The sequence below is a fragment of the Triturus cristatus genome, chromosome 3_1, assembly GCF_964204655.1.
Source record: "Triturus cristatus chromosome 3_1, aTriCri1.1, whole genome shotgun sequence".
Classification (NCBI taxonomy): domain Eukaryota; kingdom Metazoa; phylum Chordata; class Amphibia; order Caudata; family Salamandridae; genus Triturus; species Triturus cristatus.
Genome location: NC_140583.1, coordinates 759,747,232 through 759,891,410, shown reverse-complemented (window position 1 = coordinate 759,891,410; position 144,179 = coordinate 759,747,232). Strand labels below are relative to the sequence as shown.

At 45.3% G+C, this 144,179-nt stretch overlaps 1 protein-coding gene across 1 annotated transcript; it reads left to right on the top strand.

Moving 5' to 3' along the window:
- Nucleotides 1-61,339: 61,339 nt before the first annotated feature.
- Nucleotides 61,340-142,929, top strand: CTSD (cathepsin D). The gene is made up of 9 exons (XM_085644925.1): nt 61,340-61,572; nt 95,758-95,914; nt 97,824-97,947; nt 98,478-98,596; nt 128,252-128,451; nt 130,915-131,037; nt 131,691-131,835; nt 137,039-137,137; nt 141,614-142,929. Exons 1-9 carry the CDS (start codon nt 61,511-61,513, stop codon nt 141,779-141,781), a joined length of 1,197 nt encoding a protein of 398 aa, XP_085501051.1. The 5' UTR covers nt 61,340-61,510; the 3' UTR covers nt 141,782-142,929.
- The last annotated feature ends 1,250 nt before the right edge of the window (nt 142,930-144,179 follow it).

Here is a 144,179-nt window from a genome sequence, read left to right as displayed (position 1 = left end):
CCATGATCTCTTGACTTGGTAAGAGTATTCTGCATCATTCAGAAACTCTGTCCATCACCACCCCCTTTTTCCCAAATCGATTTTATCCACACTCAGTGTGGGAGGGTATGCTCAGACGTGAGTCCCTTGCTCATTGCACCATCAGGATTCAGGCAAGCCGGGCCGACGAAGGCTGTGATGCCAGAAACCGGTCCCCGGAAGCTTGTTTCCTTCCCAGTATAAGAATTGGCCTGGTAGTTTGGTTTGCCCTGTTCCCATCATGCACTGGGACAGGTACAGACTAATTTGCATGTAGCCAGGTTCTGAGCTGGGATGGTGCAGTGAGCTAAAAAATGGTGATGGATTAAAACCATGATCTCTTGACTTGGTAAGAGTATTCTGCATCATTCAGAAACTCTGTCCATCACCACCCCCTTTTTCCCAAATCGATTTTATCCACACTCAGTGTGGGAGGGTATACTCAGACGTGAGTCCCTTGCTCATTGCACCATCAGGATTCAGGCAAGCCGGGCCGACGAAGGCTGTGATGCCAGAAACCGGTCCCCGGAAGCTTGTTTCCTTCCCAGTATAAGAATTGGCTTGGTAGTTTGGTTTGCCCTGTTCCCATCGTGCACTGGGACAGGTACAGACTAATTTGCATGTAGCCAGGTTCTGAGCTGGGATGGTGCAGTGAGCTAAAAAACGGTGATGGATTAAAACCATGATCTCTTGGCTTGGTAAAAGTATTCTGCATCATTCAGAAACTCTGTCCGTCACCACCCCCTTTTTCCCAAATCGATTTTATCCGCACTCAGTGTGGGAGGGTATGCTCAGACATGAGTCCCTTGCTCATTGCACCATCAGGATTCAGGCAAGCCGGGCCGACGAAGGCTGTGATGCCAGAAACCAGTCCCCGGAAGCTTGTTTCCTTCCCAGTATAAGAATTGGCTTGGTAGTTTGGTTTGCCCTGTTCCCATCATGCACTGGGATAGGTACAGACTAATTTGCATGTAGCCAGGTTCTGAGCTGGGATGGTGCAGTGAGCTAAAAAACGGTGATGGATTAAAACCATGATCTCTTGACTTGGTAAGAGTATTCTGCATCATTCAGAAACTCTGTCCATCACCACCCCCTTTTTCCCAAATCGATTTTATCCACACTCAGTGTGGGAGGGTATGCTCAGACGTGAGTCCCTTGCTCATTGCACCATCAGGATTCAGGCAAGCCGGGCCGACGAAGGCTGTGATGCCAGAAACCGGTCCTCGGAAGCTTGTTTCCTTCCCAGTATAAGAATTGGCTTGGTAGTTTGGTTTGCCCTGTTCCCATCATGCACTGGGACAGGTACAGACCAATTTGCATGTAGCCAGGTTCTGAGCTGGGATGGTGCAGTGAACTAAAAAACGGTGATGGATTAAAACCATGATCTCTTGACTTGGTAAGAGTATTCTGCATCATTCAGAAACTCTGTCCATCACCACCCCCTTTTTCCCAAATCGATTTTATCCACACTCAGTGTGGGAGGGTATGCTCAGACGTGAGTCCCTTGCTCATTGCACCATCAGGATTCAGGCAAGCCGGGCCAACGAAGGCTGTGATGCCAGAAACCGGTCCCCGGAAGCTTGTTTCCTTCCCAGTATAAGAATTGGCTTGGTAGTTTGGTTTGCCCTGTTCCCATCATGCACTGGGACAGGTACAGACTAATTTGCATGTAGCCAGGTTCTGAGCTGGGATGGTGCAGTGAGCTAAAAAACGGTGATGGATTAAAACCATGATCTCTTGACTTGGTAAGAGTATTCTGCATCATTCAGAAACTCTGTCCATCACCACCCCCTTTTTCCCAAATCGGAGTTACAGGGCGATCCAGAGGCCGTAAGGTACATACAGGTACCCGCTGCAGGAGCACAACAAGGGTGCAAAGGCCAGATATCCACAGGGAGGTCCTCGTGTTGGACCCTGGAGGAGCGACGGCGCCCCGTTAGTCCTACGGGCGGTTGTGGATCTGAGCAACCGGGGGTTGCCTGGCAGGCTCCGCACCCTTATGGGGCGTGAGCAAGGGTGTGGGCTGTTGGTCCACCGGTGGGAGGGGTCTTCCCTTCCCCAAAATATGGCAAACACAGTTGGGTAGGGCCACGGTGTAATTTGGTTCATCAGGTGGCAGGTGGCAAGGGGCTGCCTGCCTTGGGATCGCCCGTAAGATAACCCACCATGTTGGCATATTTGTAATGCTAATAAACCTGCAGCAGTTTTCTCCACAAAGAAGTTGTCTTGTCTGGTTATTCGTCTAGGAGATTGCTGTTTGGGGGATGGCGAGTGTTGCCGATATTGGCACTATGCATATGGCAGGGCTCTGTCACGGTGGAAGAAAAACCATGATGTGGAAAACAATGAACTAAAATGCGGCTGGAGCATCGTCAGTGGCTGAGATTCACTTAACTATTCCTTCAGCCACCTTGTTTATTGTAATGTCTCAAGGATGAGCAGCCAGATCGCATAGCTATCCGACTCTGCGTGCTGCTGCCTTCTTCACTGCGCAAAACCATGGACAGTGCCTGGAGCCATGTTCCCTTGTGAGGTGACAATGCTTATTTATCTGTCTCCGGGGGGCTATTCTGAGAAATCTGTAGTCAGAGCCTGTGGTGAAGGGCATGGGCAGGCAGCGTCACGTGGCTGTATGCAGAGTTCCATCACGCGCGCAGGGGCAGTGTTTGGGAAGAGATAAGAGCATGGAGTAGAGAGGGCGAGGGTGTGAATGTACCGAGCATGTGGGCGTAGGAGGAGGACACAGGGAGCGCGTGAAGGGCTCGAGCCACGCATGACGCTATGAGCAGCGAACGAGGAGCTGCAGCAATGGATGACTGGTCAGATCTGAGAGCTGCACTAGAAACGACCTCCGAGTCCCTGAAACCGGATATGAGCTGGAATGCTCCTTCTGTCACAAAACGGTGTGTCAAGGTTTCAGATGAGCGTGAAAAGACAAACGAAGACAGATATCTCTGGGTCTGAAATCTGAGCGTGTGACTAAGCATATTCTACCAGGGCAGACAGTCTAGGAATAGAATCAGTTTAAACATAGAGCACGAGAACTATTTCCACTGAGCACACCATGCAGGACATTCACTGGCTAATGCGATGGAGATGTAAAGATAGTCATTAAAGCGCTGCGATGCCGTTCTAATGGCAGACTGTGCGCTGTGAGGGTGACAGTTAACAAAAAATATATGAAGTATTAGACTTTAAGGCGCACGTTTAAAGAACTTTGTCAGTCCAACCTGGCCATCTGGAGAGACAGACCTACATAGATACCTCAACAATACATAGGACCCCAATGGTTGCCTCTATTACAACTGTAAAGATGTTGTAAAGCAGAACACCTTTAACGGAAAGAACGACACCTTATGCGATTTTGCAACATGTTATGATTCCTTGCTTTTCTATAGCGTCCTTATGCTGGTGTTGTAGCCTCGTAGCACCTTGAGCTTTCAGGAGGGCATGCGAGGGCTCTATCCCACTGTGTCTGGGTTTGCTCGGTCTCACTGCTCCTGCCCCAGAGTCAGGGTCCTCTGGGTTTCCCGGCCTGTTATGCCACATTGCTGCTTGATATCTGCACTGCTTATCGCTGACCTAGGTGTCAGCTGGCAGTGCTGCAGCAGCCTGCTGCTGGGGTGCCTGGCGGTTCCAGGGTGTCATGCAGGCTGGAGACTGATTAAAGAGGTGCAGCTTCTCTGTCCAATTGTTGGTGGTCCTGTCTCCACGCCCAGTGTGTTAATGTCTCCCTGTCCTAGACTATAGGACAGTGTCGCTAGATTTCAATGTTAAGGTCAGTTTCTTCTTGTCTTGGGCTCCTTGCCTCCCTGCCCAGTGTCAACGAACGTGTCTCCCTGTCCAGTGTCAATGAATGCGTCTGACTGTCCCAGTGCCACTGAACGAGCCGCCCTGCCCAGTGGCCATGAGTATGTCTCCCTGTCCCAGTCTCAACGAACCTGTCTCCCAACTCCTGTGTCCATGAGTATATCTGACTGCCCCAGTGCCAATGAAGGTGCCACCCGGCCCTTTGTCCTTCATGCCCCATTGTCAATGATCGTGTCTGTCTCCCTGTCCAGTGTCCATGAGTACGTTTGACTCCCAGTGTCAATACACACGCGTCCCTGCCCAGTGCACATAAGTATGTCTCCCTGTCCATGTGTCTCCGTGACACAGTGGCACTGTGCACCTCTGCCCAACCCAGTGCCCAACAATGTGTAGCCCCGTGCCAGTGAAAGTGTCTCTGCTGCGCCCTTGCAGCTGCTGAGCCCAGGGCGCCTTGCGTCTACCTCGGCCTCTGTGGAGGGTGAGCGTGCTCCTCTCCCTGCTGCCACCTGTCGCGCTTCCCCTGAAATGCAGAAGCCTTGTGCACCCATGCCTCGTTGCCCGGCCCCGCTTCTTAGTTCTTGTGCACTATATACATTGAAGAGATATATCATCGTGGTACATATATGTGTAGTTAAGTGTAGTGAACCTAGTCTTACCTACAATGACTTACCTTCACAATATTTTTGTAATCAATTTTCTGCCTGTGACATTTCTGTAGAACAATACTGAACTCTCCATAGTATACTGAACCCTGGCTCTGAAGTAGGCTGAACTCATCAAATTCAGCAAAAAACTGGCACTCAATCATGAAAAATCTGACTAAGCAGATGCTGGACTCAGAGCAGCAAGCAGAATGTGTCTTAGCAAACCCTAGTCTCAGCACAACGAGTAAGCCAGTCCTTTCAAACTGCTATATAGGCCTCTGACCAATGCCATATTCAGACTTGGCCTTCAGAAAGTGACTGACTGACCACGTTCTAGAAAAAAACTCAAGTGCCCCTGACAAAGACAAAGTTTGGACTCAGTGTACAGATGATGACTTAGCAGAACTTGCACTCTGCCCTAGATAGAACTCAAGAAATAATGAAAACTGTGGCCTATTTGATGGAGCAGATGCATGACTTGCAGGAATGATTCAGCATAGTTCATATTCGGGACACATGATTCGGCTTAGCAGAAATCTGTTTACTAAATTCATACCGAGCTGTAGTCACTATTTTAAAAAAATGAGCAAGAATATAGCACACGGTTCTAAACACAGAATCCAGACTAGTGATGTCAGCAGATCAAAAGAGGTAGAAGAAAGGTGGTTGTATGTGATTTAATAGAAATCCAATTTCATTGAATATCTCTTCAGAGAAACCATTTAACTGAAACTGTTTAATAAGATTTTCAACATGAACGTCATTTATCATTTGCTAGAAACCAATCCAATGCATGTCTTTTATCAAATTGCCCTTCACATGCTTTTTTAAAAGAGTAAATGCCATTAATCTTGAAAATTGGTTCCCTGAGTTGGTTTATCTACAAGGGTTGAAAATATCCCTTTTTCTCTTCGCCCATCTTCCTACATCCTATCTCGGGGTGGCAAGGCACATATTCTTAAAACTGCAGTTCCAGGTGCTTATTCCCACATATTTTTTACTCTTTCTGGTGTTTGTTTCCCCTCCCAATTCCCTTCTACCTTTATCTTCCAGCTCCTTCTTACTCCTTAGTTTGTTTAGTTTATTTTCCCCGTTGTACTCTGTTTTTTTCCATCTTTGTTTGTGTGTGGAGGCGGGGCTTTCCGTACACTCGTTCCTCCCTTTAACCCCATGCTACGCTTAATATTTTACTATTTTAATGCACTTTAATATTAAACCATGTTATCTAACGAGGGTTCGCTATTGAGGCCATTTTTGCCTTATGAATGCAATTTTTTAAACAAATATTACCAGCTTATCTCTCTTGCTCATTCAAGACCTAATTAAATGAAGTGGAAGCACTTTTCAACGTCCCAGGGCTTTTGCTCAGGCAGTACCATCGGCCTACGTCACCCTGACTTCCTCTCCTTCCACATTTCCAAGATGTGATCCTAAGGACTGAAGGGCCTAGACAAGCTGGCACTTTGTTTCAAACACATGTTGCTGATGGTGCCTAGAATCCATTATCTGGTACTATACATGATGATGTTTAAGATCCGCCTCTGACCACAACGCCTCCCTTGAGCCACTTGACTGGATGCTGTGGGGTACATTAGAGAAGTTTAACAACACACCTTCCTCTCTGAGAGGGCTGCAGATGCTGCATGTAGACAGACATTGCATGTTCAGAAGATTTGTAATTTAAAGGTGTGCAGCTACGTTGATACATTTGCATCAATACTAATCGTGTGCCAGAGTTGGCAGCTGGTGCCCCAGTGGTGCCACAATGGCTGCTGTGGACAAGAGACATATAGATATACAGATGAGATTCTGAAGAACTCAGGGGTATATTTATGAGGCCGCTTGTGCCACGTTTGCACCATGCAACGTGGTACATGCCCAATGCAAACCTCTATGGCAAATTTATTAAGCCACGCAAAGCCACTTTGGTTGTGTCTGAGTGGCTTTATAAATCTAGAATAGCGCAATGCAGCACAAATCACTGCATTGTGCTACTCTACCCTTGGCAGGCGTTGCGTGGGTGTTCCCATGCAACTTCCATGGACTTTGACACATTTCCAGATTTACAAGCGCTTGTAAACCTCGGAATGCACCAAAATCCTATGCCATCCCAGGGGAAGTGTAGCAAGGAGAAATATCTCTATTTCTCTTCGTTACTTCCTCTTTCTATGTCTGCTGTATTATGCAGCACACACAGAAAGAGAAATTTGCCTTCTCGGATTGTTTTCATGCAGGAAGGTGCCCCTTCCTGCACCCCCTTCTTGCACAAAAACAATCCTGTCTGCAACGCAGGTATCCTCGCACCATGGTGCAACGGTGCTTGCTTTGGTGCTAGGCTGCCAAAGCGGCACCAGTGCAGAGACAAGGACAGGAATGCGTCATATTCTTTTAAATACAGCACATTAGTGCCCTTTCCCTGTCACACAGTGCCGCAAGATGACTTGCTGCGCTGTATGACTTTTTTTGTAAATATGCCCCTCTGTCCTAAATGCTTGCCTTCCACGGGCCGTAATTGTTTGGAGAGCAACTGGACGTGGTAATGGAGAAGGCCTCGGTTTCCCATCATGATGCTCATCCCTTCCCGGTACAGCCAGGTTTCAGGTTGATTGTGGTGATCTGCTTCGGTCTACTAATAAAAGACTGCATTACTGTGCTTCCCTGTGCCTTTTTCTGTGGCCAATGTCCTTGTACTTCTTGGTCACAGACCATCAACTAGGCCTAGAAGGAGGAAGAGGAGTAGGGATGTGCTGATCCTATCGCTGACCAGCAATCTTCCTCACGGCTAGTCCTGCTGTTCCTGGCCCTGATGGCCCGCACACCTCTGTGTGATGGGCATCAATAGGCTGAGCATAACTAACACCTCGCTGTGATTATGGGAGGATTATTGGGATAAAATGACTCTTATAGGGTAGCCAGAAGGGAAGGGATGATTTAAAATGATATACAAATGTAGTTTTCTTCCAGGCTACAGACATACCGTAACAAGGCATTCCTGTTCACACACAAAGGATAATGATGGGGTAACCAAGAAAGGGGAGTCGGTGTGACAATGAGACAATAAAGGATATGCTCTCTGTTGAAGGAAGCTAAGCCTGCAGGGTTGGGACAGACACTCAACACAAGGGTCTAGAGCAATGACGTGTGTAATGAGGAGGGGGATTTCATTTCTGGACAGACTGCACAAGATTTTCGAATTTGCTTAGGAAGGTAGCAGGTACTCAAACAATAAACTAGCAAGGAGATATCAGAAACCTTGCGACGGAGGTCCAAGAGATCTCCTCCAAGGTGCGTCATACCTCAGGTGGTTTGGACGATGGTGAAGAGGGAGAACAACATTCTCTGTAGTTTAGACAATGCTTCTTTTGCAAACTGCACTGCTAGGTGTGTTGGAATTAATGGCCATCTCACCAAAAGTGCAAAAGAAATAGTCAGAGGTATTGTGGGTTATATTTAAATGACTGTGTGTCTTGCGCAATCAGATGTGGAAGGAAGGCAATGGAAGGGTAATGAAACATACATGGTTCAGAAGAGATACGGGTCCTGATGTACAAAGGCATTTGGCTGTTACAAACCCTGCGATTTGCGAAATCATAGGAAGCATGTCAATAAAATGGCTTTTTGCTATCTACTAATCCTATTTTGTGAATCAGAAAACAATGTCAGACAGCTAACTAGGTTTATCAGCTTGTGTCAAATTGCAATAATAAAGAAGCGGAAAGTGGCGCTTCCTCCTAATTGTGATCTGTTTTGCCCTCTTCTGCTCTGTTTTCCCTTTTTTGCCTTCTGTTTTCCCTTTTTCTGCTAGTTTTTTTTACCTCTGTTTTGCCTGTGCTGCTCGTTTGTTTGCCCTCTGTTTTGCCTTTTTCTGCTAATTTTCTGCCCTCTGTTTTGCCTTTTCTGCTAATTGTTCTTCCCTCTGTTTTGCATTTTCTTCTTGTTTTTCTGCCCTCTGTTTTGCCTTTTCTTCTTGTTTTTCTGCCCTCTGTTTTGCCTTTTCTTCTCAGTTTTCTGCTTCTCTGTTGCCTTTTTTACTCACTTGGTTTTCTGCCCTCTGTTTTGCATTTTTCTGCTCGTTCCTTCCCTCTTCCCACTGTTTCCTCAAGACCTGGCTTTTTGACGAATACCTTGCACCCCAGCACACAGATAACCCCAGGGGTGACAGTACAATGCTCTACAAATGCTGATTGATTGATTGATTGATTGATTCTGTAAAGTATGTATCAATAGTTTGCAACTCCAGTTGTGCTTGCAAATCATTGAATAGTGATCAATGGAGGTGGTAACTGATTGCAAAGGGGAAGCTGTCCCATTTTGACAGATTTCCCTTTGAGAATAATGTTGGGTGACCTCCGAAGGAGGAAGCAGTGATCAAGGGGACAGCCGCCTGCTCTAGCGAATATGTGCCCAAAGGAATAACATCTTTTTTAAATAGCACCCGATCATTTAAGGAATACTTGCTGCTTTAAAAAAATGTTTCCCATTTGGCAATGCAAACACAGGTATGGTTGTCTGCAGTTTCTTGCACGCCCCCATTTCTGTGTTTGTAGCCAATTGCAGGGTGTTGCAAATATAACCCTGACTAATTAATATTCATGGGCAGGCATTGCTACTGGAGATATTTTGCGACATGACCTGTTGATACACAGGTTGCATAACATGCATGGTCACAAATAGTGAAACTTTTGTGACCACTAATTGTTACCTGTCTTTGTAAACCAGGCCTACAGATTGGGTTCATATAGCACAGTCTCCATCCAACTATTTTTAGAGGAATAAGACAACATAGGTGAAAGAAGATCTGTTTGGGAGGGAGCTAGTGCAGATGGAAGGCTCATTAGGCAAGTTGAAGTGATATGGGTTTTGGGATAAAGATGTAGTTAAATAAAAAAAGGGGGTTGATTTTTATTCAGCTTTTCTTATGAAACAGATACTGCAGGCCTGTGCAAAACTTCCAAACGTCTTGTCTGTAATGGGATTGTCGCGACAGTGGATGGATGGAATTTCCTTGGGTGTAAATTTAGGATAGGTTCCTAGTCAGGTGCAACTGTTAATTGGCAGTGGCAGAAAAGGAAATATAAGGACTGATTTACAAATCCATTTTGCAAACACAAACCCTGGATTCACTAAATCACTGGGTTTTAGACCACAAAAATACTTTTATGTAGAAATGCCCTTTTAAGAGTAGAAATATTCTTTCTGAGTCATAAAATATTTTTTGCAATTATTTCTGAGTCACCAATAGAAGGGGCGTGAAAGGGGTGTCTATTTCCGATTTGGAAAGGAATATAGGAGTGGTTTACGGTTGCAATTGGGGTTGCAAACTGACCCACAAGTTGAGATGGTAACTGATCCCAAAAAGGGATCCCCTTACGACCCCTTCCCCTTCAGGAGTTGTGTTGGCCTCTAGGTGAGCTGCCCGCTGATGTATTCCAAACTGTTATACTTTTTTTATAAAAGAGGAGACTGGTTCCTTCTGTTTTGAAATGCAGCCGTAGTGATGGTGGGCAGCTGTCTCTTGCTCCTCCAATCACTATGGCAGGCCGTTCTGTAACCCCCCCCCCTGCGATTTGGTATTTTGTCATCTGACCTATTAGTGCATAAGTTGGTTCAAAAAATACTATTCCATTCACAAAGCATCAGTGCACAATTTGCGACCACTCTTTGCAAATGGAGTAATCGTACATCAGAACCAGAGAGGAGTTGACGACCAGGAGTAGAAGAACACCGCAAGGAGGAAAGTATGAAGAACAGCCTAGGATTATGGCATACAATGGGTACCTTCAAGAATGCACCAGCTTCAAGATGTGAGGGCAAGACAGGTTTGAAGCATGTGAAAGGATTTGTCAGACTCCTGGGAGAAGAGGATTTGCGCTTCTTTACTGCTGGATTTAAGGTCCTTTATTTCAGGACACTCACTGAGTGAGGCCTCCGAGCACAGCAGAAGGAAGATGATTGAGCAAAGCACAAACAAGGAGGAAGGGGCCCTGGAAACATTTGCATCAGCACAACCGGGACAGGAAGGGGATGTGGTTCTGTTACTCGATGAGGGCATGCTGATTGTGTAGTTGTGTGGTTCAGAACAGAGTACAAAGGGAGATGTAATCATAAGTGTAAATGTGTGTTTGAGGCCAGGGACATCGAAGAAAGGGACACACATGATGAGGAAAGCTGAGAGGACTTGATGAAGATTAGGGATCGTTTTGGAAGTATCCCAAAGCCCGGGGGAACGGAATGATGTTCCCAGAACCTAGCGATGGTTGGTAGCCAACCTCGGGCATCCCATTGGAAGAGCAGGAAAAGTATAATGTGCTGCAGGAGAGAAAATGAAGGAGCAGGACAGGATATGAGGTATAAATGAAAGGAGTGGAAATAGTGTAAAGATTGGAGGTTGTCAGAGAGTTGGGAATGGCAGGCTGCTAAGTAGATATCAGCGCAAGTCCAAAACCAACAGACAGATGCTGATACTCAGATACCATAAACATACAGGCACACATGTAATCCCACAAAACACAAGTCGGCATAGATAGAGGGACAGAGGGAAGATTGGACAGGAAGGAAAAAGGAAGGATGTCCACTTAAATACTTACACCCGTGGCGGACGTAATCTTATTTGAGGTAGTGGAAAGTTTGAGTCAATGACAAAGCAGTCTTGCCTACTCCTTGGAGAAATCACCTTTACAAGGTTATGGAATACTTCAGTTTCTAATCCGAATCAATCATCGCCCTCCTTGGAACGATCATGCATCAGTAAAACACAATGTTCTTTGCATGCCCATTCCATCCTTTGCCCCTTTGATGTATTTACAAATAGGTAGCACTGGAATTTAGTACCTTCATTTCCTTAATACTAACATATGACACATGTAGGTCTACAGGATATTTGCATCTGCGTTCTCACGGTAATTCATAAATCATCAACTTGCAGGTGACATCCTTGGATGGGTTCAGAGTTAAGAATTCTGAATTCCCTAGCTTTCCACAAGTATGCCAAGAAACCTATCGTTTTCCCTGTGAAGAAACTCTTATCCCTGCACCGCCACCATTGTTAGGGGCTTACCTTTTCCCTTTGTTCTCACGGTGGAAATTGATTTATTTATACCACTGACAGGAGTAAATATCCAAACATTCTTAGGTTGAGAATAGGTAATAAACGGATTTGTGAATACCTACAAACGTAAATATGCACAAACGCCTGGGGCAATTCCACCCGTCAATCCCCACAATCCATCCACAGGAGCACTGAAACTTCTGTCTGGGCAAATGCTTATACTAGCGCAAAACTAGCTTTTCTGACTTGGAAAACGTATTTCACATTTGTTTAAAAAACATTTTTCATCTGCAAGCCAAATTTACACATTACAAATACCTCTATAAATTGGGCCCTGTGTAGCCAGTAGGCCTGGGCCAAAATTTCGTTCCGTTCGCGGAAATTGCGATAATTTGGCATTTTCGCGTTCCGCGGAAAGCACGAAAATTTCAAAATTTCTGCATTCCGCAGCTTAGCGATAATTTGTTTCTTGCTCGTACTGTAAAATAATTCATTCTCGCGTGCGCGCGATCGCCTTACCTGAATCCCCGCGTTCGCCGACAAGTTTTCCCTATCCGGTCGCGTTCTCCACGAGATGTTGGATTGTTGGTAGCCATTTGCACTGTCTCGCGACAGTTCCCGCCCGCAGTAACGTCATGCGTCGCGTGATCACGTCTTTCTTCTCGCGATCATGCACCGCGAGACAAGTGAAAACAAGATGGCCGCGCCCGCGAGCAACCGCATGGGTAAGTTGGCGAGCCGCGACCACGCAGAAAATACCGCGAACGGGCGGGAAAAAAACTTCCGCATCTTCGCGATATTTCCGCGTGTTTGCGGAGATTTTTAACATTTTCGCGATAATTTGCGAAAGTGAATTTCGCAAATTCCGCCCACCCCTAGTCCTGAACTTTCGTTTTATAAATCATTATTATTAGACACATTGTTAAACTGAAAAAAATATAGGCTACTCCCAAAATCACAAGGTTTCTAGCTTATGCAAAGCAGGTGAGCTAAAAATGTACATAGTTGTATATTCCTGATGTCCAGGTAAATGCTTCTTGACATGTTACAAGAAGAGGAAATGTATGAAAATACTGCACATTCATAGTATTTCACTGTGCTAAGCATACATGCTCATGATATCATATTGTAGTATTTTAGTGTTGCTGCTTTCAAACAAGTTAAATGTTTCTGCGCTTTAAACCACTTCACAAATTAATTTCATTTTAACCATTGTAACATGCTTACCTATAGGCATGTTTATTCAATTTACTAGCAATAGCTTCCATGTAATATATCTCTATTACAAGCAACTCTGCTTTTAAAAAAAAAATTCATTAGCCACCACTCATGAAGCTATCTCAAGAAATGTCTGAATGGAGGTGCTACCTGTACAAACATACATTTTTTAACAGGGGCCAGTGGCCCACCAATGAAAATACAGATAATGAATTAGCATGGAAAAGCCGTTCCTGAGCCATGACATATGCAAGCCTCTATATCTAAAATCATCGCAATGCAAATCTACAGAGGTGCTGACCCAGTCCCTTTGGTATACATTGTGTGTTATAGCTTACCATGACATCATTATGCCTAAAAATGGGTTTTCCAGGTAAGTTTGAAGCAAACATTCAATCTTTGAAAACTTTCAAATGGGCTCAGGCTTTGTTGGGAGAAGTGGAATAGTGCACTCAAGAGATACCAATTCTTAATGGTTAAAGGAGTGGTGCGCCCATTAAATCCTATTTTCTTTAGTACTTACCTTTCTGACCTGCCAGGTTTAGATAATTATACTCTCGAAAAAATGCCAGTACTGATAACTCTTCATCACACTTATTTTTTCTGAGCACTCTCTTTAATAGCAGTGATCAGTGAATAATCATTTTCTCATTTTAAAAAATAATTTGAAAAATTGTCAAATACACAGTCCTATTAAGACAGACATAAATGCACAATTCATACATCAAACAATTATTTTGCTACCCACCCAATATACACAAACACAAACTAAACAACAAATATATTGATTGTTTTCAGCAATAAATTATTTAGAAAATCTCTCATTTGAATTATGTGAATATAAGAACCTCTACAGTGGTGCCTTGCAATTGCTCAACCAGGAAGACACATATGATAAGGATCTTAAAGAAAATTCAACTTCCTACATCAATGGGCAATGCAACCTTACAAAGCCATGATCATATACACAGGGAATCAATTCAATCATTTTATTCTATGTCCCTGCTCTTCAAGTCTTATTTGTTTGCTTGTAGGATTGTGTTGTCATTGACGCGTTTCGAACCCGTACTGTTATTCGCGGGTTCTCTTCGGGACACAGACCTGATATAGCCTCACGTCCATCTGCTAAATGGGCTTCTAGTAAAACCTCTTCACTTGACCAATATCCAAATCTCTGGCCAATTGACATACAACAGTTGTTTACTCTCTCTGTTCAAAGACGCCAATCAATGGCGCTGTGTATTTCGGCAAGGACCGAGCTTGGTTCCCTCGCCCTTCTGTTCGGCCGCTCTGAGTCAAACGAGAGCTCTAATGAGGTTATCAAGACCTGTTGGGTTTAGATAATTAGCATGTTTATGCATTGATGTATGTGGACAATCTGGTGATCCTTGAACATGCGCACATGAACACAAGGACAGCTTAATGCATGCAAATAGACTGGATTGACAATAAATGACAGAAAGACCAAAATAATATTTCTCTTAACACAAACAGAGAAATAAAATGTGTTTATTAGCAGGAAGAAACTTCTCCCTCAATACTTACCATTAATTACAGGACTCTTTCAGTTTGCCTCTGTGTCTTTGGTTCTCAAACTTGAAGATAAGGTGGGTTCTGCCTGCCATTTCACCTAAATATTATTGTTTTCCATCTTAAGATATGGAAGTTAGTTATTCACTGTCAAAATATTAATAAGACAGACCTTCGAATCAAGGACTAACATATACCATTACACACAGCAGTGTATGACTTCTGCACAGAAAATGTTTTCTGAAGCTCTGTCAAATCTAGATTCACTCTTAATAACGTCTGATGTTTCTACTTCAGACAATATGTGTTTAGTGGAGATCTAGGTGTTGTGACTAACTTGAAATGGTATGGTGGTACTTCACATCCATGGGGTTGTCTAGGGAGAGGCTCTGGTACAAATGTACACACTTGAAACTTTACCTAAGCTACTGTCCCAGAGTTCTTAGATATCTCAAGGTCTTTCATTCCAGAAGAGTGAGTCTTATGAATTTATCAAAATCTGGGCAGTAAATTGAGAGTCCCATAAGTGAAATTCCCTTAATGTCAATTAAATGACTAAACATGGGTAATAATGTTTGTTGTCTGAGCTGTTCTGTGAGTATTAGACGCCATGGAAATCCCCTAGAGGAATCCAATGCACTCTCTCTCTCCTTCTTGCTCTCTCTCCATCTCTGTGGGGTTCTTCTCTCTCATTGATATCCTACTAACCCCGCCAAACTATCCCACTATACTATATGGTCTGTTTACAAGTACTATAGGGGCACAAACACATACCTCTCAGAGATCGTACAATATCTAACTCCAAAAATGATTAAATAAAAAAGCTATGCAGGTCCGCAGTACCAGCATGGGCCCATGTCTAGCACCCTCATAACCAAAATTACTTATAGATTATTTGGAAACTATGGCGGCTTTAGGGTGGAGGATACAACCTATTAGTCACACGGTATTGTATCTTAACTATATGGATGATATGGATGATACTTTCATATATATAAAATGCAATTGCCACAATACTTGAGAGCTATTTACAGGAATAAATTAATAATGATCTGAATGTCAAATTTACAAATAAGAATGCACTGAGTACCTGGATATTCAGATTCAAATGACAGTAATCAGCTAGAAACAGCTTTTTAATGGACGGAAACACACCCGTACTTTGATTTTACATGTCAAAAGTGATTTATAAAGAGTATTCCACATTGTGCTGCTAAATCCTATTGTGATAGGGATGTTGACTTCAATATTGAGAACTGACTCAGCCTCTTGCACTGTTCTGCTGCTTAAACGTGTACATCATTAAATTGATCAATGTTCATTAAATGAAATATTGGCTTTCTTGATCCCGTTTCATTTAAGGCAAAGTCCTCAAACTCCTCATCATCATAAGCAGTTCAAAGTTAAGTTGGGGAAGTTCCCTCACCTCCTGTAAGACACTTTCTTGAGGCGATACAAACTCAGAAGAGAATGAGGATCATCAGGAGAGCAATGGCAATGATCGAGACAATCCTCAATAATGTAATCCTTCGGTCCAAAATACACCTTGTAATCTAGACCAGAGGCCTCACCCCTCAACTACATCATCAATAGTAGGTACGTCTTTAACACTTTATATTGATGTCTTGTTCATAAATCTCTACTGAGGTGTTGGGATTCCAGCTAGAGTACTCGACCCCTGTAATGTCCCAGAAACAGCCCTTAGGGGCTAAAATGAAGTTTAGAGCCATTCTGTTCCACAGACTAACAGTTGGTTGTTCGTGCAACTAATTGGGTAGTTAGAAGTTCAAAAGTTTTCACAGTCAAACTGGCACTTCCTCCAGTACTTGGGCAACTTGCAAATCTCCTTAATGGCGATTGCAGCCCTTTCTGTCAATGAGTTAAGAGTTTGACAGATAGTTCTGTCAAACATGATGGCTGCCTGTCAAACTTTCAACTTGTTTTTGTATCAAAGCGGGATTTTGTTTTTGAGAAAACAAAAACTAATGACCCCCCCCCACCACGATAGCTTCCTCCCATAGTGTGGGGGTCATTTAAATGTGTTTATGGTCCCTTACCGCCAGGTTTTTCATGGAGGTAGGGATAGTAAAAACTGGCCAATCGACTGCGCACTCTAAATTGGGGAGGGCGTCAACAGACCAAACCTCTGGCTGCACTTTTTTCATTGGGCCATCAGAGGAGTATGTCAGTGACTGAGTTGAAGTAGACTTCATTACTGACATACTTTAAGACCACCCGACTTTAAATCAGGCATGCAGACCTTTAGTTTGGAGGAGAGGGTACATTTCTTTGGCGCACCCTCTCCGTCAAACTCCAAATAAGCCCCAGAGTAGCAGCAATCTATGCAGTGTCTTAAAAGGGTTTTTTTCCATTTACTACATAGGCAGAAGGAGGTGTTGCTGAGTGTCTGAAAGCTGGCACTATAGCCAGGAAAGCATGAACCAGACCAGTCTTTGGATACCCACATGTAAGCTTGTGTCAGGACTTGCATTGGGCCTTGGGTCAGAAGAAACGTTCTTGCTGCTTTTCACATTCACTACAAAGTGTTAGCGGTTCCTACTAGTCTGTTTTTGAGGGATGGCGGCAATGGTCACGAGGACCGTGATAGAGATTGTTTGCAGTTCACACCCTCCTGCTTATGCAAAGTTAGAGTCCTGTCTGATTCAAAATGGCATCTGCCTTTTAATGGCATGTATTTCCTTAGTGCCCCATTTCCAATAACAGATGGCCATCATTCACTTCCGGGTTGATGTTGCTTCATTTTCAGGTAAGAGGGATTCTGACAGTATTTTTAACTTTAAACTGGCGCTGCCTTCTAGTCAATGCCTGGCAATGTTTGCAGTTTGCAGGTTTTTACACTGTTAACTAGTTCGCTCACCCGGTCCCTTCATATGTGTGCATTTTTGTTGTATTTTTCAGTCCACTTTCTGGTTCTTGTGTAACTGCTTGCCACATAACTCTTTCCAGCTACTTTTGCAGCATTACCTCAGTAAATTATAACTGGTGAATTTCACTTATTTTTTTTAGTTTAGAATGTTATATATACATATATATATATTTATATACAGATATATGTATATGTATATGTATATACATATATACGGAATAAACAAGTTTTATATATATATATATCTATATATACTGAAAAAACAAATGTTAATATGAATTTGTGGCACACGTGCTCATCACTACACAAGTGACATTTGAATGGACTTTATGAGCATGAAGTTGCACTCACGATGAGATTACATTTTAAACTAACCATGTAAAAATGGCAGGCATAAATTGAGAATATGGTGTGGATATGCTAGTCCGTCATCCCTTACCGCATTTGGATCTGTCCAATTAGTATAGGACAGAAGCGTTTTAAATGCGGGCTGAAAAAATAATGATATGCAGTGGCTTTGAAAAAGGCTGTAAAGCTGAAACGGGTCTGCCAAATCAATTAAAAGTGAAGGCTTGGAAACTGTTGAGTGCTCTGTGTCCTCATGGGGATTTTTTTGTAGGATTACACATAGCTATATGTGTATGTTTGTGTATATTATATATATATTTATGTGTATACATACATACACACACACACACATTTTTAACAAGCAGATTCTTTTTCTCATAGCTCTTCATCAGACTCGATGAAAAGTGATTATTTGTTCTGTTGTATGATTTTAATTCATTGACAAACTCTAAATGAAACTGAAACAAACAGAAAATGAGTGAGAGTCCATTGAATTGTAAAAGACTATTTACAAGTGTGAAACTCTGTTGAAGCATATGAGGCCAGCGACTCTGAGAGCTGGCTGATCTCTGAAGATCTACATAGGTCAGAGCTTTCAAAATAATGTGACATTTTAGTGGTACATGAGTCAGTAAAAGGAGGAGAGAAATCTGCCTCGCGGGCTTCAAAAGTGCTGAGCGGCTGCTTTATAAAGAGGATCAGCATGTGAAAATGCCCTCCCTTTTCTCCCCTTCCTATTGCACAATGCTAAAGCGCTTAGGACAGCCTGTCTGAGCCTTGGAGGTGGGAGGGAGGCTCACAGGAGAGCTGAGTCACACTCACGAAGCACGACTGCCAGCTGGGGCAAGGGCCACCGCAGAAAATTCATAGAGCACTAGTTCTCTCTGCAACCCTACATACTTCATCAACCCCTTTTTCCACTCATACTTCACTTGCTTATCTAGCAAAGCTTTAGCATGTCCTCATTCCCTACTCATTGCTTGAGTAGACTGACTCTCGACACCCATTGGGGGGAGGGCAACACATCCAACACTCACACACACCCCCTACACATGAAAGGGTCAGCCCGCCTTGATAAATTCAATACTATACCACTGCCGGCCTCCAGGCTGCACCACTGCACCAGCATCTTCTCCATACAGCAAAAGCCAGTGGGGCCACTCGTGCACAAGTAGCTGCTTCTTCCAGTATCTAGCCCAGTGCTAGGTTACAACTGCACAATGGGTGCACACGATGCACCAATAATGGCTCCTTTCAGGCCCTCAGCCCAAGGTAGTACCAAAACGTGAATACACTCCACTTTCAACCAAAATCTTATCGCAACAGCGTCTGAACCCAGCACTCCCTAAAAAAAAAACCTTCACCCACCAGTCCACCACTTTTCCATTCATCCCTTCATCCTTCCATCCATCAATCCTCCTACAACCCATTCATTCTTTCAGCCTTCTCCCCTACCTTTCATCTTATTTTCCTTCTTTCACCCTTCCTTCTTCCTCCTGTTCATACCCCTTTCTTTCTGCCCACCTTTTGCTCCCATCCTTACTTTTCCTTTCTTACCCATCTCTCTTGCTCTGTCTCCCCCTTTCCCTTTTTTTCAATTCTTATCATTCTCCTCTCTCTTTTTCTTTCACTGTAATGGCTCATAGGGCAGTATGGCAAAGCAAGACCAGGTCAATGATGAGAGAGCAAAGGAGCTGAATTAGAACAGGTCTTAGGCTAGATATTGACCATGCATTTATTCGTTAGCCACCTCACTAATTCAAGCCCCCTTGAACCGTCACAACCAATCAAATACATCCTCCATTCCATATATAGCTCTTGTCAAACCCCAGCCTTTCAGTTTACCAACCGTATATGCACTACTCCCTTTCTGCTAAAGATCAGTTATCCCGCCTCCTTAAATGTCCCTACTTGCCTTTTCCCCCTCACCTCTTTCTAACTGTAGGCATCTACTCAGCAACACCAGAGCTCTTTGAGACTAGTGCATCAACACGGTCTTTTTCCGTGAACCCGAAAACCGTTGTGAGACCTGACAGCCTTAGGCAGGCCACCACAGGATTTCACGATTTCGCCATTTACAAAACAATCCCAAAATCGACACTTTAGTAAAAATGCTGCGATTTTTACAAAATATGTTTAAAAAAAAAAAAACTTGGGTTCACCCTTTCTTTTTTTTTTTTTTTTGAAACCGTTTATTACAAAACTCAAAAAATATACAAAGATGGGCCTACAACCTTCCGGCCGGCCGCTAGCAGACAAAAGGAGCATATGATACACATTGTACAGCGTGTGTTGCGGCTGAGGAAGATGTACAGGAGTTAGCAGCATTGATAGCCACACCATCCGGGCCCCACTGTACGGTTTCATTTTAAACTGAAAGAACAACCAAAAAAAAAAAAAAAAAAAACAAATCCACAAGGCAATCCACAATCAGAAATAGCAGCATGTGCTCCCCTGAGAGGGGGACCCTACCAGTCCATAGGAGTATCCAGAAGGGGAAGAGATCAGGACTAGGGCTGGGTAAACTCAATGCCCGGAACAAGGAAGATAGGTCGGCTAAGGGGATGGGGCAGGCGGCGGATCGGGCAATAACGGCGGAGCACAGATTCCCCCGCGGTAGGCGTTCCAGGGGCCCCATACTTTCACCCATGTCCCAGGCTTACCTCTCGCCACATACACCACCTTTTCCCGAAACATGCACCAATCCATATGTTCCTTCCAGGCCGAGACAGTCGGGGACCTCTGGGATCCCCACAGTTGAGCAATATCACGCTTGGCCACCATATATCCCAGAGTCACCAACCATGTCTGTGGTACCGAGTAGTCGGTAGGTTCCCACACATTCAACAGGCATCTCCTCGCTTTGGGTAGCAGCACCACATGCGTAACCACACGCAGGACCTCATGCACACCACGCCAGAATCGCTCCACCTCCGGGCATTCCCACAATATATGCAGAAAGGTCCCCAAAGCGCCACACCCACGCTTACACAACCCGTCCACAGCATAGCCCATACGCAGGAGCCTTGGCCCCGTCATGTAGACTCTGTGGAGTATCTTGAGCTGGACGAAGCGAAGGCGGGCCGGTATGGCCACCTCTTTCGGGGAGGCCACCGCAGAGGTCCAGTCCTCATCGTCCAGCTCCAGTCCATCGGCAACCCAAGCCTCACGAAGGGCAGTCAGCAATTCAGAGCGGTCATTGATCAGTTTTTTGTAGATCAGTGAGATCGTGCTGTCCGGAACGTGTCCATCCAGCACTCTATCCTCCAGGGGGGAATACTCCGGGATGGATGCAACGTCCGGGAAGACGGAGCCCAGTGCATGACGGATCTGCAAATACCGAAAGTACTCCCTGTCATGCAACTGGAATTCCGTCTGCAGCATCTCGAACGTTTTGAATCCTCCCCTCGTCCAGAGATCCCCCACTTTGCTGATGCCTATCATGTCCCACTTCTCGAAGCCCTTCGAGGTCCACAGGGAGCCCAACTGCTCGGACGCGTATAGTGGTGATGCCCGGGTCAGACGGTCCTTCCACCCCATCGCCACAGTAGCCGCGTGCCACACTCGCACCATGACACGCGTGGGGCCGGTCAGCCGAGCGTCGGGCGCGCTGGAGTAGAGCGCTTGATTATAGTCCCCACTCGGGAGTAGCATCTTATCCATTTCGAATGCCGGGTTTAAGGCGGGCCCGTACAGGCCGTGATTAATCGCAGCCAGCTGGGAGGCCCAATAGTACCGTTTGATATCCGGGAGGGCGAATCCTCCGTCATACCATGGGAGCGTCAGCTTCGCCAGGGCGATACGCGGCCTCCCGTCCCAGAACAGGCGGCGCTGCAAACTCTCCACCTCACGGAAGTAGCGCGCTGGGACGAGGTCCATAGTATTCTGCAAAGTGTACAGGAAACGCGGCAGAGACATCATCTTAAACAATGCCGCCCGGCCGAGCGGCGAAAGCGGCAAGCGCCGCCAGCGCGTGACATCTTCCTTCAGGCGCTGGAGGGGGGGAAGCAAGTTCCGATCATACCGGGCCTCCGGGTCCAGAGTAATGAAGACACCCAGGTACCGAAATCCCTGCGGGGCGATCTGGATCGGACAGCCCAGCGGGAGAATAGGAGCCTCCCCAGAGAGAACATACACGCACGATTTAGCCCAGTTGATGACAAGGCCGGAGTTACGACCAAATTAATGCAAAACATCAACCAGTACTATCAGTGATTTACGTGGGGAAGCTAGGTACAAGAGGATGTCATCAGCGTATAGGGATACGCGGTCCTCATACTCGGGGGTCCAACGGAGACCACGGATGGAAGGCTCCCACCGCAGCCACTCCGCCAGGGGCTCCAAGGCAAGCGCAAAAAGGAGCGGCGATAAGGGGCAGCCCTGCCGCGTGCCCCGGCCCAGCTCGAACGGAGCCGATACTCTACCGTTCACCACCACCTGCGCCAATGGGCCTGAATACAGCAATTTGACCCAACTGATGAACCCTGCGCCAAAGCCAAACTTCGCAAGCATCGCCCAGATGTATGGCCATTCAAGCGTGTCAAACGCCATGGTGGCGTCCAAGGACGCCAAAATGGCCGGCTCCCGTATGTACTGAACACGTGCGAGCACCCCATGCAAACGCCGCAAGTTAAGGGCCGTGTTACGATGGGGAATAAAGCCGGACTGATCCTGGTGAACCAGTTCGCCCACCACGCCGACCAGCCGATTGGCCAGGACCTTGGCGAGAATTTTGGGCTCCGCGTTCAGTAGCGAAATGGGCCGATAGGATGTAACCCGGTCCCGAGGTCTCCCCTCCTTGTGGATAACCACGATTGTAGCCAGACGCTGGTCCAGCGGGAGGGAGCCCACCGAATGAGCCTCCAGGAACATCGATCGGAGATGTGGTGCCAGCGTATCCGGTCGCAACTTGTACAACTCGATGGGGAGACCATTAGGACCCATGGCCTTGCCGGAAGCGACCGAACGTAGGGCGAGGGCGATTTCGTCGGAGGTTGGAGCGGCGTCCAACGACACTCTGTCCTCCTCCGAAAGGGAAGGCAGCGCGATATCCCTGAGCAGGGCACGGGAATCCTCTTCAGAGCGGGAAGACACCGGGGAATACACCCCACGGAAATAATCCGCGAAGCAGGAGACAATTTCTTCCGGCTCAGTAACACACACACCGTCCGTTTTCTCAATCAGCGGGACTACAAGACTCGCTCTTTCCTTTTTGTCCAGCCACGCAATCAATTTACCAGCCTTATCACCCACATCATACAGTCTCCCCTGTTGCTCTCTACTGAGGCCCCTGGCCGCCTCCGTGATGAGGGCCCTATAGGCCGCTTGCTTGAGTTGGAGGACATGTAATACGGCATCCGTCACCCTAGATTACCCTCCAACTCGGCTATCTCAGCTTCCACCCGGGTCACCTCCTCCCGCTCGCGCCTCCGGGTGTGGGAAATAAGGGACAGGGCCTCTCCTCGTAGTACTGTCTTGAATGCCTCCCACAGTGAGACAGCCGAAGGCACGGACCCCACATTCTCGTCAAAATAGCGCTGGAGGGATTTAATCAATTCAGCGCGAATGGTGGGGTCGCGGAGGTACCAGGGATTGATCGGGACCACCCTACCCTCACCCCTCGGAAAAAGATCCAGGTGTAACAGGAGCGGGGAATGGTCCGAGATACCCCAGCCAAATGGCGCACCTCTCCCACCCTCCCAACATAGGCCGCCGGGACCAGGACATAATCTAGTCGTGAGAGACTACCATGGGCCCCCGAATGGAAGGTATACTGTAACTGCGTGGGATGTTTTAAACGCCAGCAATCCACCAATCCCAAAGTGTCCAATAGACCAGATAGCCACGCTTGGGCCCGGGGGAGGTCCCTAGGGGGGTGACGATCCACAGTCCCGGAAACCACCGCATTGAAATCCCCCCCCACCACCAGAATCCCCCCCGGAAGGCCAAGGAGGAGGCGCCCCAGGTCCGCAAAGGTAGTCGACTGCAGCCCCGGCGGGACGTATACTGACACAAAAACGACCACTTTGCCCTCCATCCTTCCCACCAAGACCGCGTAACGTCCCCTGTCGTCATGGAGCACCTCATCAATCTCCAACGGGAGCGAGTTCTTAACCATGATGCCCACACCCCTTGAGCCAGACGTGAAGCCCGAATGGGCCACTAGGCGATAGCCACGCCGATTCATGGCGCAGAAGGAGTTGCCAATGAGGTGTGTCTCCTGCAGAAAAACTACATCGGGCGAGATTCGCTTCAAGAACTGCAGGACCACACCACGTTTAATCCTGTCCCCCAGTCCATTCACGTTCCAGGACAACAGAGTTAGTTCCCTACCCCCCATCATAGACAGAAGCCACCATTTGTCCCCCCGAGAGCACTATAGAGCTAACACAATGATACTTTTGCCTTGTGGTAAAAACAAACAACACCCCCCCCATCCCTGCCCACCCGCCCCAACAAAACTCCCCCCTCCCTGCACCCCTGCATGAGCCCGAACAGCCCCCCCAACGTGCAGTGTGCCTGTCGCCCCATGTATATAGTAAAAACTAGCTAAACCCCCTAGAGGAGGAAGGAGAACCCCCAGTAGACCCCACACAACCTCCATAGGAGGGGAAATTTTACAGACAGACGCTTAATCGAGAGTGGCATCATTTTTGTCCAGAGTGAAGCCCAATATTACCCCCTCAGTCCCGATCCAGTGTGCCGTCTCCCCCCGCCGCCCCCCCCGCCCCCCAGATCACGATCCCCAGACAGAGTGTCCAGCCAGTCTCCGGCCGCTTCGGGACGATCAAAAAAGTGCGTGCGACCCTCTACCTCCACTCGCAGCTTGGCTGGGAAGAGCATAGCGTATTTAAGGTTCAGGTCCCGAAGACGGCGCTTGACGCCTTGGAAGCTCAGTCTCTGCTTCTGGACCGCTGGGGTGAAATCAGGGTAAAAGTTCACCTCCATATTGTCAAGCTTAACCGGCCCATGCAGTCTGGAGGCTTGCAGGATAGCGTCTCTGTCCCGAAAGTTGAAAATCCGGGCAATGAGAGGCCGCGGAGGGGCTCCGACCTTCGGCCTTCCCCCGGGAACCCTGTGGGCCCGCTCCACCGCGAAGAATTTACTCAGCCCCCGTGGCTGGAGATGGGTAGCGATCAGGTCCTCCACAAATAGGTCCGCCGCCGCTTCCTCCCGTCCCTCGGGCACCCCGATGATGCGGACGTTGTTCCTCAGGGCCCGACTCTCGGAGTCCTCCAGGCGCCGATCCATAAGCGCGCTCGCCTGGCTAAGCCGGCGCACCTCTGTTTGTAGTGCCGCCACCTCAGTAGTAAGGCCCGATGCGGTGTGGGCCAAAGAATCAACTCGGTCGTTGGTCTTGGAAAGATCGGCCCTCACCAGGCCAACATCCACGAGGACCGAGTCGATCTTCTGTGCCAGTGTGTCGAACCGCTGGCCCACCGAGGCCTTCATCTCGGCAATGGCGCCCATGACATCCCGCAGAGTCAGATCCGTGGGCAGGTCCGGGGCATCAGGAGGGCCCTCAGGGGATTTGTGCAGTCCGCCGGGAGATCCCTTCTGGAGGGTATAGCGGTCCATACTGTTGGCCTGATGGGTGGTGCCACGCCGGGTCGACTTGGTCTTTGCCTGGTCTCCATCTTGTTTCGTGGCCATGGCCACCAGTCCCCCGGTCGCACCAGCCACGTCGTGAAGGGCAGGCAATCAGGGCCACAAGCTCCGGGGGGGGCCACCCCAGATCGGCGGGGTGGGTCACAGCCGGCGGGCAGGCCGAGTCTCCCAGCGAGACCACACCAACACAAAGAGCCCCGCGACCCAACCCTGCAGAGACAGCAAGGGGGTGCGAAAGCGAAAGTGCGGGGTACGCGACTCGCCAGGCCCGGCCCGCCGCTGTTGTTCACTTTGTCACTGGGTCACCCCTCAGTGCAAATCCGGGGTCTGGCGAGGAGAAGGCCGCAGACTTCAATCGGTGCTCACTCCGGTGTCCGAGGTCCGATTTGACAACGGAAACGGGTGCCACCTCAGCTCAGGCTCACCAACACATTCCCCTCATCCGAGACAGGATAAATTCAGGATAGTCGTAGGAGGTTGCGGAGGTCCTCGGGAGCCTCGCACCTACGCGGCCATCTTGGTTGCGCGCTAGGCTCCTCCTCCGGTTCACCCTTTCTTTATTGGCTCTGTGCTGCCACTAAGCCAGTAAAGAGAGGTTGAGCAACAGGCAGGCAGTAGAGGTGATAAATTCCTCTGTCACCTGCCTTTGAAATGCACCTTGCCCTCTCCTTAGCAATTAGCCTGCAAGCCACCTCACACCTTTGTGTGCCCTCCTGCGGACCCTGCAGACCATTTCATAGACTCTTCTGTTCCCCAGCCTCCACTGCACTTCTCTCCATCGGCTCCCCATTGTCTCCCATTAACCCCAACTTTCCCCATGTCTCCTAAGTTTTTTTTACATTCCCTTTATCTTCTCTGTCACCCCCCTCTCCATCCATCCTGCCCGTCACGCATAGGATGTCTGATGCCAAAAAGAGCAGGTTTCAAACTGAAATTTGCACTCTTTGGCATCAGACACCCTCCGAGTCCAGGCGCTGTGCTTCTGGAGACTCTGCAACGTTACAGACTGTGACACAGCACAGTCTCCAGCAGTGACAGAGCACAATCCTTCAGTATTTTTGTGGCGGGCACATATTTTGCCCACAGCAAAAATGCAGCAAATTTTTAGGTCGCACATTTTGCTTTTTTGGCACCCAAAGCTGCAAAATCCTGGAGGGTCTTGTTAGAGTGGTTTTCTCCCCATCTTTTTGCCTTCCACCTCCACTCTTCTGACCTAGTTAGTGGTATTGGTACTCTGTGCACTTTACCACTGCTAACTAGTGCAAACGTGCTTTTGCTCTCTCCCCTAAACATGGTAATATTGGTTCACCCGAAATGGGCATATTTAATTTACTTGTAAGTCCCTAGTAAGGTGATACACCCTGTAACCCAAGTCCTGTAAATTGAATGCTATTAGTGGGCCTGCAGCACTGATTATACCACACACTTAAGTAGCCATTTGACCATGTCCCAGCCTGCCATTCCAGAAACTGTGTGTGCAGTTTACACTGCCATCTCAGCCTGGCAAAAAAAACCTTTTCGCAGGCTTAAACCTTCTCTTTTTATACATATAGGTCACCCATAAGGTTGGCTTTGGAGAACCCAGGGTTAGGATGCACTGTATTTAAAAGGCAGGCCACGCTATTTTAAGGTTTACATATCCTGGTAGTTAAAAACTCTCAAAGCTGTTTTTCACTGTTGCAAGGCCTATACCTCCCACAGGATAACATTGGAATTACCTTATTACATTTTAATAGAGTAATTTCCAAATGGTCAGGTGTCTCTGGAATCGCAATTTAAAATCCAAACTTACGGTGAAGTCGGACTTTAAATTGGAATTCTGGAAATGCCTCTTTTAGAAAAGTTGGCATTTTCCTTCATTGTGCCTGCTGCCTATCTCTGATCACATGTTTGGGGTGGGTAACAGCTGTGCTTTGTGTATCCCCCCTAGACCACAAAGAACAATGGGAGCTTAGGTGTGACTTGATGGGTCATCCTGTCAGGATGGGAAGGAGGTGGAGCTGGACCCAGCCTCACTTACACCTGAATGGACTGTGTCCTGTCCCCAGACAAAGGGATGTGCCCCTCTGTAGTGAGTCTGGAGACAGGGCAGGAAAGGTAGGGTCTCTGTGCACTTCAAATGTGTGTCTTTGAGGTCTCCCCCACTTCAAAGGCACCACAGGGTATAAGTACTGGACCTCAGACACTACCAATTGAGTACACTTCTGGACCTGTGGATACTTTGCCAGAAAGATGGACTGCTGTGCTGCTGTAGGACTGTCACTTTGCTGTACTGCAGCTTTGCCGGACTCCTGCTTTGCTGAGTTGACCTACTGGCCTGCTGCCCTCCTGTCTGGGGGAGAAGGACTGGACCTGCATCTCTTGACCCCAGAGCCCAGAGTGACTCCAAGGGCTAGTTGGCTGACCTCTTGGTCTGTAGTCTCAGGGGCATTACAGGATCCACCCCCGGCACCTGGACTCTGCCATATGTGAGTCTATCCTGCCAAGTGGTGCTACCCTAGTCCTGGACCCTTGGAAGTGGGCCTAAAGGTGCTTGCCAGCAAAACCGACGCTTCTCCGCTCATGAGCGATAAATCCCGGAGCAGGACCGATGCATCTCCCTAGCCGAGCGGCACATCCCCAAGCAGAACCGACGCATCGCTGCTTGGCCCCATTCCAAAAGACTTGCATTGCTGCTGCCACCTCCTACATTTTGGGAACGATGCATCACGTGCGGAACCAACACTGCGCTACGCTTTTCTTAACGCAAGCTCCTTGCATTCCACGACAGTAGCCTTGATGCCGACGCCCAATTTTGCATTGCAGCTTCAACGCTCATCGGAACAGACACATTGTCTCCGCAGTGCCTTGCATTCTCACCACCAGATTTTGCATCGCAAGCCCAGTCAACAGGATCCTCGATGTCCACACATCAGGACCTCGCACCGCAGCCTTGTAACACCTCGGAACCTCTGCTTTGTGACGCATCTTTGGTGCGGATCCAAGCAACACTCTGCAATCAGGAACTAAGGTACTTTTTCAGTGTGCCTAAGTGGGTCCCTGTAGCCAGCCCCCGCTCCATCGGGGTCTGCCTGAACTTGTGATTTTGACCCGGTCTAGAGCGACCAGATATCCCCAACGGTGCTTTTTGATTCATGGCACTATTTTAATTAAAAACTTTGAAATTCAATCTTTCCAATTCTACTAATTGGATTTTTTATCATTTTGATCTTGTTTTATTTATTAAAATCAGAGTTATTTTTCTAACTTGGTGTGGAATTTTTTTGTGTGGTGTTTTCACTGATTTACTGTTTGAAGTGTTGCACAGGTACTTTACATATTGCCTCTAAGTTAAGCCTGACTGCTCTGTGTCAAGCTACAAGAGGGTGAGCACATTCTAATTTAGGGTTCTCCTGCCTCTTACCCTGACTAGGATTGTGGTTGCTGCTTGACCAGGGCCCAACCAACAGCCGAATTTCTAACAACCCTGCACAGGAGTTTTCTTGTTTGTACCAAATATGTGTCCATTTCATCCGAGGACCACTTGTGCTCTACTCTTCCCTCAACCCCTTCATCCTGTGCCCTACAACCTCTGTCTTTAACACCAGAACTGCACTACCAGTCTCCCCATCTGACCTAAAGAAGTGAAAATCTTCCTATACTATATTATTGTTTTGCAAAACCTCTATGCCACTGCTGCCACAAAAACACTGCATCTCTATTTTCACCTTGCACTTTGCTTTTTCTACCACATTTTACTTATTAGCTCCATGCCAAACATTCCATTGCACAAGCTCTGTCCACACCAAATCTTCTCCTCATCACAGACGATGTACCCTCTCTAGATCCACTTTCATTTCCTTCAACTGTGCCAGCTCCGATAGCTGCACCAATTCATTTACCCCAGATGAATAAGCATATTTGGACAGGCTCTTCCAGCTGTCAAATCTGCCAACTGCAGCAGCAGCTATCCCCATTTTATCCTTCTCTTCCCCCACCATTCAACCTGAAAGCCATCAGATCACAAGCCCAACACCTTCCCAAATTGGAGGGTCTCTGCTTGTTGTGACACTCAGAAGACTAGGGAATGCCCAATTATCCAAATAGTTACCAACACAGACCATGGTCCCACAACACAACCTAGAACAAAAGAAGAACCAAAAGAATATTAAAGCGCCCTTTCACACCCATCTTCTATCATTGTAATGTATCTTGCACAGCAACTAGATGACCACTGTCAATCCTTTTAATTCTATCCATAGAGAAACCCAACCTGCTGGCCTCATTTGCCATCCATATTCTAAAAGAATGAGTTTCAAATTGTTCTGGTTCCCACATATGTCAAAGCCCACCTCATGACAGCTAGTAATTGGGAAGGTGCCTACATCTTGACACTCTTATGACAAAAAATATTCCCCAGGGCCCGCCAACTTCACAAAATGCACACATTGCATCAAGAGGGTACATTTTACCCTCCATCCTATCCCTCACCTCTCCTTGTAATCCGTTTTAGACTGTATCAACCAAAGTTTCAACATGACCCTGTTAAATATCACTTCTTTCCTGCAAATCCTACAAATTACATTTCCCCTTTCCTCACAATAGTTCAGATACCTAAAAGGCACCAACAAACAGCCACAAATTGCATAAACTGAACAACATTATTTCAAAAACCGATAAACAAATGCCCATCGGTCTGCCCAGTATTTTTGCTACCAATTATATTGTGACTAGCCTTCTCAGTCTCTGTACTGAACCTGTTTCTTTTGCTCAGCTGGCCAATTTTGTTTTCCCCAGCTCCCCCGCTGTCGACTCATTCCCTGCAAAATATTTGCCACCGAAAGCTATTCCCGACAATTTCCCTGCTATTGTAACTGCAAACATACCTTTGTCTATCAGCATCATAATGTACCATACAACATCCTCGCATCCCTTCATCTCCTCGGAGTCTGACTAACCTCTCCATATTCCTCCACTATCCAGACATTCTGTACAAGCCAGTCTATAGGCTGTCCTGGTCTATACTGCTAAAGCATTCTGAACAAACTATAAAACTCTCCTGTGGTACCACTGTCTTCTTTCTGTCTGCTCCTGGTGCCAGCCTACAGAATCTCTGCCACTGTGAATGAGACAAAGCACCAGCTACGTTACTGTACACCCGATATGTGTTTGGCCCTAAACTATATATTATTTTGCAGGTAACCTAGCATAAATCTGTGCAGCAACTGTAACAGTCCAAAGTCCTTTCCTTTCTGCGCTTTTCCCAGAGCCACCACTATCTCATTATCCACCCTGGATGTTACTTTGTTGCCTTCACAGCACCAATGTCACCAGTAGTAGAAAAAAAAATCAATGATTACTGTGCTTCTCTCTTCCTCTCACAATTGCAATAGACATTTCTCAGAGCACCACCTTACTCCCCAAAACAGACCAAACTCTTCAGGACCTGCTGCAACCGAGACAATGTGTATTTGCCATTAAATCTCCTCGTCAATTGACCACACAGTTACTCCTTAAACTGCCTCAGAAAATACAACAAAACCGTCAGGTGTGCTCTGACTCCCACTCACACCTGCACTCTATGATGCAGCTGTTTTGCCCCTGCAGTGGTGAATCCCATTTGCCTGCAAAAAGGATGCTATGCCCTCTTCACTAAGCATGCAAAATATAAGTGGCCCAACAGCTTTTGCACTTTACACAGATCAAGTTTGTGTGCCACCCCTGGCTTTTCCAGAAACTTCACCAAAACGCCAACTTTCTCTTGTGGTAGTTTTGCTTGCATAACTGCAGTATCCAACTCAATGCCCAAAAAGGTTAATGTTGTGTCTGGACCTTTTGTTTTTTCGGGGACAAAAGTTACTCCCAGCTCCTCTGCCCCCTCTTAAAAATGTGCTTTGCCGCAGTTACCAACTCCACAATGTCAACAAGCAGAAAGTCATCCAAATAACATGTCACCAATTCATACCCAGAACAACATCCTAAGGACCAATGATGAAAAGTGCTGACCATCTCAAACAACTTGCAAGAAATTGCACAGCCCATTGTTTACACCTTATCAACAAAATCCAAACCATGAACCATGAGCAACCTGTAGGGTGTCTTAATGTCGTACTTCGCCAGCTCAGCCTGTTCTGCGCTGGCTCACACAATGATACCTCAATTGAATCATTTCCCCAACTGACCCTGAGACAAGTACAAATGGTAAATTAGCCTTAATTCTCCCTTTGTCTTCTTTGGAACCACACCAAGTGGTGATATCATTAGGTTGTCCAAAGGCCACTCCTCAATAGGGTCTGCCATCCTGCCTACACTTCTTTAAACAGCAACTCTCGCGCTATCCTTGAGATTTCTTTTACTGACCTCAAGTTAACTAGAAATCTCTGTGAATCCCCATTTTAATAGCAGCGCTGCCTCCCTGTTAGGATAAGAGTGCAGCTATCTCACCAACACCTCCATCTTAATTGTCATAATAGTCCTTTCCTGAAGGCTGTTGCTGGGGCACCCGATTCCTTCCCTGTGCCACTTGACTTCGCCCTGTGATGTTAGCGCATTCATGTTTGTATCTGCATGGATTCTTGGCACAGAAACCTCTGTTAAATCTCCACCATGCATCAGCACTAACCCCTTGTCTCCTTTCCCAATCCTCCCGCCCTCCTGGAGTGAGACGTCTGAGAAAAGGCCTATGAGGCACTGGTGGCCCACTTGCTGTATGCAATGCCAGTGCTGGCCCCGTTGGTGCCATGCATTGTAGCCACAATTCACTGCCCACCTCCTCCCATTGTTTTTCAGGATATGGCCCCAACTGGCTCTGAACTTGTGGCATCTTGCCAGCTCCCATACTTCTTCTTTGGAGCCCTCTTTTGCCTATATGTCTCTGTGAAGCAGGTAGTTTATAAACATCTAGAATTCACCCTCCCAGATTTTCTCTCCATACAGGTCTCCCCTAGTGGCACAAATCAGCAACAATATATGCCCGCTGCCTGCATAATATTATGCCTCTCCGGCAAATCAAGTGTATTCTGTCAAATGTCCATTACTTTTGAACTCTTCTTCTTCACCACCATCTCGGGTTTCCAAAACCACTTTGGTTTCTCCTTCTCCTCAATCTCCACTTCATTATAATAATCCAACTCCACCTGTTCTCCCCCAATTCATCTATTCTCGCTGCAACACTTGTCCTTGGCACTTCACAATCACCCACACTTTTGTCATATATACTCAAGTCAACTGCTTTAGGAACATACTTCTGTGAGGAGAGTGTTTGCTCCCTTGGCATCAGCAGTTTGGCTCCAGATCACTCCCTCTCTTCAGCCTGGCACCCCCAGGTTCACCTAGACCTGACCAGTAGCCGCATGCCAGCACTGACTTTCTTAGCCAGGCTTCCTGCTGCCGTGTCGCCCCTCAAGTTGCACTAACGTGAGAGTGTTACAATCCTATCCTGTAAAGTTTGCCCTGATGTACCATCATCTGCCAGGATCCAAACCCACTCATCTCTTCTGCCTTTGTCATTGTCTGACACACCACCAGCATCTGGCTGACCCTGCCTATCAACCCTCCCCCCTGCTTGTTCAGTACCCCCTGCTCACCTCCCAGCCTGTCATCATGTCTAGCTTTCCTTTCTTAATATCATCAGAGCCCTTGCTTCATATTAAGCTCCCTATGCTTCCTATTGCTTTTTTTGTCTCCCATCTGCCTGTATCCTGAATGGGGTGCAGTCCCTCACTCACACTCATCTCCATCTCACCATTCCAACTATTAACCTGTCACTTACCTGAAGCCAGCTTAACTTCACTAACCCTCACACAGGATCGCTTCCTTATAATAAGACCTCCTTTGACCTTGGCCATAACTGCTTATCCCTGCACCACCCTTGCCCAACTGGATCCTGCTAGCCTGCCGTGTCCTGGACTGTGCCCTCCGCCTTAAGCAGCCTGAAGGGAAATGTCCCAAGGATTGTCCTCCACATGGGCACCCCCATTTGACAGGGAACAACCCTCAGCTCAATCAAGGCATTCTCTTACTGTGTTATTAATTAGCATAGTGTCTGCAGACCAGCCTGCATAAAAGACCCGTAATCAACCAGTCAACATTTTAGTTGGACTATGTTTACGAGCCCATTAGGTGAAAATGGTGCAGAATGAAACAGGCCAAGGCAAGAGCAAAAGGCCACTTATTAGAACAGGATACATTTACTTACACCACAACATGTCATCAAAACCCCACCTCACTAATATAGTTGATAACTAACCCCCTGACCATTAATCCTCCCCCCAAACCTGATCAGTCCCCCAAAAACCATCCAAACATTGCTCACCAACCCCTTTCCTTCCATTTGCCGTCCTTTAAACATAACCCAACCATTGCTCTTTTGTTCTCCCTTAGCCAAGGTCTGCCCTGCAACACTTCCCATCTAGTATGAGATCCTGCATTTCTTTCACCTGTCTTCAAGCGACACTAAATTACATGCTCCAACCTGAACACCAATAAAGCCAGCCCTGAACCAATATGACAGCAATCATGGCAACAAATGTGGTTGGAGGGAGCGCACAAAGATTGCCACCACTAGCCTACCTGCCAGTACCACAGTGTTCAACCACTGTTCCCAACTGTCCCCTGAAATCTCTGTCATTCTGATTCCTCCCCTATGCTAAACTGGCCAATTCTGAGCCTCCAAAGGCCTGGACTGCCCAATCACCTGAAGCACCCTGGGGGTGGACATCTGAGGGATGCCACAACCAGGAGCCACCTTCGGGCAAAAATGGTGTTGAATGAAACAGGCCAAGGTAAGAGCAAAAGGCTGCTTTATTAGGACAAGTATGCAGCTTAAAACATATTTGCATTACAAAGTGAAATTGATAACTAATCCTCAACCCTTAATCCTCACACCCAACCTGAACAATCCCCCAACAACCATCCCGACCATTTTTCACCATTCCATTCGCAGTCCTTCACATGTGACCCAACCATTGATCCCCTGTATTCCCTCTGCCAAGGTCTGTCATGCAAAGCCCCTAACCGCTCCGGCCCAGCGTGAGATCCTGCATTTCTGCCACCATTAAAAAACCCTGCCATTGTGTTTTTTCATGGTCCTTCTCAATCCTTAACCACACAAACAGCAAAAACCTTTTAACAAAGCATAGTGGCTGTCACCCCCAACAGCCTTCAAACATCCTTTTGAGAAGGCTTGTCGCTCCAACAGCCTATGCCTCCTTAACACCATCTGCTCGCTGCTAACTTTGTTGCTAAACGGTCCCTTATTTCCAACAAATACAGCTTGTTTTCCATGTAAGCTAGATGTACCCCATCCTGAAGATAAAACAAGACGTTTTCTTTTTTAATGTCACCATGTTCCATCCATCCTGTGGCCCTAGCTCTACAAAAAAGCTGCATTCCCCTGTTCACTCTACTCCTTGCCATTTCTACTTCAGTGTATTTAACTGCCACCCATCTAACGGAAGAATGGCCCATGGTCCATATCGAATGGATCGTCGTGCTGGAGCCTGCTACATTACTGAAAATTAAAGTAAACGTGTCATAACAGAACATTAAGCTTCTTTCAGCTTACTGATATAACGTAAGCAACAGTCAGATGACCATCTATCCTGCTTCATTACTTCTTTCATGAAATAGCCCAACTTGTTCACCTTCAACACTGCTCCTATTCTAAAAGAATGTGTACCAAAGTCTCTGGGATGCTCCCCCATGTCAGTTAAAGCTTTCCTCATGACCTCCAGCATCTGGGATGCAAATAACTTTTTACATCTGCATGACAAAAACCCACGCAGGTTGAGCACCCCCGCTGCCTCAAACTCTTGTCAAGCCCCAACCAAGCACACTGAACCTCCTATTGTATTGAAGATAACCTTAGCCCCTTTTCCTAATTTATCAGTTTGGGATATTTTCAGGTACAACCACAACTTACCATGCAACCAGACCACCTTCCTTGTCTCTACCTACCAATTCTGAAACTCTGATTCCCTAAAAAAATAACCCAAGCACATACCACCTAAACAATATTGTTTCAGACATAGAAAAACAAACCTTACTAGGGCCCTTAAGTAAAAGCACCAACCTCTTCATTGTCACTGGTTCTCATTGATTACTCACCCGCTTTTTCTTCTAAGCTGACACATGCAACAATCTTTTTCCCATCCCTCCTACTGTGGATCATACCTTCAGAAACATTTTCCTTAAAACGCATGCCAACCAATTTACCTACAAAGGTACCCAAGCACACGCAAAAATGAAGTTTACAAAAATTAATGCGTTGATTAAAACATGTAACACAATGGGTGAATCTCCGTTTCTTTCTTCAATTTAATATTCAAGTTCTCATAGTAAGTTTGCAGTCTTCACAGTGGTTCCCAAGCCAACACGTGTTTCGTCGCCTCTAGTATTATTGTACATGCGACTTGTTCACGGCTGAACACTGTATATTTAACAGTCATTTATGTATGACGATAATTCCAGGTCATACAGTCAATCGACGGGGGGGGCAACACGTGTTTCGTCGCCTCTAGTATTATTGTACATGCGACTTGTTCACGGCTAGGTACAAATTGATATGATAAATTTACATTAGTTCAGCTGTTATCTCAAGACGTTTGCATACATTTGTTGATACTAAAAACAAATGTGCTCCCAGGGTTGGTGTTAGACTTATGATTTCTCTACGTGGGAGGTGCTATCACAAGGCTATGGTATATAGCATGCACCGTGAGTTCAGGTGAGAACTATTCTTCTTACATCAATAAGTGACCAACCAGAAACATGTAGCTCTAGCGTGATGGCAATATATTGTGAGATCTTTCATATGTGATTTATATCCTTTTATTGTGTGCTGACAAACTCAGTGAGTCATGCGGTATGCAGAGTCCAATTCTGAGAAGGGTGGTACGTAGGTGGGTGCCTAGTATAGGGTACAGTGAGAACATCTAAGTAACAGTGTTATTTGTTCAGTGTGGAGAAAATAAACTGACCTGAACACTGTATATTTAACAGTCACTGTAATAAAAAAAGGGGTACAAAGGAAAGAAATTGTACACGTAACTGTTAGTAACCACGAGGTGGAACATAACAAGTAATATGATGTAATTATGCTCATTGCGGGCATTGTGCCGAAAAGAACATACTTTATGTATGACGATAATTCCAGGTCATACAGTCAATCGACGGGGGGGGCCCAATCCTTGTTAGGAAGACGTATATCATCAGTAGCTGTCCTCAGTATTTGCGTGAGGTTCCCATCTAAGGATCAACAAGACAAGTGAAGGGTTCCGTATGAGGAACTTTAGTGTGAACAGCAGTGTGCAGAAGCCCCATAAAGGGGACGGTGGATAGGATACAAATATGTTTGTCCTCAGTATTCGTGGTGTGTTCCTTACCTCCGAGTAGAGGAGAGTGTGTCCGTAGTCTGCAACTGCCCCCAACCGCGTCTGGCTCCAATTCGAGTTGCCGGTACAATTCGCGCGGCATGTTTATAACTCGTGATCGGAGGACACGTGACCATCTGTCATGTGTATTCATTACTAATTCATCGTCAACGTAGGCGCCATCTTTGAGGCTGTTACTTAACGTAATGCCCACCGTATTTTGTGGGGTACACAATGGTTAACACCAGTCCTGTTGCTAGTTTCCAATTTATAAGAGTCACGTGTATATGTGCTTATAGATGCTGGAAAAATACGCACGGCGTTTGGTCAGATGTCTGTGTATTTATCGGGTTAGGGTTAGTGATATAGGCTAAGGGTAAATATTGACAGTAATGTGTAGGCGACATCCAAATCTATGACGCCAAACCAGTAAGTAATTTAGAACGACCGCGACGTATTAGGATCTTGTAATACCACGAAGTGGCGGCCATCTTCGAACGGTTGAATTCCAGTTAGCACGGAGAGCAAATTGGGAAAATCGGCGAGGACAGCTATGTATAGTATCCAAAATTTGCGTCATAGGTAGTCAGCATAAACATGAATAGGGGCTGACAGGCAATATATCTATTGTCATCATGCAGGTTTGGTCTGTTAAATCGAGACCAGAACCTTAATTTTCTGTTCACAATGGGAATACATGGGCCCTGAGAAATGTAGGTATAATGCCCAAGAGGTTGCAGGACTTATATCAAAATACCGGTTAAAGAGGGCAAAACCTGTATATAGAAATTCTGTCTGTTTAGGAAATGAGAATTATTATGTCTATTGGAGATTATGCATACCGCTTGTGAAAGGAGGGTGGTGACTTATGAATTATATTCGTCAATGGTTATGGTGCAAAGGTGAGTGACATCTTAAAACATGATAAAATTACATTTATACATATTGAACCGCATACATACATGACTTGCATAATTGTCATAGATGCTGGACAACTGTGTATACATGACTGGCAATGATGTATCGCTATGTTAACATATGAGGTCCTATCCTTATTTTCATCTTCATTTTCCAAGGAAGTAATGCATTTCATCATCGACATTCATCCCTATATCAGTCGTACGCAATTTCAGAATCCAGGATGCTTCATTCCTGCGAAGTGTGAGTTCTCTGTTCCCCCCTCTGGGGTTCCTCATTGTCTGTTCTATACCGTAGAGTAAAAAGTCCTTATGTGTACCCTGAGACTGGCAGTCAAGGATGTGCGTTGCGATGGGATATCTGCGGTCTCCCTGCTTAACAGCCCTCATGTGTTCGCCTATCCTGACACGTAAGGGACGTATCGTGCTCCCCACATATTTTCTGTTACATCTACACTCGATGATGTATACTACAAAACTTGTGTTACAGTTGATATTTGTGAAAATCTTGTAGCATCTGTCATTAGGACCCATATGTTCCAATTTATTGCTGTATGCCCATTTACAGGCTGAGCAATGGCCGCACTTATGGAAGCCCACCATGTATGTAGACAGCCAGTTTTTGTTGATCGGAGGTGTGGGATAGCTTGGGCTCAGAAGACTTCTGAGACAGGTCCCTTTTCTATAGGTAATCTCAGGTTTGTCGTCTATCACCCCCGTCATTGTCTCATCTTTCTTAAGGATATGCCAATGTCTGTTCAGACTCTTTACTAGAGTGTCAGAGAGGTTGTCAAAATTTGTAATGAACCTGACTTTGTTCTCCTCTTTCCTCCTACTGGTGTTAACCCTTAAGGTCGTTTCTCTTTTGATCCTCATGATCCTAGACTCAGCTTTCTTAATGGTTTTCGTATTATAACCTCTAGACTTAAAGCGTCTGGTCATTTCTGCAGTACATTTTGTGAAGTCCGAATCTACACTGCAATTGCGTCTAGCTCTGACAAATTCCCCATAGGGAATAGCATTAATCTGGTGCTTGGGGTGCGCGCTGGATGCATGCAGTATTGCATTGCACGCTGTCTCTTTACGATACAATCTGCTATTGATCTGATTGTTTTCAATATACAGTTCCGTATCTAGAAATGTCACCTTCACCTTACTATGCTCATGTGTAAACCTGATGTTCCATGTATTATCATTAATGTGTTCCACAAATCTCATCAGTTCTATATCGTCACCTGTCCAAATCATCAGGCAGTCGTCAATATACCTGCCCCAGAAAAGAATGAACTCTGTCCATTCCGATCCATGATGGCCCCAGATCCACTCCTCCTCAAACCAGCCCATAAAAAGATTGGCGTACGAAGGAGAGAATCTGGAGCCCATGGCAACTCCCTGTTTCTGACGGTACCACTTATCTTTAAAGAGAAAAGCATTGTTGTCAAGGATGAGTTCTATCATGGTAATGAGCATCTCTGTATGTTCCCATGTGCTAGCAGATCTAGTGCTGAGGATTTTCCTAATGGCTTTCAATCCACATTCTCTTTTGATGCTCGTGTAAAGTGCTGTAACATCTAGTGTAACAAGTGTCATGTCAGGCCCCCATGTGATGTCCGTCAAGAGACCTAAGATGTGTTTGGTATCTCGTATGAATGACGGCAGGTTATAAACCAATGGTTTCAGGAAGATGTCAACATATTCAGACAGTCTTTCTGTGGGACCTTCTATCCCCGAAATAATGGGTCTGCCAGGGGGGAAGGGTAAATTCTTATGGATTTTTGGGAGTGTATATATGCAGGGGAATCTAGGCTTGTTCACCTGTAAATAGCTATACTCATCATCATCCAGAATACCCATGCCATACCACTGTTTTAGGTGTCTGTTAATGTGGTCTGTAAGCTTCCAAATAGGATTAGTAGTGGTGTGTTCATAACATTCCAAATCTCCCAATTGTGAGAGAATTTGGTTCTCATAGTCTAAATTAGACATAATAACGATGTTGCCCCCTTTGTCCGCCTCCTTTATGATAATGCTATCATCAGTTCTTAATTCTTTGAGTGCTCGTCTCTCTCCATGTGTCAAGTTATCATTCTTTAGGCGTGGTGTATGTTTCTTGAGATCAAATTTGTCTAGATCATTGGTAACAAGTTTGTAAAAAATATCTATACTATTACCACTCTGTAAAGTAGGTGTCCATTTTGACTTCTCTTTTAGACCACTCTCCACTCGTGCATCACTTAACACATTCAGATCTCGCATGACAATATCTGCAGTTGTAATTTCATCCTCACAATCTGTCTATCATATCAATTTGTACCTAGCCGTGAACAAGTCGCATGTACAATAATACTAGAGGCGACGAAACACGTGTTGCCCCCCCCGTCGATTGACTGTATGACCTGGAATTATCGTCATACATAAATGACTGTTAAATATACAGTGTTCAGCCGTGAACAAGTCGCATGTACAATAATACTAGAGGCGACGAAACACGTGTTGGCTTGGGAACCACTGTGAAGACTGCAAACTTACTATGAGAACTTGAATATTAAATTGAAGAAAGAAACGGAGATTCACCCATTGTGTTACATGTTTTAATCAACGCATTAATTTTTGTAAACTTCATTTTTGCGTGTGCTTGGGTACCTTTGTTGTTGACTTTTGTGGCTCTGATCACAATCCTTTTGGGAGGCTAGTGGTTCTCCCCTACCCTTGAGCACCGCCACTGATTCAGGACTTCACTAATATTAGGTGTACTCGCTACTAGCGCCTAGTCTCTATTGAAAATACCACTGCCTAGTCTGAAACAACCAATTTACCTGCAGTTGCTGCGGCTGCAATTCCTCTGTCAAAATTGTTCCAGAGAAAGCGTACCATGTCACTGTGTCAGGCCTTCAAACTCTCCTCATATTACCCGCTCTTACCTCCTGCCTGTATGATGGTCTAGAACTTGCTGCAATTGAGATTTCTACCAGTTTCAAAAATTCTCAGCCTCAGAGTTACAAAATTGCCATTGGTATTTTGATCTTCCTCAAACCTGCTCTGGGCTCCAAACCACGGAATCCCTGCCACTGTGAATAAAACAATGTGTCTGTGATGTTATTGTCCACACCTGGCACGTGTTTGACTCTGAGGTTAAACATTAAACAACCCTTGCTTTCTGGCTATTTACCTGATCTACCACAATTCTGTTTGTTCTGTGCCAACATGAAATGTCACTGTTTTGTTGGTTAAATCTTTGCTAGTTATTACCAAATCTGTAAATGGCACATCATAGAACCTAACCAAAGGGAAGGACTTCCTCTAAATGTTCACCCAACCCACTAGCGAGTCCACCAACATCACTCCCTCACAAGACCTCTGCGACAAACTCAGCACCTTTTTCCACCACTAAATCGAGAGTATCTATGACAACTTCGATGAAGACAACCAACACACTGATCCCTCACCAACTACCCCCGACACCCTGAAGCCAGCGATCGACAACTGGACAGCCCTCACCACCGAAGAAACACTGAAGACAATGAAGTCAATCCACTCCGGGGCCCCCACAGATCCCTGCCCCCACCACATTTTCAACATGCTCTGCCACACCATCAACCGTTCCCTGGCAACCGCCATGTTCCACGACGACTGGAAACACGCCGAGGTCAACCCCCCCTGAAGAAACCCTCGGCGGACCCCACCGACCTCAGAAACTACAGAACCATGTCCCTGCTCCCGTTCCCAGCGAAAGTCATCGAGAAAGACATCAACAGCCAACTCGCCACATTCATCGAAGAGCACAAAATCCTCAACTCCTCCCAATCCGGCTTCAGAAAAAAACACAGTACGGAAACCGCCCTCGTCGCTGCAACAGACGACATCCGCACCCTACTGGACAAAGGAGAAACAGCAGCCCTCATCCTCCTCGACATCTCAGCGGCGTTCGACACAGTCTCTCACTGCACCCTAATACGCAGACTCCACGACGCAGGGATCCAAGACAAGGCCCTCAACTGGATCTGCTCCTTCCTCTCCGGCAGAATGCAGTGGGTCAGACTCCCCCTTTCCTTTCCTCTCCGACTCTACACCTATCACCTGCGGAGTCCCCCAGGGCTCCTCCCTCAGCCCTACATCCTTCAACGTCTACATGGCTCCGCTTGTCCCCATCGTCAGAACCTACTGACTCAACATTGTGTCATATGCAGACGACACCCAACTCATCCTCTCCCTATCCAACGAACCCAATACCGCCAGACTATTTTCGAGAAGGCATGGAAGCCGTCACCAAATGGATGAAAAACAGCTGCCTACAACTAAATACCAACAAAACAGAAGTACTCATCATGGGCCTAAACTCAGACGCATGGACCGATACATCCAGGTCAACTCCGTCTGGTCCTCCTGCTTCCACACCCTCCGCCTCCTATGTAAGACCTTCAAATGGATCCCCCTCGAACACAGAAAGACCGTCACTCACGCCCTGGTCACCAGCAGACTCGACTACAGCAACGCACTCTACGCCGGAATAAACAAAAACAAATCCTCACCCACAAGCTACAGAACATCCAGAACACCGCCGCAAGACTGGTCCTCGACCTGCCTAGACAGTGCCACATCTCCCAGCACCTGCGCACACTCCACTTGCTCCCCATCGAAGCTAGAGACACCTTCAAGATGCTCACCCACACCCACAAGGCCCTCCACGACACCGGACCAGCCTCGGTCTATAGTCTTTCTATAGTCTTTCTTTCATGTTCTCTTTTTTTTGTCATAGTCTATTTTTGTCATAGTCTTTTTTCAGTTGCGGTAATCACCTCAATAAATGCTGACAAAAAATTATTATTTACTCTTCCCCCAGTTTTACAATGCCACTAATTTAATTAAAACATTTTCCAACTCTGAAAATGACCCTCCCAAATTAGTGCTGGTAAAGATCCAAAAGTAGGCGACCATTTTGGTACAACCGCGGTCTAGTCTTTACTCACATATGAGCATGACTGGGCTTTTTCTGCCAGTATTTAAACAACATCGGGCTGAAGACATGGTAATATGTGGTCCACCCGGGTACAAGTAGGTGTCATTGACAGAGAAGTGCTGAGCCAAGTAAGATCTTTTCTTCCCTAATAGAAACCCAGGGCCCCAGATAAATGCTTGTTTTTCCTCCAGGCTACGCAATGGGGAATAACTAACCAGTATTTTGCTTTTACCCATGGCCCTTCCCTTGACTTAAATACTTTATATACATTATTAAAGGGTTACTACAAGCCCCTCCACCCTGGCAATCCATGAGGCACAGCATTGCCAAAACAGAAGTATGTTCTTAAAAATTGTGAACAGTATGTTTATATGTTTGTTTTGTCTTGTAATGTTTTCTCACAAGTGTTTCTTTCTTTTTACCAATGTTTTTAACGATTAACCATGCTTTCTCACAATAGAGTAGTCCGATGTGTTCCAAGGTGTCACATTGGATACAAGCACTAATTATACATTTTACTACTAAGGACACCAACACAAACTATAGAGGAACGCATTGATTTAAGGACTGCACACGGTTTGGACCTGCCCTTGTGAAAGGTGGGCAAGCAATATGTACTAATCTCTTTGTCACTTTATCTCCTTGAACAGATACTACGAGTCTGATTTCAACCGTCTGTATTTTAATTTGGGTGCTCACAAATTAGGTGTGCATCTGTTCTTTATTATATTATTTCTTTAGTTTAGGATTGTTTTTCTCACGGAGTGGTACGCATGTGGCTGGTCCCCATGTGGTCCTGAAGAAGAGGTTTAGGGGACACCTCGAAACATGTCAACCAAATACTAGAGACAGTATACACATAACAGTTACACTTCCTGCCTACTATTAATCCCTTTTTATCCATACCAACTAGGAGCAGGAATAAATTAATCGTCACTAGCTAGGTATTTTTAGCATCACCACTCCCCCATACACTGCACTACACATTTTTTCACAATAAGTGCTCCTACGTAGTTCTGCAAGTTGTAGCACGCCCCAGACAGTAGATGTTTGGGATGCCCCAATGATGAAGCATGTCACCTAGGGGCAACCCTTGGTGAATGAGGGGACTCAAGAAGAGATTTTTCTCTTCTCAGATTCGGAGCGTTGTTTTGAACATTTAGCGGAAACCCTTCCCTTTGGTAAGGTTCTTTGATCTGTCATTTACAGATTTGTTAATAACTATACACAGTCTGGAGGATGAACCTAAAGTCTACCTCCATCTCCCCCATTTTTGTTTATTAGATTAAAGCTTTGCCCCACACTGTAATTGCAGCCAGCAATGGGAAAAACTCAAAGAAGGCAATGCATATACCCTCTCTCATCCATCTGGATAGCCATATTTCTGAGCTCCATCTTCTTTCCCAAAACAGTCCAAAACCATCTGAACCTACAGCATGTGAGAACATTTGAATCATCCACAAAAATCATCCAAAGACCACGTTGTCACTCCATTGATATCTTTCAAGAACATAGGCCAAACTTCCAGATCTGCATGAACTGCTGATGAAATTGTTATCCCGTGGTGTGGTAATTTTGCCCCTGACATAGCAAAATCGAGGCAATGACAAGATGCCATTCCTGCTCTCACAACACAGCCTGCAAAATTTAGATGACCTGGCTAACTCTGTACCTGTCTCAGAAGGACCTTAGCTGCTGAAGTTGCTTCTTCTAAAATTGACATCATATTCTTGATCTTAATATGAGACAATCTAGCCTCCATATTCACCATATCCAGAAAAACCAGACATCTAATTGGGCCTTCTGTTTTCTCCAGTGCCAATGGAACTCTTAACTCTTTTGCCATGCTATGAAACTCTTGTAACACTTTGTTACATTCAGCTGTGCCACAACCCCCGTGGAATAGAAAGTTGTCCAGATAATGAGTTACCAACTCATTACATGACCTGAATGTATAGCACCATTGTCGAAACGTGCTAAATGTCTCCAACAGCCTGCAAGAAAGTAACACTTTATCCACATGAAGTTGATTTTCAAATTGGACACCTAACAAAGACAAATCTAGGGAATGGACTGGAAGTAGACTGTAGGCTGATTTGATATTGTATTTTGCCAATTCTGAGCCTGCCCCATAAATCACCACTACCATAGATACATCTACAGAAGCTAACTATTACTGTATACCCTTGTGCAATGAAATCATTCACAGACAAACCTTCAGGCCAAGAAAATGATGCATCACCCTAAACTCACTTTTGGTTTTCTTTGGCACTACAGCTAAGGGGAACACCATCAAATCTCGTAGTGGCCAAAATGTAAATGGGTCTGCCATCCTCTCTTCAGCTTTCTCTTTAAGCTATTTTTTTCTCACAACCTGTGGTTATTCTTTGGCTGATTTCAAATTCGCTGGGACCCTCCTCTGGGGCCTTGATAATCTAAATGAAAATCTTCTCAAAACCCCCATTCTAAAACTGTGGCATCTTCTCTGTTGGAGTAAAAGCAAGCCAGAAACCCCAAACTTCAACATTAACTGGAGTAAAAGCCCTCTACCTCTGCCTTGGGCACTTTAACCATAATTGTCCTGTTCTCCAAAACATTTGAACACAACATGCTCCCCCTGCATCAAGCATATTCATGTTTACATCTGCAGGGGTTTCTTGGGCAATATCCCCTATTGAAACTCCAGCATGTCCCCAGGTTTGTGTTTGTCCCTTAACCTCGACCCCATGCACCCCGAAGATGGGACGCCCAAAAAAGGACTGATGCTGTACTGCCAAATAACTTTCTGTGTGTAATGCTGGTGGTTGGCGTGTCGGGTACATCTGCTGTAACCATGGTTCATTGTCCACTTCTTCCCATGGTTTGTCAGATTTCAACCCCAGGTATGCTCTGAACTCCTTGACATAATGCTACGATGCAAACCCGCCAAAATCCATATTAGCCTTTCTAATTGTGTCCATATATTTAAATATTAACACCGCTCTTTTCACAATAAACACTCATATAAATCAAAAACGCTGATGTCCATGTGTCAATTGTTATTGGCACCCTAGGTCTTCTGGCTAACTCCCATGCTTCTTCTTGGAATCCCTCTTTCACCTGTACCTCTCAGTGAAGTAATTTGTAGACATCTAAGAATTCCCATTTCCATATTTTTTCCTTTGTAGCAGTGGACAGATGTGCCCCCAACGGATTTGTTACCCCAAAGTAAGGCAACTTTTTCAAACCTTCTAATTTACCTCTACCTTCCACCTCCGTTGACTGTACCTGTTCAGCTTTGTACTCCATCTTATAATCCATTGTACCCACATCCTCACCTTTACCTTTATTTTTCTTATCTTCATTATACACCTTTGCGGTATCATCTGACTCTTTATCTGTACCAACCCCTATATCTACTAAACTTCTGCCACCCCTTTTTCAACCAATACCACATTTTCTTTATGTCTACCCATTTCCTAACGACTCCACCATCCTTGCTCACCTGCTCTTAGTCTTTGTTGTCGAGTCTGAGATCTTCTTTGCTGGCCAACGTCCTCTCTGGGCCTTCTCCAACCTCTTCCTCCTTCTTTGTTGTGTGCTTTGCTGCCTTCTATCTGTAACACAGTACTACTGTGGGACACACATTAGTACCCTCCCATTCCCCTTCTTGCATTCATTCCCAGTTTAGTGACATCTTGACAATGTGGAATTTCCCCTTCCTCCAGCTCTTCCTCGTCATAATCCAATTCAAACACTTCCCTCACTCCCCTTCATGTCTGCTCATCCCTTGGTACTCTCCATCATCCACGACACCACTATCAAAGGTTCTCCAGTCATGCCATGTCCCGCTCGATGTGGATCTTCTCCTCCCTTGTTGTTGGGATGGTATCCCCAAACCTCTCCCTCTCTTCAGGCTAGTGTCCACAGGTTGCTGCAAACCTGTCCAGTAGCTGCTCCCTTGAAATGGACTTGCATTCCAGTATTGTCCCCGGGTTGCCCTGCACGTCGCCCCAGCCTGAAGGGTCTGTGGGCCTGGATACTGGTAAGTACTTCAACTTGCCCTCCTGTTCTGCTCTACCTGGCCCTGGTATCCATGCCCATCTTCCCATTTGCTCCCACCTGTTGGCCTGTTGGGGCGTTTTCTCCCCACGCCCTCTTAATAATAAAATGTTCCCTTTTGTAATCTGTGCCCTGCTCGTGCCCTTGGTCTGCCTGTGCCTCAGTTTTCTGTGGAATGACAAACTGTTCTACCAACATAATGCCTTTTTAGGTCTCGGCTAGCGACGGCTGCGCTTGCGCAGTCTCGCTCGCGAGATTTAACGTTTTTTAGTACGGGGCTTGAACCCGCCCCTCTTCTCCATTGGCTGGCTTCCTAGGGAGGCCAGCCATTGAAGAAGAGGGGCGTCTGTCCGTTTAAGCCCCGCCTTTTTCGGATTCGGGGGCGTGCTTTTACTTTCTTTCTCTCCTCTGGAATGTAAACATTCCAGCCAATGGGAAGAGGAGAGAAAGAAAAACACGCCCCCCAATCCGAATATGCCGCTGTGTTTCTCCGAGACATTTCTGCTTGACCTCGGAGAAAGGCGGTGGTGTTCATGGCTCTGATGGCGTGATTCTGCAAGCGATTCCACTCAATTCGCAGCTGACTCAGCAATATCCCGTTGTATAGCTTCCATGACTGCCTCTGCCATGGTGCTCTCCGGCGTAGCGATGAGCAGGTCCGTATCTTTCCCCTATTTAAAAAGCTTCAAAACTGGTCTCGCTACTTGCGGGACATCTTTTTCCCCCCTGAGCGCGTAGTCAGCTTGTTTTTAAATTTGTTCCTTGGGCTCTTAGAGTAAGTAAAGCGGTGTCCTGGCTCGGCTCGTCCAATTTCCTATAAATTATCAGACTCATATACCTCTACCAGAGCCAGTACCTTCCACTGGTACTTATGCGAAAAACGCCGCGCAGCAAACTCGCGTAATCCCAGTTGCCAGCCAATGGAAAGGGCAAACCATAATTCCTCATTCATTTCGTCCGATAGCTTGAAAGGCATGACACCTACCTATCTTTCTCGATGTTCCATTATCTTTGCAGCTAACAACAAGGTTATGAAAAACAAGGTCCAATCTAAATAAAGCCCTTGTTTGTAACATAACGGCAGACGCTGTTTTCGAAAAGTACAGTTCGAGCAACATATAAAGAATATTTGTAAAATATCGTCCTTGTTCCTGTTTACAATCATTCAAATGAGCATAGTTAAAATATTGAATTTATATATAGAACTAAAGTTATTCAGGCTTTTTTTAAGGGCCTATCTTTTTCGAGATATTCTGGGAAGCTCTCTTTGCATAAACCTTAGCCTTTCCACTATGTCGTACGTATTAAGACTGAATAGAAACAAAAGAAAGACCGGAAGGTGTACTGGTTAAATGTCGCCACCTTCTTGGGTGAAAGAGACGAGCGCGCACTAACATTTCTCACTCGTTTAACACATTAAAAAAAAGTAGTTGGTATTTTTCTTTAGAAACAGATTTGCACCTTTGCAATATGTTTTAAATATGACTGTATAATTGTATGGCTTTAGAAAACGGGATAACCTTATACTTATAAAAATTATCTCCAAAGTGCCCCCTTTGTCATCTTTTTCTATTTGTTTTATTTTTTTAAATATATTTGCAGATTTATTTTTCCTTTGCTTTAAGTTGCATTTGCGGGACATTGCTGCTTTGGAAAGAAGTTGCCACGCAGCGGAACCCGCGCTAAAGTCCAGTCGGGATCACAGGCTGCCATACACAGCAGGAAACTGTCTGTTTGGGCAGGAAGTACGTGCTGGGCCGGCTCCATGCTCGTTCTTTTTGGTATTTAGCGGCGGTGAGGATGGATGTCCAGGTATCTGAATACAGGGCTAGACTGCAGCAGCAGGTGAGCCACCACCCCTCTCCCATGCTGTGGCTACTGATCATGCATGTGAATTGCCTACTACAGTAAGGATTACAGACCCTAAAGCAGGGTCAGCTACATATGGTGTCACATAATCACTGCCAGATACCTTCTATCACTGACACTGTTTATAAACATTCATAAAGTGTATTTTATTTATTTACAATATTTATTTATAGTGCCTCTTCACCAACTGGTATTGAAGCGATTTACATATGCGTCATTTGTTTATACATTATCATGCAGATCAAACAAAATGTAATCCGTGGAGGGATGGGGGTGGTTTAAAGAGGAGGATGAAGGGGTATAGTGTTTAGGAGTTACCAGAGGATAAATTAGTGTGATAATATCTATCGCTGAAAGGAGTTACACTGTAGCTGTGGGTCAATAATTTCATGTTTGAGAAGGAGAAATCTTGTTTTAGGATCATAGACAATACATAGCTTCTGTTTTTTCCCGGAATAAGAGCGCATTTGAGAGTGATTAAGCTATTGACATTGTAAATAACAATACTGTTTCTTTAAATGTTTTAAAAACATAAACAAAAATAATGTCATGAGCAATGCCAATAGCTCTAACTTTAACAATGCCGAGACCATTGCATTGTAAATGCTTGTTTATGCAGTTGCTCACTCTGGTCTGTGGTTACATTCTTAATTGCTACTCTTTTTCCTTCCACTACAATCCTCTGTGTTATTGCGGAGAAAGGCGTTTTATCTCATGCCGCAAATGGTGCTCCTCGACCTGTAGTAGACCCAACCTGCTGCTGGCTTTCCAGCGCCACCTGGTGACTCACTTCAGTGCTCATGCTCATTGTGGTGCACTAGCACTCTGTTGACCGCTGGTGACCTGCTCCACTCACCATGGGCAGAGCTGACTGAATGCAGCCTTGCCTACACAAGCCTTCACCGGAGCTGGTTGGCCGCTTCCCTATTGATGACAGCGAGCAAGCTCGACCCCTACTTGTCTCAACAACAGTACCGTCACTGCCAAGAAAAAGTCACCTTTATCTTCCTGTATGCTTCGCATTGACCCCAAAACTACCGTCACACGTTTTGGCAAATAACTTACCTTTCCTTTCATCTTTGGTTTCAGTGGTGAGAACGCCAAGACTGCTGCGGCCACTCCACTTGCTGCTTCCCTTTTTGGGCGTGTAAGGCCTACCCAGGCCTGAGACAACATTCTAGGTTTTCTTAAGTCCTTCCTCCCTGCATTACACAACATTTATTACTGCTTCCCTCACAGCATCCCCTTGTGTAGTCTTTATTTTTGGATTTTAAACATATAAAGAACAGAACACAGGCTCGTCCGAACAATACAATGCGATGAAATGGGAAAATGTATTGAAAACACCAGACTTAGGATTTGGGAAACAATCTGACCAGCATCCCAGTACTTCAACTGCAAAGAGCCACAAAACAGAGCCACTAAATAGAGGAAGAAAAGGAAGCGGCCGGGGAAGCGGGGGGAGTAACAGTAGCATAACAAAAGCCCCCGCAGCCCCCAAGCTCCAGGGGCTACCTCCGGCACTGGCAGCTCCCAGGCCTGAGAGCTATGGGCTGGGACTGTAGCATGGGGGGGCCCCCGGCATGTACTTCACAATATGGTTTGCCATTACCTAGATGATTTCATGTTTATTGGTGAAAGGCATACTGAGCAATGCAAAAAGGCTTTAAAAATTGTTCAGGTTTTGGCTCAAGGACTTAGTGTACCATTGGCCCCAGAAAAAACTGAGGGTCCAAGCACAAGATTGACTTTCTTGGGCATTGAGATAGATACAGCGGACATGGTAGCCAGGCTGCTGAAAAAGCTCAGAAGATACAGTCATTCTTGTTGTCATTAATCAATGAAAGAAAATTGGAACTCAGAAAGGTGCAGAGATTATTGGGTTACATGAATTTTGCATGTAGAGTGGTCAGGTCAGGCAGAACTTTTTGTAGGCGTTTAGGCATGTCCATGTCTGGTGCCTAACTCCCTCACCACAGAGTAAGGATATCTATGGCTATCTGGTCTGACCTTCACATTTGGCTGAAGTTTCTTGAAGATTTTAATGAAGTCTCTTTGTATTTTGTTGATGAAGACATGATCTGGCAGATACAGATATTTTCTGACACGTCAGGTGATAAAGGTTTTGGTCGGGCTGTTGGTGCTTAGAAAGTTGGCCTGGACAGTGGTTGAAACAAGGGCGCAGCATAGCCTTCTTGGAGTTCTTCCCTTTGATTGTGGCATTGTTTGTCTGGGGGAATGAATTCAGAAATAGATCGGTCCTTTTCAACGTGAACAATATGGCTGTTGTCGAGTTAATTAACAAACAGAAAGCGAAGGATCTGAGAGTTTTTTATCTCTTACGTGCTTTTATGCTAAAATGCTTGCAACTTAACATCATATTTAAAGCTACGCACATTCCTGGAACGAATAACAGTATAGCCGACGCTCTGTTTTGATTTCAGTGGCAGAAATTTCGAAATTTGGCACCAGGGGCGGATATCAGCAAGACTCAGATCCCACAGAGCATTTGGGCCTGGGGGGACTGAGGATAGTCGAACTCATAGAAAATGAATAGCATCATCCACAAGAAGAAGTTACCAATAAGCCTGGACAGAATTCATAAGTTATGGTAACATTGATGCCCAGATTGGGAATGTGTCAAATAAGGAACAGTTGTTATTAGGTTTTGTGCTGCATTTGATAAATGAAGGTTTTTTTCACACACCACTATTGCAGGAAAAATAGCAGGAATTTCATTTTATGGTCAGTTGTGGTGGGATAGGGGTCCTGTGGAGGGTGAAGAAGGCCTTAAAGGGTCTCAGTAGGGAACAGAGTGGCAAAAAATGGCTAATGGAGCAAGTGACGTTCGAATTATTAACATTTGTTTTATGACAGTTGCCTTTGTGTTGTTATGGTGATTCTGAATGTTTCAATTTCAGGTTATGCATGCTGTGGTTTTTTTTTGGTGCATTTAGGGCATCTGAGTTATTGGGTTTAAGGAGTCAGGCAGGCATTTACAGCTATGAAATATTCCTGGATCAACAAAGAATAAGGATCTGGCTGAGAGCATCCAAGACGGATCAATTAGGCAGGGGCAAATGGGTGTCTTCGAACAAAAGTGGAGTTGAGGATTGTTGCCCCGTGGAAGAATGGAAAGCTTTTCAAGGGTCAAGGTTTTTCAAGCCAGGGGACATTTTTTGTCATGCAAACGAGAAAAGGATCACTATTGCAGAGTTATTAGCTGTTTTGAGAAAGGTTCTCAGCAGGTTGGGAAAATATCCTATGCTTTTTGGCACTCATTCATTCCGCATTGGGGCGGCCACGGAGGCTGCAAGACTGGGTTGGTCATGGTCAGATATCCGTAGAATTGGGAGATGGAAATCAAAATGCTGTGAAAGATATGTTAGAAATTAATCATATTTATATTAATTTCTTGTGGCTAATATTTGTTTTTCAGTTTAGTTAGTGTGTAAGGGCCGTTATCTGGGAAAAAAAGAACACTTGGATAGTGGGACATTCCTTCATAAAATGGGCAGCTATATGCGATGAACAGCAAATTTATGGCAGATCTCTTGGACTCCCAAGTATCAGGCATGAGGTGGTATGGACGGGAAAAGGGGGAATGTGTTGGGGGGGGGTTTATTAAATACATTGACGGAAATGTACTCCAATAGGTTTTGCCCTGATTTGCTAGTTATTCATTTAGGTGAAAAAGATTTAGTAAGTTCATCGGGTCTGTCTTTAATAAAACAAATGAAATTGGATTTGGCTGTTATAAAGAATAACTGGGATGGTACATGTTTAATTTCGACTGAATTTATAACTCTTCAACATTGGAGAGGAGTGAGAAGCCATGCAGCAATTAAAAAAGCAAGACACAAACTCAACAGAGCAATGAGAGTTTTTTGTGGCGCTACGGGGATTACAGTACTGTCTCATGCCAATATTAGGGGAACAGAAAGGCATCTATTTCGTGATGATGGTGTTCATTTATATCAAATGGGGCAAGCATATTATTTATTGGAATTGAGAGATTTGATTGCAAACATTTATGGTGCTCCAGCAAAGTGTTATAAAGTTTAAAAATGTCATCACTATGAGGTGGGGTCAGGAAAACTCTTCGGTTTTCCTGGGTGGTGGGTTTTTGGGGTGAGGTGGACAGTCTGGAGCAGGCTTATCCATCCATCGGGGGGAAGGACAGGACACAGGGGAGGGGAAGAGAAAATGATGTGGCTTTCTATAACATTGAGTACAGTTCATTTGAGGATGCTTGATGACCGTGGGGATTTTTGTTCTTGAAGCTATGTACAGCTAATTTGGGGATTGATTTATTTTAAAAGTATTGGTAATCTTGAGTTGTTAATGCTGTTTACATAAAGGTACAAAATGTACCTGTCTTAATAAAGTGGCCTTGTTTGCTAAACACAAAGAAGAAGTGGGCTGTGATTTATTGTGCGATGGGGACCCAGTGGGTGCTTGGAACGAGCCGGTTTCCCCCTGGGTGTTTTCGCGCATTGGTACAGGCCACAGGTGCTGATAGGTGCAATTAGCGGTGAGGGTTGGATCTAGGGGGAGGTTATTCATAGTGGTGCTTTAGGCAGGAATAAACTCACGGCGGCGGTCGTTAGAGGTGTAGGAGTTGTTTCTAGCTGTTCCACCCACCCACCCTCTTTTATTCAGTCATGAATTTTGCACAAAGTTTTTAGTCACAGGCTCTTAGGTATTCCTGGATTACCTTTACAATCCAACCACTATAAGACAGTTATAGGTTTTTTGCCTATAGATCTTTTAGGCGGGTTTTTGGGAGGGGTGGACAGTCTGGAGCGGGCTTATCCATCCCTCGGGGGGAAGACAAGAAACATGGGCGGGGAAGAGAAAATGATGGGCTTTCTATAACATTGAGTACAGTTCATTTGAGGATGCTTGATGACCTTGGGGTTTTTTTGTTCTTGAAGCTATGTTGAGCTACTTTGGGGATTGATTTATTTTAAAAGTATTGGTAATCTTGAGTTGTTAATGCTGTTTACATAAAGTTACAAAATGCATCTGTCTTAATAAAGTAGCCTTTTTTGCTATACACAAAGAAGTAGTGGGCTGTGATTTATTGTGGAAGAGGCCAGCGCACTCCAATTTGGAGGGTGCCAATACCAATCCTGCACTGTTTTCATGATGCAAAATTGTTTTCGCAGTCCAGGCTATCCAGGACATCAGCCTGGTCCTCCTCATCAAATTCCATTTGCAGCGTCACATCCCAGGACATATCTAGGCGGCACGACTTGGGTAGGGAATATCTGTGACATATCAAAAGATTGTATAGACCCGACTTCACTCTGCAGTAGTGACCCCATACCTGTATATAGGCAATATGGGAGGACCCTAGGTCCCACGGGGGTGCTCCCAGATGACTGTAAAGACAGTGGCAGAGTTACAGGTACCAATAATACTGACTTTGAGACAGGTGGAACTTGTCCGAGGGCTGCAAAGCCCTTGAGGGAGCCATTATTGAGTATATGAGAGAGCGTTTCGATGCCCACCTGCCCCCAGGCAGGGCAATCGGGTGGGGTGGCCACTTCAATATGGATGCTTGATCAGTCGTAATGCACCTTGTGCACTATAAACGCCCCTTCAGTAAAACAGTGTTTAACTTGATAAAAACAAAGACAGCCACCACTACGGTACATGCCAGGAACACAGTGTTCTACCACTGTAACCAACTGTCCCCTGACATCTCTTCAAGCTATCCCTCCCCTATCCTAAATTGGCCAATCCTGAGCCGCTAAAGGTCTGGACAGCAGTCTGCACCAATCGTCAGGCGAAGTACCCCAGGGCTTGACATCCTAATGATGCCACCCCTCTGGAGTCCCCATTGGATTTAGTCTATTAATCTAGCAGCTAATTTGTGGCAGGGGTGGGGAGGGAGTTTACAACGCCACTACCTCTGTCTATGCAGCAGGGCTTTAAGTGGGCCGGGTCTCACTGGTGCTGAGCACTGGCAGTTTTGTAAAGGAGGCCTCGAAACGGGTCTCTATCTGGCTCTGTTTTGTGCCCTGGCACCGGCGGTCTGTTTTTTTGCGGACTGCAGTGACAGCAGGCACATCATGTGCGCGTGCTCGCACCGCTCACTTCTCACTAGTGGAGAAGTTATGGCATGACGTCATGCCAGGTGAGCGTTGTAGGGGAAGGGAAATCCTTTAGAGAGTCATTTTCTCTCTAGATTTCCCTTCTCTTTTTGAAACTCAGGAGCAGCAACATTGTTGTGGTGTCACCAGGGCTTTAAGTGGAAGCTTTTTCAATATTATATACAAGCCATAGTTGGCGCTATTTTTTATTATGCAACTAACAACCATTGACAAAGCCAATAGTCCTGACTTCTTGTAGGTATGATGTTACTTGTATCATATATCTAGATGCAATGACAGAAACAGCCAAACACAAGACTGGTGGCACACTAGCTAAGCAAAGATTTTAGGCTTAAGTGTTTTTAAGCCACACCCTTAATTACATTGGCCACGCCCCGTCCCTTTGAGAGACCCCCAGTTTTTTCATCCCATTTAAAGCCCTGCTATGCAGTACTGAGATTGCACACTAAGGCCCCTCATTCCGAGTTGCACAACCTGCTTCAGCAATACCTCAGTTGAGGCTGGGAGTTTACGTTTATGACACGTATGACAGTAGTTTTTAAAACTCAGCAACGTCATCGGATAGTTTGAGATTGATTTAAATATTTAGAGATTCTACGAAGCGCCTGTGCCCCTTCCCTCCCGCCCCCAACAACACTCTTTTCCGTTCTCCCCTTCATTGGCTGTCCCTGTTTCTGGGAGCAATGAGGGAGCTGCTGTTTGGGAAGACCCGGAAGCCTTGCTGTTCTTACGCCTCTGGGGCATAATAGTTAACTCCGAGCGTTGATTCCCTCCTGGCCCCCGGCACTCACAGGCTCACAGAAGAGTGTGAAAGCAGACTTACCCAGTGCTTCAGGCTCAGTCTTACCTTTGTGGATCTCAGGAATGTATCAAAGCAGCCGGTAGGGCTGGGGCGGGGTCTATAAAATCGCTCCACTGAATGAGGCTGAAAGCTTTCCTGCGGATTGAAATACCACATTCTGCCAGGATGGGCAAATCGCTTTTTCATTTCCATGATGAAGTATGCTGGGCTTCTCCACATAATTTAATTGATAAAAAGGGAGCCGGTCGCAGCAGTTGAACTTGGATTGTACTTTGGCGCACGGGACTGCGAGGACCAGCAGCCCGTTTCTTACACCAGCTGTGTCCTCTTCCCTCCTGCCTCCGCCCCTGCCTGCTGATTGAAAACTGCTCGCGGCCCCCGCTTCGCGGGAGCCGCTCGCAGCAGTTGAACTTGGATTGTACTTTGGCGCACGGGACTGCGAGGACCAGCAGCCCGTTTCTTACACCAGCTGTGTCCTCTTCCCTCCTTCCTCCGCCCCTGCCTGTTGATTGAAAACTGCTCGCGGCCCGTGCTTCGCGGGTGCCGCTCGCAGCAGTTGAACTTGGATTGTACTTTGGCGCACGGGACTGCGAGGACCAGCAGCCCGTTTCTTACACCAGCTGTGTCCTCTTCCCTCCTGCCTCCGCCCCTGCCTGCTGATTGAAAACTGCTCGCAGCCCCCGCTTCGCGGGAGCCTCTCGCAGCAGTTGAACTTGGATTGTACTTTGGTGCACGGGACTGCGAGGACCAGCAGCCCGTTTCTTACACCAGCTGTGTCCTCTTCCCTCCTGCCTCCGCCCCTGCCTGCTGATTGAAGGTTCAGTCCCGCGCATTCCTCACGGGGTTTATGCCACCTTAATTTCCCCCGCGCGGGCGCGCGCCGAGCAAAGCCCGGGCCAAGGGCGGGCCCGTTTAAGCCCGTTCAAGACCGTGCAAGGACGGGACGGGCCACCTCTCTTTCGTCTTGCTTGGGGGCTCGATTTGTGAGTATATTGCTTTCAAGTTTAGTAAATTGACTTGCTGGTTCCACCATGCCACCTAAAGATGCCAGAGGTAGAGTGGCCAATGCTAATCTCACAGGAACTATGGACCAGTTCATCACTAAGGTAAATTGTGTCATAGATCAAGAGATCACGATATTGGAACGTCGAGTTTCACAGGACCTTGCGTTGGCCAGGAGGTCTTCAATGGGACATATTGCTAATGTACGGTCGCCTGTTCATCAAGCTCTAAACGGTGGTATTGCTGTATTCCCAACATCAGATTCTCCGACTACAGATTGTTTACCCAGTGGAACAATTCATGTTTCCTTGGGGGAACAGTCTACGGTTTCTGATTCGTTATTGACATCTCCCTGTATGTTGCCGCCTGCTCCCAGCATAATACCGGAGAATAGCACCAGGCAATTGCGAGAGAGGCACCCTGGGGCTATTCCTAAGCATAAGCAAGGGCTATCTAACACTAATAGTGGGAAGAATAAGAATGGCGGGAAGAAACAGAAAGGTGTGAGTCAGTTTAGAAACCCTAGACCAATCCCTGCTATATTGGAGCAGCCCGTTATGGATGCTATAGCAAATATAGTTGCACCATTAGATTATCCATCATCCACCAGAATGGTATATCAGGCTGCAAGCGGGGGGACAAGCCAAGCTGACAGGGCTGAGGGAATGGTTCCTGAGTTGACTAATATATGTGATATAATTAGGCTTCTCCTTCGCCCTGTGGAGGACAGAATAAGTAAGATTGAACAGCATTTGCTAAGGATTGAGCAAGGTTTCGTGAGAAACATTGACTCCCTAAAGAAGGATGCTCATCCCAGGGTTTCCCAACCACTGGATAACGCTAGAGGAGAAAATGTCCTGGCTGTTTCAAAAGATCTCCCAGCATTGACCGTAGATCATCAAGTCTTAGTCGAAGCAAATAAGGGTACAGCTGCGACTGTTGCTACCAAATCTTCCCAGCATAATATATCCCAGTTTAATGAGGATGGTGGGGTCTCTATTTCTCAGGTCTCTAGGGGGAAAAATATCCCAAATCTACCTCTGGAAGTCTGTCCATTTGTGGTAATTTTAGCAGGGGTCCCCGAATTGGGCAAGCACGAAGTTGAATCTCCTACAACCTTGAGGAACAGGGTTGTCCATTGGTTAAACAAAAACAGACCATTGCCACTGCAAATAGTGTGCAAGATACTCATGGTTAGGAGGGTGCCTTGGGTAGGTCACCTGGCTAAGAATATAAGGGGAGATTGTATTTTGATCAACTTCAATGACCCTAAAATAGTTGAGTATATCTGTAATTGGAGTCACCCTAGCCCAGGAGCAACCATTCGCTCTCTCCCATTGACCTACTTTTATCCCCCTGGTCATTTTACATCTTTAACGGATGGGTGGACATTAGTACAGCGTAATGGGAGGGGGTTGTCGCAAGGGGGTTGGCTTAGACCTTTACCATCTTTAGATCCTACCTCTATTCAAAATCGATTTAGCAGTTTGGAGGCTGTTGATTGACTCCAGGGTAGAGCCGGAGTATTGACTAGTCCCCCGCTCCCCCTGTTATATCACCACAGAGGGTTAATAACACTACCGATCTACATGTGGATTATTCTCCAAGTGCTTTAATCTCCTGCGATGGTCTCCCCAGTCACCTTAAGCTTGTTTCGTGGAATGTGGCGGGTTTGCGTAATAAGCTTTCTCTTCCAGATTGGAATGAGTTTATTGACGGGTATGACCTGTGTTTATTCCAGGAAACCTGGAGCCTTGAACCGCTGTACAAGCCTGGCTTTTCCTGTTTTTTTGTACCAGCTACCTCGGTAGGTCGAGGTCGTCCATCTGGTGGGCTCATGGTATGGGTCAGGGTAGAACTTAATCTTAAGATCACTCATCATTCTTGTTCTACATTAGATGTAATGAGACTCTCTCTTAAGGGTACAAAGAGTAATCATATATGGGAACTCTTCAACGTATATGCTAGAGGTACCCAAGGGGGTGCAAAATCCCCTATCATTTCAGCTCTCTCTGATATGCTCCTTTCTTGTCCCTCTGATTCTTTTCTTTTGGTCGCTGGTGACCTTAATTGCTCATTTGACCCCCTAGCAATGGATGACATCCTGGAAATATATGATGAGGATGCTAGATGTCGCTTAAGCCAGTGAAGAGATGGTTACCGGTTGTCATCCAAATAAATGCTCTAACGCTAGAATTTGGGCTAAGAGCTGTAAATGGGCGCACGACTTCTGATGTAATGGGAGCAACTACATATAACAGGGTCCCCTGTCAAAGCAGAGTTGATTATATGCTGGTTGACAGGAGGGCATGGAAGTTTGTTGATGATATGGTCACTATACCAACAGTAAATAGTAATAACCCGGGTGAGGTCCGGCTGTCAAGACTGCAGTATAGGCAGGCCATTGTAGTTTCAAAGAAGGAATGGGAAGAGTCGTATTGGGATAGTCTAAAAACTGCGAGCCGCTCTAAGAACGGCGAGCTTTTTTGGACTTTAGTGAGAAGATCCAATAGCCGTGATCTGGACCAAATTCCCAATCATATAACGGATAGGGAGTGGTTTGAGCACTTCAGGAAATTGTATGTAGGGGACGAGCAATTGAGTGATCTATGGCCCCGAGCTGGGACTGCAGCCATTGATCCTGATCAGATTTCATTTAATAGGATTGAGAAGATAGAGGTGGAGGCCGCTATTAAGAAGATTGTATCCGCTAAGGCCCCGGGACAAGATGGCATTCCGGGTGACTTATTTAAAGCCAACATTGAGGGATGGGCCTCTTATTTTGTGATTTTTATCAACACTTTGCTGGAAGGCTCGCCGGTCCCGAATTCCTGGAAGGGGGCCGAAGTAATTCCTATTTACAAGAAGGGTCCAAGGGGGGACCCTGCTAACTATCGTCCAATTAGCCTTATAGACACTGGACAGCAGTTGGTTGGCAGGGTCCTCCTGGAGAGGGTCCTCTCATGGGCGGATGAAAATAATATTATTTCACAGTTTCAGGCGGGCTTCAGGACCTGTACAAGCACGATTGATCAGGCATTCAGGCTAGCGCTTTTATATTTGAAGGTGGTCACCATTGGCAAGGGCGGTCTCTACCTGGCATTTATTGACCTGAAGACCGCCTTTGACCTGGTCCCTCGTGACCGCCTATGGCTGGTCCTGCAGGAGATGGGGATTCCTCCGCCTATTTTGAATCTTTTGGTTCGTATGCATGATGGCAATTATGCCCGCATTAGATGGGGGTCACAGGAGCAAAAAACTGATAAAATTCCCGTGAATAGAGGGGTTCGCCAAGGTTGCGTATTGGCTCCCACACTTTTCGTGAACGGTGTAGTTTCTTTTTTGCTTGAAGTCAATGCTGACGCCCCTGTTCTGGCGGGTGATAAAGTCCCTGCATTACTTTTTGCGGACGATACGTTATTAGTATCTAAAACACCGGCAGGACTGCAGAAGCTATTGGATCGCTTCTCTTTGTTTTGCATGCTGAGGGGCCTTGCCATTAATACTTCTAAAACTAAACCTCTTTATTTTAACCCGAGTAGATCATCCCGATCTACCCTGACTCTCGATGGGATGCCATTGGAGCGCGTCAAAGAGTTTGACTACTTGGGGATTAGAATCTCTGACAAATTTAAATGGCAGCCTCACATTGACAAAATGGCGCTAAATCATAGGCGGGTAGTAGGAGCACTAGGGAGGGAACTTTGTGCTTCTATTACCAAGCCCATTGCACCAGCTCTGGAAATATATGCTGCAAAAGCTGTAGGCTGTGCCCTTTACGGCGCAGAACTATGGGGCTTTGGTTATGTGGATGTGCTAGTTACCTCAGAAAACAAGTTCATCAGGGAGCTTGTATCGCTCCCGAGGGGCACCCCAACCAAGCCACTTTTGAGTGATTTGGGCCGGCGATCTATTACAGACCTAGTCACTTTGCGTCCTCTTTTATATTGGGCGCGACTATGGCGTACCCCAGAGCTTTCTAGATACGCTGATGGCCTAAGAGAGGTCATGAATCTCCAAGGAGCTCATAAAATTGGATGGCTAGTTAACATAAAGAAGCTTCTTTTGGCAATAGGCCTTTTAACTGCTTGGGAGTCTGGGGCACTGTTACCTAAGGCAGAAATTAAGAGAGCCTTTTGGGCATGGGTCGATCACCAGGAGCAGAGGGACCCAAATCAAGGCAGGTTGACTGAGGAACTTCGGCAGCATAAGCCGACGCCCCGCCTGGAGCCCTATCTAGACTTTATTACGAAGCCCAGGGATAGATCCCTCTTTATCCAGTTTAGGTTGGGCACCCTTCCTCTTTGTGATCGTACAAGTAAGTGGAACCCCCGTGGACTGTCCAATTTGTTTAGGTGTTATTGAAAATATCCCTCATTTTCTCTTTTTATGCCCAGCCTATTTGAAACCTAGATTGAAATGGCTAAAACCTGTGTGCCTGCAGCTTGGAACTAGGGACGACTCTGTTGCACTTAGAATTCTTAAGGCCGATGTTAGTACCACCATAGTGTGCGGGGTGGCTAAATTTCTTAGTTGGGCATGGTTGATTAGGCAGAAGGCTATATGATGAATTGTATTAAATGTCTCTTAATATTCACAAAGCTGTTAAAGTTTAAAATACTTCTAAAATATTTATTGTAACAAAAGGGTTTTTACATGAATTTTTCTTCAATGTATTTTTATGAATTGTGTTTTAATGTGTAAATGTGCTTTTATGATATTTCATATCGAAATAAAGCTTTGTTGATTGGTTTATGACACGGAGATTAATAACGCGTGGGTTACATCCAACACGCATCTGCCACTGCAAGTGCGTTTATACATGTTACAAGCCGAGCTAAAACCATAAATGGCTTTAACTTTTTTACCTCCGTTAAAAACCCTTCAGTTCAATTAATGTTTATATGGAAATTAAATCCTCTCGATTCTCTATTAGATCACCCTCTTATAAGGTCTGTCATTGGCATCATCATTATCACACTCCCCGTGAAACTATTTCACTGGGCTTCCAAGTGGAGACCACATACGCACGCGCGGAGGCAAACAAACCCTAAAATGCTCCTAATCCGTATTGTTCCATTACGCACGCAACCTTACATTGATTCCCTGTTGAATTTTGAAGTTCATGTTTAAAGACACGCCCCTCCCAAACCTGACGCGAGATCACATGACCCTTTGTGGCCGCGGTCAGCTGATGCGGCGTCACATGCCTAGTCCCCAGTAACTGCTCAGTTCAATAACAGGAGGAAGGAGGCGAGCAGAGACGGATAATAAAATCCAGTGAGAGGAGTCAGCGAGCTCTGTTGCATTTACCGCTGCGCGAGGACTGTACGCAGCCATGGGGGTGTCTCGCCTGATCCTGCTGGTACCGCTGCTGCTCGGGTGTACCGCCCTGGTCAGGTGAGGGGAGCTCAAAGGTGGGGGTGTTGCTGCACCGGCATTCGGCCCTTTTAATCCACAAAGGTGTGGGATTTGGAGCGCCGCCCAGTCTGGCGAAGAGTTAAGCGCTTGTACTCGTGCTAACAATTAGGTTGTTAGTGTAAAATGTCCATCTTTTTACTTTTTTCATAGTTTTGCCTTATGTCACGAGGGTCACCTTCAATCAGCCTTGTTTACAGCTAACTGCACTAAATATTCTGAGTATTTTAGTTTCACTTTCCCACAAAATGTTGGATTACAAGGACCAGCATGGCAATGACTGACGGAAAGTCACACGTATGACATGAAGTCAAGTGACAGATGGCAGAGCTCTCAAGTTTTCAGGTTCTATGTAGGACTGCCTTATCCTATCCAGATCTGTTTTTCGTCGCGTGCTGGGTGTTGCAGCTGTATTTAACACGTTAAACAGTAAAATCTCTTAGGATAAATGTGCAAAACAAACTTTCATTCACAAACACTCGAATTTATCACCATACGAGCTACGTTCTTTACCATAAATCGGTACCACAGGAGATTGTGAAAAATGCACATAGTTTTAACACTTACGATGCACAAATACGTATACCTTCTTTTGTTTACAAGTTCAGAAATATAATGCCGTATAATTGATTAAAGACATGCACATCACAAATAGTGAAACAATATTCAAATATCCATAACAAACAAAAAATAAGGGAGAATAATTAAGACACGACAGTTCATTGATTTCACTTCTACCGATCTACTTTTAATATCAACAGGGATCCATGATAAATACAGTTCCTCATGTAAAGCTTCCCTGTGTGTATATGTGTGTGTATGTGTATGTATGAAGCGTTTCGGTGGAAATATTGAGAACCACCTTCTTCAGGACAGCACAAGGGGAATTTTTTTTAATGTTACTGTCTACCGGTACCCTGCCCCCTTGGTGTGTGGGATCCCTCTCGTTTTTGCAATAACCAATGAAAACCAGTACTGAAAGTCCCTGAATTCAAAAAAATACCTGGGATGGACGTGGTACTCATGCACGGAATAGGGCTGTGTTCTCCCCTGAGAACATTTTGGAAAAAAAGGTGCGTGTAGTGCATTTTAGAGTGCGATTTTCATACACATATGCCCAAAAGTCATTGGTCATTTTAGTGTGCCAAGGAAACCAAACCATCTCCAGGAGATGACCTTTTGTTTTTCAGATTTACCATGTGCTTGCCCCATATATAAGAAATTGCATCCAGTATCTTAAGACCAACATTTCCTTCATTGGTGCCTTTCCACATGTAGTGCACCCCTTGTGCCCAGAATTACATAGACTGCTAGTGTTTTGTCAAACATGCATTCATACTTCATTTGTGCCCCCTATGTCAAACATTACCTCCAGTATGTAAGGGCAGCCATTTTTCAATTGGTAGATTATTTTGAATTGTTTGGATAATCTGCAATATATCGGCACCAGGATTTGGTAGTGAACGACCCCATAGGCCAAAAATTACCTTCAGTATGTTGGGCCTGCATGTTGCCGTCTCTGTACCCTTCCCCCGCCCCCCCCCCCCGTTGAAATATTGCTGCGACTCGAACCCCTTCACCCCAAAGAAGTAGGCACCTGCGGTAGTGTGAAGAGAGACATGCCTTCCGGCACAAAGGTGGAAAGAAACAGAACTTGGGGGCATGCCCGGCTCCAGGAATTTGTATTTGGGTGGGCCAAGGGTGCACTTGGGTGGGCCACTGCGGGCTCTATTTGTCGCATATATGTCTAGGCAAGCCTGCTTCAGGGCCCTCCTTTATCTCTCCTTAGTCTTACAAGGCCCAGTAAAATGCACTCTTTTCCAAATCTCTTTCTAAATATTATCACTCTCAAAAAGTGTTTTTTCCATGTAATGTTCCTTTGATGGAATGAGGAGGTTGCTGAGGTGGGAGTATCCGGCAAGTGACACTTCTCGGGCTCCCTCTCTGCGAGTCTTCAGGGAGAATCCCTCTTCATTACTACCTCCGCCTGACCCCAGACTCTGCAACACACTCCCTTGCAGGCTTGGTTATCCACTACTCCTCTCCAGTGCACTTTATCTCACAGCTGACCTTGGGCCCCAGCCCCATATCAGGCACCATCGGGCTCCACTTTCATTTTTCCCGGTAAAAACATTAGTAAAATCACCTTCAAACTTAAAACATTGAATATAGCGGTAAATATAATTATCACGCACTTTAAAGTATGTTCCACAGAGGCCCTTATGACCCGACTGCTAATTAAATAAAAACAGAAAGGCCATGATGCGAAAGCGTTTTTTAGCGCTGCACCAATAACCTCTTTCTCCATAAATAACCTTTACTACCACCTTCCAACAGTGCCCCTCATCCCTCCATGGCCCCCCTATTGACCTCCTCCTCGGATTCCCTGACTGCCACCCTCCACTAGTGCCCCTCATCTCTCTGTAGCCCATTCCCCTCATGACCTCCTCCTGAGACTCCCTCACTGCCACCCTCCAGCAGTGCCCCTCATCTCTCCATACCGCCCCCCTCCACCCCATGACCTCTTTCTCGGATTCCCTCACTGCCATCCTCCAACAGTGCCCCTCATCGCTCCATAGCCCCCCCCTCACGACTTCCTACTCAGATTCCCTCACTACCACCCTCCACTAGCGCCCCTCATCTTTACGTAGCCCCTCTCTCATATGCATTTCATTTGTTGAACAGCGCTACTCATATCCGTGTAGTGTGTCAGTACTTTACACCACACACACATTATACAGAGACAATGAATCATACAAGTATGTAAATGAGTCTACAGGGAATGTCACATAAGCCAATGAGGATTACAAGGTGTATGTATCACATATCATCCATACTGGTGGGCAGTATATTTGAAGAGGGTTTGGTCTGGGGAAACACAACCTTAGCATTTAAAGAGTAATCCATGGGGTTCAGCTTTACTGATAAAAATGTATATCTGCCCAAACATACTCATTTTAGCAACATTAGAATAATGAAAGACTGGGGAAGTTCTAACTATATCACAAAAAAGAAAGCGAAGTTCTAACTATACCATTCATGTTTGTATGCAGCTCTTTGATGACAGTTCATTGCTCACTGTCCTATGTTAGGATTGTAACTTCTGAACTGCAAGTAGCACAAGGATCTCTGTGACAAAGGCAGTAACCCACTGAGCTTCCACATAAAATACAGTTCATCTGCATTTAAAAACTACTAACAGACAAAGTATTGCTCTCCAGCAGGATAATTTGTCCTGCATCGGCCATGATAATGATAAAAACTGTTTAAATGAAGCACTCACAGGTATGTGTCCTGCTGGGCCTGTGCATATTTTAAAAAGAAAAACAAATAGTAACACTTTCTCTTACCTACTCCATTAGTCAAACTTTGTGTCACAGCCTGATGTGATGAGCAGCTGCAGGGCTCAGGAAAGGTGAATAGGAATAAACAAACTTATTTTCTACTCCGCTGCACAGAAAAAGACATATCCACGCAGCAGAACATTGTGGCCTTTGCCATGTGGAGATGAAGGGGTGAAAAAATAAACAAAGCCTCGTTAACATGTAAATAGTCTTTTAAAGACCTATGAAGTACTCTGGTGCGGCTGCGATAATCCCTAAAACTGTCTGTGTGTGCGCGCCCGGAAGCTACCTCGGCCGGGCTGACACACACGACGTGTGCTTTGCGCGCTTGCCTTCAAGCCCTCGCTGCGAGGACCAAGGCTCCTGTTTGGGTGGGCCAGGCTCCTGTTTGGGTGGGCCTGGCCCACCCGCTAGAACAGGGCCTGCTTGGGGGTGAGAGTGGATCCCTTGGACGCGCTCAAAAACAGAGAAAAGTGGCGGTGAGTAGATAAAGGGATCCTGTGATGAGGGCGGATCCCCACGGTCGACTCGGGAGTGAGAAACAGACCCCTTTAGTCAGTGCTTTAAGTGGGATGAAGAGACGTGGGTCTCAAAGGGGTGTGGCCGATGTAATGAAGGGCGTGACTTAAAAACACCCAAGTTAAAAATCTGTGCTTGGCCTAGTGTGCCGCCGGCCTGTTATTTTGCTGTTTCTATCATTGCATCCAGATACAACAAGTAGTAACATTACATATACAACAAGCCAGGACTATTGGCTTTGCCAATGGTTGTTAGTTACATAAGATAACATTAGCAACAACTATGGCTTCGTTGTATATTACATTGAAAATACTTCAGTTCTGAAATGATGAGACTGAAAGCACTATAACGAGTCTTTGAAGTTACTGCAAAAGCAGTGAAGGGTGGTACTGCTCCTGAGCTAAGATTATTTATTTCACCGTTGGTGGTCGCAGATATCACGTTTTTCTCCTTTTTACCCTACTATTTCCTCATTGTGTTCGATCCCAAGTTGAGTTTGCTCAGTCCGAGTGCTGGGGTGCGCATCGCTCAGTCGTCCCCTGGCTGCGATTGCATTTTCTCCGGTTGAGGCCTGCAGTCGGGTAACGTTAGACGCGCGCCTTGGCCTTCACACCCCACAGACAGCAGTCGGCCAGCAGATGCCAAGGTTAGCTAGGGACCTACTGGAAACCCTGCAACTCTATGAGCAAACATGTCTTTTCCCCCATGGCAGAGACCAACCCTACAGAGACTTGACTGGTTGTGAGCGGTGCTGTCTGCAGGCCCTTGCTGTACTCTGGCAGGCGGATGTTGACGCTGCCTCGGGTTGGTTCCCCGGATTCCTGCTAACCCTTTGGTCTGACCACTTCGTCGCCCAGGGCTGGTGTCTGTCTGCTCTCTCCTCTGGCGCTGTAGTGGTTGTTTTTGTCGGTTTAGCTCTTACAGTTCTAGGTCACAAATCCTCTGAAGTATTTGCAAAGCTGCCCGTGTTGTTTCACCGGCTGCGGCAGGAGCTGCGCCTCGTGTTTTCGGTGCAGCCATTGGAGTGGCTGGGGGTGGCACTTGTGTTTTCAGTCCATGGTTCACTCTTTGAATGAGTGATTCTCACAATCACAGAAATATTCCCTCGCGGTGCTTACTAGGGGTGGCTAACATAGGTCCAGGAGGGGCAGAACCATGGCAATTTTTCTGAATATCCACGTAAGAAGAATTTGTCCACACTAAAATGGAAACAGTTTACGTAGGTGGAGCTAATTTTGAAAAATGGGTATCGTTCTGACCCTGCTACGCCTGGACGCCTCTGTTCAGAGACTCTTCATTCGTCCCTGAATGCATTTTTTGATGAAGGTTTAAGCCTGAAAATGTTCACGTTGGCGATCTGTGTAAGGGAACATTGCACCCTTTTATGGCATGCCCCAGCCCTCTGGCTTGCACATGCTATGCGGGAGTGAGGTCCCTCTCTGCAACACATAGTTTGACATCCCCCCTCCTCCCTCCCAGGCGGTAAGCACGCATCTACCAGCAGAGACCGACACCATGTGTGTCAGGCGCTTGAACCCAGGCTTGCCAGGACACGTTACGCATACCGCATTACACCCAGGCCTGCTCGACCGCAGTCTTCTGTCCAGGCGCGCAACACCCATTGGACTCACAGGGCTGATGCCCCCCCCCCCCCCCCCCCGTGTGTGGCAGCCCGGGGTGAGACAGCTTCCCGGCGCACACACAGCCGCACCCGAGCACTTCACAGGTCTTTAAAAGACCATTTGCATGTTAATGAGGCCTCGCTGGTGTTTCACCCCTTCTAAGAGCCCCTGCAGCTCCACTCTGCCTATGGCTTAAAAGATTCAGCCCCCCCCCCCCCCCCCCCCGAAATTTTTTCTTAGCCCCCCCCGAAATGTGGCGCCTGTGCTTCTGTCCAACAATAACTGTTCAGTGCAGGCTCGTGGGAGGGTACAGAACTGCCTTCCTGTTTTGCATCTTTAGGGCTGGAATGCTGAATTTCACATCCAGTACTCCTGTGCTTGGAGTTGATGTATCTTCCGTATAAGTAAGTGCTTTTACAGGTTGCAAACCTACATCTGCTAACACGAGTAATATTTTTATCCCGTCGTATAGAGTTGCCCGTGTTAGAACCGAACCAACCAGAAGACAACAAAAATGTCTCAGTTCCATGTTGAAGGTAGTGTAGTGATCAACCCCAAAGTAGAGTTTAATCAAACACCAGTCATTGTTTTCAGCATCCCAGAACGTTTGTGTACCACTCGAACAACCACAGGCAATATGTTTGAATCGACTTGAGCTTTATGCTCTAGGTGTTTGTGGAATGTACAGTGGTGACTGCGTCTCTCATGTAGAGATTCCATAGCTGCCCACTCACACGGTGCCACCGTGTGACATGCATTATCGCCCCATTCACACGGTCTCCCCGCGAGGAGCTGCTATCACAGGGTGGCAGGGTAAACGTGCTGAAAACCACTGTAAATAGTGGTTTTCCAGCTCGTTTTCCGAGGCTTTGAACTGCCGGGGCCATTAAGGTGTGTGATAACACCCAAGGACATAGGGACCAGCCTCGGCGCGCTTTTTTGGGGGAGGGGGGGGGGGGTTCAAAAGTGCCTCCTTCTAACCACTTCTGGCACGAGGCCCCGCCCCCTCATCAAATGTGAAATTGTTCAAGTTGGCAGCTATGAGTTTGTTAGGTTCCAGAGAGTCGGTTGGTGGAGTCAAGATAGCCACAGGAAGACATTGTTAAGGTGGCCACCTGGCATGGGCGCAAATTCAGGATGGTGAGTGTAAAAATTCAGGACAAGGGGTCAAAATTCAGGACAGGAGGTCAAAATTCAGGACAAAAATTCGGGGCAACAGATATGCTTTGCAGACACATCAGTGAATGTCATGCAATAGTATATAAATAAATTGGCTAGGAACATAAGCACAAGTCCCTTCTCCTGCCCTGTCACTTCTCCTACCCCGTCACCGCTCCTTCCCTGTCATTTCCCCTGCCCCGTCACTGCTCCTGCCCCGTCACTGCTCCTACCCGTTCACCACTCCTGCTCATGCCTAATCACTTCTCCTGCCCCCCCCCGTCCACTTCTCCTGCCCTGTTTACTGCTCCTGCTCATGCCTAATCACTGCTCCTGCCCTGTTCACTGCTCCTGCCCTGTTACCGCTCATGCCTAATCACCTTCTCCTTTCCTGTTGCTTTTCCTGCCCCGTCCCTTTTCCTGCCCCTTCACTGCTCCTATCTGGTCAGCACTCTTGCTCATGCCCGATCGCCTCTCCTGCCCCGTCACCTCTCCTGCCCCATCACCTCTCCTTTCCTGTCGTCTCTTCTGTCCCGTCACTGCTCCTGCCCTGCTCACCCTGTGTACAACATTGGCAAATTCCCCACAGTACTCTGTTTGGGGAAAGCTCCTCTGTAATCACGAACTACGCTCTCACTCGCACATGATATGCTAAAGGCAGGTGGCGGGCGCATTGTCGTTCCAAAGGGGATAATCGGTCTCAGTCGGAATGACAATGGGCCTGCCCACAGTCTGTGAGAGCTCAGGGAGGGGCTGCTGCAGCCTCTGGAGTTAAACAGACAAGTGCGAGCTGGCCCCTGAGAACTTTTAATCTCTTGGGGCTTCTCGCAGGGAATGCTGTAATGAATGTCCAAAATTACGGACAAAAGGCGTCCGTAAAAGGAATGATTATGGCCAACGGACATCACACCAAAATGTCGGACGGTCCGTTAAATTTACGGACGGTTGGTCACCCTAGACATCGTGTGCTTTTCTTGATAACCTCAAAGCAGTTTCTTCATCTCTTGACCGCCACATACTTGACAGCGAGGTCACTCGTCGCCAAGTTTGTTGACGTTGGTCAGTAAGTGATATACGCCAAGAGGAAAGTGCACCTTAAATAGTCAATATTTCTGGTGCACCTTTCTCTTGGCGTATATCTGTTTATCTGGTTTCCAGAGGCACTAAACAGTGGCAAGTGCCAGAAGTTGATGCACAGGACTGTTTACTTTAATTTATGTGAAGGGGAGTGTGGTGCGGAACCTATGGTCAGCTGCCGTTAGTTTTTGTGTCACGGTCATTGGTCAGTAAGTGACGTTGGTGACTGCAGAGCAGGGAAGGCCCCCAGAAGCAGTACAAGATTTGTCAGTAGCGCGCCTGTACATATCTTACCCTGCCTGCCCCCCTGTCTGTAGGTGTCATCGTGCTGTGGCACGCATTAAAAGGAATTATTGTCATGATTTTTTCCATCAAAAACTTGGGGGCTATTTTGAGTTCATTGGGTTTAGGCCAACTGCCTTAGTATTGCATTTAAGCTGAGCATTTTGGTTATTCAGTGGTTATCTTTCATACTTGAGGAGCTCAGTACACATCTTTAGAGGAAGAATAGGGCCATACTCTGCTTTTTTTGTCTGCTTTGCTTTTATGGGTAAGGACTGTACCCCGCGTTTTAAGAGTGATGCATTGCTGTTGCATTTGAAGAAGAACAGTAAAGGGTGGAGGTCTGGTAATTTGCATCATTCCTATAAGGAACTAGCATCAGCAAAGCCAATAGGTCTCGCCTATTCAAGAGCTATTGGCTTTGGCAACGTGTTTTTTCAATGTTGTATACCAGTGTCGTAGACTGGATTTGTTGGAGTAGAGGTCAGTGTCAGAATGTTGCAGAGCTAGATGGAATAGGGTGAAGTGGATTGAAGTAGTGGGTTGGATTGAGTGGAGTAGGGTGGGTTGGATTGAGTGGAGTAGGGTGAATTGGAGTGGGTGGACTAGATGGGGTGAATTGGATTAGGGTGAGGTGGATGGAAATGAGGTGAGGGGGATTCGAATGGATTGGAGTGGGGTGGAGTGATAGGACTGGGGTGGGGCGGATTGGAGTATGGTGGGATGGGGTGGATTGCATTAGAATAGAGTGGATTGAAGTGGGGTGGATTAGATTTGGGTGGGGTGGATTGGATTCGGGTGGGGTGGATTAAGTTGGAGTGGTGTGGGTTAGACTGGATTGGGGTGGATTGGGTTGGAGATGGGGTGGATTGGAGATGGGGTGGATTGGAGATGGGGTGGTGGGTTGGCGTGGATGAGGAGTGGAGGGTTGGCGTGGATGAGGCGTGGAGGAGTGGGGTGTATGTGGAAGTGGGGTGTATTGGAGTTATGGGGTGGACATGGTATGGATGTGGAGTAGTGGATTGGAGCAGTGGGGTGGATTGGAGATGGAGTGGAGGATTGGCGTGGATGATGTGGAGGGTTGGCGTGGATGAGGCATGGGAGAGTGGGGTGTATGTGGAAGTGGGTTGTATTGGAGTTATGAGGTGGACATGGTATGGATGTGGAGTAGTGGATTGGAGCAGTGGGGTGGATTTGGATTGGAGCAGTGGGGTGGATTTGGATTGGAGCAGTGGGGTGGATTTGGATTGGAGCAGTGGGGTGGATTTGGATTGGAGCAGTGGGGTGGATTTGGATTGGAGCAGTGGGGCGGATTGGATTGGGGCAGTGGGGCGGATTGGAGCAGTGGGGCGGATTGGATTGGAGCAGTGGGGCGGATTGGATTGGAGCAGTGGGGCGGAGTTGATTGGATTGGCGCAATGGGGCGGAGTTGATTGGATTGGCGCAGTGGGGCGGATTGGATTGGATTGGCGCAGTGGGGCGGATTGGATTGGAGTAGATTAGAACGGGCCAGAGGGCTTTGGAGTGGAGCGGGCCAGAGGGCTTTGGAGTGGAGCGGGCCAGAGGGCTTTGGAGTGGAGCGGGCCAGAGGGCTTTGGAGTGGAGCGGACCAGAGGGCTTTGGAGTGGAGCGGGCCAGAGGGCTTTGGAGCGGGGTGAACTGGGGTGGGGCAGATTGGAGTGGGTTGGGAGGATTGGAAATATGTAGAACAAGGTAATCCTCATCGTTTGAGAAAAGCACCCACTAGCAAAAACAAAAGAAAACATGAGTGCAAAGTTAGGGAAGACTTGGCAAAATGAAAGAAATTTAACTATAGAAAAGAAATCTTTGCAAATAGCTTCGACCTGCTGGGCACATTTGTGCCAGTCTACCCCCCCCCCCAACCCGTTTGTATGGCAATAAATATTTAAAAAATCTAAAAAGTACCTCAATCACGTAGGAAGCAGCGTACAGGCACTGATTTTGTTGAATCCGTGCTTGGCCCCTGCTCCACAGAGAGGAATGTAAATTGGCTAGGCCTGCAGTGACGAAATACGAGGCTGTAAAGAAGAGTGCCAGGCAAGGCAGCAAATGGTCTACAATGGGCGGACTCCAATCCCTTTTTGTTAACAACAGTTTCTCACAAGTGAGACGCATGCGCGACCCTAAACAAAAGGGTGCACCTAAAGGCAAATCGCTAAACTGGTTTAAATGCATCAAAGTCCACATTGCTGAATTGAATTCAGAGGCAACGCAGATTAAAACAAGGTGCATTGTGTCTTGTAAAAAATAATAGAAAAGTAAAACAGTTTCATTTACCTGGTTGGGAGCTTGGGAACCCTAAAGTGACAGCGTCAGCATATCTGTATTCATCACAAATGCACAAACTAACGTAAACCAGGTCGCATTGGATTACAAATGTTCCGGTCACAGCCCCATCACCAACACACTTATCATATGACCGGGTATCATGCACGATCTACCAGTCTTGGCTTTTTAACCAATATCCTGTTGCTGCGTGACACTTGTAGCTTCGCTTTTAACATTGGTGACTATGGGCTCAAGAATCCCAACATTTATAGGTCTTAGCAACAAAAAACAAGCATTTACAATGCAATGGTCTCGGCATTGTTAAAGTTAGAGCTGTTGGCATTGCTCGACATTATTTTTGTTTGTTTTTGTTTTTAAAACATTTAAAGAAACGGCATTGTTATTTACAATGTCAATAGCTTAATCACTCTCCAATGCGAGACCTATTGCATTTGCACCCACACAGAGAGCCACCCACACAAAGCCACCCACACACAGAGCCACCCACACATAAAGTGCCACTCACATAGAGCAACCCACACACAAATAGAGCCACCCACAGAGCCACCTACACACACACACACACACACACACAGTTACCCACACACAGACCGAGCCACCACGCATAGAGCCACACACACAGAGCCTCCCACACACACACAGAGCCTCCCCCACAAACACAGAGCCTCCCCCACACACACACAGCCACACACACACAGCCACACACACACAGCCACACACACACACAGCCACACACACACACAGCCACACACACACACAGCCACACACACACACAGCCACACACACACACAGCCACACACACACACAGCCACACACACACACACACACACAGCCACACACACACACAGCCACACACACACACAGCCACACACACACACAGCCACACACACACACAGCCACACACACACACAGCCACACACACACACAGCCACACACACACACACACAGAGCCACATACACACACAGTAAATAAAAGACTATGCCTTGGTTGAACCACGCTATCGCTGTTGTCTCTCTTTGGGAGGGGTTTCGGGGGAGGGTGGGGGAAGCCACTTGCACGTTGCGAGAGCACTATAAATTGGAAGCAATTAGCACTCTACGAAATTATTTAAAACCGGATACATGCAAACTACTCGTGTAATCAAATTCACAAAGGACTTGAAAAAGACTTGTTTCTGGTGTGAATCACACCCGGCATTAAACCAGTTTGCACATTGCATGCGCGGCGCAGATAAATGCTGCGAGTCCGTAGCCCCTCTTTGCTCAAAGAGCACGTTAGATTCGCCAGCGACAGCTGTCCACAGCACCTGAGACTGAAGGAGACGAGTCATGAGACCAGTCCTGCCTGGGTGGGTGGTGCCAGTGGAGGCTGTTGTGACGTCTGCGGGATCAGCCCCCTGCCAGGCCCAGCCACTGAAATGCAACACAAAGGACATCAGGAAGTAAAAGTGATACACAAAGCGATTGTGCTCAAGCAATACTGTTTGATTGTCACCCGCACAAAACCCAGTATTCCTGAGGGTAGCAGACCCGACGCAATCACGAGTAACTACTAGCGTAAGTGTATAGTGTCATAAGTATTAGGGTCTATGCTTCAGGAAGTCACCGGAAAGCAGTTAAGTGTATAACCTAAACCTTACAACAAACACAAGTTCGTTGATAGGTCAGCAGCGAGAACAGCGAATACTGCGATTGGTTGAATAATGTGCGATACAGATGTGGTGAGGCTAGGCGCTGTCTAATGCCATGTGTCCCACCTGGGGAGGGTGACAGGGGAGTTTGATGTGACCATTAGCGTACAATACGTCGTTTTGAGAGACCAGGAGGGGAGTGACATTAGATAATAATAAACGCTCTCAAGAGGCGCTAGGAGTTCACGCGTGTTATATCAGACTCTTAGAGGAGGTTCACCGGTGTTCTGGGCAACGATAGCGCCACATTTATATAAAATGAAGTGTTTTTTAGGGGGCAATACAAATGCCAATGCAGGTGTTCAGAAATAATGGCTGACGCCCGAAGGACGAATACTATAACAAGCAAAGGCAGATAGGGAGAAACTAGAGGGCAAGTTAAACCCCCAAGGCACACATCTTGGTTTCAGGCCTCTATACTACCCACATCTCACCTCTATAAATCGTACAATACCACTGTGTTCGGTACATGTAACACCCCCTCTCTCCCCCACACAAAGTTGGAGGCAGACGCTCATAAGAACTCACATTGCCGATGCAGTCAGTCAGGTTGGGCGGCGGTGCCTTGGGCTTGGACTTGCCGAAAATGTGGTTCATAGCTCCTCTGCTCTTGCAATACTGGGGCTACAGGGACAATGGACGCAGTGCCGCCGCTAATGCTACTCCAGAACCGCACTCACGATGACAACGCCTCCCAGGGACGATCAGCTGCACTTACAGCCCATCGTGACGTCCAATCGGGGTTCGGAATCTTCTAGGAAGTGGGGCGAAGAAAACAGCGGCCTGCAGGACTGTGGGAAACGGAGTGGCCATCTTGAAACATTAGCCGGCTGAAGGACATTATTCAATTATCTTTGAACAGTTGTTTTTAATAAACTGTAATTTATAGTAATAACGTTAGCGAATATACAAAAGCAACACCAGAATTTTAAATTGTATCAAGTAAGTAATAACACTGACACGATTTAAATCAACATTAATAAACATGAAAAATCCCTCCGGTGTCTTGTCAATATCACACAACTGTTTTACGGTGGAATCGAGGAGTCCCTACTCTGAGAATCTATCTTCATATTTCCATTGGGTACGTGTAGGTAAAACCAGGAATACCGTAACGTAATCATGGGAGAGCCTGGCAGGCAGGCAGGATTTACGATTTTATGACGTCTAGATTTTCACTAGAGCTACAATAGAAGTCGATGTCGTCCACAAATAGAAATCTAAGAAAAAAAACACATGGTCCTTTTTACCGGCCACAAGGTGCAGTAGCGGTTTCTCGATATTGGATGCGTTTGTTACCATCGAAAGTATTCAATGCTGTGACTTGCTTTTTTGTTACCATTTTAGAAACGGCTCAAAGTAAAGATGGCCACCACGCTTGTCCTCGCTCTGAACACTTTTCTTTTAAAGGGTTCCCCGGCTAAATTGAGAGCAGGCATTATCGTGTGCAAAAGCACTTTTGAAAGAAAGAAAAAAAAACCTTGTATGTGAGGTCGATCGAAACTCAGGGAGTGGAAGGAAGCAGCTACCTCGAAGTTGTGACTAATGTCTGTAACTGTGTGCAACTGACTGACGCAAACACACGCCGTTCCTTTCATGTTATTTGTTAACGCCCGTGAGTATGTTTTGTCAAATGCTGGGGCACGCTTACCAGGCAGGACTGACACCTTTTCCCAGAAATAAGTACCGATCATTTGTACATGGTTTAAGAAAGGCCGGGATATGTAGTTAAAAAAAAATACCTTTTTACAAATCGCAGGAGCACGCCGACTTGGTAACCATGTTTCTCCGAGGTCAGCCAGAAATGCCTCGGAGAAACGCAACGTCGTTTTCGGATTCGGGGGCGTGTTTTGCTGTTGTCTCCTCCCTGAGACTTCTCGCAAAAAACACGCCCCCCGATCCGAAAAGGACGGGGCATAATCGGAGTGACGGGACCTCTTCTCCAGTGGCTGGCCAGCATTTAAGAGGCCAGCCAATGGAGAACAGGAGAGAAGAGGGGAGGGTGCAAGCCCCTCTTCTCAAAGTCATTAAATCTCGCGAGCGAGACTGCGCAAGCGCAGCCTTCGCTAGCCGAGACCTAAAAAGGGGGGGATGAGCGTTTGGTTTTTGCTTTCACATACGAAACGTCTTCATGCTCTTATCTTACTAAAAAGGTAATGCAAACAGAACCATCACTGTGTGTATAATCAAATGTCACCTCAAAATGCCAACAAGCAGGGAAATACATTAATATGGCCATATTCAACTCACTTGAGGCTAGGCTGCTCTCCACAAGACAAAAAAAATAACTGCTTAGAGGAAATGCAACTTCAAGGTATCCGTGTCACTACAAGTTCCACAGTCTTCAGTTCATATTTCGGCATTATTTAAGTTGACTTTCAGCTGAGAGAGCAGCTCTTTGTAATGGTGGTGCACGGATAAGGGTGCTATAAACGGTAGCCGGGGTTTCAGACCGTGACTGAAAGGACGCCAACTGTGCTGCTGAGATATCTGTTTAAATACTTTTTTCCCTTAAAAGCGCCACAATATTTTTTCTAAAAATGTGAACTGAAGTAACTGACTCTAACATTTGATGGGTTTTGCTTGAAGTTCCAACCTTTTACTATATGCTGTAAAATTGCGTGTTTCTTGTTCCCTCCTCCTCCTTGCATCTATATTTTATGCTCTATCTTCTAGAAAATAACCTCTGCCCCACGACCAACAAGCAGCTGAGCGCCACCATGGCTACTTCTCGTGCACCGGTTACAAACAGATTGACTTTTGCTCGCTCTCATAAAAGAAACGAGCAACGGCCCTTGCCAGTGGGAAAGGTACAGGGAGGCATAGGAGGGAGCACGTGACGGCAGCAGGAGGGTGATTGGGTGGAAGTTAAGCAAGAATATGGTGTGGAGGAAAGTGATTTAAGCGTTATGGATGGAGCAGTTGGGTGGGACAGTGGGGTGAAGAAATAGTACCTTAGTCACGTCGAGTGCAGCAGATGAGCACAGATTAACTTGAATTAATCTGTGCTTGGTCCCTGCTCCACAGCAAGCATCGGAAGTGATGTTTCAGCTGCGCTGGTCAATTACAGAGCTAGTAAAGATGAGTGACATGAAGAAAACAAATGGTAAGCAGTGGGTGGGCTTCAAGCCCTTTTCTGTATACAGCAGTGTCTCACAAGTGAGAATCTGATGCCCGACCCTAAAAAGGCAGGGGACATTTTACCCGTGCACACACCCTGGTTAGTATATAGTGGATGCTGACTAAGGAACTATGCATTCCGAGTAATGATTGTGCCATAAAACATATTCAATTTACTAAGATTATGATCTTGATATAGATAAAGTCCTATCCTTTTTAGGTCTCGCCTTGCTATCACGTAAGCGATCGCAAAGCGAGACTATTGTAAAAGGGCTTTTCAGAGTGCTCCCAAAAGCGGATTGCATGGCTAGCACGCGCACAATCACACGCATCGTGCCGCCATGCACTCCGCTTTTGGGAGCACTTCAAAGGGTCCGCTCCCCCGCCCCCGCCAAGCGCGCGCGCCACGCTCCGCCGGGCTTGTTTATTCTTGTGTCAGCGCGTTCGGTTTCACTTTCACTGCTGCATCCGCTCCTCTGCCCCTTGCATTCCCCTCTACTAAAAGCATATCCCCCGGTGTCTGTCCTTCCCTGATTCCTCTGCCGACTGTGCGTGCTGCTGAAGTTTGACTTTCAACCCAACCAGAAACTTACGCTCGCATTCCAGTTTAAAAAGAAAACTGTGATCCTCGGCACATTCCCTTGTCTACATCTGCCTTGGTTCCATTATCTGCTGAAGTCGGAAGTTCTAAAACTGCAGCAGAACGTGAATAAAAATGTTACTTGTGTGTGAAGGAAATGTGGTAAAATGCGTTCTTAAAAACTATATTTGCAGTGGGCGCACACCCGTGGTCGTTAGTTATTGCTAGCAGATGCAGCGAGGGAGGGTTCGCAGGGTCAGAGGAGTCCGGTCACACCACGCCTTATTGCCCCCGCTCTGAAAGACTGTGCGCTGTTATTCAGCTTACTTAATAAATAACAAGCATTACTTTCAGTCTGTCTCCTTTTTGGTTACTTTCATTCATCAATCGCTCCTTTTCGTCAGTTTCATTAATCATCCGCTCCTTTGGCCCTTGCATTCCCCTCTGTCCCAAGCATTCCAACCCTCCCTTGTACCCTATCCTTTTGAGGGTCAGGTCGCATCTCTCTCCATTTCCTAAGAATCCAAATGTGCATGCAAACTCCGTCCAAATATTACATTACACCTCATATGCAATGAGACGCTCTGTCGCAGTCACTCGTTGTAAATTAGATCAGTTGTTAACCACAAATTAATCCAAATATTACATTAGACCACAGACGCAATGAGACGCTCTGCTGCAGTCACTTTTTGTGCATTACTAAAGGGTTTACCCACAGATTACTCAAAATTAGGTTTAGATTGCATTTTTGGTAGTGTACAAGTATAACGACACTCGGTTGTGCCCTTCCTGCATTAGCTTACAGATTGTACTTGATGTAAGAGTCGATGTAAGAGTAAGTGTATTAGAATACAATTTACAAAAAGAGTTGGATATACAAACACAACACTGTCATGTTTTTTTAAGGATGTTTTACAAATTGGACATTGGTCAAATTTTATTCAACACACAAGATAACCGCAGAATGTCTCGCGCATTATCGGGCGCTTGAATCTTTAACTCGCTCCGGAAACAGACTACAGGCGCCACAGGGCTTGAAGGCACACAGAGCCATCCGGGTGAATTAATGCCTTTGCATTCCCATGTGTTTGCAGTAAACATGGCCGAGGCGCCAGCTGAGCGCAAGGCACATGGTGACATCCTTCTGCATTGTTTATTGCTCTGCTCTCCTCGCACCTCCCTCCTCCCTATCTTTCATTCGGTCTCATTTTTGTCAGTTTCATTTAGCTCCGCTCCAAGCATTTCAATCCTCCCTTTCTTCGCCCAGCATCGCACAATAACTCACATCCACCACTTTTTTATTAGCAAAAAAGGCCACTTTATTAAGACAGGTGCCAAATTATAATTTTTCTCTAAACACTATTTTTCCATTATCTGATAATCAAATCCCCAAATTATCTCTGACATCTATAAAAACCTAACCCCAAGCAAAAACAACTCAATGACTCCTGTTGATAGATCCCCCTCATTCTCATTTCCCGTCACCATGACTGCGTCCCCCACTTCCCCCGTTGGAGGATGGGCAATCCCGCTCCAGTCTGCCCACCCCCCCAGCAAAAACCCGCCTACCAGAAAAACTAGCTAACCGAAAAAAAAACTGTCTTATCGTGGCAAAAAGAAAAAACGCCTGGCCGTAGCCAAACCTGGAAGAAAAAACCCCCGTAGAGGGAAAGGGAAAAACACAAAAAAGGGGGAAGGGTGGGTGGGGCAAATTCAAAAGCCCTTCCTCCCCACTCCCTTGATTACAATGAATTTCCCGCCCCACAGCGCCTCTACTTATCACCTCTCCTCTTGCCTCGCGCCTCCCGCCTCCCTAATTAACTCTACCCCGCACCTGGGTGGCCGCTCCCTTGTGCGAAACCACCCAGGGGGAGACTGGCTCGCGCTCCGCTCCCCCTGGGTCCCCTCTCGCACAATAACTCACGATCCACCACTTTTTTATTAGCAAAAAAGGCCATTTTATTAAGACAGGTGCCACATTATAATTTTTCTCTAAACACTATTTTTCCATTATCTGATAATCAAATCCCCATATTATCTCTGACATCTATAAAAACCTAACCCCAAGGTAGACCCCCAAGCAAAAACAACTCAATGACTCCTGTTGATAGATCCCCCTCATTCTCATTTCCCGTCACCATGACTGCGTCCCCCACTTCCCCCGTTGGAGGATGGGTAATCCCGCTCCAGTCTGCCCAGCCCCCCAGCAAAAACCCGCCAACCAGGAAAACCCAGAGTTTTCCTGCCCCACCCAAGAGAAAATTGGTACCATCTTGCAGATGCGCACCAAAAGCTCTCTTGCCAAATTCGAGCAATCATGACCCTCCACTCCAGCGAATAAAAAAACTTGCCCCATGGTAGACAAAAGTACCCCATCATCCCCGCAAAGATACCCTTCAGAGCCCCGTATATGGGAATAAGAAAGAAACTGGATTCCCACCTACACAAAATATTCTCATGGCTCTAATAAGCTTCCGTCGCGCTTTCTCTATAACTACATGGCTCCATGCGCCTTTCCAGTGCATCCTCAGTATGAACTCAGTCCCAAACTACCTTGGTGCCTGACCAATTAGACTCGATGTTTGCTAGAACTTGCTCCATTAGCTTTATGAGTGTCGGCCCAAGACAGGGCCGCGAGATCATTCTCACCCAAATGAATACTCAGCCAGTCTGGCGGGCCCTTGTTGGAACAACTCGGGACCAAATAATGAAAAATTAACCCCAACGCATACCCCCGTTACCCTAACAACCACGTCATGCTTAACACCTTGTAGTCCAAGCGATCTCCCACAAATCTGTTGCTCAGCATAAACGTCGGCCCACTTTACGAAGGAGTGTCCTATTATCCATGATGACTGTTTCGCATTTACCAGCCCCGAAGTCGTACCTAGGTAGAAAAACAAATGTTAACCAAAAGGAAACACAGTAGAAATAAAAAATTATTTTCTAACATAGTTCGCGCACCACTTGAATTTCCAGCTCCCAAACCGACGTATGTTAGTCTATGACCATCCCAATCTCGCCGCCTCTGTTGCAGCCCTATACAAAAACGAATGTGTTCCAAACATTAAAGGGGTTCTCTCCCACAAGAACCACCACTGTCCTCATTACTGCCAACAATTGTGCAACTGAAATCTGACTCCCTGCTGCATGGCAAAAATTGTCCTCAAGAGAAAAGGAACTAGACGCCCTAAAAAACCCTCCCATACCCTCACTGGACCGCAGAGGCCCACTCCACATCTGTTTAGGAAAACCCAATTACCCCTAACCAACAGAACCGTTTTTTTAGACCCTCAACCAAATCCCCGCCGGTGTTCATCCCGAGAAAACCTCCTCGCTGGTAATCCCCACCCTATGACACAAACCGAGCAGCGCGGATGCCCTAAATGCTCCAAAATTAACCATACAAAACATAGCCTAAACCGGCCGCATTTGTCCTCATTAGAACAGCAAAGTGGCAGCCGCCCAAGCATCTTTTGCAACAAATCAAATGACACCGGTCGGCGTAACTGCTTGTTCCCAGCCCAAAGTCTACGTAAACCTTTGAGAACTCTCTGCACACTCAGCACCCCCCCCCCCCTTTCCGGGTCCTTCCCCCACCTCATTGTCCGTAAAAACGAAATCCCAGCCAATTTACCGAAAAAATGGTATTGTGGGAAAAACCTTGAACCAACAGGTGTAAAGCCAAACCCAAAAAACTACCTGATCATCAGCCATCCTACCCCTCCTGAGAGCACCCGCGTACCCATAATAGAAGAACGCGCTCCAAGCTTGCGGATAGCTCTGTCTCGTAGTGTCCGCTACAAAGTGCTCTACCAAGTCTACAATTCTTAGGCCCCCCACACCCAGACACACAGTGGGACCGGAGTCTATGGGAAGTGCGGCCCCAGGAGCCAGCCGGCGAAATTTCTCCCACAGCCACCGAGACAGAGTCCGCCATAAAATTGTTGACACCTGAAATATGACGTGCCTTAAAACAATGATAAGCTGTAAACATATTGACCTGCCATCACTCAGCAAACGTAACAACTCTGAAACCCTTGGCCTTCTGACGATTGATCAACTCTACCACCGCTAGATTGTCGACATTAAACATCACTGAACGATCCCGAAACACCTCACCCCAGACATACAATGCCACTAGTAAAAGAAAGAAGTCTAAATTGTGAAACTGCGCCCTTGCCTTAATCAAAGCTCTGGCCAACTCGCGGTGCACCAACGCCCTGCCCAAAATACGCCAAAACCTTTTGCTCCCACCGCAGCTGAGTAAAACCTGAACCTGCCAGACCATATGTTTGACCGCAAAACAAAGACACCCCTTTGAAGCCCTTCAAGAGAATCAGCCACAATCCCAAATCCGCCCTATAGGCTGCAGACATCCCTACGCTCTGGTGCGGAAGAAAAAACCCCAGACATAACCAACCCCAACCTCCTGCATAAAGATCTCCCAGCCCGCACCACCCTACACGCAAACATGAGTTATCCCAATCACTTCTGCACTCTCCTGACCTCCGATTCAGGCTCCCCGAGCGCTGATGACAAAATAAAGAAATCTCCTGCAACCGTGCCTCCGGCAGCCGGGCTACCATGTTCACTGTGTCTATTGCAATACCCAAGAAAACCATGTAGAGCTGAGGCCCTCCGGTGCGTCCCGAGCCAACGGCACCGATCTCCTGTGCCATACTCTGAAAAGCAGACAAAGCCGCATGACATTGCCCCGAGTTCTGAGCACCAAGGAACGAAAAATTAACCAAATAATGGCATACGAGGGGGTGACCAGAGATGTGAATAAAAAACGCCACTGTAAAAAAAGGGGGCTAAATGTTTCAAATATTGCACACGAGAGAGAATAAACCCCTTTGGCAGCATCGTATCCAAGTAAACGCCCCCGAAATGCATGTCTAACAGTTTAAAATCGCATGGATGGATGGGGAGGAAAACGAAAGCAGACAGTATATCACTTTTAGCCAATTGCACGTTACGCCCTGCAGAGCGTACCAAACCCAGTGCATTATCCACTGAAGCGTAAGACACGCAAGAATCCGCTGGCGAATATGAAATCGGTCATAGAGGCACCCTCAGGCCACGACAGATGGAGCATCAGGCGAAAAATCCCCATCTTTCTGTTTTGGGCCCACCCCCAATGGAGAGACCATCAAAATGCGTATGTGACATTGACCGAAAGGGCCAGCCACCCTACCCGCTGCAACCTTGTACTGCAACGTATGTTGGACCACCTGCGGGAACCCCTTAGCAGATGTCAGGTCATCCAAACACGTACCCTGACTTGGGCCCTGGTTCCTAACCGGAAAACTCCCTCTGAGAAACCCTCTTTGACCAGAATAACCTGATGCAGCACTTTAAAACAGCCACAAATTCATATGTCAAAATGCTGCTTGTGACCTGAACCAATCAATGTGATCCTAAAATCATACCAAACCCCATATACGGAAATTGTTGTGTATATTCTCGTCTCCCTCCACGGAATCCTACACTTCCTTACCCGTCTCAGCGACTGTGCCTTGCCAACAATATCGAGGGCCCCCCCCCCAACTTTACAGCATCTAGCAAATTCCCAGGGCGCACAACCCCAGCATGAGCAGTAACCCCCACCAACTCTTCCCCCACAAAAAGGGGACCTTAGTGCAGTGTGCATTTCACCCCCCTGTTGCCAAACCGACCACCAACCTGCCATACCTGTTGGCAACTGGGCCGCTCTGTTTTGTACGTTCCGCTGTACCTCCTACAGTTGAGTGACAGTGACCTGGTCCCGCTGCTTGCTTGGTCCGCTCAAGACGCCTGCAAAAAACTAAGCATACTTTGTTGCCCCAGCACTCCCCTCTTACCCTTCATTGACGTCACATACTGTGCCTCAAAAATTCCCCCACCACCCCCTCACGCAATACCCCTTCAATCCAAATCATCACTGTCAGTGACCAAATAACCACGCCATCACGGCAACCCCACACAAATGCCCCACGCCGCATTGTATAAATGGACGTTCCTCCCGTAGGTGGGTGTCAGTATCATGCTCCCGCTGTTTGCGTGGTCCGCTCGAGGCGTCTGCAAAAGAAGCATACTGGGTAGCCCAGACAAACCCCCTCCATGATGTCACATATCGTTTCCGTTCATCCCCAAAACTAAACACACTGTGTTGCCCCGGCACACCCCTCATACCCTTATTTGATGTTCCATACTGTTTCCGATCATCCCCAACATTCCCCTCACGCAGGTCCCCTTCTTCCAATTCATCGCTGTCCGTTTCCAAAAATACCCCTTCAGTGCCAATGTCACCACACCATAACCCACTGTCCCTTTTCATATCCATAATTCCCCTGCCGCCAGAAAACCAAATTACCCGCAACCTCCGTCCCCACAGCTGGGGTGCTTGTGCTAGAAGGGAAATCCGCTCTAGATCTCCCTCCCTCCACATGTCCCCCCGTGCTTGTGCTAGAAGGGAAATCCGCTCTAGATCTCCCTCCCTCCACATGTCCCCCAGAAAGAGCCGCAGAGTGCTCTTTCCGCAGTGTTGGCCTGCCTGCCGCTGACCGTGTGGCCGAAACAGGCAGCGTGGAACTCAAGCCGCTCTGACTATTCTCCTCCAGAACGTCTGATGGGCCCCCTTGTACCCGCCACTCACTAACCCAGCGCCTTGCCCGGGGTGCCATCCCCGCTCACCCAGACCCATTGTCCCTCAGCGCGCCCGCACTCCACTGCCCTGGACGTATACCGCAAGCAACCTCGCTGCTGCCCCACACCTGACGGTTGGCTGCCAAGCCTCCTGCTTGCTCCCAACCTCAGTGACGCCTGACTGCTCTGCAACCTGTGACTGAGAAAACCGGGCTGCCACCTGCGCCTCCTCTGTAACGCCCAAGGACCCGGCCTGACTAGAAAAACTCTGCCTCCTGGGATGTTGGGCCTAATAACAAGGCTCCCTGTGACCAGCTAGTGCCCACGTTTGGCGGCAAACCCGACGGTCCAGCCTGATCACACTCTAAAAACAATGGCGGGGGGGGACACACGACACCTGTGGGGCAGGGCTGATAACATAAATGCCGCCCATTTAGTTCCCAATACTGAGGCTCACCATGCCCTCCCATGCCGGTCTGCAACGAAGCAAGCGACTGAAAATGCCCACTGCAGTCGTCCTGAAAAGTGCTCACCTCAGTGCTTCCCACGCGCTTTGCCGGCCTGACACACGGAGCGCTAGAAACTGCCCGGCTCCCCATGCCCTCCCGCGACTCCCGGCCACACTCAACGACCGCCCCCTCCTGCCTCCCCATGCAGCGCGCCGCCCGCCTACAGTGCCACGGGCGGCCGCACGTACCTGGGACTCTTGGGCCAGCTCACCGGGGGACACAGCCGACGCGTGCGAAAGCACAGTCCCGGACTCCAGGGCCTCCTCCTGACCCGCCGCAGTGCCCGCGCTGTCTTCTGCACACTGGGGCGACAAGCCGCCACCTCCCGTGCAACGCCACCTGCAGCTTTCCTGGGCCGACGCCCCAGCCACGCCTGCTCCGGGACCCCCGGGTTCAGCAATTCGTCCCTGCCTGCCTCACAGAGCACCCGGACGGCAGCGCGCGCTTCCTACCGTGATGCCATAGGCCCGCCCCCAGAGCTACGGAGTCAGACGTAGTACACTAAGGGCAAAGCAAATTCAAAAACCCTTCCTCCCCACTCCCTTGATCACAATGAATTTCCCGCCCCACAGCGCCTCTACTTATCACCTCTCCTCTTGCCTCGCGCCTCCCGCCTCCCTAATTAACTCTACCCCGCCCCTGGGTGGCCACTCCCTTGTGCGAAACCACCCAGGGGGAGACTGGCTCGCGCTCCGCTCCCCCTGGGTCCCCTCTTGCGCAGTTCTGCTTGCATCTCTCTCCTCCCTTTCCTTCACTTTCATTCGGTCTTCTTTTCGTCAGTTTCATTCAGCATACGTTCCTCTGGCCTTTGCATTACACTCTGATCCAAGCATTCCACACTTCCCTTCTCGCACAGCCTTGCTCTGCTCGCATCTCCTTCCTCCCTTTTCCTCACTTTCATTCGGTCTCCTTTTCGTCTATCATTTATCATCCGCTCCTTTGACCCAAGAATTCCCCTCTGCTACAAGGATTCCATCCCTTCCTTGTAGCCCATCCTTTTGATGCTCTGGTCGCATCTCTCTCCATTTTCTAAGAATCCAAATGTGCATGCAAACTGCCTCCAAATATTACATTACACCACACACGCAATGAGACACTCTGCTGCAGTAACTTTTTGTGCATTACGAAAGGTGTTACCCACAGATTACTCAAAATTAGGTTTCGATTGCAACCTGGGTAAACTGCTATCAATACTGTAATTTTCAATGCCCAGTACAGGCAAATATATCTGGGGTCAAATATTAAACACGTAAACAGTTTTTTTTTTTTTTTTTTTTTTTTTAAACATTACGTTGCTTTAAGTTACTGTGCCACCTGGGTAAACAGCTATCAGTACTATAATTTACAATACCCAGTACCATCAGATATATCTGGGGGCAAGTATTATGCACGCAACCGGTGTTTTTTATTACTGAAAACAGTACGTTTTTTTAAGTTTCAAAATAAATACAATTATTTAAGCAACTAAAAGATACACTGCTGTTTTAAAACCAGAGCATACACTGCTGTTTTAAAACCAGAGCAGCCAGTGGGAGGTACACCTCTGGCATCATTTCAAGTTGTCATTCCTCAAGTGAATTGTTTACCCTGCAACCCTAAAGGCAGCTTTAACACCAGAGTTCTAAGTTTTGCTGCGGTGCAATGTCTCAGCATGGTGTAAACAACATAACACTTTGCTTTTAGCTGCTAACTGATCACTAACAAAATATAGATAACGTTCAAAGACATGCACACCAGACAGTAAACAAATGCTGGAGGGCATGTATCTGTCCCGTAAGAAGTATCTCCAGGGAGAGGCAGCAGGGTAGTGTTAGGAAGTGTAAATGTTTGCTTGACACAGGGGAAACAACATCACATTATTTAAAGTTACACAATATATAAAATTATTTAAGCACCACACACTGCTATCGCTACTGTAATGTATAATATTATAAAAACAAACGAAGCCCAAAAGCAAACCAACAGGCGACGAGCCTGGCAACATCGCTGTGTACAGGAATAGGAGTGACCGGGTTTTTTAGGTCTCGCCTGACCCAGTGCATGCGCTGGTCTGGCGAGACTTATTGAGAGGGCTCCAAAAAGTGCTACCAGGCCAGCCTAGAGCTACAGTGCATGTGCACGCGCTCCGTTTTACCGCAATTACTTTCACTTTCGCGGCCGCAAGGCCGCTTTGATGTTGATCGCGCTCGCAATCGCGATCACTTTCACTTTCGCGGCTGCAAGGCCGCTTGGCAAAGCCAATAGGTCTCGATTTTGGGACCTTATAAGTATTTAGTTACGCAACTGTTGCATGGCTAAACACTTATAAGGTCCCAAAGGCGAGACCTATTGGCTATGCCAATGCTTGTTTTTATTTTCACTGGGAGACTCTCTTGACACGAGACAGCACAATCCGGGCCTCCTCCCATGGTGCTTTAATTAAACAGCATATATTTGGTTGTTGCATACATCAAAGCAGCATCCGTTGACATCTTTGAATAAGAACAAAGGAAGCTGTGCTGCAAAGAAATAGGCGACGAGCCTGGGAACATCTCTGTGTACGGTGATAGGAGTGACAGGGTGTTTCTATTTAACATCTTAGACTCTGCTACTGCTGTAGAGCACAATTTAGACCTCCTCCCGCCCTGCTTTAATTAAACAACATATATTTTGGTGTGTATTATGCACGTAAAAAAACGTGGGGGGTGAAAACATTATGTTGTATTAAGTTACAAAATCTATAAAATTATTTAAGCAGCTAACAAATACACTGCCCTTTAAAAACCAGAGCAGTCCGCGGGAGCTCCTCCTTTAGCAGCGTTTTGCATTAACCTTTCACCTATGGTCATTATAAATAACAAACCTTTTATCTATTTGTTGGTTTTAAAAACAAATACATAAAAGACCTTGCCATTTACAATACCAATAACTTTAAACTTTGAAAATGCGAGACCTATTGCATTGCAAATGCTTGTTCTTGAAGGCATACCACTGATTGGACATAATATTTAATGTGAGAAGCTCGTGCTACCTGATGTAGAAATTGTATCTCAAATCAGTATTGACTGCTAGTTTTCACTTACCCCTGAAACTCTTGCAGTAATAACTGGTTTGTGTTTCAAAGAACCTCTGCCGTACTTCTCATAAGGATTGTCCAATTAACCTTGAGCTTCACAGGCCCTTGTGTACTATATGCTCTGTGAAGACCTTTGGCTGGACAGACACTTTAAGAGCCTTTCTACTACTGCTTTTTGTTCACTTTGTATAGTAAGCATTTGCAAAGCCTATAGTTATGGCTTTAAGAGGTGTATCCTTTTTTTTTTTCTTTATCGTTTTCGCAATGTTTTGCAAGCATATGAAATAGAAGTTGAAAGTTTAAAAGTAAAAATGTCTCTGGCTGACGCATTGCCCATACTGTATGCTGTCTAATGGGCAGAAGCAAAATGTGAAGGACACCTGAACAGACCAAAGAGTGCAGAGGACTTACAGAAAGTCCAGCTATGTACACATTATATGATTTTTTTATTTTATTTTATATAATATATTTCTTTTTTTACTTGAGATTGGCAAGGCAGCTCACCCGTTTCTTAGCCAGATTTAACAAGCAATGGCAAAGTCAATAGGTCTCGACTACGCAAGAGCTATTGGCTTTGCCGATGTGTTTTAGCCATGTTGTACACCAGCGTGGCTGCTGTTCGGCGTGGCTAAAGGTTAGTGGCATAGAGTGGAGAGGCGTGGAGGAAAATGTGTTGTGGTAGAGCGGAATGGCGTGACATAGAGGGAAGGGGAGCGGTGTGGAGTAGAGTGTGGTAGCACACTGCTATAACAGACAATATATTTTCAATTGAAATGACTATGAAATTTTTTTTTTAGAGACTTACCGTTTTACTGATACAATTATACAGCGCACAAATGATGTGTGGGAAACGCATCAATCACCTTGTGTATTGATTTGTTTTGATCTTATTAAAATGTGTTTTCACTACACTTCAGGATTACAAAAAAATTTGCTTCATTAGTGCCATCCTAATTCTGATATATTCTGAACAATTTGCACAGTTCCTTTACAGACATTTACATTTTATTGTATTCTAGAAAAAAATCCAGCCTTCCTCCAGCACAACCCCGGTATCCAGCATCATTGTCACATAAATCCTCTCACTTTGAAGTCATAGAAAGAAAAGTAAACTTTAAGCTTCCTCTGAAGACCGAGCTCGACATTTGACTTCTGTCTTTGAATGCACAGCAAATGTGAGATGGAAGCAACATTTAAAGGCCTGTTTCCAGAAAGCGAGCACTCGTTGAAGGATACAGTAAACAGTCTATGCTCTACAGGAGGGAAATGACATCCCAGACAGCCTAAAACAAACAAAGCCAGCAAATAGAAAGCAAGCAACTGTGAGTTACAAAGCAAAAAGCCAATGGTAAGCAATGGGCAGAATGCATTCCAAGGGAAGCTTTCGGAATGTCCAGAAGAAATCTTTGCACACCAGACAGCTGTGCTGTCTGGTAGGATTTGACTGAAAAGCAGCCTAGCGGAGTAAACTTTATCAATAAAGAGGAACTATGTTTCCATTTCTTTTATCATAACTTAGGTAAGCTTGGATATCTTGGTTGTGGTCTGGTCAACGTCAGTAGAACTTGGTTGAAATGCATCAGTGCTGAAAACTACACTGTCCTGCATTTCCTAAGGGGATGCTTAGGACACTAGGGCTGTGGATAAAACAGTTATTTTTTGTGGGAAAACCATTTCAATTAAAAACTCCAGCATGTTAGTGTGCGAGGCTTTCTGGAACCTCTGTTTCTGGCTCTGGAATGCTAGCACTATCAGGAATCAACACTGTCTCGAAACACATGCCACTAAAAATGTTCAAAAATACCCCTAGGCAAGAGGTGAAGTCTAGCTTTTCTTTTTATTCACAGTTGCATTATTTTGTGTGCTCCTTCGCCACAGACCCCCATGCTAATGCGAACTCTTCAGACAAAACACTTTATTCTAATGAGAGGTGTTCTGCTTCAAAAGAAGAAGCACCCAGAAATCTAATATGTTATGAGGATTTGTACAGCGCACTTATCGTGCGAGGGGTATTCAGGTGCTGGAGTAGGTGAGGAGGCCGATCGGACTCCCAGTCGAATAGCCAGGTCTTTAGTTCCTTGTGGAATTCGAGAAGGGATGGGGAGGCCCTGATGTGCTGTGGCAGGTTGTTTCACGATTTGGCGGCAATGCAGGAAAAGGACCGTTCTCCTGACTTGTGTGGGGTATTTGCTCGAGGAGGTGTGAGTCTGAGCGCAGTGGGTTGTGGAAGTTGAGGCAGTGGTTGAGCTAGGCAGGTCCGACATTGTGGAGAGCTTTGTTTGCGTCGTGAGTAGTTTCAATTAGCATTGCTTCTGGATTGGTAGCCAGTTTAGCTCTCGGAGGTGGGGTGTGGTGTGTACATTGCGGGAGATGTTGAGGAGGAGTGTGGCGTGGCGTTCTGGTTGGTCTGGAGTTTTTGTAAATGCTAATTTGTGATGCCGGTGTAGAGTGCGTTACCATAGTCCAGTCTGCTGGTGATCAGGGCCTGGTTGACCATGTGTGTGGTACCTGTAGGGAGCCGGTGGAATATTTTGTGAAGCATGCGTAGTAGGAGGTGACTGATATTACTTGTTTCGCCATTATGAATCTGTTTTCACGATGATACAGAGGATTTGGCGTGTTCGGTAGAGGTGGATGTGGGTCTCAGGTCTGTTGGCCACCGAGACGAGTCCCATGGAGAGTACCTGTTGCTGAAGATCAGGACATCAGTTTTATCTGTGTTGAGATTTAGATAGTTCTGTTTCATCCAGTTTGCTATGTTGGATATGCATGGTTTTGAAGTTGGTCCTGGTGATGTGGTTGTTGTCAGTGAGGGAGAGAATGAGCTGAGTGTCATCTGTGTAGAATACAATGTTGATTCTGTGGGATCTTATGACGTGGGCGAGTTGTGCCACATAGACGTTGATGAGAGTAGGGCTCCGTGATGATCCTTGAGGTACTATGCAGATGAGGTTCTTTGGTTTTGAGGTTTAGGGAGTGCATGCAAGCTGGAGGCTTTGTAGCAGCGCTGTTCTATTGGATCAGTTTCCTTGGCACTGGACCTGATTCAGACGCAGATGGGCTTTCACTTGGCATGTCTTCGCCACCTCAAAATGAAATTGAGGGTAAGGGGAACGTTTAATTTGAATTTTATGTCTTTCTGCATTAGTGTTTAGAAGTAATTGACATGGATTACAGTGTGGCATGGTAGGAGGACAGTGTTTTGTCCCAATTTTGTAAGCAAGAGGTTGAGATTTGGTGTAGTGTTGGCTTGCCCCAGTTCAAGAGTTCCGGTGAGCACACTTTTTGTGGCAAATGGTGCAGTAGTTAAATAGGTACTTTGAATATATTGCAGTCTGTTTTATGCATGAGAGGAAAGTTGAAATAATGAAACATTAAGATTGGAATTTCTTGATTAAACTAACTTTGGCAAAGCCTGTAGATCAAACCTTTAGGACTTATTGGCTTTCAGTGTGTGGTGTGTGTTATTTTTTTATATAGCTATACTGAACAGCAGCTTCTTTAGCTTGACTAAATGAAAAATGGTCTATTGCTTCATTTTGTAGACGTGTGCCCCACACATGCGGGTACCTACAAGATGAAGCTGCCACTTTATTTTCTTTTTAGTTGCTGAGCCAGCTCCAATCATCAAAAGTAAAAATACACCAAAGCGTGGATGGTGTTTTTTTTGTTTGTTGCTGTTGGGAACAACAAGGGTGGTGGGTGGCGTGGAAGAAACACTGGGCTGGTGGGGGCTTTACCAACATGCAGAACTTGAAGCAACATGGAGGGTGCAGTGAGGAGCTAATGGGTTGTAGGGAGAGCATTGTGGCACACTGGAAAACAAAAGCAAACTGGTAAGAGTGTGTGAACATTCAATCAATCGGGAATTTGGAAAGCGCTCAACTCACTGGTGAGGGTCTCAAGGTGCCTGGGGGGGGGGGGGGGGGGGGTTCGTGCATGTCCGTCTCAGCTGAAGAGCCAGGTCTTGAGGCTCTTCCTGAAAGCTTGCAGTGTGGGGGTTCGTCTGATGCTGAGGGTGAGTTTGTTCCAGGTCTTGGCCGGTGATGTAGGAGAATACTCTTCCTCCCGCTCTGGCTCGGTGGATGTTTGGGATTTCAGCCAAGGCAAGGTCGGCGGAGGGGAGGTATCTCTTGGGTGCGTAGAAGGAGATTCTTTCGTTGAGGTATTGGGGGTCCGGTGTTGTGGAGGGATTTGTAGGCATGAGTGAACAGCTTGACGGGCACTCTCTTTTCGACGGGAAGCTAGTGGAGGTCTCGTAGGAGCTGGGTGATGTGGTCTTGTCGTGGGATGTCGAGGACGAGTCTGGCTGCAGCGTTCTGGATGGTCTGGAGTTTGAGGAGTAGAGTTTTGTTGATTCTGGCGTAGAGGGTGCTCCCATAGTCCGGCTTGCTGGCTATGAGTGCGTAGGTGACATCCTTTCTGGATTCAGGGGGGAATCCATTTGATGGTCTTGCGGAGGATGCGGATGGTGTTTGAAGCATGTGGCAGATATAGCGTTGACCTGTCGGTTCATGGTGAGGGAGGAATAGAGTATGATACCGAGGTTGCGGGCGTGGTCCGTGGAAGTATTGCAGAGGGCAGTGAGCCTCCAGGTGTTGTCCCATGCAGAGGAGGTGGGTCCGAGGACTTCCGTTTTTTCCGAGTAGAGCTTCAGGCAGTTGGTGCTCATCCAGGATGTGACGTCTTTCACTCCTTCCTTGAAGCTGTCTGGTGATGTCGGGGTCCTTGGTGAGGGAGAGGATGAATTGGGTGTCGCCGGCATAGGATACTATGCTAAGTCCGTGTTTTCTGATGATGCTAGCAAGGGGGGCCATGTAGATGTTGAAGAGTGTGCGGCTGAGTTAGGATCCTTGGGGTACTTCGTAGCTGATCTCAGTCTGTTCGGAGAGGAAGGGTGGGAGTCGCATTCTTTGGGTTCGGCCAGTGAGGAAGGAGCAGATCCAGTCTAGGGCAGTTCCCTGGATGCCGGCGTCATGGAGTCTGGCGGCTAGTGTGCAGTGGAGACTGTTTCCAAACATTTGGAGCTGGGAGAGGGTAAGAGCCCAAACTTTTGGAGCTGGGAGAGGGCAGGAGCCCACGGGTGAGAAAACAACACAGATGGGTGGGGGGGGGGAGAGAAGCACACAGGCGAGCAAGCTAAGAAGAAAGGGACACTAGAGATAGAGCTGAAAAGCAAATGCACTCATGAAGAGTGCTTAAACAAAAAGAAACCAGCATTTGCAATGCAATAGATCTTGCATTTGTGAGATTTTTAGCTATTGGCATTGTAAATGACAATGCCTTTTATTTACGCGTTTTAAAAACCTGCAATAGGCATTATCATTTACAATACCACTAGCTCAATGTTTCGAAAATGTGAGACCTATTGCATTGCAAATGCTTGTTCTGTTATGTTTTCAGTGAAGCCTGACAAGTCATAATTGTAATTGTGGTTGGTGGTTGCCTTTTGGTTTTAGACCGGATTGTGGATTTTGGTACTTACAAGTTACTTCAAGACTTGCAAGCTCTCTGTGCCTCTGAAATCTAACAAGGCTTACGATGAAGGGTTGCAATGGTGGTTTCAGGCAGAAGGAAGGTCAGCAAAGGTGAAGACTGGCAGAAGTTGAGGAGGTATGGGACATCGCAGAAACGATGGCGTCTGGGGGTAAGAGGACGTCTGAATCGCCCACCCTTAGCTGTACATAAAGGCTTTCACTGCCTCACCAATGCAACCTCTCAGTTAAAGGAAGGAACATCCCTGTCACTGCACCTCATAGCGCTCGTGCATTCAGGAGGGGAATATTAAACGAGATCACCACAAGCGAAGGATGAAAAAAAGGCAGAAGAGTGAAGACGGAGGAAAAAAGAAAGAAACGGCAGCTTGAACTCGGATACGGTCTTAGAACCGGCTTAAAAACACTACATATTCTGATTTTTGTTTTTATTTTTCACAGGCCGTTCATTTGAGTGCTCGCGGCAGAAGACAATAAGAATAAGATGCAAAGTAACCCTGCAGTACTATTTTTACACAGCAGATGGAGCATGGACACTAAAGTGTCAACAAAAAGATTTTCAACCCAAATCGTATACCGCTGACATATGAGTTTAGTTGGGGGATATTGCTAGGCCAATGTTCGTGTATTTCGTGTTTTCCGTTACAGAAGAACAAAAACGTGCCAAAGCGCCAACGCTTTAATTGAAAAGTTATGCTTGATAACGTTTTTGAAGCAAAACTGTAATATTAACATTTTCAGACTAAAAGCAGGATTGAACTTTTTAACCGAAAAAATGTTGGGCTGGTTACGATTTCCTCTGAAGTAGAAGCTTACAGCACACACATTCCCATAAACCATTCAAAAGCTGAAATCCTAAAGATTCGCAGTAAAGAAAATGTTAGAATCCCTTTCTCGTCAGAGTTCTACTTTTCCTCGTGGTATGGTTTAAGCAGAGTCTTGATGCCAACCAGCACAACTCCTAAACTCCCCCAAACAAGCAGTTGAGAAGGGAACAGCTGTTTTGAAGCACTCGTGCTTGTATCCATCTTGCGGGAGCAAGCAGTGGCGCGCGGGCCATCTGTTTTCAATTAGCACGCGCGCCGCTGCTCGCTCCCACAAGGTGGATGCCAGCACAAGCACGAGTGCTTGAAAAGAGCTGACCAATTTCTAAAGGTCATCTCCTTGAGCGGCCCATGCACGCTGCCTAGGCGAGACCTAAAAACTAGCCTCTAAAAAAGTGAGCAGTAGAAGGACACAAGTAATGCGTCCATGCTCCAGGGAAGGGGCAAACACTAAAAGAGGAAGGAAACCCCACACATGCTAGTGATTAAGAAGCAAACTAATAAGAGTGACATAGAAGCCAACCAGTGGTAAGTGCTGGGCGGGACTTTAAGCAGACTATAAGCTAACAATATGTATCGCAACAGATGACACATGCACTGTATAGTAGGCAAGACTTCCAAAAAGATCTTTGGTTTATAGTAATGGGATACAAGAATGACAGTGGGGTTTGCAATGCGAGAGAGCAAGGCCTGACTCCGTGATTACAGGGAAGCAGTTCATTGCTAATATCCTTTCTACTACTCTACCCCACCTTGTCTGCAGACACACTGTCCGCTCCCTCCATTCCTCTGTTATCAATATGTGTATGTATATTTATGCGGTGCTCTAGAATGCAAAAATGATAAATGTATTTTAAGGAGAGATTTATGAAGACCTGTTTTAAATCAGTTTGATTTGCGTTGTAATCACATTGGCTGGAATGAAGAAACATAGGGGCCGATTCACAGAACTAATCTGAGACAAAATCCTAGACTTACTACTTTTGGTATTCCCAGAAGGCATTTAGTAGTAGTAAAGTTAGGATTTTGTTTGTTAGGATTTTGTTTTAAGTTAAACCTAAGTTAACCCTAAGTTTGTCTTAAGTTTTTATCCTAAAACAACATCCTAACTTAAGGCAAAATCTGACAACATTCCCACCTGTAACGCTGACCCTTATTTTACTACTGTGCTGAACCTTGACTCTAAAGATTGCCCAATGGCCCTACAGCTGTAAGCCTCATGTTATTGTTGAGCCTACTCATGTCTCCGACTCTTACCTTAAACTAACCATAACCCCATCCATTTTCATAACCATGGTCATAATCCTATTCCTACTGAACCTCAACCCTAATCTTGGTGAGCACCCCTGCCCTTCCAAACCACTCTAGGCCGATACCTGTCCCCAATCCCAACCCTGTGGTGCTGAAGTCTTTTTTTGTCTCTTTATAATCGCTTCTTTGACATCAATGCAACATTTACTAGAGCTAAAGAGCTTTGGAGGAAGAGCTTTAAGGAAGGTAGCATGCAAAATTGACCTTAGGGTAAAGTGCAATTAAAGGAACATGCTGACCCGATAAGTCAGTGTACATCACCCATTAAAACAAAGACCCTCAATAGGCAGAATGTTTGTTTGCCTTGAACATAAATATTTCTTCAACCCTCTTAATATTCACAGTTAAGGAGGCTATTCCTCTTCTCACATATAATGAGGAAACTTTAAAGGATGTTACTATACCTTGTTGATGACATCACATATCCTCATACAAGACGTGACTTAAGATATTGAGGAAAAGGGACGAACAGTGCTGTTTGCTCTTCTCCCCTTTTGAAACCAGTAGACTGCTTGATTCAGACCTTCTGATGCCCATGTAGACCAGCTCCACACTACTCGTTGCACCTTTCCTTTGCTGCTAATACTTTATTGCGATTTTGTCACCTAACATCTTACATTTTCCTCCCTTCCATCAACAGGATCCCACTGACCAAGTTCCGCACAATCCGACGCACTTTTATCAATGAGTCAACTGAAATCGAAAAACTTGTGGCTACTAGTGATCAACTAAAGTACAACCTGGGCTTCCCACCCAGAAAAGGTCCTACGCCAGAAATCCTCATGAACTACTTGGATGTAAGCAACCAGTCTTCCCACTCTAAAGCTGCGAGGGAAGGTGTCCTGCATTTCTCCTTTCTTGCTCACCCCTTCTTCCTCTCAGTTGTGTATGGAAGCTGTATTTATTTTGGGCTCGCTTTCTTCCCCATTACTTACAATGATCACCCCATGCTGGACATTTCCTACAAGTGAACGGTATGGTTGTGTGTTTTGATGGCTGTTTTACATTGATTCTCCGACACGTCTTTTTGTTTAACAGGATAGCCAGAACACTTTGGGGTATTTCTTTTATTTTTTGTGTTTGGGTCTGGGAGTGGGGCAGAGTTTTAAGTGGAAGTATTTGCCACTTGTAGCACACTTTATTTTTCTGGCAGTGTTACCCTGTGTGTCTGATAGGCACTTCTTTCAAGATGGACCCAACATGTTAAGAGTGCTTTAGCTCTCTAAGAGACACAACACCACATGACAGGCATGTTGGATCTGTTATCTGCCTTGAACAAATATTAAAATACTGACAATCTATTTCAAATGAACCCAGTGAATTTACTGTAGTAGCAGTAGACCAGAACTGAGTAAATGACTGAGAAAACCAACAGAATACCAAGTGTGAAATAGTGGGAATCCTCATCTTCATGGTGAACATGGGCACAGACGTTTGATGGCTCACAGATAATGCTCAGCATACGTTGTAGAGTGTTAGAATCCATGTGCTGTGGATGGGGAAAAAGTATGCATCTGTGAAGTACTGCAATCTTTCTCCAATTACACCCAGGACATGATTATAGTGCTTAACATGTTCAAATGGAAGTGGTTTGCATGTTGCCAAAAGATTATCCATTGTTTGAGTTCTAGAATCACAGGATCCAATCCTGGCACTGCATACAGTTTCCTATCCCACAGCTGGTTACAAGTCCTGGAGCAACCTTTCCTTCCTACTTAATATTTCTAGAGTAGTGAATAAGTGGGGCTCCCAGGATGTAAGGTTGACTGGAAGTGGGAACCCTCTTGCTTCTTTTCTTGGATTTTTCTAGAACCTCCTCTCTTCCACTCCTGTCACTCCTCCCATTTAAATGCTGTCTGGAAGTATCAATCCGCATGTTGCAGGAGTGCACTACTTGCCATGGCAGTGGCCTCTTCTAGGGTGGTAGCACGTTGGGCATGTATCCTACATAGGTTGAGGCGGGTGTTTGAAAAATCCTAGCGGTTTTCGAAGACGGTACAAGCAAGTTGCACCCATCAGTCTTTATTCTAAGACCTCTCACCCAATATGCCTTCCACATGGCATTGTAAACCGCAAAGGGAAAGATCATACTTGTCTGTTGAAACTACAGGTGGATTTGTAGTTGCGCTGTTGTAGAATGTTTCATCCAGGGGAGCTGAATGAATGGAGACAATACTCCCAAACTGCCCCCGTATAAACTTTTACAATGCACGTTGGCACAGTTTCCTGCATTTACAGCCCTGGGGAGCAATGAGAGGCAGATTAGTGTCTATCGATAGGTGAGCATGTCCTTGAAGAGACATTCTATCAGTGGGATCTCCGTGCTCCAACACCTTCTTCCTAGATGCATGTCCACCACCATTTCAGCAAACGTCTTTCATTCATTCCTTTTGGTTCCTCCTCTCCTAATCTTAAAATACTGTTGCTCTGTATTTAGGAACTTCCCTGTCCTCCGGCCCTTTGGTTCAGCTGCCACCTTCATTTACTTTTTCTACCACACGTGATGTCTGGGCTTCCTCTAGCTCTCTGTATTTGCACCTCTTACTGTATTACTCTCTCAATTCTGCCAGGCTGCCCTTTGTTTGTGGGAACTCCTTTTGTGGTTCGCCTGTTGTTATTGCCTCTTTACATCATATTTGTACATCAAGGAACCGTTGGGTGTATGGGAGTCAACTATTCACTTTGATCTTCTTTTCCCTCCCTCAGGCACAGTACTATGGAGAGATCGGCATTGGTACACCCCCTCAACCCTTCACCGTGGTCTTCGACACTGGCTCTTCTAACTTGTGGGTGCCCTCCATCCATTGTTCTCTGCTGGACATTGCCTGCTGTAAGTGTCATCCTCCCCCTGCCTTCTTGAGCAAAGGAGTGGGAAGGTTGTAGTGTTAAATTGATGGTAGTTGGCTGATGTTGGGTGAGATCTAGGAAGGTATTTCCTCCAACCTGTCCTTGCAGCTGGAGAGTAGCAGAGTTTGAGGAAGTGTATTGTAGCAGAGGGAAAGAGTGCAGCAACAGCAGAGAATGGTTACCTGAAGATCACTGGTTCAAACCTCAGGGGTGACTACACTGTGCTTTTCCTCCTTTCTGTATCGAGCAACAGTGTTCTAATTAATTGGGAAATAAAATCTATCAGTCCGTGTACAGATACTATTCAGTTGGTAGTGTGAGCTTTGTACAAGTGTTCATTCCTCATATTCACTAACAATTCAAGGGAACGAGCAAATGTATTTGAAAATGGGAAGTGCTGCCTGAAAGGGCAGTATGAGAATATGTTCTCGGATCCTTTCTCTGCACTTCTTGTATCTATTTTAATTCCGCTCTTATCTCATGTTCTCCCCTCTGCCTTTTTCCCCTATGCAGTGATACATCATAAGTATGATTCTTCGAAGTCGAGTACGTTTGTGAAAAATGGGACTGCCTTCGCAATCCAGTATGGAACAGGAAGCCTTTCCGGGTACCTCAGCCAGGACACTGTCTCTGTGAGTTTCAAGCCCACCCTCCCTTTTAAGGTCAGATGGGGAGAGATCAAAGCTCCATTCTAGAGCATACTAGGAGGCTGTCTATTAGCAATAGCGCTTTCAGAGTAGAGTTGTGTCTAAGCTCTCTAACCCTTAATTGTAACATGGTATCGCTATGTTTGAGGGGGCGGCTAGCTCCCGTATTCGCTTTGGGTATGTCCCATATATTCGAAAGAGACTTGTTCTGTAGCCTCCCCTTTGGTGCCACTGTTGTCTTTCACCCTGTTCCGCTGGATATTTCCCTTGATTCAGAAAGCCTTTGAGTATGCGAACAGTCTGCTGTGAGTGGATTTCTAGGAGATGTATATTTACACCACCTCCAGATACTGCAAGCTAAGAGGGTTGCATAATGTCTACATTTTTAGACCAAAATCTACTATTGAACCGGTATTGTAAGCTCCACACATACTTTTGGCAACATCTTAACAAAGCACTGTTGGAGAATTCTCATTAGAATTAGTCTGACCATTCAATATGCCTTTGACAAATACATGAACATAGTTTACCTTTTAAAGAGGGTGGGGGCTGGTTCAGAGTGTAGTTTGTACTTCCAGTATGTAGGAAATACTTCACTGTGGAAGTCATTGAATGCATTCTATTTAGTTGGGACATTATCTTTGTTGGGTAGTTCTTCAAAATGTTTACGCTGAAAGCCATGGTTAATCTTCCTGTGGTTTTCTTTTAGGCAGAGCTTTGTATAAAACATAAGAGGGTTTAAACCTTTTAAATATGAGCAAATCAGTTGGATGCCTCAGCAGTAGCCGATTCCTAGAGGGGATGCCAATATGTGTTCCAGTGTTTGTTGATATGACTTCTTAGCTCTGCAAACACTCGAAGACCAGACATGTTTTATGAAGGTACAGGGCATATCAGTTCGTTGTTTATAAAAATCCCACAAGCCATGCCTGTTAAGATCATTCCATTAAAAACTCCTTACTTGGAGTAGGGGCCCACTTCTTAATCCAGCGCTGCTTTAAGTTCAGTTCAAACAGCTGGTATCCGTCAAGCGACTTTCCCACTACTTGATTTTTGGTAAGGTATGCCTGGGGATATTCTCAATTGGATGGTGTGAGATTTTAGCCAAGATATGATAAGCTGTGGTGAAGGCTGGTCTTCATTTGTAAGGCTTGTGTATACGTGTTAAAAGTGCACCCCATTTTATGCAATATAATTTGCCTTCCTCTACTTGCAGTTCATGCAGTGAGCTCAGCTCCTGGGTTAAACAATTTAGACCGGGATAAGCCAAGCTTACTGGTTGTAGGCCTATATTAATGCGTGCAACTACAGCATATTGGCCTTATCAAAATCTGACAAAATATACAGTTGATGCCCTTTTAATGTAGCCCCCGTTGTGTGGGTCCCAAGAAGAACTTTTTTGTTTTATTTGCATGGACATGCCAGAAGGTAACCTGGTCATTTTCCTTGCATAATGCTAGCTATGTCTTGTCTACCACGTAAAGATGAAGGAAGTGACCCGAAATGGGGCACTCGCGACCACCTATATGCCATCCCAATAAACGAAGAGTCGGTCAGATAGAAGAGAATACAAACCAGTTAGTTTTTTGCTATTACGCTGCAGCGGAGCCCAGTCTGACCAGTCTCCTGAGATGACGGTCGAGGGGTCTGATCACCCACCCTTAGCCATACAAATTATACAATTCCAACTTTGTTACGAAGCAACATGGCGTCAATAAAGATGGCTCAGTGCATGCTAACTTTACAAGACTAGAGGTTAGAACATAGCAAATAGGGCAGTTTAATGATGTACACCAAGGGAGTAGCATTTCAAATCCAACAGACCCTCCTTTTAGCATGCATGCTCAGAAGCTTTATTGGTGCCAGCAGGTAAGGGTCTTTACAATTCTAAAGCCAAGGAGAGGAAAATATTCACAAAGACAATCAATATTTGAATATCCTCTCGTCCATGTTCAGTAAATCCTGACTACCCTGCATCCTCATAACTCTTGCATCAGAATTTTGCCTCGGGGGGGGGGGGGGGGGTAGAGTCTGGGCTGGGGTTTGAGCATAGATGCACAACATGCACAGCAAGCAGGGAGACGTTGTATACACAGGCAGCATGCCAGTATGGCACCAACAATGGCAATGAGGCTGGTTAGAATCTTCCAACCCCAGAAATAAACCCCAGAACCATCCTGTGAATGACCAGGTACCATTATCTTGGTGTATTTCTGATGCTATCTTATGCAATTTCTGTATGGCCGTGTATAAAGTGGGGGCGTGGTCAGGAATGTAAACACAGCAGCTACTACCTATGACACGACAGGCCCCACCCTGATCAGCCAGGATAACTGTTATATCCTGGCTTTGTATTTATGCTTGTGATCTCCCACTCAGCCAGTGGAATGTTCAGTTTATGAGGTATCACAGAATGTTGGGAGCCAGCGAGTCAGTTGGGAAGGGCTGAGCAAGAGACAAGCTGCTCCTGGTGGGGTTTACCTTGGGCCTCCTATTGGTCTTTGTACTGGTCTTGACTACCTGTAATGGATTGATCTGGATTACCTGGAACTAACTACCAATAAACATCCTAAGATCCTCCAAACGTCTGGACTCAGTCACTACAATAACCTCTAAAACCATACGATTTTGAAGGGCAACAAGTCTCGTAGCCTGGACCTCTACCGTGATATTTGTCAGGATCCCTGCAGTCGTATTAACGACTCCCTCCACCACTCTCGTAAGTCGTCTGCTATTGAGACTATTGGCTATAGGGCCCCAAATAGGTAGGATGCATTTCATGGCATCGGTGAACTGCTGCAATATGGTGTCTGTCTGATCAATGCCATCTGTGTTAATCATTCTTTTGGACCGGAGTTCTCGGGCCTCCCCTCGTTGCAAGCGATGGTCCTTACGATAATTGGGAGGGGCTATGTATAATGGTGGCAGGAAATAAGAGAGGTAACAACTCTCCGACCACCCTTAGGGAAGCCAAACGTAACCATGGTGTCCACAGACCAAATAAACATCACGTGGCGGGATCAGGGGTGGACTTTTCGTTACTTCCATATCATATATAGTGTTGCATCTGCTCTCTTCCACCTCTATGTCCCCTACCGCCTGGACACAGAAAGGGGCCATAACGTCCACTACTGACAAGGGTATCGGTTTTTCCTCAGTAAGATTGCGGGCCTGCAAAGACTGATAATACTCTGATGAATTAAACTGAAAGATATTCTCTCTCTCTACCTGAGACCAATTCCCCCCCTCTCACTCCCTTATATGCCTGCATGCAAGAACTCAGACACAACCTGCCAAACAGCTCTTGACCTGTGGGGGCACCAGGGGGAACTCTGTGTTGGAAGCGCACATTCTGTGTCAGGGTACGGGAACTAATACTCTTTAACTCCAATGTATCAGCCTGATGAAAAGAACGGACCATACTGAGTAAAGCAAGCCACCCCTCACAACTATTCACATATGAAATGGGCATCGATAACACATTCTCACTTTTGAGTCATTGAGGGTAGCAGTCCACATACCCAGCACTTCGTCGTATTGTAAGCAGCATGCGTCTGATGCAGCGTCTGAATAAAAATATTATCCTTGTAGGACTTTCTATGCTCCTCCTTGTGGGATCCTAAAGTAACAAAGATGTTCGGGGGGGAGGGGGGCAGCGTAGTGCCAATTAAAGCATGAGCATTATATTTGTTCTCAAGGAAATAGGTCACCCCTAGTACGAACAGCAAATGGATCAGGATAATCCGTACGAACACAACCTTGCTTCTAACGGACCAGGTGGACCAAAGAAGCCCATTTTGCCCTTTATTCACACAACAACAATAGAGTCTTACACCTGGAGCCAAGCAGGAATGAAAAAGGAAAATAATCAAAAGGAAACCAAGGCAGTATATTGTCCAGTAATCGTTGGCACTTTTTGAGCACCGGCGTTGGAGCTGTTCGTCCTGCTCAGAAACGGTCCCACGTTGCAGAGCAGAACACCTTCTCCTCGGAGACACTGTCCACTGGCCCTGTTCGGTGACTGTTCTCATACAGCACCAATTACTCTGTCCCTAAACTATCATTGGTAACACAGGCGAGGTACACACACTATTCTTTAGCAATGCAATCCAGCCCTTCTAACCTGACTGGCCCTCTGGTGCACTGTTCTTTTTACGAGGATGCCAATTGTATATCCGCACTCCAGGCACAGTAGGTTTGAAAAACAAGGGGTCGGGCTCAAGGGGACCAAGGAGCAAAGGGGGAGACTCGGGTGCATTTGCAGATTGGGTCTCTACCGAACGTGGCTCAATCAAAGGTGGGCCAACAGGCTGGGGCTCCTGAATGGACTTGATTTCAGGTGGCACCGCTTCAGTCAGCACTTCATTACTCTCCTCTTCCGTCGGTGCCCATGTGAGCCGAGCATCCGAAAAGGGAATGAACTGTGGTACTTGCTCTCCTTCAGTCTCCAATCCCGTCCACGACCCACTGTTCATATGGCAGCGGAAGGGGCACCCGTTTGCAATGGGTGCTATGTATCCAGTTTTTCTGACCGTGAACCTTCACTGCCGTCCTAGTGGCTAGAAGGACCTGGAGAGGTCCCTTCCAGCGTGGCTCCAAGCTGCTCCTCTGAAAATTCTTCACCAGCACCCAGTCTCCGGGCTGAATTTCGTGACCAGGAGTCTCTGGATGCTGCTGCAGTGTCTCCGCAATCTTTTGGTGAATAGAACGCAAATTTGTGGTCAACTCATAAAGGTAATCGATCAGTAGGGATTTTTCTATTTCTGAGAACTTACGCGGTTGCGGGATTCCCCAACCATTCTCCGGGCGGCTGAACACGACCTCGTAAGGGGACAATCCTGTTCTAAAGTGGGCAGTGACTCTCGCAGACATTAGTGCTAAAGGTAAAGCATCGGGCCACTTCAATCCTCTGCTCTCTTTAATCTTGGCCATTTTCAACTTTTAAGTGTTCCATTATATTTCTTGACTAAACCTGCTGACTGGGGGTGGTTTGCTGCATGGAGCTTCTGCCTAATGTGCAACCCATCACATACCAACTGGATGACTTTGGCATTGAAATAGCTGCCGTTATCACTCCAGATAAAACGGGGCAACCCAAAACGCGGGAATAACTCTTTCAAGAGTACCTTTGCAGTTGCCATGGCCGTATTCTCTTTAGTGGGGTAAGCCCCAACCCACTTACTGAACGCACAGACCACCACAATACATATTTCAAGTTGTTAACCCGTTCCATCTCGATGTAATCCATCTGGAGAACCTCGAAAGGGAAGGAGGGAGGTGCAAAACTGCCCGTAGGAGTGCCCTTTCCAGGATTGTGCATTAAGCAAACCATGCAGTACTTTACTAGGTGGGCTGCATCCTTGGGGATAATGTCATTTCGCCATACGGGGTCTAACAACCTGCAAATTCCCTTCGCGCTAATATGCGCGGGCCCATGTGCCATAGTCACCACAGGGAGGACATATGCTTCCGGTAGCATCCATCTTTGCTTCCCAGATTTGTCCGTCCAACACCCATCCTCGTCTAAATTAGCCGTTCTCTCCTGCCATATTGCTAACTCTTCAATTGTGGTCTCACTTTGGATCTCTTTCACATTATCTAAGGTATCCTCAAATATCCCATTCTCAGGCATCCACTTAGCTGGACCCGCTACAAACATCCTCTTCATTTTAGTCCGAGCTGTCTCCTTTGCGGTCTGATCCACAAATGCATTCCCATTCCCGACATCTGTGATTGCCTAATGAGCACTTCACTTCACTATTGCTAGTCTCTTAGGGAGTGCCATGGCCGACAAGAGTCTGTGTATCAGAGGGCCATTCTGAATCTTCATACCATGAGATGTCTAGAACCTTCTCTCCGCCTGAAGCCGCCCAAAATTATGAGCCACCCCAAATGCATACTGGCTGTCAGTATATATATTGACAGCCAGTCCCTCACTCAACTCACAGGCACGAAGAAGGGCCACAAGCTCTGCAGCTTGTGCTGATTGGTAGAGAACCAGTGACGTCTTATCTATGGTGCATAAAGTGGTGATGGCATAAGCTGTTGTTGTACCATCTGGTAACTTGAAGCAAGAGCCGTCGACATATAGCTCCCCTTGGGGTTCAGATAGGGGAACATCAGTCGGGTCTACCCGTCCCTTTGTCTTTTCCTCCGTGTGGTAAATGCAGTCATACACATCTGCCTCCTCACTTTCAGAAGGGAGGGGTAGTAACGTGGCTGGGTTCAGAGTGGCACATCGTTTTATAGTGATGTGTGGTGCAAACAGGGTCAGCTCGTAGCCAGTCAGAAGCACACTGGTAAGGTGCTGTGTCTTAGTTTTGTTCAAAAGTATATCCATAGCATGCGGAACCATAACTGTAAGGTCAGTATCCAGGACGAGCCCTGACGATTGTCGGATAGAAATAGCCACTGCCGCGGCCGCTCTCAGACAGCTTGGGTGGGCTCTGGCGACGTTGTCAAGCAGAGAAGTAAGCACACGGCCTCTACTTACCTCCAAAGGCCTGTGTTAAGACGGAGAGCGCGCAGCCAGCCATCTCGTGTACATACAACACAAACGGCTTCTGGTAGTCTGGGGTGCCAAGCACAGGTGCGGAACAAAGCGCTATTTTCAACTGCTCAAAAGCATGCTGACAATCATGCGTCCAGGGCAGGGGTTCATGCACATCTTTAGTGGTTGGGTGCAACAAGGGTTTTGTCAGTAAAGCGAAGTTAGGAATCCAGTGGCGACAATACGAAGTAATACCTATAAACGGTGTTAGTCTCCTTCCCTCCTTCGACAGTAGGTGACCTAAATTGGTGACCTCCTGTCGACAATATTGAAATTTAGAAAGGGACACTTTATGTCCATGTTGAGCCAAATGTTGCAACAATTAAACTGTACTCTGTTTGCAACCCTCCTCTGTGTTGGAGGCAATAAGGAGGTCGTCCACATACTGGAGCAATACGTTCCCTGAGGGAAGAGTGAGGGAGTCCAATTGGGCTTTCAAAGCTTGACTGTATATACTGGGACTTTCAGTATAGCCCTGAGGAGCTCAACAGAATCAAACTTCTACCAGCCAGGGAAAATCCTAAAATATGCCTACTTTCTGGATCTTTGGAAATGCTGAAGAAAGCATTCTTCAAATCAATGATGGAAAAATAGGTAGCAGTAGGGGCAATCATGGTCAGGAGGGCAGTGATGTCAGGAACGACCGGGAACTGAGTATCACCTATTTTGTTCCCAGCACGTAAGTCAATCTCAAAGCTGTAGACCTCAGGGTAGTCATCCGGGGAACCAGAGGGTGCCCTTTTTAGGATGGGCAGAATAGGGCTATTGCACACATTAGCATTCGTCTTCTCAACCACACCAGACACAATCAAATCCTGTATAATACCCAGCAGCGCCCGTTCCCCCTGCCTGTGGTATCTTATATCGGGGAAGGAAGAGTAGAACAGCATTGTCTTTAACCTTAATGGAGACAGGAGGTATCTGTAACAGCCCTACGTCTGTGTCACCCGTAGCCCATAACATCATCGGCACCTCCCTAAACTCTGCAGGGAGAGGCTCGTCCTTGGACAGGCATTGCTTGGAATTCACCACATTGGCTCAGAGCGTCATATAAACGCCATCGGGAGAACACTAGATAGTCGCATGCAACTTCAACAGGTCCAGACCCATCAAATTTTCTCCGCCATTTGATGTCAATAGGAAAGGCGAGTCTACAGTAAAGGGGCTGATAGTCCGAGCCAGAGGCTCGGAGATGGGGCTCACAACTGGTATGCTGGGAAAGCCTACCAAAACATTATTTTGGCCTGACAGGGCTGCCCCGGGGACCAGTGAACGAGAAATGGAGCTATTCATTGCGCCTGTGTCCACCAAGAATTTCTTTTCTGAGGCCTGCAGACCAGTGGTGACATAGGGTCCACATTGGTCAACCGGCATCTGGACTGATACCCCTGGCTGTCCTAGCCGTGGCTAAGTCCTGTTACTGCATCCAAATCATAATCGTCATTGTAATATTGGTGCCCCCTTGGATCATCGAACTAGTTCTGCTCTGATCGCTCCGACTGTTCTCCTTCTCCCCTGTTCCCGCCATATCCAACTGCTCCTCTGCCTCTCCCCCGTGAGCCTCTCCCTCTCTGATCCTCAACCCTTTGCAACAGCACCGGACACTCACTTCGACAGTGCCCCTCCTCACAATACGTGCACTGTTTCGGTTCCACCAGCATAGAGCTCCGGCTAGTGTGAGGCAACTTCCGAGCCGGACCAATGCCCCTACCTCTCCCACCGCCCCAGGACACATGCTGCATCAACACCTTCGTCTTCAAGTCTTTATTCTTTTTCTCCATCCGTTCCTTCTCTTCATTCTCCCTGTGCTCATAATACTGAGCAATGCCCAGGATGACCGATGGAGAGGAAGTAGTCCAAGTGCTTTCTGAAGCCTGTAACCGGGATGCGATCTCGGGAAGCAGGTACGTAACAAACCTGTGAATAGTCTGATGCCTCCCTCCATCGACAAGTCCTGCCCACTAAAATCCAGGAACACCCCTTCGAACTTGGTGAAGAAATCAGACACACTTTCATCCTTCTTCTGGCGACAGGCCGTCAACTTATCCCAATCCACCCGCCTTGCTGGGATTAGGGAGTGTATATACGTGATAATCAGGCCTGGCAACGCTAGTATCTCAGCTCTAGGTTTGTCACCAGGCTTTCTCTCCTGATCCCATGCCCCAATTTCCTTCCAAGTGCCACCTAACTCAACTACATGGTCCTGTGAGTGTACCTGTCGCCAGATGTCAACGGGCACCAATAAACCGAAAAACATTTCAATGTCGGCCAGCGTCATCACCGTCGAGGATGCAGCCTCCGTCAATTCTTTATAATAAGCGGTCGGCCAGTTGTGTCTTAAGAGACAAAACCTCACTCCTTTTCCAAGGAGTATAAACTCACTGTTCCTGAAAACGGCCTTCCACCCGCTGTCTAATGACCTCATTCTGTCAGTTTCGTAACTCCGGTATCTCAGGGTGGTAGACTGGATGCACCTCTCTCTCATAGGGAACTGGGACGCCACAATCTGACTCTTTTGGATCAACCTACCTCGGTAGCCAACTAACGTAGCAACATTACTAAACACACTATCCCTGATGTCGTAAATGATTTGAGGGGCAACACCATTAAAGCATTCTTCCCATAACCCGATCAAAGTGGCCGACATGTGCTTAAGGGCGTGTTGCTGCACAAATGGCTCATAGTATTTTAATACACTCCACACATCCTCCACACTGTAAATCGAATTCCGAGCCCACTGAGGCCTGATCGGCCACCATCTTCTTTTCCGCATCACCCACATCAGACCAAACCAACACTCGCCCCATCCGTTCTTTAGCAGCCTCTCGAGCCCCATCACACACTCTTCTCAGTGGTGTCCCCACACACAGTGAGGGCGGGGGTGAGAAAATGGGAGGGGCATGCTTACTGATATAACAGGACGGTAGAGGAAGCGTATTTGAGGGAGATAGGGCAGAGTCCGGGACTACAGGCCCAGCAGATCGGCCAGTGTTCCCTCTGTCTTGGCCACTGCAGGCGAGGAGGGAGTGTGGGATGCTCCATCTGAAACAGCTAAATTGGAGACAGAGTTGTTGGGGGGCAGTAGAAGGAGGTGCGGGTGCAACTTCCGTGTAAACCCTTTCTGGGGCATATGGGGGAGGGGGCCGGACATCCAACAGCTCTCCACAAATGGATCCCCTTCGTCTCGTACAACATAAGACTTGTCACATTGCAGCCTAAACTATCGATCAGCACGTTCTATACCCTTCTCTATCTTCTCCCTCTCATACGCTATAGCCTTTTGCATTACTGTCTGCGTTGTCTTCCTCCGGGCCTCCTTCTCTGCCCTCAGCCGTCTCTGCTTAGCCTCCTTTTGTCATACCTGGAGGTTGTTGAACATCGACTGTATACTTCTTCTCGCAAACAATTTATCCTGCAGGAAATTCAATTTTTGTTCGTCAAAATTACTTGTCAAAGGCCACTGTAATTCGGCATTGTCCCTCATATACTTGTGCCATAGCGTACTAAACATAATGGGGCCAAGGCCATGTTTGACATGCATTTCAAAATTTGAAGTGCCTTCCGGCGGCGCAGGCTGCTTCTCATCCAATCGAGCATCAGAAGAGCAACAACAGCACCCGAAACAACAAGACCTGCTAAAACAAGGCATCTCCCAAATGTGAAAAGGGTGAATTCACCACTTACATCCGCTAAACACACTTGAATCTCAAAAGCTGGTCACCAGCCCGCACCACTCCCTCAAATTGAACTCCACCTCGTGAGTCCCAAACACTAATTAAATCCCAAGTTTTTTCCGAGAAAATCATATTACCAAGTCACCTGGCAGAGGGTCCACAGACACACCATGTACCTCCAAGATGGTCCACAGACCTGTCAATTAATCAAATCAATCAAAGCTAAACTATTTAAAACGGCGCGGTATTTACCAAAAATCGAGACAAATCTAGAACAAAGTTATTCTCCACTGCCGACTCTTCCAGACCAAACAGTCTGCTCCAAGGGTTTTTCCTTTCAGGACCCCAGCTGGGATGACCACTAGACTAGGCACCGCTTGAGCAGACGGGTGGGGCAGCTGCGAGTGCGAAGCTCTATCATGCAGGGTACCCTGGTCCTCCCAGCCGCCACACCGTCTTCCTTACACCTGGTTACAGGCGAGGATGGGACACCGGATGGAGTCCCTGTTCGGGCGCCAAATGGAGGAAGTGACCCGAAATGGGTCACCGGGTCAATCTCGTCCACCTGTATGCCGTCCCAATAAATTAAAGTCGGTCAGACAGAAGACAATACAATCCAGTTAGTTTATTGCTATTACGCTGCGGCGGAGCCCAGTCTGACCAGTCTCCTGGATGACGGTCAAGGAGTCTGATCACCCTCCACCTGGCCATACAAATTATACAATTCCAACACCTCTAAAGTCCCGCCCAAACTGGAATTTTCCAGCTCAAAGCAGGCGCATAAGATGGGCAGGGCCACGGGGCAGGGAACATGCTATCTCAGTCCCAAGGCCACTCGGCAGCTCTCTACCATGTAAAGCGGTGAGAACGAATGTATCTGGAGGCAAAGGTATGCAACAGAAAAAGAATACATTCATCAGTACAGCAATGCTCCAACCTTGAAAAGTACACAACGAAGGAGCAGGGCAGCTTTTTTGCAGAGGCGAGCATTTTAGAGAGTCGATCTTGGTTACGAAGCAACATGGTGTCAATCAAGATGGCGCCGTGCATGCTAACTGTACGAGAATAGAGGTTAAAACATAGCAAATAGGGCAGTTTAATCATGTATACCAAGGGAGTAAAATTTCAAATCCAACAAAGAACAGGATGTTAATGGTGGCCACATTGATGTATTAAGTTGGCAGTGGAATTCAAGAGATGCAGTCGTACTGATGTTTGGTCTAATAGGACTAGGCCTTTTGCTCACAAGCCTATCGTGCAGTGTGCCATGTTTTGGAGGAAACCCTTATCTCATACTGCATGTAAATGAGATAAATAATAGGGTGCTAAAACCCATCCCTATTCAAACCTATTGTTGGTGGGACTCCTTGGTGTAAGGGTGCCATTCTGAATACGTGTAAACTTCTACAAGGAGATGCTATGAAATGGGAAAAGTGGGCTGACGGCCAACCCTAGATTGGACATTTTCTCGTTGGGTCTCTTTCCTCATGTAGTGCAGCTTGGAACTCCACAATAGCTTTATTATTACCCAAGATTTTCTGTTCATTTTCGAACCAAGACCAAAAGGGACAGAAGCAGGCCCCCTATACAGGTTAGTTTGGTAAGTTCTGCCTTATGTATTGCATCAAGTGTTAACTGACTGCCCTTCTTCTGGAATAAATGTTTACAAGATGCTTTCTCCCGTACCATCCAATGGAGAAATAAGTGTTTGAGGAGCAAGGCGGTGTCAGTGACCTTTTTATAAATGTGCAAAGTAGCTCTCCGTGTGAAAGGCGGGGGGATGAGGGCGCATGGGAGGGGAGGAAGCGTTTCATGGAGCTTTCCCAGAGTGACGCTAAAGGTTACCCAACACAAATACTTGATCACTTCATTGAGTGACGGAGCCATAGAGGCAGAAATTGGGGGGGGTACATGAGTTTAATTGTGGTCATTATCAACCATAATATCCTGTTACTTTTGTGGGTCTCAGTTCTGTCCCCAATGGGCGCAAAATGTCTTTAATGTGATAATCCCTTTCTTTTTATGGTATGAAATTGTCTTCCCTCAGTTTGGAGTATATTGAGCTGTGTGAATCTCCTCCCAAATGCTTGCTAATTCCCGTTTCCAAAACCAATATTTAGTATTTCCTTAGCCGTTTTCTAAGGCAATCTTTCTTCATTGAACTAGTTTTGTATATTGGATTTTAGGATGCTGTGGACTGCGTTAAGGCTCTGACTGAGCCCTTTTAACTTCACAGAGCATCCAAAGTTAATAACGTGTTTTATTGCAGATGTAAAAAACAGTTTCCATTGTTCATTTGATGTAGTTCAATTATCCTGCCTGATGCAACTTTTTTTTGCACGTTTCCTGACTCCCAGCTTGTTGCTCACTTAGACTAGGATCTTGATACGAAAGGCGTCAATATTCATGACTCTTAACCCTAGATCCCTGGTTTTATATATATAATTTTATATATTTATTTTTATTTTTGTACAAACCAAACTTAAAACACACATACATTATAAATAAGTTATAGTTATACCTTGAGTTTCTAACTTTATTTATTCTCTAAACTTAAACTACACAAAAATGTACATTTCTAAACTTATATCTTTATTTTATAATCTACGCAGCACCTTCAAATTATTATAGCTTGTTAACCTCCCTCTATACAGAGTATATTCAACTTTGTAGCCACACTGTATTAACAATAACGCGCTACTCTACCATGCTCTGTGTTCTCACAAAACATATGCTTTTCAATCTCATAACTATTATTGTAAATACTATATTTTTTTTTTTAGTTGGTATACGTGATATAATATCAAATAGTATGAACAGTGCATGGAGACAGCGCGAGACATAGTTAATGTAGTGTGACTACTGAGGTGATTACACTGTGTATGGAGGTGCATAAGTTAAAATAATTTGAAGGTGTTGCAGAAATTATAAATGGAAGGTATATGTTTAGAAACTTTATTTAAAGGTGGTACGTAAATTATAAATTTAAGGTATAACGAAGTTTAGAATTTGCAATGTTTGTGTATTTTAAGCTTGGTTTGGATAGAAAGAATAAATCAAGTTTTCCTATCTTTAACACCATTTAACCCTTGGGCTTTTTTCTTATTGAATTTCAATGCTTTTGAAATTTGATTTAAAAAAATTCAAATCGGAGAGTTTGTTGTCAAGTGAAGTCTCATTTAGTGTAGTGTGGCACAGTAGAGTGTTGTGGAGTACATTGGAGTGGGGTACAGTGGAGTTGAGTGCAGTGCTGAGTGGCATATCACACAGTGGAGTAAATTGTTATATAGTGTAGTGGTGTGTTGTATAGTACAGTGGCATGGAGTTCACTAAAGTGGACAGACCTAGTGTAGAGTCGAGTAAAGTGTTGTAAATTGGAGTGGCTTCTTGTGGAGTGGTGTGTGGTATAGTGTTGGAAAGTGTCGTAGACAGTTGTACAGTGGTGTTTAGGGGGCATGGTAGAGAGTTGTGTAGTGTAGGGGCCGAGAGTGGAGTGCAGTTGCATAGGAGCTCTGGGTGTAGTAGAGTCTTGTATAGTGTGGTAGAGTGGGGTGGTGTAGAGTGTAGTGTTCCACAGTGCCATAGAGTGGGGTAAAGTATTGTGTAGTGTAGTGGAGTTAAGTGGAGTGGATTAGTATGTTCTAAAGTGTACTGGGATAGAATACAGTGGAGTAAAGTGTTGTGGAGTAGTGTGTGTGGTACAGTGGAGTGGACTGGTGTGTTGTAGAGTTTTAGAAAGTGTCATAGAGTGGAGTAGAATAGAGTGGATTAAAGTGTTGTAGAGTGGCGTGAAGTTAAGTAGAGTGTGGTACGGTAGAGTGGAGTGAGACTAACTGTTCCGTGGCATACAGTAGCACATACGGTGAAGTGGCATACAGTGCAGTAATGGAGTACAGTGCAGTAGTCTCGCATACAAAATACATTGTAGTGCTATACAGTGCAGTATAGTGTGGTATAGTCTAGGGGCGTTGAGGGGAGTATGAGTGGAGCGATGTGGCGTGAAGTTCGTTAGAGTGAAGTTGCATACAGTGAAGTGGAGTGACAGTGCAATAGGGTAGAGTGGAGTCTCATAGAGTGGAATAGTAGAGTGGAGTTGGGTAGAGTAGCATTATTTACAGTGGAGTAAAGTACTGTGTCGTGGAGTGGTGTACAGTGGAGTAGGATATAATCAAATAGCGTGAAGTTCAGTAGCATAGAGTGTAGTTACGTATAGTGGAGTGAGGTGTAGTAGAGTGTAAAAGCGTAGAGTTGAACGGTGTACAATGGAATGAGGTACTGTGGAGTGGCGTACTGCGGAGTATCGTGGACTTGGAGTGGCACAGACTAAAATGACATACAGTGGAATAGCGTATAGTGGAATAGCGTATAGTAAAGTGGCTTACAGTGGAATAGCGTAGAGTGTTCGCATAGAGTAAAATCAATCAGCATTTGTAGAGCGCAGCACTGTCACCCCTGGGGGTATCTGGGCACTAGGGTACGAGGTCTCCATTAAGAAGCCAGGTCTCGAGGAAATGGCAGGAAGAGGTAAGAAACAAGCAGAAAAAGGTAAAACAGAGGCCAGAAAAACGACCATGCTGAAAAGGCACACCAGAGGGCAGAAAAACGAACTGAAAAAGGCAAAACCGAGCAGAAGCGGTCAAAACAGAGGGCAGTAAAGAGCAGAAAAGCTAAATGAAGAGCAGAAAACGAGCAGAAAAGCAAAACACAGCAAGAAACGAGCAGAGGAGTCACAAGCAGAAGGCAGCAGGTAGACAGGCAGCAGAGGGTAGCAGATTGCAGGCAAGCTGGACAGGAGAACAGTCACAGGGGGAGCTGCACTAGGACCAGCATAGATTGAAGTGTTGTACAGGGTATTGAGATAGTGTAGTGGAGAAGACTGGGTTGGCATACAGTGGAGCGGGGTAGAGCATAGTCTGGTAAACTAGTGGTGTGCAGTGTAATAGCATACAGTGGTAGTGTGGAATAACATTGAGTATTACTGGCATACAGTGTAGTGATGTAGAATGGAGTGTCTTAGAGTGTAGTAACGTGGAGTGGCGTAGAATGGAGTGATGTACAGTGTAATAGCTTGCAGTGGATGGTCGTGAAGTGGCGTACAGTAGAATAGTGTGCAGTGGTGTATACTGAAGTAACATGAACTGCCTTAGAGTGGAATAGCATAGAGTGGAGTGTCTTAAAGTGACTTTGCCTACTGTTGAATAGTGTACAATGGAGTAGCCTGGAGGGGCGTGCACTGGTGTGTTAAAATAGAGTGGCGTAGAGTGTAATAGTGTACAGAGTAGTGGCGTTGAATGGAGTGGTGTAATTGAAACAGACGTAGCGTGAAAGTGTGTGAATAGATGTAGAGGTTGTGTGGCAGGAAAATACATTATTAGGTGTAAATAATAATGTTTGGTAGTATGTGTGAATACTGTAAGTATTGTAAAAGTTCTAAGTTTTAAAATACTTAGTTATATATTGTATCGTGGTATACATCAGTACGTTTGCAGTATACAGTGAGGGGAACGGCCAACAAGTACCTCTAAGCCCCGCTGCACTGCTGCAGCCGATCACAACGCCGTGAGGGGAACGGTCATAGCAGTTTGAAGCAGGACTACGAGTCCCAGGCACCCTTGCACTGACGCTCCGACGCCTGGAGGCGCGTTAAGAGCTGCGGCAGGCTCCCGCTGCGCGGGAAGCCCGTGAATCCAAACGCCGTGAGGGGAACGGCCAACAAGTACCTCCAAGTTCCGCTGCGCTGCTGCAGTCGATCACAACGCCGTGAGGGGAACGGTCATAGCAGTGTAAAGCAGGACTACGAGTCCCAGGCAGCCTTGCACCGACACCGCCGATGACGCTCCTGGAGGTGCGTTAAGAGCTGCGCCGGGCTCCCGCAGCTCGGGACGCGCGCAGGCGCGCCCGGACTGTGCCTGGGCCGAGGGCGGACCCATCTGCGACCGGAGGAGACTGGGCTAGGCCAGACCCCTTGGTTGTTTGATTCTGGATCCTGCAAACCGTACATTGGGCATCGGATGGAAAGCTGTCATCAAACTAAGGTACTTTTCAGTTACCTCATTAGCCCTGACTAACTCAGTATTTTTTCAAGATATTATACGGGGACATTAGGTTTTTAGACTGTGTTCGCTAATGGGTAAAAGGAAAACAACTGCTTCACAAGGGGGGACCTCGGGTCTGTATGGCTGGAATAATTGATTCCTTCTTGACAAAGCTGCACATGCCATTACACAGGAGATAGCCCTGACTGAAAGAAGGTTCTCATTAGAGGTCGGAAAATGTTCTCAGAACCACACTGACAGAGAGGAGGGGGAACAAGTTAAATTAGCAGCTGCTGTGGGTCTTTTACAAGGTTCATTGAGTATAAAGGCCTATGTATCCCCATGTCAAATATTCCCCCCGGACGAATTGTATATGTTATCAACTATTATAGCTGACAAAATAATAGAGGGGAATGAAGTTGCCTCAGACTTACCCCCGCCCAAGAGAAAACAAACTGTTTGTAACAAGTCTTCGAGGAAATCCCCACAGATACAGACACGGACAAAATCCTCTCTACAATCGGGTCCGAATTTAGAACCGTCACTGGACACTTTATTTGTAAAACTGGAGTCAATGACAAAGGCTCTCTTAGCTCCAATAATGCTAAAAGTGGAAAAAATTGAGAAACTAGTTTGTGACCAAATTGTTAACTGTAATAAATGTGCTATGTTAAAACTAACGGAGGAAGGGGCGGCAAGCCTATCTCAGAACCTGAACCTAACTCAATCTGGCCCATCAGGCCTATGTTTAAATGTAAATGTCTCAGGGACTGAGGGAATACTTAGTGGCCCTAGTCAGTCAAACATTACCGAGGTAATAGGATCTGTAGCTCCGAGCGCAGAGGCTGCTCCGGTGAGCAGACCTCTGAACTCTGAGAGGGCTCTTCCACCTATACGTAACCAACCCACTCATGTAACAGCTAAAGTCATGAACCAAAGTATACTTGATTTACCGCCTGAGTCTGCCCCTTTAGTAGCAGTCTTACTGGAGGTCCCCCCCCCCCCTCTCTCTCAAGAAACTAGGGAACCCGCCCAGGACCTAATATGCAAAGTGTCTCATTGGTGTAACATAAATTTCATAAACGGCCCGAGTAGATCATCTGACAGTAGATCATCTGACATTATTATGGCCTGAAGAGTGGGGTTGATAGGACGCCAAACAAAAAAGATTGGTACAGGAGATTGCATTGTTGTCAACTTTAGGGACTCGGTGAACATGAAGAGGCTAATAGGCTGCGCATATCAGAGTAGTTCAAACGCCTCAATTAGAGTAGTCTCGTTACAACATTTTTACCCTCCTAGCCAGCACAGATGCCCTATGCAGGGACAATGGCAGATACCCCGAAATCCAGGTAGGCCTGCAAATAAAACTAATATAGACATTAATTTACCAATGAGTAATCGGTTCCAACCCTTAGCTAGCCTCCAGAATCTGGATGAAAATGACTGACTAAAACTAGAAGATAAAACATACCAGGATGCACCTTCAGTTATCATGCCTCAAAATGCATATACATTACCAATCTTGAATCATGTTGAAATAAATACTACATCCCAGGAACTTCACTCATCCTAACTCCCATTCCGACCACTTATGAAAGGATCCTTTCATGGAACATAGCAGGAATAAGATCAAAAAAAGGAAACCCGCTCTGGGAAAACTTTCTTACTATGTATCATATTATTGCTCTCCAGGAAACTTAGGAAACAATTGACTGTTTTTATTTAGATGGTAATATTTCATTTAATAAAAATGCTGTTCCATCGAATATGGGTAGAGCTAGAGGGGGTTTGCACCTAATGTTCTCTCTGAAGCTCTCTTGTCGGACACGTTTGGTTGACTGCAAATCTCAAAATGTCTTGGCTGTAGAATTGTCTCTTAAGAATCGTGCCACCATATTAGTGATACATTTTTATAATTTGTTCTCCAGAGGGCATGAGTTGGAACATTTACATGATTTAAAGTTAGTTTTTGGAATGTTATGCGTAGACTAAACAATCTTACTATGAAGTTATAATCCTAGGGGATTTTAATATCCAGAAATTTTACTTAAATTGTTTTACAAATCAGGATCAGGGGGATTTCCCCCCCCCTTCACTTAGTCACTTTGAGCATACACCCCAAGGTATTTTGCTTGAAGGCATTCTTGCAAATCAAAATCTATGTTGCCTTCAGCAAATAGATAGTTCGGCACCAGTACCCACTTACGTGGGGAATGGAAGGACAAGCACCATTGACTATATTTTACTGTCGGCTCCATTAGTTCTGTTTACCGAGGACCTAGTTGTTACCTGGTCAGATTTTAGCGACTACATTCCCCTTACTTTCGCTATGTCACTCTCTATTATAGAAACTGGAGAACCTACAATTTGCTTGGCAAATAAAGATATTGGCACCAAAGATCAGGCCCGTAGGCTAAAGTGGGGAAAAAATAGTACCAGATAACTTTTTGGATAATTTGTACACAGTCGGTGCCCCAGAAATTGAGTCCTGTTTGGACCCAGATACACAGGGCAGCTCTATTCTGATAGACTTTTGAAAACTAACCAAACAAATACAATCTGACCTCACGGTTGTAGGGGGTGGGTAAGACGGCTGAAAGGTGGTTTGACCGAGCATGCTCAGTGACCCATAAGGAGCTGGTGCAGGCACTAAAATCCACCCCTAGAGACAAAGTAGAAATTAGGGACAAAAAGGCCTATAAGCTAGCAGTTCAGAATAGGAAGGAGCTAAAAGAACAGGCATGGGATGCCCTACAACAGGCTAGCATACTGAAAAACCGTTCCCAATTTTGCTTGGTAGTTAATAGTCCTTTCCTCTCCGAAACTCCTAATTCCAACACGGATTGTTTAATCCCAGCAGATAAATGGGTATCACATTTTGAAAATATCTTTAGTGATGCAAACTTGGGTGAAGCAAATGGGTATAGAAAAGGTGGACAAAGTAGTATGCCACTGCAATTCAGTGTAGAGGAGGTCCATGAAGCAATTACATCCACATCTGGGGGAAAGGACCCGGGCCCAGATAGGGTCCCGGACGGTCTATACAAAGCTGACCCAGATGTGTGGGCTAGTATTTTGGCAAATGTCTTTAATGCTGCGTGCTTACAGGGATACCCAGTATCCTGGGCGGAAGGCAGTTATTGTTCCCATTTTTAAAAAGGGTGCGAAAGACGAGCCCACATGTTATAGGCCGATCTCACTCTTAGATTCCACAGCCAAAATAATGGGTAAAGTCGTATTAAATCACCTAACGACATGGCTGGACCACCGAAATGTCATTTCCAACTTGCAATACGGTTTTAGGTCGGGTAAAGGGACCCTGGACAAATGTTTAAATCTACATTTAACAATAGGGAAGTATACCATAGCTCAAAAGGTTATAATACATTTGGCGTTTATGGATTTGACACAAGCTTTCGACTGTGTCAATGGATCAAAATTGTGGTCAATCTTAAGTGATATGGGTCTTGAACCAGAGCTTGTGAATTTCTTATACGCTATTCATGAGAATAATACAGCTGCTGTCAGATATAACGGCAGTGGAGATCTGACAATCCCCTGGGATGTTAAGAGAGGGGTACGTCAAGGTTGTATCTTGACCCCCTCTTATTCACACCATACATAAACAAGTTGGGGGATTTTTTTAGCAACCAGTTGTAAAGATAACCTTAGGTTTGGCGATTAAGATGATCGCCCGCACTTTTATATGCAGATGACAGTTGTATTAGCTAGAACTGCAGTGGGCCTTCAATCACTTTTAGATGCTTTTATAGTTTTTATGGATTCCCTAGATCTTTCAACAAATTTTAAGAAATCCCACACTATGTCCATTGACCCTGGAAAGTCCCAAAAAAAAAAAACTACATTTCATTTTAAAGAGGTTGAGTTAACAAGGGTTCCAACTTTCCCCTATTTGAGGGTACTCTTTGATGAGCGTGTGTCATGGTGTCCACAAATTATGCAAAAACAAATACTCTCATTGGAGCGACAGGGGCTACATTACATTTTGCAAAGAGATTAGGATCTAAACCCATCCTGGCCCTGATGAAGATCCATAAGGAAAAATGTATCCCCATGGTAACTTATGGCAGCGACATCTGGGGACTTAAGGATGGAAAAGACATCCAGCATGAGGAAGACACGTTTTTACATAAGAGTTTGGCAGACCCGCCTCTGGGAAAGCAAGACGAAGGGATTCGGCACAGAAGGACTTTCATGATAAATACAAATAATCACAGCCTGATTGACTGAACCCTGAGTCTGTTTTAAAGATCTAATCCGTAACACATTTGAAGATATCATCTCAAGAGACCTCCACACTAAAACTCGGCATTCTGAACCTTACAGTACTGAGATAGGAGCACTACTACGCCATTCTTATAATCTAACTTCGTGTGCTGGAAGAAGCATCAATACTAGGACTTTACCCTTGGTTTACCAGTGAATAGTAGACCACAGGAAAATAAAACTTCCTGGTTTTCCGCATAGGATTTCCCCATCGCACCTCTACCATTGAGATTCAGAATAAAAAAGGATGGCCCTGAGGAAGGTGAATAGTAATTACCTGAATCCACCGAAACGTACGTTGGCTACATGCACTCCTGGCTGACTGCTACACCATGGATAGTTAAACAGGATCTCTACTATGTAGTGGATTAGCATGTCATTTTAAGCTTGGTGGTGAATGAAAGTTTGAATGTGTCTGTGTGTATGGTTTGGGTGAGGATAAAATGGAGTGAGAGGTGTGGTGTGATTTTTATTTTGTCTCATAAATTCTTTTTTTCTCGATGGGGATCTGAAAAGTAATTTCTATGTTGTTGAAAGCGTATTCACATACATTGTATTTCTAATTATGAAATGTACTGTTCTTGTGTCCGTCATGTTTTAATAATACATGTATAATTTTTTTTTCACTTTATATAAAAAAAAAGTTTCAAAAAAAGTGCACAATGGAGTAAAAATATTACCTTGACTAAAAGAAAAATATATTTTGCATACAATGTATAAATGAAACTACGTAGTAGGCTTTGATCTATTTAGTAAAGGAAGCCCACTAGAGCTTATTCTAGCCGTATTATAGGTCGTGTGGGAGAATTTTGCTGCATTGTTTTTGTTGCTCCCCCTCCTCCCAGACCTGAAAGTATCTATAGGGGGTACCTTTTCATAGAAAAAAGTCCCGCACTCTACCCCTGCATACATATTACATGAAGAAATAGGGGTGGGGATATATATCAGACCAGATAGCAGTAGCACCTTTAATGCGCTGGCTGAGAATTTGGGCAAGCCCTATCCTAAATCTAAACCAAATAATATTTACTGATTGTCTAGTGTTAGACCGGGCTGATTGTATCCCTTGGTTAAAGTACCTAAGGGAACTAACAAAATGGTTAGGTTGCCCGGATTTATTTCTAAGCCCTAAACCCCTGGACAAATTCAAAATTAGAAATATTAGACAGCAGTTTATGATTAAGCGCCAGGGACTAAGGGAAGAAAAGGAGTTGTCAAAACCAACGGTGAGATGTTATGCCACATTATCTATGCATAACCAAGTCAAACCTTACCTCTTAATTGTTGGCAACCCCTTTCATCGTTTTGTTTTAATGATATTCCGTCTGCAAATGGCTCCCTGGCTTTTGTCGGTTCCCCAAGGCTTTTCAAAACCTGGCACTTTGAAACCATCTCAAATATAGGAACGGGATGCACACCTTGTTTGTCAATTTCTCATATCTTTTTCACATTTCACTGTTTTGCGTGCAGACTGGTTTTTTTAGTGCAATGCCCAAAAAACACTCTTTGATCATAACTCCATAGCAATGGGGCGACGTCTCACCCCAACCAATCGCACTGCTTAGTTGTGATTTCATAGGCAACGTCTTCATAAACCTATTCCTTTTTATTTTCTTTGTTCCAACTTTATACTTGTTCATTTTGATTATTCTTTCACTCAGCCTTGTTAAAATTTCACACGTGGAGTGAAAATGCTATTTCCCAGGTTTCTGGTGTTCCCACTGTGTCCATCCGGACCTCCTTGAAAGCACTCCAATGAGGCATACTTCATACAGGGCAGTGTTTTATTCACAGAAAAACCCAATGCATTTCGTGCATAAAAACACTTCTTCAGGGGTCACTACAATCAATAAATAACAGTCGTCAGTAAATATAATGACTATCACAACCTGCATATTATTGCTTTATACTTAACCAATTCAATGCATTTTTATACGTTTCTATTTAAAAAGCAACAACAAAAACCTTTTCTCTTCCAAACCAGCAATAATATTTCTCTTGCATTTAAACGTGTCAGTATCAAAACCTTCATTTCCTCCTACTTCTGTTACTCTCTACCTTCTACAGATCCCGCCTGTCTCCATTTCCTAACCGTCTCAATGTGGTCTATCTAGTTTAACAGCTCCCCGCATGACCTCGGTTAACGGACCCATTTCGAAGTTAACATCAAGCGTTGTTTAACTTGCCCTTCCATCTCTTACAATCCTCCCACATTTTTTCATAAACATATTCTTGCTCTAAAACCCACCATCACACCATACGATTACGTACACTTTTCTTAACTTCTTCCCCATGCATGTTAACTTGATAATACTACCGATTTACTTCCCTCGATCATGACCCTACTAGAGAAATGTACACGTACCTGTGACAATTTCTCTGAACAGGATACCCTTCATTTTATATTCTTTTGCGAATGTTTCATTATGTAAGAAGTTTATTCCACCACTACTCAGACTGCCATTTTTCTCAAGTAAGGCTGGCCTTACTGTACCTCCAAATGTTATCTTCCCCCAAGGTCTGTTTTGGGATTGCAAGTTTTTTAATCAGAGCATTAGGTGGAGAAAAACATTGGGTTTTTTAACCGTTATTACGTTCTGCTTTTTACATGTTTTTATTTCCAGGCCCACTGAGTCAAAAACTGAACTATAATACTTGATCGAGTTTACTCCCTCATACTTTGCACTTTATACAATGCGTTTGCATTGTAGGTACTTTAGATCTCGGTCACCCGGTTTGATATCAGGAATGCCATCAACGGGGACTTTTTGTATCTTATTGAGTTGCTCTATCGCACCTTGCACTTTATAAAATGTTTTTTACTGTATTTTACATTAAGTCTCGACCTATTGGTTTGATATCAGGAATATCATAAATGGGGATCCTGTTGGCATTTGAGCTGGATTCCTTGCATTTCTGGTATCTTGTATAACGTTTTTTGTTCTGTATTATACCCTAGGACCCGGTTTTCTGGTGGATATTAGGAATGTTAAAACTGGGATTATTTGTATTTGATTGAGTTTGCTCATTTGCACATTGTATTTTACATAACGTTTCTGTATTGTATTGTATTGTATTTTTAGGTCACAGTGTCGGCGTTGCTACCAGGAATGCTTTTTTAAAAAATTCTGACTTTTTTTTAAATTGTCTCAAGGAAATGTATTGTTGCATGATATGATCACTTTTATGGCATTACGTTGTCAAATAAAGCATTCTTAACTGACTGGTTATTTTTAGTAAATGTAAAAGGTAGCCATGTCACTTTCAGCACAGTTTGGCTGTGTTGTGTTAGGCTCTTAGCTATAGTTAAGTAGTAGGTTTTATTGTGGTTCCTTTCCTTTTACCACTATATTAAAGTGCTAATAGGTAGAGAAATGTATTTATAGTTTTCTGTATATTTTTACAGTAGTTAGAGGAGAACCTCACATTTTTAATTTTTTTTAAGTAGAACAATAGTTTGAAGGGATTACCACTGTAATCCGGAGACTTTTTTGTGAAGATTTAAATGTGTTAAAAATAGAAAAAACATTTTAGTACACTATTTGTAAAATACAGTGTAGTACAGTGTTTTAATTTTTTTTTAAATTTAATGTAAAGCGTTATGTTTGGGGCAGTTTTGTGGTACTCTGTACATTTTTTAAACTAACATTTGCAATGCAATCGGTCTCGCATTTGCAAGAGTTTGAGCTACTGGCATTGTAAATGGCAGTGCCATTTATGGGTTTTGAAAGCCTGCATGCGGTGCGTAAATACTCACTTTGCACTTGCGAGAAGCAAGGCTGGCAGAAAGAGGCGCCGTTACTGCCAGCCTTGCTTCTTTTAAGCAACGACTCGAAGTATAAAGTGGGTGTTTACATACCGCTTGCAGGTTTTCAAAACGCATAAATAAAAGGCTTTGTCATTTACACTGCCAATAGCTCAAACTCTCGCAAATGCGAGACCTATTGCATTGCAAATGTTTGAGCTCTGAGACATGCAGCGCTTACAACTAGCTGAAATATGCGCATGTTTAGAAGTTCCAAGACTTTCTGGAAATGCATTGTCTGTGAATACGTTTAAAGAAATCACATTGTGGATGTTAACACATTGGCACTGCCATGTACCGTCACATTTGAATTACCAAAGAACCCGTAATGCAAACGCTGTCCTGTAACTAAATCAGACTATAGGCTAAAATTTCCCAGTGGATTAAAGCACCTTCTGCAAAGGTAGGTACGTGATCATCTAAGAACAGATAAGCTGTGATTCCATGGCTATTGCGTCTGAGACGCACAACTGATTCACACTGGTATGAGACTGTAACAGCAGGCCTTTACAAAGCACACGAAACAAATGCAATTACCTTTCTCTGACTATACATTACGTGTTTCTGATACCTAGCCATATTCTCAGATTTCTTTTTCAATTTGGAAGGATGGAATTCCTAGTCTGTAGTGAACAGCTGCAGTGTGTGCTCAACCTGCTGTGCTGTTATAATTCCTCCTTACCATTGGCCTGTACAACGTTGGATCAACCCTGCATTCTTTGACCATACCTGCCCGTTTCATGCCTTGGATCTCGAGGACTCCAGGAGTATTTTTTTGATTTTAAACTTGTTACTGTGGATTGCGATAAGTGGTACAACATATTTTGTTGGCGCATAATCGAAATAAAAACGTAGCCTTCACCAAGCACTTACTGCAATAACACTATAAATAACAAATGTTACCATTACCAGACCTCAAAACTGTCTGCTGACCTTGTAAGGATGAAAGGCAGTTTTGCACATGGCTAGCTTTCACACACATCCTTGGCAGGATTCAATAGATGTCTGCAACATGTGCATTAACCACTAAGCTGTGTTACCACCTAAACTGCCAAGAGCTGGTATTGCATAAATATAGCCTACTCAATGGCAATACTGTTTTGTAAACTTAGGGGGTTATTAGGATGGCGGACGGTCATCCTGGTGGGAACCGGGACCGGCCGCCATGCATGCGGCGGTCCCGCACATCCGATCAGGATACGACCGTCACTTTGGCGGTTGGATTTTGATTTGTTTTAACATTGTGGCGGGTGCTGCTGACAGCAGCACCCGCCACGATGTTAAAATGCCATGTTGTGCATTTCACAGCACTACGTGGCAGGCACCACACGGTGCCTGCTACGTAGTGCTGTGGAATGTAGGGGGGTACCAAGGGTACCCTCCAAGTGCACCCTCACCTCTCTCATCTCTCTCTCACCTCTCTCCAGCACAAGGGGGTCCCCCCCAACAGACCCCGGTCACAAATTCCCACCAGCCTTTCCATGGTGGCATTGCCGCCATGGAAAGACAGGCTGTAGCCAGCATCCTGATTTGGTGGACGGTGCCTGCTAGGCGCCACCACCATTTTAGGCAATCTGGTCCATCCTGCAGGCAATCTGTGAGATTGCTTTTGGCGGTCCCGTGATGGACGGTCTTTGCGTCCGCAACGGTCCGAACGTGATTCCCTCCGCCTTTTTAATGTGGCAGAGGTAATATCGCGGTCCGATTGCGGAAGGCCCGCCACCGCATGGCTGTCGGTGACGGGCCTTCTGCAATCGTAATCGGCCCCCTAGTTAGGACGTTCTTCATATAACGCAGGGTATTTAGTGTATTTAGTGTGATTTGGGTTTAAGTGATACATCAAGTCTGCTTAAATTACCATCTTGACATATTATGTATGTCTATTGATACATGCACAGCCTTTTTATTTTTTTTATTTTTTTTTTTCTCCCCCCAAATGGATTGTTCTAAGTAGCGCCTCCCAACAGTTTTCTAACCTCTTCGCAGCACAGTAGCCTGTTTTGATTTGAAGGCAAATGTTACATTTTCTACTATATTTCATGAGAGTGCACTTGAATATCCCATTAAATGTTGGGCTGTTTCTTAGCGCTGGTCGAGGCTGCCGTTTTATGGGGCTGGCATGGCTACGTGTTGGGTAATTCGGAGCCTGTTAACTGTGATGCACGGATCGGTACAGGTAAAGAGCCCGTGTATGGGAGAGCTGGTACAAGCCACACTGCGAAAAGGAGAAGGCCTCTCATAGTGTACAGCTAAGTCAAGTGTCAGGATCCAGCAGGGAAAAATGTTCTGTGTGTTCTTGTATTTTCCCTTTAGAACATTTTCGCAGGAAAAGGGCAGTATGCCGGGAATCGGAAAGAGTAGGGCTAGTATGAGACAGACCCGCGCTCTTTGCATAACACCCGACACTAGTACCAAGGAGTGAGGTTATGATTGACTGCAAAGTGATGGGCAGGTTTTCGCTACTGTGCGTTGAATATGATATAGTCTGAAACCAGATAACGGGTCCTGTAATATACAATGTCTAATTTACACTTGCAATGATGTCAATGCTATCGAGGGAGTAAGTTGACTTGTACGTCTTCCAGGTAGAGGTGCAAATTAATCTTCCGTGCCTACCATAAATTAATGTGTCCTTAACAGGTGCTCATGAAAAGCGCCAGTGTTTATAATTAAGTGCCTGTCCTCAACATCGGAAACCACTGTCTTAAATTAAGCACTGGGCAGGCAAGCATAAGCTACATTACATTAAATGAGTTCCCGAATAAACAATGTTGCAAAGACCGCAAAAAAAGTAGCACGAAGTCTACCAAAAACGACGCGAAATAATTCGCTTGCAGTATAGAATATGCAAATATATTTACATTTTCCTGCCGAAAACAATATATATATTTTTTTAATCCCCACTGATACAGTGTGCAAATACTCTAATATTTCATTTTGGTGCAAACCGAGGCACACAGCAAATAAAGCGGCTGTCCTAAGAGCAGGCTTCGACTGGAATATGAAAGTGCAGCGAACCGATCCTCTGAACAGGAACACTGAGCACATGGGAGGTTATAAATTAAGACAAGGCGGTACTAAGGAGGGACTAACCAGCCTATTAATGAATCAGAAGCCAGCATTTACGAAGGACAATGACGCAAGCCAATGACAAATATGGGCGGAAAGTGGGCGGGGCCTCTATTACATACTCCAATACAGCATGGCTCGCAGAGCTGTGCGTGTGCTGCTCAGAATCAACCTAAAAATATATAGAAACTTATAATTAACTGCCCCTACCTAATACCACTTTAGTAAAGAGATAATAGTAGCGAAAGTAGCAAACCTAATGCTGCTCTTTATCTAAAGTTAAAACACAGCCACAGTGTGCCTAAAAACAGCCTGGCAGCCTCTCACTTTTGTAAAGGCAGTCAGTCATTAGCCAGTCACATAATGCCTTGTCTTCGATATGTACCACAGTACTTCTGTGAAATATCATAATAGTTTGTGAAATTACAACGACAGATATGGCGAAGTTAAAATGCCTTCAAAAATACTTACTGTGCTTACCTGTAGTACCCAAAAAAGTATCATCCGCATACCATAATGTCTAAACCTGCCAAATTTCATGTAAATTCGTTCAGCTGTTTTCACGCTATGTGGGATCCAAATGTCTATGGAAAGTGCATTGGTGAAAAAACAAATTTTAGGCCCAACCTTTTATCTTTGCACCACCTTGACCAATCACCTCAAATTTCCATCTTTCATCAATGTAGAAAAAGCTATAGGTCTGGAAAGCTTTGTGGAGATTCGTAAAACTAGGGCAAAGTTATTAGCTACCAAAATTCTGAGAAATTAGTATTCCAGGAAATCTAGTATAACCAGGGCCACTAGAATTGGAGAGCCTAAAATCCCAATAATGTGATTCAGCCCAAGTGGGCCGTTTATAAAACAAATGTTATTATTTTATGGCTTCCCACTTGGGAGTAATCAGTAAATGAAGATTATTGTTTATTGTGTATTTTATACAACTGAGTAGTCTAAATAAGCAGATATGGAATTTTAAGTGCAATGGAATATATTCAATAAGGAATTATGCACAATGAAAGCCATAAAATAATAACTTATGTTTTATAAACTGCCTACCTAGGCTGCATCACAATATTAAAATTTCAGCAACTTTGGTTTTGGAGGTATTTAGAATAATGTATATAGATTATAGATGTCAAGTTGAAAGAAGAGAGAAAATTAATCTTTTCAATTTGATTTGAAGTAATTCGATGTCTGTATATCGGTATTTGATTCCAAAAAGAACGGGTAGAGTCTGTCACTTTTCATGAACAAGGAAGTGCCTTTTTGTAAATGTAAGAAGATAACATGGCGCCTTTGTATGTGAGCAAGGCTGCCTGCCAGCCGAAACGCGTCAGCAGAAGCACGAATAGCACTTTAAAAGAAACTTGAGCAGCAATCTTTTGATGTTGGTGGATTTGTTGCGCTAATACACAGAAGTCGGGCGGGGGGGGGGGGGGATATACATATTTACTTTCAGTGCCGGTTTTGCATATCTTCAGTTTAAAAGACTCTATTTCCATCTGTTATATAGGAAGTTAACATGTGGCCTGTTAATGCTGCTGGTTCTGTTGTTAATGCTGCTTGTTCTGTTCTTCTTTTGCTTAAATGCTCTAATTGATATTATTGACTTGCATTGTGAAAGTATTTGCATTAGGTTTTGCATTATGTTAGACAGATTTGAAGTCTTTAGCAACTTATTTAAATTATTCAGCGCCTCCTCCTTCAGCTGATATTCCAACTCCCTTCTGTCCTCCCATCTGTATAAATGTTTCCACAGAAAATAAGACTGAGACTTCATATGAAAACTCACATTTCTGTTAATCACAGTGGAGCCTTCAGAGGGAATTTGCCTTTGCAAATTATGCGCCTGCTGGAAGATCTTTCCTGAGCCATAAGTTGGGAATCGTTTCTCTCAGTGGTGGCTTTTTTTAAATATTTTTTTTTCTTCTAAAAAACGTCAACCCTTGTATCTGTTTCTCTGGTTAAACACATCTCATCAAAGTAAAAAACGTGTATGCTTCTTTTTCATTGCGTTTTATGTTTAATCCATATATTTATTGTTTGTGTGGTGCAACGAGGGAACTCCACAGGTTTGTAGCTTTTTTTACATTTTCACTGAGGCTGCCAGGAAAGAAAAGAAACCCCTGTGCCCTGAAACCAAAGGACATTGAGTGATGAAGATATGAGCAATTAAAACCTGTTATAACATGCCCCCCATGTTGTTTGTTTTTTTAGGTTGGCGCTCTCCAGGTACAAAATCAGGTCTTTGGAGAAGCCATCAAGCAGCCGGGTGTGGCCTTTATTGCTGCAAAGTTTGATGGGATCTTGGGAATGGCGTATCCACGCATCGCTGTTGATGGAGTGATCACTGTCTTTGACAACATCATGGGTCAGAAACTGGTGGAAAAGAATGTTTTCTCTTTCTACTTGAACAGGTGAGGAATATCTTTTAAGTGCTTGCCAGTTTCTACCCGCCCCTACAAAATCTATATCATTTTCTTGATTTTCTGTTTGAAAGCATGACCACAGAAAGCAGTAGCACATGACCGAATTGACGGATCTGTTCTCCGGGGTGTAGTTTGTGGAATTCCGATAGGCTGACTCCCAAAACCTATTGTTTGGGGTCAAGGACACCAAATTTTCATGTTTATTTTGTCCAATTTGTCCCAACTCCCTGCAGAATGAACCCCTATGGCTGCCAGTTTACAGTATCCAATTATGTATTGGGGAAGGGCATTGTCTGCAGTTAAGGTAATAGCTGTGTCCATATGTCAATGCTGTTCGAACTTGTATTTATGGTTGGTTAATGCAAAGCCTTTATTTTTGGGGTGAGTGCGCTAAGGAAATGCTGTAAGCTCAGACTGCACTGCTGACAGTGGTCCCAGTATAAAAATGTGTACACATGTTTGCAAAGTTTAACAATATGCAGCTACGTATAATGCTCCTAGAATGAATTTGCAGAAGCTTGAAAGCAAGTTTGAGTCTTTGCATTCAAATTCAATGTTCACAAAAAAAATGCAACTAGGAAAAAACCGTTTTGCTAAACTACTGTGAAATTTTAGGCACCATTTCTTTGAAGCATCATCTAGTAAAATGTGTTGATGCAAGCTAGTAATCTCAAAAAATATTCAAAATGCAAAATCAGCGCAACCGATTCCAACAAGATTTGTAAACCCTTTATTTTTGTGAGAGCTGCTAGGCACTCACCATTATATCATACCTTGGCACAACACAATCCTATTTTTTGGTCTCCGAAAGCACACATTGCCACAGTTGTCCATGACGCCAAACAAAACTACTTTGTGTGCTGATATGTTCCTTGTGAATGAGCAGAATGCTGCCATTCGCAGTGAAGTCAGTTTATGGATAGCTAGAGAGACAGAATTTTAATGAAAACAAGAGGTCTTGGTTAACCGAAGCCCAAATTAGAGGCCCAATTCTTAAATAAAGTAACAAAAGTGCACCTATGGTATATGCCCTTGCATTAGTGCAGATTTACAGCTTTGAAGAATTCAAAATAATTTACAAAAATGGGCCGGGAAATCATACTCCTAGAAAGCATTTATTAACTGCATTTTAGCATGAGCTAACTATGCATGAGTAGATTTGCTCATGCAAAAATCCATTGAGCATTTACAAGTTCACTTTCCCACCAACCACTTTTTTCCCCAACAGTGGAAGGTGGTTTACTTCTGCCCTTGTCAGGAGTAAATTTCCAACCTTTCTCAGTGTGGAAAAAGATTAGAATAGAGCTGGTGAAAACCCCTAAAACATAAAAGTTAGTAAGTTTGTCCAGACTCAAAAGTGCTTTCCACCTCTTGAACTATTGTTTAACGCTGCCTATAGCCCCAGTATGTAGATCTGTGGAAAGGTGGCAAAGTGTGGAAAAAGCCAGAATTCAGACCGTACTATAGTATGAGCCCTGTCATAATCGGAGATACTATCATCATAACTCTTATTTTAATGGGATTGCTGCCATAATTTGTCAGACTTAGTGGCACCAAAGGGACAAGTATATTTTATTTACAGGACAAGCAGATTTATGAAGCAACTTGTCCCATGGACAACTAGACATTTGATTAAATTCCACACCCCTTTGTTCTGTTTAGTCAGTTTGGTTGTTAGAAGTGTGAGCAACCTGCATCCCTGTAATTGTGTTTAGCGTCTGGAAACCCATTGTCGATTTACCTTTATACACCTTGCAAACCGCTCACATATTAATCCTTTGATTATACAAATCTTTGACGACAGATTGTAGAGTTGCCACTTGCGTAGCGCAGATTTCACAAACTATAGCTTTACAGAATGTTCTGTTTTCTATTAAGATTCCATTGACTGGAAGCAGCCAGGCTCTCCTTCTGATTACACAGCGATCAAATCACATACCACGGAGTCATTCCTTTGCTTAAAGTTCCCACAGATTCAGCTCTTTTAATAAATCTCTCATGTTACAAGCTTGATCTGTTAGGAGCTATCATTCGGACTTGAGTGATTGACTAACTTGGTGATTTTGACGTACAAGAGCCATACCTCTGATTCTGCAGAGCCACACACCTGTCATGAAATTATATTTCAGACCGTTGAAAACCGAGCTTTCGCTATTGTTTTGATCTGGTAGGCCACAAACAGACCTATCATTCATGTTGCACAGATCCCCAAACTGCCCTAGACTGCAGAACTAGCTCTCCGGTTGTACAGAGGCTAAACTTTAGTGAATCGAATCCTCAGACAGCAGAGCTACCCCTCTGGTTAGAAACTTCTCCCAGGTTCAGCCTTGTCAAGTGACTCCTCTTTCTCTCTTCAGTTGTCATTTGTGTTGTGCTTTCTGTGTGATGCTGGTATTTGTTTTGACAGATAGCAATTCATGTGTAGTAACAACTCTTGTTTTTGCTGTTCAGGAATCCGACTACTCAACCTGGAGGGGAGCTCCTCCTGGGGGGCACAGACCCCAAGTTCTACACTGGTGATTTTGAATATTTCAATGTCACTCGCAAAGCATACTGGCAGATCCACATGGACCAGTGAGTACCACAAAGGGACGGGCAATTTCAATGAGGGACTTCAGACGACCTTGAGAGACCTTGTTGTGGCAGGTAGCCCGCTGCATAGAGGGGATGGTAGTCCAAAAAGGTATGCGAGGTCATACCATGGGAGGAAATAAGCCATAAAGGGTTTGAAGGTAGGTTAACAGTGGAAGGAATAAGCCACAAAAAATCAGAAGCCGGGCAGGGGAAGGTGTGGGGGAGTAAGTCTCTTACAGAGTGGAGGGAAGGATCCCACTCATTGGAAGTATGAGCCATTGCAGGGATTTTGTGAAACTCAAACTGCTCATTAAGGAAGATGTATGGAAGGGCTCCTTGAAGATAGCTGCAGGCACTGTCTCTCCACAGGAGAGCACCAGGAGAACCAGTGAAGAGAGGGTCTTGGTAGAGAAGAGGAAGATTGTGCAGCATTTATGTTATAATAATGTGAAGTGCTGAAATCCTGGATCATGCCTCTGTTTGTTGCTAGATGAAGGATCCTGGATTATCGCACTGTTGTTGGTATTTCCTTTGTGAGCCGTAGGTTTTCTTGTGGTGCACCTGTCTTGCTAGCATGCTGCACATTTTGAACTGAAAGAGGCTGTACTTGGAGGGCTCGCCTCACTTCATTTCTCATTCTGTGCTTTGTGTAGGATGAATGTCGGGGACCAGTTGACAATCTGCAAGGGTGGATGCGAGGCCATCGTGGACACTGGTACCTCGCTTATTGTGGGACCCTCTGAGGAGGTGACCGCTTTACAGAAGGCAATTGGCGCAATACCTCTGATTCATGGTGAGGTGAGTGTGCATATTGTGCCTGGTAGGTGTGAGGCAAATACAAGAAAGATCGATTTGGGATTCTTGAAAATTGAAAGCTGCTACAAAGGTACTAGGCTTGAGGCAGTCGGAGGGCCTAAATGAGTCGTCTGTGACTGAAAAGATCTTACACTTGCTTTCCGAGCTGCTTTGAAATGTTATGGAATACTAGCCTGCTTGTGTCCTTCAGTCACTGCCTTGCAGTTCTTCTGCTTTCTGTCCTGCCAGGGAATTTTGTACAGAATTGGGTGGCTCTGAGCCAGGGCCTGCTGTACTAGGCAGGCAACGTGAAAATCTTCCTTGGTGAGGCCACTTTTGATAGTGGTGGCTGAAGCAATTGTTGGTAGCCTGGATTACTGCTGTTGTAGGCGGCCTGTGTCGTTCCTTGTGAGAGTCTGCTGGCACTGGATTGGCAATGATGACTTGAGTATCCAAGGCCCTGTACCTCTTCCACAACTTGGACTGGGCAGGCTGCTCCTCCAACCTTCCTTGGAATTGTGCAATCTGTAACTTCACACACTAGACATGGGTCTTATGACTGCTGCTTTAGCCAGTCCGACTACAGTGGTTCAACGTGGACCACAAAGACCTTTTTCAGCCATGCTGCATGTGCGTTGTGCTGCCTAACTCCGCCTACCTCTTGTGATAGTCCTTAGTTGACACTTGCTCTTGTCTATCTGTTGCGATGGTGACTGTGGATACCCAGGATGCCACGTACTTCTCTATGCGTGCTCGTTGTGGATTCATTGACTGCCTTCAATACTCTCCCTGATATCTAAGAGCCAAACCCTGGCAAAAGGCTAGGACTGCTGTCATTCGAAGGGTATTTATTAAAACACCAGGCCTAGCATGCTTTTGGCTTCTAAGTAACACCATGGAATTTTAGGGACATCCATATACTGCAAAATATTTTGTAGGGTAATTTAAGCCCTTTTTGTAATGGCACTGCCTACAGTAGGTTCAGTGTCCAGGTTTGAGAATCTGCAAGTGTAGAAGGGTGGACAACATGAGGTGAACTTGGTATATATCCGTGAGACCCACCTCCTTTCACACAGGTCTGTTGCATTTCACTGAAAGCCATTGACTGCAGCATTCTTGTACTATAGCAAGAGCCTGCTCACAGATTTACCAGTAGATCATCGGGAGGCCTCTTAAGGAGACAAACATGCTGCAAGCTGAGGAAGCTCGAAGCTATGCATTGCTAAAATATGAATGTGCACATGTTCATCTATAAGAGTACTACAAATTGAATTGCCTGAAGAGACACTTACATTTTTTGGTAGTAAATGGAACTGAGGCATAGGCATCAGGAGCCCATGTTCACACGCTAATCCGATATAGAAGCATGGGTTTCAACACAGCCTTCCAGATTCCGAATTTTGCACTCTGCCATTAGAACGTATTTTGCTCTAAGCAACCCTTCCAGCAAATTGATTTTTCCAACACACTGCATTCAAATTCCTCATTCACAGCGCAAGTTAGGAGACTTTTTAAAATTCACTAAATTTATCTTCTATGGGTGGATAGGCTATTTTTATTTGTAAAAAATTGTCTGTGTGCATCCGTGTGTGTTTAACACACAAGATTGAGTGCAAAAAATACTCATTGCTTTTATATATTACGTTTGATTGTTATGTTATTTATTTTTATATCGCGCACAGATACTCATGAGTGTCCAGGCGCGGAGCCAGCGAGGGGTGAGAAAGTAGAGACCTAGGCAAAGAGATACGTTTTCAGGAGCTTTCTAAAAATCAGTGGATCTTTAGTGTTCCGAAGCCCAAAAGCAAGGGCGTTCAAGGCTACGGCTGCTTTCCGAGCAAGCGAACTAACACCTAACCTCTGGCATTTAAAACGAGGAACCAAAGGCAGACGCTGAGACGAGGATCGCAATTGTCTCCCGGGTCATAGAAAGAAAAAAGTTTTTGCAGGTAAATGGGTCCTTGGCCGTAAAGTACACTTTGGGCAATGATTAGTGATTTAAACTTCACCTATGCCGTCACGGGCAGCCAGTGTACTGCGCGCAGATGGTAGCTCACACTACTTCTGAAAGGCAAGTCAAGAAGAAGCCTGGCCGCCGCATTCTGGACCACCTGCAGCTTTTTCAGCAGGTAGCCAGGAATCCCCACATAGAGCACATTAGCGTAGTCCAGCCGGGAAAGAATGAGAGCACGAATAACTGTCTCTTTTTTGACGGCCTAGGCAAAAGGGGAAAAAATTTCCTAAGAGTTTTGAGAAGGCCGAAACATGAGCCGGCAAGTTTCGTAACTTGCCTGTGGAATGCAAGGTTCTCCTCAAAGCTTATATTGTTTTGGCCATTGCCTACAAACTATTGGTTGAAGTGGAATAGGTGCCAACAAATCAGTTACTTTTTTGTGCTGGACTATCCCAACTAGGCTCTGTTAGGTTTGGGGTGGTCGGGGCGAAAGTAGCTCTGCCAAGGAGTGGACATAGTGCTTTTTGTCCTGCTACTTATGATGATATTTTTACATTGTAATAACGTTGGGAACTGCTCGTCCAGCAATTTATGGCAAGTTTTGCGTTTAAACAAATAAAATATGCAACCCCCCCACTCTAGAATTCCATAGTTATGCAGCTTGCAACCATGTTGTTGTCCTCCCAGATCACTGAATCCTCAGATTCAATGTTTGACTCTTCATAACATTCTTTTACAATCTGTATTGGAAGGTAAGTCTATCTTGGAGTTTCTGGAGAAGGTGGGCAAAGTGGAGCACCTCTACAGCACATTAATTCCTAACTAGTATACAATCTAATAAACTACCCCTGTTATCAAGCTACATTTATTGACCGTTTCAAGTTACCATTCTGCCTATTGTGTCTCTGCGGATCATCACTGTTCACAGACTCGCAGAGCTCTTCCCTGCATCTCCCTTGACATTGCAGCTTACATCCCGCAGTCAAAATCTTTTTTTAGTGCATGTCTGTGGACAAGATGGCTGTGTCCCTCTAGCCTGTTCCCTGAAACGAGCATTAATCACAGGAGTGAAACCAGTAAATCCACAATCTGGTGTACCATTCTGAACTGCTTTTAAATACAGGAGCTCTTCCGTAAATGGAGACTGTGTGCAGGAGTTTGGGGTCTGACCTCGTGCTCTCCAATACTTGGAGTAAGAAAACAAAGTAGAGCAAAGGCCCAGCGCTCTGTTAAGCTGCACCGCTTATCTACACTAGATGACTCTTGTGCTGTGTGCCTCTCCACAAAGCAGTGAGGCAGCTGAAGACAAAATCCCACACATTGTGCTTGTCCTGAAAGATGAGAGCAAAACCCAATGTAAATGTAGTGCCCCTGGTGTCAATCAATGTTAAATATATACAGTCCTTCTGGCATACCCTGCAGGTAAACTCATTTGATCAGTCCTTGAATGATTTCTACTTCAGTAAACTAAATCATACATATTGATGTACTGTTGGGGGGGGGGGGGGGGGGGGGGGGAGGGGGAGGGGGAGAATGAGAATGTCCAACTTTTGATGTTTTTCATTTTCTTTAAACCAGTGCAAGCAGATTTTTAGTTTGTAATTCTTGCCATGAGACTGCTTCTCGAGCTGATTTTAGAAAATGGAAAGATAATTGTTGTGAGGCATTGTGGGCTTCAGGCCAGCAACTTCATGTGTCCTATAGACCTCTCCGTGGTTGATGCTGAAAACGCTTTAATCAAAATCATGAGATGCCTTTCCGACTACCTACCAGTATTTGGCAGAGGAATGCACTGCACATGATTCTAGAGTAGATTTCGATATAAGCTGTTTTTTTTTATCAGTAAGTAATACTTTCCTTTCTTTAAACCTGGTGAAAAAAAAGTGAAAATAGCTGTAATATGAGTCAATTAAAACGTGAACCACTAGTTTGAATTGAATCGATATACCATCAAACATAAATTGATTTTTGCTTTTATCATTACCTTCCTATCTGTCATTTGTCTATATATTGTTACTTTCCAAACTTTGGATGTATAGTAAATGAATACTTCAGGGTGGTATGATGTTGTCTGCACTAGTTCATCCAGTAGACCTGTATTTGTGTTACCCTCCTTAGCCCCCCCCCTTCTCTTCCCCTGGAGGTTTAAGAACAGACACCCCTTTAGTCATCTCTGCTGCCAGCCTAGCTTCCAGAGAGAGGAACATTGCAACTGGCTCCACTGTTGTACACAGGCTGTTACCATCACAACTTGTCTAAGAAGAAGCCCAATTCTAGGTTTTGTTAAGGCTGTTGTGTAACACACTAGTTTATGCAAAGTCTTCTTTAGAGATCAGCCAGGCGTAGCATCCTTTGACAGATCTGCCTCCTAGCTGAAACTGAGATGTGTCTCTTGGGATCCTCTATTCAGATGTTATTTCATGATCTTATCATTCTGAGCTCTTTGAAGATCTTTTCCCCCATGGAGTTCTCCCACTAGTGTTTTACTTCTGGGTCTAAGAGGTTTCCTCTGTCAATTCATGAATCTCCAGCCCCAGTACTGTGGCCGAGAAGATCTCACATCTCTGAGACCACGAGCACTAATAGATCCAGGACTGGTGGCAAAGTGCATGTACCTTAGAGGACTGCTCGGTCTTTTTGTCCTGGTATCCTTTCATTAACCTCTTCTTTCTCTGGGCTTGTCTCAGTTATTAATCCTGGGATCTTAGTCCAAGGGGGCTCTTGTTGGGTCTACTGCCTGAGGTCCGTGTCTAACAATGTGACCCTGCTGAGATCGGCTGGTAGATCAGACCCAGAAGCCTGCGACGTCTTAAACATTTGCTGTAGCATCTCTAGCTTTGCGGGCGTGTGTTTGGTTGGTTAATATGACGAACAGCCATTGGCACAGTGTTGGGCACCTTGGTTAATGGCCATATGTCAGGAGATCTAAGCAACCAAAATGAGAATTGATCTCCTTTTAAATGTTGCCTCTTCACTTGATGTAGATGTCATGTGAATTCAGTATCAAAAATGTTACTCACTTTCTTGGTATATGGCTCGTCCAGTGTTGAAAGCCTAGCTTTTTTTTAAACTTAAGTCTTATTTGTATTGCTTTCTCATTGAATACAAATTTGACCTTGTGTATATCCTTGTTTATGCAGGTTTCTGTGTTTAGTTAAACACTCAAAGTCCTTCAAACTCACCCTAATTTGTCTAATTAGAAAAAGTAAGCAAACCATCACTTATGGTGTTTATTTATGTTATTCCCTGCAGTACATGATTCCTTGCGGTAAAGTAGCTTCCCTGCCTGTCATCACTTTTATCCTTGGAGGCAAGCCCTATGCAGTCACCGGAGATCAGTATGTTCTTAAGGTAAGTCTAAACCGGTTCTCTCTCTTTTTGAACCCTTTGTACGTTTGCTCACAGGTACTCCGGTTAACTCACTGTTCTCAACAAGAAGCTATTCAGATGTCCAGTTGTGAAATTGGCCACAACCTGGGCGATTAGGCACTTTAATAAGGTACAGCGTGAGCAGCAGTATCTCAATCTGTCCTGTGGCACGTTTTCCTAATGCACAAAAGAGGTACAGCAGGGTCAATAATACTGCAGTTTTTCATCATAGACGGAGATGGTACAACACTGTCAGGGAGCATACAAGCTTCCCTCAAGCTCTGAAAGGGCACCGCACAGGCAGCAGCAGCGTAAACTTCTTCCACTGACACGACATCAGTCTACAGTTGGACAAGGACATACCTACATAAATGCAGACACAGTTGTTAAATAATTGCAACAGTAAAACCTATCTTCAGAACACTCTGGATCTTTCTAGATAGACGTCTGGTCTCTCTCCCTTCATTGGCCTCAATCGGGCCTATAGAATTCCATTAAAAGAAGGGCAAGTCAGAGTAAAGAAGCCACCTAATGCCTGGTATACTGAGGCTATAGAGAGAGAACGAAGGTCCAACCTAAGTCACGTACTTGGCACAGTCAAGAGTCCGCATGGTGTAAAGAACAAACATAGGTTTCTAGAAAGGTTTATTCCTAAGACAAGATTGACTATCTTGAACTGTATTTCCATAGTATAACTTTTGACCAGTTGTTTCGTGTTTTAAAAGCTTTCTTGCATCCACGCTTCTGGACAAAGCAAGCTTCGGTCTTTGAGTAATAATTTGATGAGTTGGTTGTGTGTGTTTTTTTTAAATCTAAAATACTGTACCTCTATAAAGAGATTAAAAACTCAGACACCAGTTACGCGACTCTGATGCCTCTGAATTTCACATGGGCATAACCTACTAATTTAAAAAGAGAGATATAACGTGCACTGGTGAAATCCTGATTTACCAGATTACATTTGTCTGGTACTTGTTTACAGCTACTTCATCCTGGTTATTTATTAACTTGTCAAGATATTTACCATCGTCTCTCTGCACATCTGTCTCCGCACCTTAGAAAATGGGGATGGCTACTTCCTTGCTCACTAGTGTCTCTGAACTTCTTAGTAGCAGAAAACTATCACCGACCCACTTCACTTTTGAAAAGGTCCTTGAAATAGTTTTTGCTATAAAGCTCTTGACCGGTCTAAAAGGACATCTGATTTGATACCTGGCACCTCGGATTTCCTCCAGGAATGACAACAAACACTGGAGCTAGAGCATGAGGCGAACTGAGAATCCGTGTAGATAAAAGAAGTAGTAGTTGTGATTTAATTGGCTTTGTCTGCTGCATCCATTACAGACAATTGTGTCCTCTCTAAAGACCAGGCTTGAAGAATTTAGAATTGTAGAGACTGTGACTGGTTCTTATCCTTTTAGGAGGTATGTTACCATTCCAGCATTTCACTCGTAGATATCCGGTTCAGTGTGAAGTCCCCCAGGCCTCTTAATTGTCCCAGATGCCTTTTAGTATATACTTGAATCCCATCTCAATTAATTGAATCATTTGGGTACTCTGCATTAAGCTATGTTGATGATACACTGGTTAATCATTGGACATGACCAGAATGTGCTAGACTCCCTTTCCAGCGCTCGACTGCATCTTTTATTCAAACAGCGATGACCGACACCCTTTTGAAGCTAAAAGAAGCAAACCCAGATGCTGCTGTTTGGCATAAATAAGCATTGCTGGCAAGACTGCATGTGGGCTTCAACATTGGGCCCTTCTCTAGTACCAGCAGTTAAGGCCAATTCAATGGGTGTGATGAAAGATAAAGCCTCTTTGAGGCCAAATCAGTGGAGTGTCTAGGACTGATGACTCTAACTGTATTTATAATGGCCTGACAGGAACTGCTCTGGAGACACTTGGATTCAGAAGTTCGCAGTGACCAAAGCAGCAGGAGCAATTAAAGGTTTGACCACTTAACAGCCGCCGGACATAGTCCACATTGTTTGTTTTAAAGACAATGAACATGTTTCAGAGTACTTTGCATGTGGTACCGCCTCTTTTTTTCAATAACAACAAATACTGTCTTAAAATAGATTTACGGGATGCACCTTTACTAGAGACTCCTCTCCCCCAACTCTGGCTTTTTGTTTCACGGTGAAAGGTCTCTCAGAGATGTGGTCCCCCACTCTCATGAAATCTCATCTTCATAGGGTACATAGATACTTCTAATTTTCAAAGTTGTTGAAGGCCACGTTTTTGAGTTAGTCCCTTTTCCTTTAATATAACAATCACAGAACAATGTGATGGTGGATGTTGTAGTGCCTAACTTGGCACCCAGCCAATCTTTAGTAAGCAATAACCCTATTGATGGTCACCAATGGTGTATATTCTACCTCGGAGTGCCAATTAGATTGAATGTGGAAGGCTCACCCACTTATTGTGGCATGCTTCATCATTGGCTTCCTTATCCCACCCGGGTAAGATGATACTCCCAGGGTGGACTCAACTTAATTACTGGGAGTTCTTAATAAAAGTATACTGCACAGAAAGGCATCCAGATCAGCAAAAAAAGAACTCTAGGTAGACCCAGACTTCTACCTTTATTAATCAGTACCTTCGATACGGCTAAAACCGAACAGGATGGTATGTAGGTATAATGACCAATTCATTCGTATTAGGCCCACATGTTTCTGCCCTCTCCAGTGTCGTTATCGGTCAGAGACATTTGTCAGGGCAAGTGGGATCCCAGTTTCTACTTCTTTCCCTTACTAGAACAAATGTCAGGTGCACAATTGTCGTACCGGGAGTTTCTACCTTATCAACAAATACAAATTGGGGTTCCTGCACTGGGAAAAAAAAATCATTCCATTAAGAAATAATGAAGAATTAAATTCTGGCACTCAAGTGATATTTCACATGCAAGGTGTAGATAGAAAACACATAAATGCTCATGTAACACTGACTACAAACCCAGGCAGAACACTTGCGTAAAATGAATGCATGTTTAGCCATACTGGATACTAGCTTACCCTAATTACTGAGAACTAAGGTCTCATGGTCTCGTTTGTATGGCTCGTAAGTGGTTAAACAAGGATGTTTGGAGTCTTTGCTAGCGCCATGATGCTTCTTGGAGTAAATGCTGCGCTCTGTAAATTCGAAAGAGAAAGACTTTGTTCTCGTGCTAATGAACTCTCTCTCCCCCCCCTATGTTCTGAACTGTATATATGAAACTGAGGAATCTGCTGTGCCAGCACATCTCAGTGCATCGCTGTGCTGACATCCAAATATATCTGGTTGTTGCCCATGGGCGACATCTGTTTTAACGAGGACTGGCTGTGTGTGTAAGAGAGAGAGCGACAGAGATGGCTGCACATTTCTTGTAACTTCATCCTGAAAAATACTGTTTTGGCAAGTAAGACCTACCGGCCTATAAGGTATAGGAAGGGTTACTTGTATTTAGAATATTAGTTAACACCTTGGTTCTTACCTGAACCTCATTGTTGAATGGTCAGTCTGTTACATAGTCGCATGTTCTACGTTTCCCAATCTAATGTTGCAGCTGTAAATTACATCTTTAGCTTGCCACGAAATTTTAAATGTAGGAGTCACCATACGTAATGACGCTCAGTAATATATGAATATATATAACCCTCCATGATGCAGTTGATGTCAAGAATGCTCATTTGACCCGGTTGATACACTTGTGGGCTTACATTGTTGGACATATAATGAGGACTCGAACTGACAGGTGGATTTATTGAAGGCATTGCACTGCACTTTGTTAATGTTGTATGCTTTACGAAAAATGCAAATAAAAAGAATACAAAAATAAAAAGTAAATAGAGGAATTATCCAACCATAGATCCCATGTAAATCACTTTTCTTACTCTTCTGTGAATGTTCGATTTTATTTATTCAGCTACATAATCCTTCTTACAAAGCCATTACTCCACATATACGTTTCCACCCGGGACTCCGTTAGCCTCAGTAGTGTCGGCTTCCTTCCCGTTAAACAGTAGTGCATGCTTGTCTTCTACACAAGTGGAGTATATTACTTTAAATGATCTTTGGTAAAGTTCTTTATGGGGACCCATCAGTTTGTAGGCATAAGCCAAGCACCTGCTCTGACACCTGCTGATTCTGGGGAATGTCATGAGTGAATAGTTCAGTAGTTTACCTCTGGACCTCATGGAGCTCGCCAGATGGTCACGTCCACACACAAGATCTCATCTAATCTAGGTTTTAGCTTTGCATTCTGTGACTTGTAGCTCTGCTTCTCCCACTATAACTCTGATTTTATATGTCCCAGATTGCAAAGGAAAACATCTGAACTGCATGAGCTACTTCCCCATGGACCTTGGAAGCTGGAGTAATCTGGGCCTAGTCATACTCTCTCTCTGCTGCTATATTTAAAATGTGTTCTGTTTTTTTTTTCATCCTCCCCATCCACCCTCATCCCTGTTCTAGGTATCTCAAGCAGGACAAACTATCTGTCTGAGCGGCTTCATGGGTTTGGACATTCCCCCGCCTGCCGGACCACTCTGGATCCTGGGTGATGTCTTCATTGGCGAGTACTACACCGTTTTCGACCGCGACAATGACCGTGTGGGCTTTGCTAAGGCCCGATCTTTATAAGCGACTGGTCTTCACCCATTTACAGGACCAAATCACTACCACACCAATCCCAAATAGGTTTTTTTAATTTTCGAAATTAGGAGTGGCTGCGCTTTTTGACTTAATATTTTCTTAAGATCGATGGGTTGTTTTGCGCTTCCTTGGACCATTAGTTAAGATCCACAGTCTCAGTCGCCTGGCTCTGACCAGGCCACGGAGTAGATGCTGAAACATTGGTCTTTTAGGAGTGTGGAAAATAGTTTGTCCGTTTGATTAATTATACGATGGCAGATTTAAAAAATTGGATGCTTTTAACAAGTTTCTAGGCTAGACCTAAAAGGAGGAATTGTCTACTGATGAACTATACCAAGCCACACAGTGCGATGCTGAAATTCTTCCCTGGCCCAAACAGACCTCAATGACATATAACCTCAGAATTCATAAAGTGGCTCCAAGAACTAAGGAGTCGCTACCTTTCCTCCCACTCATGGTGGCATTTGTGTGAGACTATTATGACCGCACACACAGATTGCTGTGCAGATTCAGTAATTTGCACAAATTGTCTATGCAGTAGAGGTTTGCCAGTGATTAAAAAAATAAATAGAAGAAATATCTTTTTTTTAAGGGTAAATGTGCATTGTGTGAGGAAAAATACTGATTTGTGCACCCTAGAAGAAATATTAACTTTTTTTTAATGGTATGTAACAAAGCCCTTACATCTACATTTGTCCCTAATACTGCTCTCAAAATACTGCCTTGAGGTGAGAACAGTAGCCTTATCACGCATAAGGAGTTGCCTCTAGGCGCTGCCTCACTATATTGCACCAGAGTGATGATTTTCAAAAAATGTTGTTGTCTCTGAAAAGCAGATAGATTGGGAGGTACCGATCAAATTTCAGGCCAGTGTCTTTTAAAAGAACATTAGAGATGGGACATAATTGCATGTCGGTCATGCCTGTTTTGACTCAGACTGCCCAGTCACACATTTCAGAGGAACAAACCTGCTTGGATATCCTGGTCTGCCTATGTTCCCTTGGGACAATCAGCCTGTGGTAATCTCTGCACTTATAAGAAAGTGAATTTTCTTTTGTTTTACTGTTGTCAATAACACGCTGAGAAAAAATGAAACTATGAATAAAGCAACTTTAAAGATGTGCTGAAAATATAAAGGTCTTTTATATTCTTTCCTTGGTTTGAGTGTGAAACAATGTTAAACCTGAGAATACGAATGTGTGTGCTCTCATAAAGACTGTTCCACACCCCCATCTCCAAGCATTGATCTCAAACTGGTTCCAAGCCATCCATATTCCCATGGAGGTATGTAGGACATCAGCGGGACATCTTGGTGCCTAGGTCTTCTCTGTTCATCCTTGGTGGATGCACTGTGTCACTCAACCATGAAGATGTAAATGCTAGATGTGAGAATGCTAGCCATCCACGCCTAGCTGGTACCTTTGCTGACGGTCTTTAACTGAGATCAGAGATTGCCATTCCTCAGGCTTTTAACAGATCTCCCCAGAAGTCAGCCCTGGGAATGTAACTTACTATTAAAAATTAGATTCTGTTTACCTATAACCATGAGTTTATAAAAAGAAAACTGAATTGTAGTCCTTTCAAATAAATATGATGCTGTTCTTTGAGTCATGTCGCTGGCTGCTAAAGACTACTGAGAACTGTTATTTTTAGGGCGGATGTGACTAGAGGCAAATTGCTTTGCATACTGAAGAGCTGGCTTGAAGTTTCATCAGCTGCTTTTTATCCCAAGCTGGGTAACACCCCATGTGTCCCAGCACTCCCAGGTTACTTATGGTACTACTCCCCGAGTTACATTAAATGTTTTCAAGGAATTATCTCTCTTAACTTCCAAATGTTCACTGTAGCAAATATTTCTAAAATGTGTAATATTGAACATATTTAGAAAATGTTGTTAGTGTCACTTCATGCACACGTGAGAAAGCACAACTGTCCTAACAAGTTACCCGCAGTTTCTCACAAGTCGAGCAGTCCGCTTTTCAATATGTAAGCAAGACAGATAAGATTTTTTAATGGCTAATATTAATTTCCTTCCTTACTGGGTTTTCAGCGTGTCACAAGGGCCTCCATCACTCATCCAAAAAAATTAATGCATGTCGACCACCTCAAATTTTGTGCATTTCCATCATTCCCTGAAACAAAAAAATTCTGAAATTTTCAGTGCTCAATAGCTTAAACAATTTGATATGTTTAATATTAGCATGCATTTCTAAAACCGTTATTTATTTTTACATTTATTTGCTATTATACATAGCTTTACATAGTTATCATGCATTTACGGTTCGTTATACTACATCATGTTTAAGACCTGAGGAGCCAGTTACAATTAAGCAGAAAATGCAGTTCATGGAAAAATCCTGTGCCAACTGGCAGCCAAAAACTAGGG

What these genes read in the sequence shown, in the direction of transcription:
- CTSD (XM_085644925.1), top strand. Translation starts at nt 61,511, where the DNA reads ATGGGGGTGTCTCGCCTGATCCTGCTGGTACCGCTGCTGCTCGGGTGT. An exon ending in TTCTCTTTCTACTTGAACAG is followed by an intron (nt 128,452 to 130,914) that starts GTGAGGAATATC and finishes TTTGCTGTTCAG; the next exon opens with GAATCCGACTACTCAACCTG. An exon ending in GAGATCAGTATGTTCTTAAG is followed by an intron (nt 137,138 to 141,613) that starts GTAAGTCTAAAC and finishes TCCCTGTTCTAG; the next exon opens with GTATCTCAAGCAGGACAAAC.